General features: G+C 29.1%; 5 protein-coding genes, 2 long non-coding RNA genes and 2 other non-coding genes across 10 annotated transcripts in view; 3 read left to right on the top strand and 6 right to left on the bottom strand.

Annotated features, from left to right (window-relative positions):
• Positions 1-1,563, top strand: part of LOC136989306 (brain-specific homeobox protein homolog) — an 11,908-nt gene extending 10,345 nt beyond the window's left edge. Inside the window, exon 3 of the mRNA XM_067287429.1 lies at positions 1,339-1,563. Coding sequence (XP_067143530.1) covers positions 1,339-1,524 — 186 coding nt within the window. The 3' untranslated portion in view covers positions 1,525-1,563. The remainder of the gene's footprint in view (positions 1-1,338) is intronic.
• A 24,679-nt stretch (positions 1,564-26,242) lies between these two features.
• Positions 26,243-47,083, top strand: Hmbs (porphobilinogen deaminase-like protein l(3)02640). The gene is made up of 9 exons (XM_067287397.1): positions 26,243-26,460; positions 28,512-28,634; positions 32,775-32,908; positions 37,168-37,245; positions 39,723-39,798; positions 39,929-40,042; positions 41,169-41,381; positions 41,496-41,582; positions 46,835-47,083. Exons 1-9 carry the CDS (start codon positions 26,419-26,421, stop codon positions 47,006-47,008), a joined length of 1,041 nt encoding a protein of 346 aa, XP_067143498.1. The 5' UTR covers positions 26,243-26,418; the 3' UTR covers positions 47,009-47,083.
• Positions 47,084-56,640: 9,557 nt separating this feature from the next.
• LOC136989287 (uncharacterized) lies at positions 56,641-57,050 on the top strand. The gene is made up of 2 exons (XR_010882890.1): positions 56,641-56,705; positions 56,791-57,050. It is a non-coding gene; the product is annotated as an uncharacterized lncRNA (long non-coding RNA).
• A 59-nt stretch (positions 57,051-57,109) lies between these two features.
• On the bottom strand, positions 57,110-57,407 carry LOC136989312 (uncharacterized). Its single transcript, XR_010882891.1, has 2 exons — positions 57,325-57,407; positions 57,110-57,225 (listed from the first exon to the last, which is right to left on the bottom strand). It is a non-coding gene; the product is annotated as an uncharacterized lncRNA (long non-coding RNA).
• A 209-nt stretch (positions 57,408-57,616) lies between these two features.
• Positions 57,617-58,389, bottom strand: LOC136989291 (uncharacterized). Its single transcript, XM_067287412.1, has 3 exons — positions 57,982-58,389; positions 57,814-57,892; positions 57,617-57,720 (listed from the first exon to the last, which is right to left on the bottom strand). The coding sequence occupies exons 1-3, from the start codon at positions 58,387-58,389 to the stop codon at positions 57,617-57,619; spliced, it is 591 nt and encodes a 196-aa protein (XP_067143513.1).
• Positions 58,390-59,631: 1,242 nt separating this feature from the next.
• deltaCOP (coatomer subunit delta) lies at positions 59,632-92,168 on the bottom strand. 2 transcript variants are annotated; one of them, XM_067287441.1, is made up of 12 exons: positions 92,022-92,168; positions 80,554-80,593; positions 79,171-79,394; positions 75,696-75,875; positions 73,962-74,170; positions 69,934-70,025; positions 69,362-69,431; positions 66,233-66,398; positions 63,022-63,169; positions 61,747-61,858; positions 61,040-61,244; positions 59,632-60,186 (listed from the first exon to the last, which is right to left on the bottom strand). In XM_067287441.1, exons 1-12 carry the CDS (start codon positions 92,022-92,024, stop codon positions 60,097-60,099), a joined length of 1,539 nt encoding a protein of 512 aa, XP_067143542.1. In that variant the 5' UTR covers positions 92,025-92,168; the 3' UTR covers positions 59,632-60,096. The 2 variants fall into 2 exon arrangements, with proteins under 2 accessions (XP_067143542.1, XP_067143543.1); XM_067287442.1 differs by having other exon boundaries at positions 69,934-70,022.
• A 791-nt stretch (positions 92,169-92,959) lies between these two features.
• LOC136989344 (U1 spliceosomal RNA) lies at positions 92,960-93,119 on the bottom strand. The gene has a single exon (XR_010882900.1). It is a non-coding gene; the product is annotated as a U1 spliceosomal RNA (small nuclear RNA).
• A 5,983-nt stretch (positions 93,120-99,102) lies between these two features.
• Positions 99,103-99,267, bottom strand: LOC136989342 (U1 spliceosomal RNA). Its single transcript, XR_010882897.1, has one exon. It is a non-coding gene; the product is annotated as a U1 spliceosomal RNA (small nuclear RNA).
• Positions 99,268-116,474: 17,207 nt separating this feature from the next.
• LOC136989337 (RNA pseudouridylate synthase domain-containing protein 1-like) lies at positions 116,475-117,464 on the bottom strand. Its single transcript, XM_067287470.1, has one exon. The coding sequence runs from the start codon at positions 117,415-117,417 to the stop codon at positions 116,614-116,616; it is 804 nt and encodes a 267-aa protein (XP_067143571.1). The 5' UTR covers positions 117,418-117,464; the 3' UTR covers positions 116,475-116,613.
• Positions 117,465-144,179: the final 26,715 nt, after the last annotated feature.

The raw sequence follows: 144,179 nt of genomic DNA, 5'->3' as shown, positions 1-144,179 counted from the left end.
TCTAAATTTCTGTACTTTATTGATTTAAAGGCATTCTACAAAGTAAAGAAAAATGATTTTTCTAGTTTTCTGATGCATCGAAAACATGCAAGACTACATTTCAGCTGTCTTTTATGTAGTTTATATGCGAATAGTTTCCTTGTTATCGTACTATAGAAATCAGCTGAATCAGCAGCAGACCATTTGGATTTTCGAATATATCTCGTTTCTATGACTTTTTCCAGAATTATCAAATATTGCATATTCAATTTTTTAAACTCTACTATAAAATATAAAGAGAAATTTCATGCTTGAAACCCGATAAGGAGATGGTCTATCTTACATTTATCCTTGATAAATTAACAAATTTTGAAACTTTTTTAGATTTGAAATATGTAAAAATATTACTTAAATGGTTACTTCTTGAATTAAAATAATAAATTTGTTTAAAATAAGCTTACAACAAGTGAAAATGTCTTAAAAAGTTGGAAGATGCGGACGAAGTTTCATCATTTTCCATAGAGGAGAGCAATCAAGAAAATAAAATAAAATTTAAAATTCTTGTATTTTTATAAAATAAACATAATAAATAAAGCATATATTAATAAAATTTACAAAAATTTGCTAAAAATTAAATAATTTTAACGATTTTTCTACACAGTTTTATCTTAAGCATCCCTTAAAGAGTTTAACAGATAAATTGATTTTAAACGCTTAAAAATTAAATTTATGTAATAAAAATGTATTAATTAATAAGAAATTAAAATATCTTCATAATAAATTTTACTTAGAAATGAATTTTTATCAAGAAAAATTAATTTTAAAACTCATCAAAATTTATCCAATAAATTGAATTGTTGCAAAGAGAAAAGAAGAAAAAAATTAAATTTTTATAATTCGATACTTTTACAAACATTTCGTATAATTTTATAATCCAATTACGCATGGAATATTAAAACACACTTTAAGTTCAATTATAAGATCTTAATTAGTGAGAAATTCCTTCATAATTGAATATATATTGTTAAGTCAAATAAGAAAATGCATTTATTTACCACATAAACGTTACAACTAATTAAAATTGACGGAAAATAAGGAAAGGAAAAGGAGGGGGGAAGTAAGGAAAGAATTTTATAATTTTTACAGAATAATTCTCCTTCAAGTTCTGTTGGAAAATTCCCCCCAACTTTTCTCAAGCTTTGTTTATTATTTAAAATAAACAGGGAAATTTTTCTTAAACATTGTTTGTGATTTATTGTAGATAATTAATTTGTGTTGCTAGATTCGTTCGGTGTTATCATTTGTAGTAATGACATAAATCCTCTTGGTGTGACGACCGAACCAATTATCTCACTTCAGGTGAAGACATGGTTCCAGAATCGTCGTATGAAACACAAGAAACAAATGAGAAAAATGACGGAAGAGACAGTAAGCAAACACGATCATTTATTATCCTCGAGGACAGATGATATAGCAAACAGGTTGAGGGATGCTGACTCCTTTTCCGAACCAGAAGTCGATGTTGTAGGAGAAGAGAATCATTAAAGGATGCTGGAGAGAAAGATGGATGAAGATGATGAAAGATCAGGGATGCTGGAGACTGTACAGTACACTTATCAGGAAAGATTTTGAAAACTTTTATTAAAGAAAACAAAAATTGTATTGTAGTTTTTCTTCTTTGTATTTTTTTTTCATTTTATTTGACGCGAATTCCTATAAATTAAAGGGATTTGTTTAACAGAATTTTTGAGAATGTTCTCATTGTTTTCTTGTGTCCATCATTTAGAAACAAAGCCCTTTATTTTTCTCTTTTATTTCGACGTGATAGGATTTATAAAAAGTGATAATAAAGTATCGAATTCTTCAATTTATTTGTTTGTTATTTTAAAATTTAGTTTTAAAAATGTATAAATATATAAAAAATTAACAAAAATTCCGATTTATACACTGTAAAGTACTTTAAATTAACATTAATTTAGTGCTTCAACCTTAGAACTTAATTAAATAATTATATTTTTTGAAGGTAAAATTCAATATTTTAGTACTTAAAATGATTCAAATTTACAAATATTCTACTTAATTTTAACATAATTTTTAATTTAGAGCCCAAGAACAAACAATAATTTAGTGCTTATACTCTATACTTAGAAGTAAATTATCTTAATTAAATGTTTTAAAAAATTAATATTTTAGTACATAAAATGCTTTAAAATTATAATTATGGTTTATTTTACTGATATTTAGTATAATATTTTAATTAATAGACCCAGAAAACAATTAAAATTAACATTAATTAAATGCATCCATCTAACACTTAAACACGACAAAATATCTTCATTAAATCGATATTTTAGTAAATCAAATTGATTTAAATTTATAAATATTTTTATTTTATTGATTTTTACATCAATTAACATTGAGAAATAAGAAAATATTATTTTAATTAAGTAGCATTCAACTCGTTTTATTAAAACTTAAGCTTTAATATGTAACAGAAAATGAAGAGGAAGAAGAAGAAAAAAAAATAATTTTTATGAAATGAAGTGAAGAAAATTCCTAATATTAAAAGAAGAAGAAGAAATATTAAAAATAAAAAGGAGTAAAAAGTGATTTCTATGATATTTCTTGATAAGAATTCAAGTTAATCGTCTTCTTTTTCCAAATTTATCTTTTTATACGCGATTTTTTCTAAGAAAATTATAACATATAATTGCTTTTATAGGCTCATTTTTATTATTAATTAAAATATTTTTATATATTTTATATTATATAATAAAATTTTCGATATTTTAATTTTAAATCTATATAATATTTAAACTTATATATTATTCTAAACCTAAAAATATGTATAAATTCTATAAAATATAATATATAAAATAAGTTTTATAATATATAATTAATCGTATTTTTAACATAAAATTATTATATATTAAATACTTAGAACGTAATTTTTAGTTCTTTAAGTCGAAAATTTTAATTAACTTTAGCTTTTAAAATAAAATTTATTACCTTAACTTTATCATTTTTACATAAATTTAAATTAATCTTATAATGATTTTACATAAAAATAGACAAAAATCGTGTTGGGTATGATGCGGAAGATGCTGCAGGAAAATCATCCTCCGCATCATTCTTACTTATTCAATTGCTAATTTTACAAATAATTTATACTAATATTATGATACTCCAGTATCATTATCATCATCCGAAGCTGTTTATAATAACAAAATTGTCAAAAATAATTCTTTAAAAATAATCCTCAGCATCATCTAGAGAAATGCTTACACGGGCCAATCAATTTTCCATATGATTTCTATAGAGAAATAATTAATTGCATGATTAAATCAGTTAAATTATCGTAGCTAAAGCTGTAAAAGTAGTCATCCAGGACAATTTCTAGTCACTGACAGGACTATGTCATTGGGAGAAGTCCGTAGGGATTTCTTTCTCCCCTCTAACACGACTAGTGACATAGGAAACTATTCTATTGGGAAATGCTCGTTATCTTAGGCTATTGTTATCAAATGGTGAGCAGTTGGCAGTGGCTTAAGCGTATAACATACACATGTCACTCAGCCATATGACCAATCCAGTACAATGGATACCAATAGAAACCTGTAGCTACAGAACAAACGTGATAATCTATAACTTTAAACGAACCACCCCAATAATTACACGCTTTAATTTGTTAAAGAAACAAAATTAGAGGGGTATAAATTTAATAATTTGTAACTTTATAATCGTTAGAATGTCTCCTTTATATATTTACAATAGATTTGTAATTGTAATGTTATAAATTTTGTAATAATTTACGTTTTATCTTCGAGTATCTCCGTAAGCGACTCGAGCGACGAATGATGGATTTGTATTTAAATTTATATTTTTATTTATAAAAAATTAAATTTCATAAAATATAAATTTTAATAATAAAATAAAGAAAATATTAATCAAATTAAATTAATTTTTTATAAATTTTTTATTAATAAATAATCATATTTTTATATCTCTTACGCTCGTCTCCAAAATGGATCGAAATTAATGATTAGCATCTAAATTTAAATCTATATATTTTTTTAAATTAAATTATTTAAATTAAATGATTTTTAAGTCGGTTTTTTTATAATTAAAAATGTATAAATTTAATTTTTATGGCAAGCTATCACGATAATTTGCTTGGATTTTATCACAAATCCATCATTTAAAGCATTTAAAATGTCAATTAACTGAAAATTTTAATGAAGTTCTTTTATTTTTAATTAATTTTAATATCTAATATATAACAATTGATTTTTTAATTTAAAAAATTTAAAATTATGTAATTAAAATCAAGCTTTATTTATCTTAAAATGCGGTAGATACTCCGCATCATCTCATCATCATTTCTCTTCTCCATCTTCATCCCTTATCCAGAATACATTAATGAAACTTAATAGCATAAAAATGAAATACTTTGAACATATTTTAATACATTTTTTTTACCAAAAAATTCTTTATTTTGTCCAATAAAACTTATTATTATTCATAAAATTTGAATAGTTTTTTTTAAAGGAATATTGGAGATTTGTACGAGTTGTAAATTACGATTTTCGATTCTACACTACTAAAACTTTTACTTTTTATAAAAAATTCATATCTTAAAATTATTAAATTTTAAGATTTTATGTAATTTTCTACGATAGAAATTCATTTTATCAATTAACATTACGAGGAGCGCTCTGAGAGAACATCACGATGAAGATGCTCAAAACATCCGAAAAACCTAAATAAAATCGGATAAAATTATTCGAAAACTATAAAATTAGATTAAAAATTATTTTTATATATTTTTTTGGATGATTTCAAAGAGAAAAACGTGTTTATATTTCTAATTTTTTTTTCTTTTAAACAAAATATAACAAAGAAAATTCACATAAATTTTCTCCAAAGCAGGAGCATTAAAACTTCTAATTTAACCAGAATTTAACAATTTTTTAACATAAAAAAACAGTTTTTTTTGTAGAAAAAACATTAAATTTTATAGCGAAATAAATGTCAAACGTGTTTTTTTAGAAAGAGGGATAGATATTTCTTTCCATGTCATCATCCAGTTGTGCTTTTCCAACAAGAAATGTGTCTCCATTCAAATACTTGCGACACTTGGAAAGCTTTTGTCCAGGTTCCTTCATAATCCGATTGAACACTTTGGGGACTTTCTAAAAAATAAAAAAAAAATATCTAAAAAATAGCTGTGTAGAAAGTTATATCCGATAAGTAGAAAAATTTCATATTCAACAAAAACAAAGGCCTATATATATATATAACGTGTGTGTGTTTATATGTATAAAAATATAATAAAATTTGTTTAAATAAATTATAAAAATTATTCTAAAAATTGTTTTAAATTCATTTTAAAACTATTTAATTAGAAAAATCTCTAAATATTCATCACAATCAAGCGATTTATCACGTTGATTTGAACAAAATTAGAGCCATTTCTTTAATTGTTTTAAGAGATTTTTAAGGTTATAATCAGTTTTTTGTGTTCATAAAAGCTTTTTATGGTTATAAAAGTTTATAAAAACAAAACTATAAGCAAATAATTATATTTTTTCGACTGAAATAAATTATTCGTTATCGTCCGCATCCTCATTCCTCGCATCTTTTTAATTCTGACTTTTCTATTTTTCTATACCTTAAATTATTTTTATTTTATATTAATCTTCGTAATTTTGGTTTAATTTATTATATTAATTTAATGGCTAATATTAATTTTTAATTATTTATTTAGCGTTAACTTTCCTTCGAATTACAGTCATTTCTACGCTTGTAATACTTATATGGCTATTTTAAGAGATTTTTACGATCATAAAAGAATTATTTATACGATAATAGACTTTGCAGTTATAATACTGTGCTCTAAGAAACATTTTATAAGCATACAATTCTATTTTAAGAGATTTTTCTAACTAAATACACCAGTTATCATTATTCGCATCCTCATCCTCCGCATCTTTACAATTTACTTGTTTTTCCTTTTAAAGTATATAAAAAGCGATAAATAAATCATTAATTAGTTAAATTATTAAAAATTGAAATTCTAAAAATATATTTTACGTTAAGTTTCCTTCTAAATAAGTTTCATTCTCATAAATAAACAATTTATAAAAGGTGTAGAGAACAACAAAATGACGATTTTCCGTATTTTAATTAAAGTTATTAAATTAATTTTAATATACAAATTAAAAAAGTAGAATATTTAAAAAGGAAATTTATATAAAAATGTATTCAAACTAGTTATTATTTGAAATTTTTCCAAATTTCAAGAAGCGCAAGTAATGATTCTGACATTTTTTTTCCTCTTCCTCCTCCTCCTCCTCCTTTCTTCCATGATGCAAACGTTAACAATACGTTGAAAAAATATATATATATATATGCATACATACATACATACATATATATCTTTTTTATATATTATTATTATTTCTTCTACTTCTTCTTTTTATTATTTGAAAGAATTCATTATTCTTGCAACTTTACAAAACTAACAAGTGAGAGTAAATTCGTCAAAACCTTAGTGATGGAGTAGTAGAGTGGATACGATGCTCGTCCAATCCCAAGCAATGATATTTGTGTGACACGTGGATGTGGCAGCATCCTTCTAAACAAGAATCATTTAGAAACATTGCCATGTTATCAACTGGATGATAAGAAGAGTCGTTGAATGTGCAGTGACGAAGTAGGTATTGATAAAGTTGTCAGCTCTTTTGGTAAACCACTGCAGCCAGTGACAGGATGGGAGTTGTAGTAAATTGAATCAATTTGCCGCTCAAATTATTTAACAAACTAACTCGTTTTGCTTCATCCACTGACTATCAGCCATCTTTAACTTTGTTTGCTTCCAGTAAATTGGTAGAGCGGACGTGACTGAAGGACATTTCGTCCTAGTACAATTAGGCAGAGTTCAGACGAACATCAGAGATAAGCTTGTCCATCAGAGCTCTTACAAACTGGCTGCAACCGAATCAATTATTGGCCAATTAGCACGTCAGAAATCCGGTTAAGCTTGTAATCAAGTACAGAACAATATGGTCTGTGGCTAAAAACTAATAGACTTTATTATGTAAACAATAGAAGCGCTTCCTTTCAATTTCGACAAATATAATTTATTAACTTTCCTTACTTACTAACTAAATGCATTAGTCATCATCGTCCTCATCCTCCTCCGCATCCTTATCATTTTTCTTTTCTTCTATCCTTAAATTATCTTATTTATAATAAAGAATAATTAATATAAGATAATTTTTGCTCCGTTTACTTTATTAATTTAATAAATAATTTTAATTTTTAGCTAATTTATATCGCGATACCTTCCTTCGTATTACAGCCACTTCTGTAATTAAAACACACTTTAATGGTTGCTACAAGATATTTTCTATGGTTATAAGAGTTGTTTACTTAATAATGTGTGTTATAAACATAAAATTATATATATTTAACCTTATTTTAGGAACTTATCTCAATTAAATGCACTAATCATCAATATCCGCATCCCCCCACTCCACACCTTTATAATTCCACTTTTATTTTTTCTACGTTTAACTTATTTAACTTTATATTAAATTATTCTTGATTTTATATACTTTTTAATCTTTTACTTTGTTAATTTAGAAAACAACTTTAATTTTAAATTATTTTATACAGCGATAACTTTCCTTCGAGTTAGACCTACTTCTATGGTTTGTAACATAATTTTATGGCTATAAAAGAGTTATTTACTTATAAGAAGTTTTTATATCTATAAAAATTGATTTAAAAAATATAATTATAACCATATAATTCGATATTGCAGAGGTTTTCCAATTAATGTAATAACCATCATTATCCTCATCCTCCGCATCTTTCTGATTCTCATTTTTTTTTTCTTCTATGTTTAAATTATTTTATTTTATATTAAATTATGCTTTGTTTTATGTAATTTTTAACCTGTTTATTTTAATATTTTAAGGAATAATTTTAATTTTTAATTAATTAAATAGCGATAACTTGACTCCGAAGTTCGAACCATTACTATGTTATAACACATCTTTATGATTATTATAACAGATTTTTATGGTTATAAACCGTTATTTTGTTATAAAAACACTTTATAATTATAAAAAACACATAAAAATATAGAATTATAAGCGTATAAACTCTACTTTAAGAGATTTTAAAGAGTTTCGTGACCATAAAAAATAACTTTTTGTTAAGATTTGCATTATTTTTATTATTAATTTGTTCTTAATAATATAAATTTTATAAAGATTACATTAATTTTAATTTACTTTTTATATTAAAAGAAATTAATTTGAAAATTAAAATACATTTAAAAAATAAATATTAATTAAAAAGTTTAACGAATTTAAACTTAATTTTAATTTCTTTTTAAAAAAATATTTTTAAATAAAAATAATAATTACAATTAAATTTAATTAACCAAATTTTATTTGTACATTTTAAATTAATTTAATATAAAATATAATATTAATTGTGATTAAAATTAATTATCATTTTCGTTTTTAAATTATAAGAAAAGATTTAAAATTAATATTTAAATGAATATATTTATTTTTTATTTTATAAATTTAAAATTTTAACTATTTTCTAACCATTCGAGCTGAAAAACATTCTTAGAAACGTGTTCTGTTTAATGACCACGAAGCCTACAATGAGGAGAAGGATACGGATTATCCGCATGCAGATGATGATCCGCATCCTCCTCATCAGATGATGCGGATGATAATGATATAATTTGTAGAATCCCAATCAGCATTATATACTTTAAATTTAAAACAATTAATTATCATCAAATGCAAGATATAAAAAACAAAAATATATATATAATATTTTTTTCTAGATGGAGTTAAGGTTATACACTACATAAAGGCTCGATTTAAATCATGTTTCCTTTACAGAAAACTGTATTTTTTATCGTAAAAAACGTATAAAAACCTACAGTTATTTTCATAAACAGCCTTATAAATGCCTGACAGCCTTATAAATGTATAAAATTCACTAGTAAAGTAGGAAAGGCGCGTGTATAGGCGACGTTAAGGTAAAAAAATATGTGAAAAATGGAAGAAAAATCAACAAATTTCTACATAATCGGAAACATTTTGAGATTAGTTAAACAACCAAAATTAATTTTCGATTGTAAAGCCTGGCTATAAACATTGTAATGGTGATTTGACGTCTTATCTAACAAACAGTGAAATGGCAACAGAGGATAAGAGAGAGCAAGAGAGAGAGGGAGAACGAGAGAAAGAGAGAGAGAGAGAGTATTCATTTAATACCTTTATTCTCAGTCCTAACCATGTCTTCTAGCTAATTTATCAAGCACCTAATCTCCTTGAATCGTGGCTCTGGGACAATCACTTTAATAAGCGATTGCTACATTTACTTAATTGCCTCCACAAGGGCCAAAGATCGTCCTTGTTACGACCTGATTCTCGTGTCGGCTACATTAAATCCCTTATATTTTCCAATTACACAGACTAACGTTACTGCTTTACACGTACAACAAAGTCGGCAGTCTTTAGCTAGGTAGTAGCAGAGCATGAGTTGCCGACACAGGACTCGGTAATCCGCTTTGACATGAAGGATTAACTAGGCCCCGCAGGGCTTGCTTGCACAACGTGTGTGTGCCGTATAATTAATTGCAGTATTTACTTTTCCAAGAGACCTAGGGGAGGAGCGAGACGATTTGCTAGCTGGACGTGTTCAAAAAAGGACCCGACGCTGTCTTGAGTGTGAGAAGCTTAAACATCGAGCCAAGCCAATACGGCTTTAATACACACGCTTCGGGCATTAAGACTAACAGCTAGGAGTGTCGCTGGCGATTGTTTGTTCCTTATTTTCTAGCTGGTCGCGGTACAGCTCAGGGGATGTCGAACTACTGCGAGGTGATGATCTGACAAATGACAAGATGCTGCATTCCACACGCTAACTAGTCGCTCTCCATCCTCTCTCTTCTCTCTCTCTCTTCATCTATATATACAGAGAGAGCTCTCTCTGTGTGTTTATATGTGTATATAGATAGATAGATAAATATACACGTCTGTACTAAAGAATGTCGCCCTTTATAAACCATTATCGGTTTCTTTTGTGGTTTACCTGACTGTGTATCATTAAATAAAAATAAAAAAAGAATATTTTGCAGGAGGAGCAGGAAGATGGACGTTTTTCTGTATATATTACACAGTATATATATATTAATTTTCGTTCTTCTCTGGTCATCTTTGTCTTTAGAATTAAGTAAAAGCATCTTTCTCTTTTTATTGTATATATATATATATATACGTCTATCTCCTAAAAAGTAGTATCGCCCTTTATAAATCATTCAACATTCTATAGTTTATTCTGTGAGTTACCTTTGTATATATTTTTAAATAAAAACAAAAATATATTATTTATCTTTATTGGAAGAGCGAGAAGATGAGCATCTTCTTTCACATACATTAAGCGTTATCATTTTTTAGTTACTTCTATATCTTATTTTTTGTATATAATAATAAATAAAAGTAAAATAAAGATACTTTATCATACAGGAAGATGAAAATCTTCATGTTCTTTCTAAAAAAGTAATTTACTTTTATTACTTTTATTGAATAATGTACATAAAAGATAATACTTTAAACGTTATGAGAGAATTTCCTCGTGTTAAATTAATATTAATTTAAACATTTATTATATTTAAATTAATAGATTTTTTCATGAATAAAATATAAAATATACATAATTTTATTATTAAGATAAATACATTTATATACAATGATTATTTTTGAAGCAAGAATGAATTTACATCTTTATTTTCTTCCTTCTCTTCCTGTAAACTGTTATCAAGTCTACGAAGATACAGACATTTTTATGATAATTAAATCGCTAATTTTTTATTTTTAAATGAAAAATAAATAAATTCATTCATTAATTAAATTATTTAATGAGAAATAACGTTTTAAAGTATTTTTTTAAATCATAAATGTATTAAGGTCGTACTGTATTTTGTACATGGCTCTACATCTATACAAATATTTAAATTATAAACTTATATTTAATTATTTACAAAATTTAATAACCTAGATAATGGTCTTTTCTATTAGTGTAATCATTAATTATTAATAATTTTATTTAAATTTACTCAATTTATCCGTTAAAACATAAACTTACACATAGGCAGGCCTAAGAGCGCATCTTTCATCCTTGGAGCAGGAAGATTTACAAATTAAAGATAAAAATTTACAAGAAACAAACAAAAATATAAATAAAAAAACATTTATTTGTTGATTCTAAATAAAAGAAACATGTTTATTTGAGAATTTCATAATAACAAAAGGCATTTTTTTCAAAATAATAAATTAGAATCTTATAATCCAGAAGAGAGGTTAAAATATAATTTATTTCATATTTTTCTTAAAGAATTTTATCCATGATCATAAACAAATTTGACGGTGTATTAAATTATATTTTGTAGTCAATAAGTCTCATCATGTGAGAGCTTATCTTTTGAGTAGTAGATGTACATTGGTAGAGAACTCTCTTGTTTCCTGTAAACCATTTCGACTCGATATGAATCTAATAAAAGAGAGAAAAACAACATAAATTGAACTAAAATTTTTGTTTTATCTTTAGTTTAATAGAGGATGCTCTACTCTAAAAAAATATGAAGAATTGATACCGTTCTCTTGACTTAATTTCTAACGACGTTTACTCAATATTAAGTGGATTATTTGCCTTACAAAATCGAAATTTTCGTAACATTTAACTTAAATTTAACGTTAAATCAAATATAAAACGAATAAAATGCATTTTTTTACTCAAATTTGTGCATTTTTTACATTAATTCCTTAATTAAACGTAAAAGTGTATACGTTAAAAGCAAATTTTTATCTCGATTCTGACGCTCTTGTATGGAATTTACACTTAATTTTTATGTTTTTAATGGATTTTAAGCATATTTTACACTTAAAAATGGACATTAAACAATATTTATTGTCTATTTTTTTTAACTTTTAACATTTATCCACGGAGATTCTTAATTAAAACTTCAGTTAAACTGCCACCTTGGTCAATATTAAATGTTATAATTATAGGGTATTTAGCTTATAAAAACTATATTTTAATAATATTTAACCTTAAATTTAATATTAAATTAGATATAGAACGAATATGATACAATTCCCTTACTTAAATATATAAATTTTTACCTTGTAATCATTAAATAGGGTAGAAATTTGAAAATTAAGATGCTCTTTTATGAAATTAATATTAATTTCTATGCATATCTTACACTTAAAAATGAATATAAATTGACATTTTTTATTGTTTAATAAACTTTTAATATTAAAAATTTTATTGTTTATAGATTTATTTAACGTTTTATCTACTGGAAAATCTTGATCTTCATCCTTACTCTAGCATCATCACCAGCTTCATCTTCCGCACGTTTCATCTTTATTCCAGCATCACTAACGATGCTAGAATAAATATATAACTTATATTAATTATTAATTAAATAATATTTTTAAAAAATAATTAAAAAATAAATATATTTAATTCAATAATTTTGATTGTTTTAAACACATAAATAATATAATTTATAATTTAAATTAATTACGTTAGAAAAAATTTCAAAACCTTACAAAAATACTTTAAAAAATCTTTTTAAAATTATTTTTTAATTAATTTTAATTATGTTAAAGGATAAAAAAAATATTTACAAAGGATTTTTTAAGTATAAAAAAGTAAAAATAATTTATTTTTATTAAGATTTTCATTATAGTAATCAAATGCTACAGTATACTCCGCTTTACGACCGCACGTTTTACATCACTCGCTCTTACGTTTGATCAAATTTTTACATTATAATCCCATAAAATGTTGCATCCGCGCATTAAATTACTTCTCTTGTTATTCCTCTGAAACATTATACATTTCAAACTGTAATTTTATAAATAATTTCAAAATACTGCACTGAAATAATGAAAGTAGTAGGGCTCGCTTTACGACACTTTACTAGGAAGCGATTTAGACGTAAAATTGGGGATTCTATTGCATTTTAATGACTAAAAATAAATAAAATTAATTAAAAATGAATAAAATTGATATTAAAACCAATTTATTTAATGAAATTTAACTTAATTTTAAGATTATTAGAACTAATTTAGGACTTTGCATTATCGTTGATAAACTAAATTACTGATTACACCTTTAGGCTTGGATTCGAGCGATTTTATTATAGTTTAAACGTGAAAATGTCAAATATTATAATTGATATGTAATTAAATGATTCCATTTTAAATAGTTTAAATATTTAAACTATTCCTGACAATAATTTAAGGATAGGAAAGTTTAATTACAATATTCTAAGAAAGGAGCATCACTCTCTCTGATTTATAAATTGCATAAAAATTACAATTTAAAATTCATTTTCGGATATTTCAAGCTTGTATAATCAATATTAACTTATTCTAAATGATAATTAACATTATAATAATATAAATTTAAGATAATTAAACCATATTTAACCTATATTTATATTTTTCTTAGCTATAAGCTTACTGTAAATGTAGTTAAACTACGTTTATTAAATAGGCTAGGTTAAATTATTTAGTTTAATTGTTAAGATAAGGTAATTAAGGTTAATATAAATTAAAATAAGGTTAAAAACTAATTTAATTTGTCTAAATGATAAGTAATATTATATCAGTTACATACTTAATAATTAGTTATTTTAGAAGTGAAATCTTCATCATAATTAACTTAAATTCTAAAACTTAATTAATTTTTTAATGTATTTTAAGCAAAATATCATTAAATAATCAAATTTTTAATTATTTTTTCTAGAAAAATAGCTTCAAAATAGCGTAATTTCTTTCTTCATCTTTTATGACCTTACGAAAAAAAATCATTTTTAATTCATTTATATTCTTAGAAATGAAGTTAAATTTTAATATATTTTAATTATCAAACGCAAATTTTAAGAGAAAAATCTATTTTTGAAGTTAAAATTCGTAATTCTTGCAAGCAATTTTAATTGGGATGAAGGAAGATGCAATAGTAACATCATCAAATTTAAGTTTAAATTATTAATTATCCGCATCATTTTCAGGAATTTTTTCTAATGTATATGCGATGTTAACGTTAACTAAATACGGATAATATAATTATTTATTTATTTCATTAAGAAAATAATTGCAAAAAAGTTAACTAATTATCACCTTGTTATAAATAAAATTAATTAATTTCCTTAATTATTAATCAAATTTTAGAATTAATGAGTTAAAATTTGTTATTTTTAGTATATTTATCTTGTATTAAACTTCCACTGTTCGCTAATTATTATCTGTATTAGAATTTTTATCTTCATTTGTCACTAATCATCATCCAGTTTGTATAAAGATACGCATACTACACTCGTTTACAACATGTTTTTGCTCTTAATAACAATTAATAATTAATTAACATCATTTTCTGGTTGTTACTTATGCAATAATAAAGGATCAAATGATGTACTGTACATTATACAATTTTTTCTTCTGGCATCACTTGATTCATTCGATGATAACCTTGCAACATCGTTTCTCTACTGTTCCAGGATGAAGAGGTGATGACCTCTTCATCCTGGAACAGTAGAGAAAATAACATATAATTTATCATTATTTTTAATAAAATATTTATTTTAGTAAGTTTAAATTCCTAAAAAACCAATAATTAATTATAAATCGTGTTTAAATTCTAAAAAAAACCTCATAAATTTAGCTAAAAAACTGTTAATCTGTATGGTAATTTTTCTAATTATTCTACAAATTTTCTGTGCATATTTATAAGAATATAACGCATTAAATCGTAAAAAATACTTCATAAAAACTTAAAAATAATTAATTTAATTATAATTACATCTTTCTTAAAATGCAAACCTCACAAATAAATCTATCATCATCTTTCAAAACTCATAATTTATCAAGAATCTCGTTTTTATCATCCGTTTTTGCATTATTTTTCAAAGAAGTTTAATTATTTGGATATAGAAAATTGTTTTCTACAAGAAAACAGGAATTTATTTTTAGTATTTCGACCTTTATCAGCTCTAATTTAATAATTTTAATTACTATTTGAAAGCGTATTACTCGAAAACTTATCATAAAAAGTAATTAAATCTAATATTATTTTTGCATTTAAATGTGATTCTAAACACGATTAACATTTAATTTTGTTATTATTATTATACATTTTATCCATTTTAAGAAAATAAATTAGTTTGGAGAATGTACATTCTTACTTTCTCCAAACTAATTTATTTATTTTCTTGGAACGTAATTAGTGCTAAATTCTAAAGACAATTTTTATTTTAAATTCTAAAAATAATATTTATTTATTATTTGGCATTAATTAAAATTAAGAATTATACAAAAATCATGCTAAATTCTTGATTAAATATCAGAATTTCCTAATACATCTTGGTGTACAGTACGTTTGCACTGACCACAAGCATCTTCATCGTGATTAAAGCTAAATTCTTATTCCTGTGCCAACATTTCTTTATATACTTTGTTATACGCGTGTGGATAGGATGTAGTTGTCGCCAATGATGTGCTTAAGTCTATATTTTCCACGAACCAAGTTCTGCTAACAGCCCGTTTGACTAAAAATTGATTTTTCCTATTGCGTATTACTGTTGCTGATCTTCCAATGAGATTCATCGTCTCCACCGCACATTTATCGTTCTTCATACCCACAAATGTGAATAAAAATAGATATTTCACTGCACTTTACACTTTATTTTTCTTTATAAAACGTGTCTCCTAATACCACCTTTATGAGGACGACTCAAAAAATGTCTTAAGAAAATTATAATGTAACCTTGTTTAAATCAGTTTTTCACCTTTAAATTTGTGTAATTTATGCGAAAATGATTAATTTAAAACTTTTAAAATATTCTTAAGACATTTATTTACTTATATTTAGTAGGAAAATTCCTAAAAATCCACAATTTAGCTTGTACTTTGTCTTGTTTTTAATACAGAAAAATTAGTTTGTAAGTGTTCGTGAATACACCAATTATTCCTTTATAAATTTATATAATTTATATATAAATAGTTAAATTGAAGCAAATATAACTTTTACATAACATATATTTACTTATTTAACAAGGAAAATTCCCTAAAATCCAAGAATTATCCTTCAATAAGTCTACTTACAATTTAAACAAATCACGCTTTACCTATAGAATATTACATTAATTATTTGAAATAATAGCATAAAACTTCAGAAAATATATTAAAAAATTTACTAATTCATCAAAAATAAATTTTTAAAATATAAATATAATGAATTATTTAATATTTAAAACTTGAAATTTGCTTAATTTATAAATCAACTCATCAATTAATTTCAAGTTGGAAAAACATGCATTTAATGGCCATAATTTAAAAAGTTTTTACTTCTAAAACTATTTATTCATTTAAAAATATAGTTTTTGAGAAAATTTAATTATTCTACAGCAGATATTTTCGAGAATAAAAGGCAAAAACAGCATTCTTATATGCAAATTAGAAGAGAAAAAGTCGTTAGAAGAATCGAAATTCAAGATGTAAATAAAGTTAATTCTAAGTAATGAGGATAAGAATAATTGAATCCTTTCTTGATTATTTATTGTTAATAAGTAAAAATTCTCTTGAAGATTTAATAATAAGAACTATTAATTGCCTATTTTCGTATCATGAATCCATTTTTTTTAGAAAAAATATCTGTAATCGTAGGCTTATAAAAATTGTAAAATTTTCATAATTTTTAAAATATATAAAACCATTTTAACATCATTAAATTTCTAAAAATTAAACGTTAAATAATATAGTTTATTAAACATTTTATTTTATATAAAAGCAGCATCTTTAGAGAAGGAGAACAAAGAGACGTTAAGAATTAATGATATAATTCTGTTAATTATTATAATTTTCGATTTAGTAAGCATAAAACGTTATTATACAAAATTATTTGTGATATAAAGACTATAATTATGTAGATTTAGACATAACTTTACCTACATATCAACGCTTAATTGTATAAGATACTTGTGATCAAGATACGAGTGTTTTGACTAATTTTTGATTTAAGAAACGTTTTTGAAGTCATAATTTAATATTCGGAAGCTGTGGATAAACCAAAATCCCAGGATTACAAAGGAAGAGTAACGTATCTTTAAGATAAATTGTTTTTTCCCAATTAGACAATTGCTCCTCGTCATCTTTTTTAATATCAAATTAACGAAATTTGCTAATAACTACATCGTAACAGAGTTATAGATCAAAAACGTAACGCATTACTCTTACTCCTGAAAATTGCTTAGTGTTTGCTGGGAAGTTATCTTACAGGCTTGGAGTTCTTTCACTCTTCTATTAATTACTACAGTTGCATTAGTAACAATTGTATAGTACCATAAGTTATCGCTAATGTTCATATTTTACTGTATAATTAATGAATGTTCTATGAAAATATAATTGCCTATTAGCCTACGAGGCAACGTCTCAGCTAAACGGTGATGTTTGAGGGTAAGTATTGAACAGGAGCAACGTGTTTCTTTTGATTCTATGACTGTATAGACAAAAATTACCATTAAAAATCTGTTTGATTAATAAATATTTGACTCTAAGCGTTTTTTAAAATTCAATATAATTGAAAAAAAATGTGAGAATTCGGATAAAAACCTTAATTTTTACCGTCGTCTTCTAATTTTGTAGCTCTTAAATGGTAAATAATGTTTAGAAAACTCATCAGATTCGTCTAAATTCTCTAGCAACATCCTACGTATTTACCCTCAAACTGTAATTAAAATTTAGAAAAATAATAATAATTAGAAAATATATTCAAAATTATCATATATTTACGCATATTTTAATAATATTTTTGTTATTTAAATTAATTTATAACAAACTTTAAGTCGAGTATAAATTACTATTCAATGCGTAATTGTTACATATTTAACTTTCAAGCATAATTTAATAGATTAAAAATAAAATAAATTTAAATAAATTCAAGTACATAGGTCCAATATTTAGATTTAAATATATTTTTATCTTTAGTATCAAATATATTTTTTTATAAAAACCGTTCAATAAACTATTCAATGTCATTATTATTGTCACAAAATCATAGACTTTATAATCTAGAAGGTTAATAAATGATATAGTTTCTTAGGAAACTTTCAAACTTCAATCAAGATGTAATATTATCAAACAATTCGGAAGAAAATTTATTATTTTTTCTAAGAATTTCAAGCTTCATCTGAAAGATAAGAAGAAGAAATAAAACCCTTCATGGATTTAGAATTTTCAGAAGAATAATTTATAAGCAATTATTTTAATTAGTTTTCTTTTAATATTTTTTATAATTTTACATTAAATAAATATAATTTTATATAAATATTTTAAATTTAAAATCAGAATAAACAATTATTTAATGTCATTTCAATCTCATTTTCAATAGTAAAATCCCATCTCTAATCTCATGAATTCAATACTATAATATTTTAATAATATAAATTTTTAATCATGAATTTCATTAATTATTTCTCTTCTTTACAAGGATTTAATTTGTTTGGAGCATTAGAAGTTTACTTAATTTTAATGATGCTAATAACATTATTATATCTCTTCATCTGAATAGGAAATCTAATGATGCATTTATGTTAATTTTTAATATAAATATAGGAGATTTTACATAGAATTGTAAAATTTTTTTTTAGTTAAAAATCAGTTTTAATATATTTTAATCCTATAAATACTTATTTTATAATTTGAGATGCACTTTACCTGTAAAATCGTCTTCCCTGCATATCAGATGGCGTTCGACAGAGAAACAAACACCGCAGGGACAGATAAAATGTTCAAAAATAAAATTGCTTTTTGTTGGATTAACAAATAGTGATTATATTTTTATCTTGATTAGTCTACTGCTGAGAAATTCTTTCCTTAAACTATATTTATGTATATAGTCTATGTAAATATCTTTACATTTAAATTATAAATATCAAAATTCTACTGAATTTATTAATGAAAGATAGATATACACAAAAGTTTAGATTTAAAAAAACAATTTAAAATGTGCATTTAAATTTTTAATTCTATTATTTATATATAAAAAATTAATTTGATTTATATTTTATGCAAGAAACATTCTTTCCTCCTTAATATTTTATTATTTTATATATCATCAAAGAGAATTTTTAATAATAAATAAATTAAATAAAGAGGAATAAGTAGGAGAATTTCATTAAAATTATTTTCGTTATTCTTCTTAAATGTTTCCATTAGAGAATTACAAGTAAAGTCATATAAAAATATTACATTTTAATACTGTATAATTGCAATTTTTTAAAATTATATATATATATATATTATATTAAACTTTATAGATTTTAAATTATATTTACACATTTAATGATGCTTAAGAACATTAGCCAAAAATAGAATAATAATGTAATTTCAAAGTTTAAATTTGCCAGTTTTCATCAGTAGAAAACATTATTTATCAAGATAATGGATAAATGTTTACACTTTATACTAATTTAATGCCATTTTAAATATAAAATTGGTATAAAATTAATTTAAATATATATATTTTGTTTGTAAAATGTATAATTTGATATTAAATCACACTAAAGTAATTATATCTAAAAAAAATACTAACTGAAGATTGATATACAAAAACTGATAATTTATTTAATCTTTAATGTTAATTTATGATATAAAAACCATAATAAAATATTAATAAGGTTAAATTATTAGTACCAAGTTTCTACTGCACTTAACACAGGGCATTATCTCTCAACCTTTTGTCTAGTAACACATCTCCTTTACCATAACATTCCCCAGGAGAACAATTTAAGATTTTATAATCTACTGGTTGGAAAACTGCATAAATCTTTAGTAGGCAGAATATTAAATAATTATATTCTTCACCAGTTAATGAATAAAAGGTTAAGTTATTTGAATCATTCAGTTTAAGTATTTGATATCCTTATCAGAAACGGAGATAAATGATTGATTGATCAACATTATTGATGTTAACTTCATTAATCATCTTTATTATTAAAGTTTATCTCGAAATAATTATAATCATTTGATTTGTAAGATGATAATTTATACTTTAATAAATTATTTTTGAATCTATTAAACAGTTTATAAGTGATAATTAAATGATTTAAAGCAGGTTTTATGCTACAAAACACAATAATTACATATAAAATTTTTCCTTTCCTTTATCCAAAAACAAATGAAAATTCACTTTAAATTGAAAAAATTCAGGTTTTAAAGCAATAAATTTTTAAAAATTTTCTAAATAAACGATCTTATTTTTATTACCTTTCATTCATTATAATTACACAATTAAAATATAAGGATTATTTTAATAATATTCCATTAATAATTTACATAATGAAATCTAGAATTCAGAGAATTAATTAAATTATTTTTTAGTAATTGAATAATAAGTCCAAATACATAAAATTTTATATAAAACACTTATCAAAGAAACAATTTTTATATACAAATCTAACAGATAATTATTTTCAAAGACAAAAATAGTACGAAGTGTATTAAGGTAAACTAATTATTTTACTTTATTAATAGAAAATTTCTTGTTATTTTTTCTAATATAAAGACAGAAATGGATGCAAGTTAAAAGAGTAAAGTCATCGTCACTTTCTCTAATTACTAAATTTACTTAAAAACATAATTTCAATACATATTTCTCTATATTTAAATAAAATATTTTTTATTTTCAATAATTTATTTAGTATGAACATCAAATTAATAAAGAAAAGTCATACTTCAGAAATTATGAAGTATTTTTAGAAATAAACTTTTATTTTTCTTAATTAAATGAAATGAAAATTTATTATAGATCTAAAACTTTTATCATAATATCAAGAATTTAATTTAAGATGTTTTACTATAAATTTAGAAAATTTTCAGATGAAAATTATCAAATATACGAAATATTATAAGTTTATAATGTATAAGCTTGTAATAAGAAAATAATAAGATATAAGAAAATGTTTAAATTATTTTAATTTTATTATATTTAATTAAATAAAACAGTTACATAAAAATTTCTATAGTTTGGAGCATGCTGATAAAGAAGAGATAAAAAGAATTTTCTATGATATGATTGATTATAACATTAAATTAAAAAATAAAAATGGTAAACAGAAATAAAAAATGGTTTGCAAAATTATGACATTAATTCAATAATATTTAGAGTGAAAAATATAGAATACAAAAAAGGAATTATGCTATTGGTGAATAAGATATTAGACATTATTTTCTGGTGAGAGAAGTTTACAACAATTGCAATATCATTTCAAATCTTCAAGTGGAGAACTTCAGTTTACAATATGATAAAATTATAACCTTACTCGCTCTTTCCAGCAGATAATTTCAGTCTCGCGTTAATATTTTCAATTTGCTTGAGAAGTCTTCCTAAGGTCTTTATCATCTTTACAGGAATCTCAATATCATCCTTAGTATATTTTGGAATAGGATATTCTCCTATTCCAAAATAGAGCAAGGATTTCCTGAATAGGATATTTTGGAATATGCTATTCAGACTGGCTTATCTTTGAAGCAACTTTCCATTCATTATAAAAAAAATTTTATTAATTGACAATAATTTAATTAAATTTAAAGGCAAATGTTTATTTTTTTAACAGAGAAGATGCCATAAAACATCATTTGTGATTGTTTAAAACTGACAAAATTTTTTGGAAAAAAAACAGTATAAAATTTATAGAACCTCCACAATAATGAAATAAGTTATTAAATGAATAATCTTTTTGAATAATTTTAAGATTAACAAGATTTTAAAGGCCACTAATAAATTATAACCAAACTATTTAACTATTTTCATAATTACCTCTAATTAAATTAATTATAAAATAACAATAGTATCATTGTTTTTGAATTGTAACCCCATAACAGGCAATTAACTCCTTAATATGAATAAAATGATTTTATTTGATTTGATTTATTATATATACAATTTTCATTCCATGTTAGCAATAGTTACAGTAGTTAAATTTAATTATATTATATTTAATTACAAATTTCCATCAATTTATTAACTCAAAATTCATTACAATCAATACTTTATATTTAAAAAAAAAAGGAGATAAAATCAAAAAACGTGAATAAAATAAAATTTTAACAATATTCTGAGTATTTATTAAGAAATATTTTTCTAAATAATAATAATTAATTATTATTTAAAAAAATATTTCTAAATTGACAAGATTTAAACAATTTAATTGTTTGAATCTTGCTAAACAATGCATTATTATCTGTTGATGTCATTTTGATCAAGATATTAAATAATAAAAATCATCAAATATTTTAAAATTAATCTTTTAAATCTGATATTAAATATGCAAAATCTAATATTTTCTATGAATTAAGTTACAAAATTCTTTGAAGTATTTAAAAAAATAATTAATAAACATTTCAAAATTCTTCATAAAATAGTTTGAACTTCAGATTGAATATAATTGTTTAATATATGAAATTTTATATAATAAATATTAAGAAAAATATTCTGAAACAAGACCATTTTAAGTCAAGAAATGAAGAATCCAAAAAGAAAAAAACTTTTTTGGATAACTTACAAGATAAACATTATAAATTTAATCACGATAAATTAATTATGTATGGCCGATGGTTTATATATACCATATGATAATTAATAAAGTCTTAATGCAGTTATTGTATTTTATTTGTTCAATATAGGAATAAAATGCATTGCTCCTGCTATGATCCTTGTTCCTGGAATTCAATAAAAGTGATAAGTTTATTTGGTTTATTCTTCATATATATGAAAATTTACAATTATTTTTACATAAAACACTCGTTATAATATATCAGAAGATTGTCAATTCCCCCTCAAAAATTTCTAAATTGTAAGAGATCGCGATCTACTAATTGGGAAACTAGTATTGACAAATGCGTGTTTACGGACAATTCGTCCCGCCATCTGTCGGTATAAAATTTAAATAGAATATCAACTAATTTAAGGCTTTATAATGCCGCAATTTCTTTCAAATAATTTCTTGATAAATGATATAAAATTGTATTTATTCTATAAATCAAAATTATATATTGTTTAACAATGTAACTATTCCTAAAATAATAAAATCAAATATTCACTTCATTCAGTGTGAGTGATGCATTCGAGTCAAGAAAATGTCCAAAATATTCGCTCTTAAAAAATTGATATTTTAATGATATTTCACTGAATAATAAATATAATAAAAGATCAGCTGTATGCTGTATATGAAATGGACTACGCTATTGGTTTGCTTGCTTAGCTGCTTGTTTCTTAGAAGCAATCAAAGTATTTTTAAAATATTTCTTAATACAAATTTAATTATGCTGAAAAACCATTTACAATTGTTGATAGTCCGACGAGTTGAATAGGTCAAATATAAGAAAATTTTTCAGATGATATATAGTGAATTTGATGATTTTTCTGAAGGTCCCAACATTATATTCATAGAATACAATGATGGGACCTTCATAAAAATCTTTAAATTTATACCTTAATATAGATATTTTGTATTGTTTTTAAAATATTAACAAGGAAAATTAATTTTACTATATTTTTCAAAAAATGGAGGACTTAGGTGTAAAACACTTAGCTACGGAAGATTGCTGTTTTCAATTCAATTCAGTTTCAATTCATGGAACGATCAAGAGCTAACCTTTATCCGGGAAGATACGAAATAAAAATAAAAGTAAAGAATAATAAGTTACAAAATAGTACAACATATTAATTATTGCTTTGATAAACTTAAAGAACAGTAAATCAACTTTTGTAACATTTTTAATGGTATGATTATATTGTTATGTTTTCTGATAGTGTTTCAGTTAAAATTCAATATTCTTTACATCTGAGATGACAAAAGTTCTCTGAATAAAATCACACTTTAACAGTTGCTAAAATATCAGTTCAAATCGTAGGGGCTGTCCATAAATTACGTAACGCAGACATGGATGGGTGAGTATGCAGGTTATCGTTATGATACGATATAAGAGCTTTACAAAGACTTTAGATAATACTGTGGTCTCAATTCTTGGGTAACAGAATGATTCATTTTGTTTCTAAAGTGTTGTATAGAGAAGCGTACTATTTTAAGTTCTTAATGTTCTTTTTTGTTAAATTCTTTTCTACTGAAGCCATCAAAAAGAAACCACCAAACGCAGGGCCGGCCATCGGGGGGGTGCGGCGGATGCTACGCACCGGGGCCCCGCGATTGAGGGGGCCCCAACATTATCAAGAATGCAGTATTTTTAGTAATTTTTCTGAAGTAATTAATGTATTAGCAAGAACAAAATCACGCTTTAAATAAACATGCATTAATATATGTTCGTGTTTGTAAATTTTTTTTATTTTAAAAAAACATTTGGGCCCAAATAGTTTCTTGCACCCGGGCCCCTTTATCGAGAAGGCCGGCCCTGACCAAACGAGAGGCAAAATCCCTCTCGAATAAAAATCAAACATGGACTCACATAGAGGCAGTTGTAACATCTATGGGCAAATATGTTATAAGATAGCATACATCCATGTCGGCCATAACGGCATACATTGTATGCCTTTATGGCCGACAGTATTGCCTCATATATCTAGGCAGAAGAAAGTTCAGTAGATTTCAATGTTCCTTCTTGGTGAGTAACTTTTTTGTCAACGAGAGTATTGCAGGGGATCTAGATTGAATTCAAACTTGGATTCCCTTGAAACAGACGCCACATCCATGTTACGTTATTAACCATAGAAATATCGTAGTGATAAATATACAATATAGTGTAAACCATCCGAGGCTGGTTGAAAGTCTCTACAAACATTGTATACATCTTGCAATTTGATAACATTTGATATAGATCTGGAGATGCATTGGAAAAATAAATATAGAGGACCACTAAGAGGGCCTTTTCCATACCTATCATGGGTTCGGACAGGTCCACAATGGGAACGACTGGAAATGAGAAACGGAATCCGACGTGTCCAGAAAGAATCGACTATGAAAAATTCTTAAGATTTTTTGACTGTCGAGATTCGATCTCGGATCCACCAGAGTGGTGGACTGACACTTGGCCATCCTGCTCTCAATATGAGATAACTGATAATTCATCCATTATAATAATTAATACTGTAGCTTAATTCACTGTTTTAGAACATAGAGTTATATATAACATAATATAAAATTTAAGTTCCGAATAGGAAAAAAGCCTCAAGAATCATTTGGTCCGAATCTTAGGTTCGAACCGAATCCAAAATTTCAGATCGTAGTTTTTACTAAAAATATGAACATATTATAAAAATTAAATTTTTTTATTTATTTCATTTAATTTATTTATATATTTCTAGGTTTTTCAAAGAAAGATGTGCACCATATTTGTAACTGGCTTGGGTCCTTTTATTTCTTTAGGGCCTTGTTAATGTGAGAATAGTGCATTGACATAAATCTATATCAAACAACTGCATTAAACGCTTCTTTAGCCACAGTCTTGACATACTTTTTTTGGTTCATTGAACAATTTTTTTTCATAACAGCTGAATTGAATAATATTAAATATTTGATATGAAAAATACATCATAATATCTATATATGCTTGTAATAATGTATAAAATTTAATTCATATAAAAGAGAATTGCATAGCGCTCAACAAATTTTTAAATCGTTGTTTTTAATTTTTAAATAAAAAAAAACAAATTAATATTATAATTTATAAATTTATATATTAAAGTTTAAATTTTATTGCTTCATTTTAAATAATTTAGAAACTTTTTTGATTTAGAAATATTGATGCCAACGAATTGTGAAAGTGAAAAGATGAGATAATGCATTAAAAAATTCAAATTTCTATCAAGAATACAATTTTAAATGTATTTTTTAAAATTACTTTTTCCGATGAATGATAAACTGGTACAAAGTAATAATTATAAATTACACCAAGCGAGCGATTGTACGCTTGACATTAAAAAGCGGCGAGTATGAAGTGTTAAATTATTATTTAATTATTACAATAATAGAACAAAATATTATTTAAAAAAAATAATTATATATTTAAAATTTTATTAACAATAAAAAATATATAAATTAAAAATAACTAATACTTCATTTTATTTATTTACTCTATCTATTTTATCAGATTGATAAATATTTCGTCACCAAACGATAAAATTTTAGCAGGGGGCGCGGTTTTCCAAAATGGAAACGTGTATAAAGTCACGTGTATGTCTTTTCCAGTTAAAAGCCGTTTTATTTACGTGTCAATTTTTTTTATTATTTAAATTTTGAATTTTAAACTTACCTTAAAGGTAAACTGTCATTTAGTAGATTTAAATTGGTGCTTTCGTAGACGGATATTAATAAAAATGGAAGATGAAGTGATTCGAGTTGGATCTAGAAAGAGTCAGGTAATTTCAATTTCAAAATACTGCAGGAAAAACCACTTGATTACATAATATTTAAAAATTAAATATTATTCATTATTATGTGTATTGTAATTAAAAAACATTATACGGTATACCCATTATACTTACATAATGGTGAATATGATAAACTTGTGTTGATTTTTATAAAATAATAAGTAAATAAAGATCTTCGCTTTTTAATGTATAATTTATAATTCGATAAATAAGGAAAACAATAGTTCCGGAAAGCCATTGAAAATCATACATAAGAACAATTTAATGATTATTATGTTTTGAAATATGCGATACAACATTAAGTATATTTAAAACACTGTTTTGCTGAAGAAATATTTGATTAAGATTAGCTTTGAGCAAACTTTACGCCTCAGTTCAAAGTACAATTACTGTATTACTTGTACAATATTAAAATACAATACAATACAATAAAGTACAATTACTTGTGGTGTGTTCATGAAAGAAATATTTTACTGTTATCTATATTTCAGAGCCTTAGTGAAGTTTGTCACACCTTCTTTTCTATATTACTCTCTCTCTCTCTCTGTCTCTCTCTCCACATTGTCAGATGTTGGGAGGTTCTTGCACAACTCTGTATAAGAATATATGTACTATACATCTCAATCTTGCAGAAAATCAAAATGATAGAAATTAAGATTTTTTTTTTCATTCTGGTATTTATTTATTTATTGATTAAATGTACTTTTGACAATATGGTGAAGGGCTGAGGACAATAGCTTGATTTTTCAACATATAGCAGGTGGGAAAGCAAAAGCAGCTTTGAGCAGCAAGGTTGTTGAGTTCAGGAAGCTGGGGATTTTTCCCTGGAATTGGAGAAAACTTGGGGCCTGTCTGATTCCATCCTGTATGAAATTAACATTAATTTTATTAATGGAAAGTAAAATCTGTAAGGCCATTTTTTATTAATAAAAAAACATTCTATGTACTTCATTTGTTCAAAAATTAAAAGCCAAAAAGGGCTTACTCTACTCTTGGCCCTGTATGAGCTATCAACAGCCCCAGTGGGCAGTGTTAATTTTTTGAACTCATTCAAGATTATCTTGCATTTGTACTCTGAGAGCTACTAAATCATTGAGAGTTTTTTATAAATTGTAACAATGTGGAAAATGCTGATCATGATCATGATATTTTAATAATCAATGCAATAAAGTGATAGTTTGAGAATCAGTGGAGGTGAGAAAAAAATAATGTTATTGGAATAAAATGTACAGGTAAACCCAAAAATCAATTAACTGTTGTAAGGTTTAAATTAACTCTTATTCAAATACTTAAGTTCTTAATCATATTTTTTTATTGTTGTATTTTTTACTAATTTTATAGAAAAAATGCTGTAAACTCAGTTTATAATTCTTATTCAAAAGTATACATAAAACAAAACATGATTAATTGGCTTCTAATCCACTCTATAAATGAAAGAATAATGCATATATATACTTTATATCTACTGATGAAATAGTTCAAACATATTTTCAATGTTTGTCATTTAAAAAAGAAAGACAATGATATAAATTTAATATAAAAAGTGTAAAAGTAATGCCCTACTTAAATTGTATTGGTAACATAAGCTAAATGATTTCACTTCAGATCATTTTTACAAGAGATAAACAAATAAATATATATTTTTAATATAAATATAGAATATTAAGTTCAGTATTCTTAGATAATAAAGATAATATTGTACTATCTTAGTTAATTATGTTATTTGACTAATTAGATAAACTATGAAAAAATTGAGATATAAAACTGCTGTAATTTATTATTTTAATGATGATTAATTAATAATTAGAATAAGAAATGTTTTTTATATTATTGTAATTTTTAAATTTTCAAATAAACAAGTAAATAATAGTTTAAAACAGTTTTTTCTACATGTTTTTAAATAGATTTTATTGCTTAAACCAAATATAATAAAATGAAATATAAAATTGCATTATTAAGTTGATAGAATTTTTGTGAATATATAATTTTATTATATAATGATATAATTAATTTAATTTAATTTTATTATATAATTTCAGTTGGCACTTATTCAAACAGATTATGTTATAAAGGAGTTAAGTACTGTTTATCCAGACAAATCTTTTAAAATCATCTCAATGAGTACTGTTGGCGATAAGATTTTAGACAAATCACTTTCTAAGGTTAGTTTACTCTTGTATTATTTTAAGAGAATTTAATTTTCAAATTAAATATTTTTTAAATAAAAATATTTATTATTAATTTATTAAAAATTACTTACAGTAATTTAAACTCACAATAGAATTTTGATATATTTAATATCTATATACAATTATTTATTGTGTATTAATAAAAATAGAATTATTAATATTGGGTTAGTTTATTATTATTATTTTTAATCTAAAAGTGTTCAATAATTTTGTGATGAATTGTTTTAATGGAATAATTTTCATTATTTTTAAGATCGAATACTTTTAATATAGTTAAACTGTTTTAGTGTATGATGTGATAGATAAGATCTATAATAGAATTCCCTGAAATAAAAAATTTAAGTTACTTAGTTAAACTGCTGGAGCAACCATTATCAAGTTTCCAATAAACAGTCTTTATTTTTAAGAATTTAAATCTTTCACAATTTTTTTACAATATTTTATATGACATAACAATTTTGAATTTCTGTTTTTAATTATTTGATATTAAAATGACAAGGCAAATAATAATAATAATTAAAAATAACAAAGAAAACATCAATTTTTCTTAGAATTGTTCAAAATTATGCTGAAGTTCTCACTGTTTTTCTTAAATATTAATTAATTTTTTCTCATTTTCTGTTTTAAGTGCAGTCTTGGAATAAATTTTTGTATAATTGTTGTTTTTTTAATAAGAAATTTTAATTTTAGTCCAGTTAATCTTGCATTAACAAGATTAATACACATAGTAATTTTTAATGTATTAATGACATATCATATTACATTTTATAGTATCATATGTATTTATTATGTAACTTTATTCAATCTTGTCTGTAATCAAATTTGATGATATATACATATATCAATATATAAAATATATATTTTTTAAAGTTTTAAACTAAAGTTTATTGTGCTTTGTGTAGTAGATATAACTTAATTATTGATGTGTATATATTTTAATAATAATTTAGAAAAAGTTAATTACATAAAATTTATCTTTGTGTGTGTGTGTGTGTGTGTGTGAAGATATCAAATATTAGAATAAACCTCATTCTAAAAAAAGGTAGATATTTACAGGATGTAGAAACTATGACAGCTCATTTTGAAACTTTCATTTAGAAAGTAAAGAAAATCCAAAGAATTTATTAGAGGTAACTGGTCATTTAAACATAATGAAAAACAAATACTTTCATTCTATTTTTTAGTAACATACTTAGCTGAATTTTATAAAGAATTAAAAATTTTTTTATTAGTTTATTTTTTTATGGAAATGTCGAAACATTTTATATAACATCTACAAAGTAAAATTCATTAAACATGATATAACAGTTTTGGACTGAAAAATATTTATTGAATTGTAAACTGATAAATGAACAAATACATACATAGAACTTTTTACAAAATGAACAAGCTTAAAACTGAAATTAATAACTTAATTCATACTACAAGCTGATTAGAGAATAAATACAAGGTATTCCAAAAAAAAAAAAAAAATAGGCTACCATTTTAAATTATTTTAATTATTATCTGAGATTATTGTAATGAACATTTAAAATATTTAAAAATTGTCCAACTTTCACAATTGCATAATAGTTTCTCAATGTGTGTCCCTCGTCACATGGCATACATCTAACCAACACTTAAATTTTTCCTATGCATGCTCTAGCATATCTGTTGTCATTCCTCCCACAGCAATTGTGCAACATGAGTACAGTAGAACGTCGATTATCCGAATGCCGATCAACTGAAATGTCAGTTAACCGAAAGCTTCCCAGTTGGACTGTGTTGGAACATGTGTCATGCTGAATCGAACATTTTTCATACTAAATTAACTTCTAAAGTATAATTTTTTTTGTTTTTATATTTTGCAATATCTTTATTTTGTTTGTACAAAATAAAGGAATAATTTTTAACGATACAATAGCCACGATTATTATTATAAAAATTTTCATTAGGTTTAACATCGACGAAAATTCAACGCAAAGCAACATGCAATGGAGAAAAATTTCAACGTGGCATATGTTAATATACTATTATTGGGATATACTAATATACTATATTAATAATGTGTTTTTTCGTACATAATCGGTTATCCGAAAAATCGATTTTCCGAACAACCCCAGTCCCCAATTGATTTGGATAATCAATGCTCTACTGTAATTTACATCTCCTGCAGATTACTCATATTGCACAATGATGACTGATTTCAACTTTCAAACTGCAGAACACAAAACACCTGTTATGCAGTCGCCATTGTCACGTACAGTGCTTCATAGAGATGATAACAACAAGACATTTGAATGCTGACAGAAGATGAAATTCAGACAGTTACTCAAACAATTGGTGTACATCACATACTTCTTAGATAATAATGAACATAATTACAGTGTTTTAAAATGGTAGAGTTTATTTTGGAAGACCCTGTACACAGATGATGTATTAACAATATCAATAATGTACCTATTCTTATTATATAAATATAAATATGTAATGAAATTATTTCTATTTTTCTGTCATGAATTCTAAAATAGATCAGAAGGGTAAGCAGAGAAATTTTATCATATTTGATAGAAACTTTCAAAATTAAGATACCTCTTCATACTCAAGCTTATGCAAGATCATATTGTACAATACATACTGTTTAAAATTAAACTTTTATATATCAACTGAATGGAACAGTTTAATTGTAATTATTCAATATTATGGAGTATCATCAATGATCTTGTATATATTTTTACAATTTAAAATGAAAATTTAAAAAATTTAGCTTAATAATTAATTAATAATCATTTTATAAAAGATGTATTTCCTATAATATAAACTGCATTTGTTTTCAGAATAACAATTATCTAAGAATTTTTGTTTTAAATATAATAGAAGACATAATTATAAATTAAAATACTATTTTTTTAATTGGAAAGTATATTTTTTTCTTCTAGTAATTTCTATTAATTAAAGAACATTTAAAGAATTTAATTTTAGATTTTTAAAAATTTAATTATTTACAGTAATGTAGCTGTTTTTTAAATCATTGTTTAAAAGATAAAGGTTATATTTTGTATAGAAATCATATAAATTTGTACAACAATGATTTCATAATTGCTTTGATTTGATTAGATTATGATAAAATTTGAAAGATTTCTAATAGATAATTCCTTATCAACAAAATCAAAAATTTTTAATTGTGTGAAAGGTATTTATAACAGAATTGATAAATTGATATAGATTTATCAAATTATTTAATTTGTTACTTATTTAATTAAAATAGTTAGTTTTTTATTTTAATTTATAAATGGTACATTTCTGTAATATAAATAACCTCTATTTAACAGGAGAAACAATAGACTTACTTAAAATATCCAAACTCCAGCAGTAACATGTGATACTAGCACTAGAACTAATGTTTTTGGCTGAACAAACGTCATAATATGTTTGACAAAAATTTTGTTCTACATTCATATGATTGCAGAACCTGAAGATGGAGGCATAAGAACTCTGAAAATGTTAGTTCTAGTGCTAATATCACACGTTACTGCTGGAGTTTGGGTATTTTAAGTAAGTCTGTTTTTCATATTAAACTATGTTTTTGAATTAATTCATAAAATTAAAAATGAAACATATTTATTTCTAATCTGACTTTATACAAAATATAAGTTTGTTTTTTAACTATATTTGAAAAAAAAATGTATTATGCAGAAATTCTGTAGCTTCTTAAAAACATGGAATTGCTTGTCATTTCCTTTTTGTATATATTTTTTCCAGTGTTGTAATTCTATCTAGTGAATAAAAATGTTTGTAGATAAAATTAACTCCTTCTTCTCCTTCTTCTTCTTCTTCTGCCTCCTCTTCTTCCTTCCTTGTTATTCTTACTCATTATTTTATTAAAGATTCAGGAAATTTTCATCACAGATCATTCAAGAAATTATATCAATCAAAATGAATTTAAATATAAAATTCACTTTGGTTAAAATGATTTTTTCTATTATTGTTTGGGTTTATAGTTATAATATTAATACTGTATATACAGTAGTTTAAATTTTATCTTATACAATAGAAATATGTGTGATACATAATAAATTTTATTAATATTTTTTATCTATAATTTATATAACATTAAAAAATTATTTTTTTTAGATAGGTGAAAAGAGTTTATTTACAAAAGAACTCGAAATAGCTTTAGAGAATAGAGAAGTAGATTTTGTTGTTCATTCTTTGAAAGATCTACCGACCACTCTTCCTGAAGGAATGGTTATAGGAGCAGTTTGCAAGTAAGTAAAACTTATAAAAATGGATCACCAATATAAGATGATATTTATTTTGATTAATAATTTATATTTAAAATTATTTCTGCAATTTGATATTCAATATTTATTTCTGGAAATTTTGTTTATATGAATTCTTATTTTGTGAAACATATTTTAACACTTTTTGAAGAGTTAATATTAATCAATACACTCAACACCTATAAAATATAGCACAAAATTTATTGATGAACAAATGTTTTCAACTACATTTACTGGTCATCATCACTTTTGTGGAACATAAATCAGATATTTTAAATTTGAGATTGATGTAAATGGCTATGCATTGTAAATATGTTAAATTGATCTACTGTAATTAAGTTTATTACCCTATTACTGTGACAACAGACTGCAGACTATTAAAAAGTCATGTCTCATTGGGTTGTAGGAACTGTATAAGAGGGCAAACTATGCACAAAAAAAATTTAAATATTTTTCTTTGATACCAATAACACTTTTATTTCAAATCACTTTACATTCATATTACATGGCTGGAATTATGAGTGTTTCCAAGATATCTCATTGAGATGAGTCTATTAATAACATATTCCTTTCATTAGCTTCTTCAATCTTGAATCTCATCTTGTTCACTAACAGTAGAAATTCATTAACCCTTAGCCTGCCGTTTGCCACGCCCCCTTATTTTGTAAAACGGCCAAGGTCAAAATAGGCGAATCAGGCAATATTATTTTAAAAATTCACTAAAATTAAATTATTATTTTATTCATATGAAAAAAATCACATATATTTATCAATATAGTTAATTTTAAATACAACATTTTACAATAAAGTTTATTTGAAAAATTTATGAGAAAAAAAAATAATAATATATGATAACTGACATTCAGACTTGAAAATTTGTTACTATTTGTCAAAATTAACATTGTCTGGTTACTTCATTCTTATTGTCACTGAGCCAATACCATGTACAATATTGTTCTGTACAATTTGATATAACATTTATGCATGTACGTTTATTCGTTGTTAAATAATCGCACATTATATCAAACATTTGTTTGAAATCTGAACTTTATTCTGCTTTCAACTAATATAATGAACTAATATACTTTATTCATTTTATATCAAACAAGATTATATATTTTCGTAATAAACATATGATTACCAGTAGCAATAGATGTAACATTTGCTGATATTTTAGATTTAAAAAAAAATTAAAAATTAAAAAAATATATAAAATATCAGAACTGAAGGTCATAACTTGAATATTTATAATGCATTAACATATTATAGCTGAATAAACTTATTATAGCATTAATGAACTTATTATAGTATTATTATTGCATGAATATGCTAAAAATGAAATAAAAAATAATCAGAAAATGAAAAATTAAGAAAAAAAAACACCGATAATTAAATTTTTTTAAGTTGACAAAACACCACCTGGACAAAAATATGTGAAACAGACGATAAACAAGACGATACCGTCAAGTGCTGACATCTGTTGTCGATAAATTTTATAAAAATCGATTGTTAACAGGGTAACGATGAATCGGTACCCTGGCCATTTTGCGAAACAATTAGGGTAACGATAGATCGGTACCCTGGCCAGGAAAGGGTTAACAGTTTAATTTCAGCATTTTGGACCTTGTCATAAAACAGCATCTATACTCACCGAGTAACAAATAATCATAAAAATCTCCAATTGATTGGAAATACAAAAATTCCCCAAAAAATAAAGAATCCCAAATTATGAAAAATTCTACAAGATGACAACACTGGTTCCAATAACTGGTCACATGTTAATGAGAGTAAGTCTCTTAAGGATTTTCTGTTGCTGATACAGTAAAATTGTCATCACCAATGTTCTCTATAAGCTAAACACAGCCATAGTCACAACTGATTTCTATGGAGTTGCTCAGGTGCTTTTACTTACTGCACACACAGCTGACAGCAGGACATCTACATTCATTTGTTCACAATGATCCAGATAGTTTCCATACAGTATGGATTCAGGAGGAATCTGCAATATTCCAGGAGAAGATAGCATGAGTGATTCTGAACAAAAAAGTTCACATGAACATGTTTCAGATTTCTTGTCTGAAAATTTTTACTCAGCAGCACTTCAGCACCATGTAGCTATACAAAAAATTAGAAGAAATGTGTGAATGGTCTCACTGTATAATCTGTGGACACAACATGAAATTTTGAAACAAAAAGTTTATAGAATACTACATGGACTAAACTATTGTTATAGAAATAAGGTATTATATTCAGGTAAATAGGCATTTTAAGTTGTCTTTTCATGCATTCATCCTCAACATTCATCCTGTGGCTAATGATACAATCATTAGCCACAGGATGAATGTTGAGGATGAATGCATGTAAAAATGCTGGTAAAAAAATGCTGGTAACAAAAATGCTGGTAAAAAAAATAACATGTGGCTAATGATTCAATCATTAGCCACAGGTTATTTTTTTTGACCAGCAATATATTAGATGTTATCATTTTAATTATTTGCTCAACCAGCAATATATTAAATGTTATCATTTTAATTATTTGCTCACACTACAATAATTTATATGAAATTAAACTTATTCATCGCAACCTTTTGCTACTACACTCAGACTTAGAAATTCTCCTTTTGTTTATTAAAAAAATATAATCTTAACATTTTTATTAGAATTTATTTTAAGTTTTTCCCTTATTTGTAATCTCCATTGCCAGCATTTTTAGTTGATTACACAATATGTTCAATCCATTTCCAATCTTGGGCTCATTTCTGATGATTACTATTAATAATTTTTGCTCTGCGGTAGTTAAAACAGTTGTCACTCACCAGGCAACATGTGAAACTTTTACTGTGTATTATCATGTAAATCTATTTTAAGATTTTAATTTTTACAAATGCTCAATCAGTTGTTGATTACTGTTTAATATCAGTAAACAGTAATCAATGATCTATGAAAGCTCTTTTATTATTAACAAAATTAATTAAGAATTGTCTAAGGTATATCTATTAATAAATAAACTGTGTCATCTGTCTTGATCAGATAACATTTGGGGAATCAGTAATTTCCCAAATGCTATCAGATCAAGACTAGGATTTTCAGACAAGACTATTGCAAGTACTCATTACTTATTTTTACTTTTGCACTTTTCTTTACCATCTGAATATCTCTTGCAGATCTTTCTTTTATTGGGTTATCATCATTATGAATGGTGTGTCTTGAAGTCTCACTTCATTTTTTTTTTTATAATATAAAAAAATATAAAAAATAGTAAGAATAATTTATTGGTTTTTACTTGTTTACTTTGTTTTAGCTTTGGAATTTCTTTTTATTTGTGTTGAGGTTTTATTTGTGTTGTGTTAAAGTTTTAAATTGTTGACATTTCTTACTTCAGTTATATGCTAGCTTTTCATTCATGTTGATATTGGGAAAAAAAAACAGCTTGCAAATAGCACTAAATAAATTATTATTAATTACAAATATTCAAGTTATACATGTATTATTTTAACATATCCATTTTTAATGTCATAAACAATAAAACTAGAATTTTTATTAATTGTACTCACAATTTATTTATTAGTAGTATTGCTTTTCTAATATTTAACTTTTATATGTGACAACTTTGTTTTGTCATTTTCATATAATTACTATTGTAACTTTTATTTATTGATATAATTTTCTGATTAATAGATAACAAAAAATAGTTTTAGTGGTAAGTTTAAAAATTTGTATATAAATGACTGCAGGATTAATTAGGATACTTTACCATTATTATTTTTAATTAAATTCTAAATAATTTGGTACTAGATGTAGGCATTAGATGCAAGCTCTTATTAAATTTAATAATTATAATTAAATTAATATTTAATAAATAATTTAGAATTAGATGGTGCCTAATGCCTACCTCTAGTACCAAATTATTTAGAATTTAATTAAAAATAATAGCAGTAAAGTAGCCTGATTTTAATCTAGCAGACATTTGGTATATTTACAAATTTCCTTGATAATAAGTAAAAACTTAGAAATTTTTATGCCAGAACTTGAAAAATCTTTGTAGTTTCTAGTGAGAAATAAAATTGTAATTTTCTTGAATAAAACACAAGTGGAACCTATGTTTTAGAAGATACTATTTAACCCCCAGAATAACCTTGTAAAGGCTGAGCCAAATCTGCAAAATGCATTTTGAATTTTCCTTTGTAATATTAAAATTTTTTGGCTTCTAGAAGTAATTAATTACAATTTGTGTGTAATTTCAGGAGGGAAGATCCAAGTGATGCTGTTATTTTACATGAAAAGCACAGTAATCATACATTAAGTTCTCTTCCTGCAGGAAGGTAATTAAATTTCTGCAAATAATCCTTTAATAATTTTTTAATAAATACAATAGGGTCTTAATATAATATTAATACATTTTTATAAATATTATTATTTGCTAAACTGACTTCAAGATTGGTAAGATCATTATTCTGTGAGACACATGGACTAGATCCTCATTCTGTCGTTTACTTTGCCATCTCTGTTATATATAAAACAGAGGGAAAGTATAGAAATCAGTCAAAAAAGACTCCCCAAGATTTTTACATTTTTGGACTCCTTGAAACATTGAGAAATGTAAAAAAATTTGGGTTTTCTCTGTATGTGTGGGGCACGATTTTGTTCATCCTCTTTGAAGTTTGGGCTGGGCTTTTTGTCAAAGATTTCAGAAATTTTGCAAGAAGGTTTCTGTATGAAGGGGATTTGATGGTATCAAATTTTTGTGGTTGAAGATTAACAAGATGGGGAAATAGAGGGGGTCGTGTGTCACATCTTGAGTAGGGTTGGACTTAATGGTGATTTTATTTGTTATTAGCATTTCCAATTTTTTATGAAACACATCCCTTCCCTCTATACATATATATGTGTGTGTGTGTGTGCTACAGTTGATTTTTATTTGATAATTGCACAGTTTATTCATAGCATTAAGTCAATTGCAATCCAACCAAAAACTAAAATAATTACCATTCAAAAATAATCGTTGTTTAAAATGGTAATAACTTTAGCTGAAAATAAATTTACTTTTCCTGAAAATCATTTTACATTTTCTACATTTGAAATTGAAAGTGTGTAGTATCATGAATTTACACTTTTTAATTCATATTATTTTTAATGTCATAATCTAAGTAAATGTTCGTATGTCACTCATAAGATCATTTTAGTTCCGAAACTTCAATTGGAAAAACTGTTTTATTAGATCTATGTATTTGCCAAAAAGTGATATAGAAATTATGACTGTGTGTGAATGTTACCATAAAAAAATTACAATTTTTGAACTAATTATAAAACAGTTTTCAATGGAAAATTATAATGGTTTACCTCAGAACTAGAATTCAGTTTGTTCCTAGAGGGCATTAGAGTTACAAAGCAATTTTTTATATAAGGAATAATGTAAAGTGAATTAATCCATTCCCAAACCCCAAAAACGCTCATTTAAAAAAATCATAATTTGAGCTAAAATAACAGAAGTAAATGTTCTAATTAATGCATAAAACATTATTGCATTATTTACTTTTTAAAAGTGAAAATACTACATTGTAACTTCATTTACTTTAGTGCATGCACACATGCACTCTAAAGTAAATGAAGTTACAATGCTCTCATGCTTATCAATGAGTTCCTTTTTTACTTTAGTTGTCACTCAAGATTTCTTTGTTTCATAGCCCCAACACTTTTCTTAGGCACCATGGCGATGCACAGGGATGTTGTTTAAAAAATGGCAAGTGGGAAAAAGTTATACAAGAATACTATTAGAATGAGGGCCTTTGTTGAGCACTGTTGGGTTCATTCAGTGTGTGACCCAAACTCAGATCAACAGTGTAACAACAATGATTATAAACAAGAAGTTAGTAATAAATATATATATTTCAATTATTCAAAACTAGTCAAGACCAATTATGTACAAACAAAAAATTCAATCAATAAAAGAAATATTTTCCCAGCTTTGAGACAATTAATTAAATCTCTATGTCAAATAAATTCAAAAGCAAGAAATATGCCTCTACAAGTAAATCGCTTCACCATAAAGAATGCCAGACAATTCTGTTCAAAAGAACTTTGCTTTCAGGAGTTACACCACACCATTGAACAGGTGTGTCATCTTTTATCTGTTTACAAGTGTAATTCTGCACTACCCTATTTACATATTGAAGTGTTATGGGATCAGTCACTTATGTAAATAAATATTCCTTTGTTTTCATTTTGAATTTAGTATATTTTGGGGTTTTTGGGAGTTTCCATCCTTAAAACATAAAAACATCCTCAAAAAGAAAATAACAAATAAAAATAATGCCCAAAACTAAAATAATGATTGAACTTTGACTCCTTACAACAGTATTACAATTATTATATGTAGCATAGGCTACCATGTAGGGGTTAATGTTTCTATGCAATGGGCATTTAGAAAAGTAATGGCTTTAATTGTTGGGTTAATTTTTATTTTGGACTACAATCTGGCAACACAGTCACGTCCTGCTTACCATATTGCCATTGAATGCGGTACAGTATGACAATCTTTGTGTTCAAGTTCCAAGAAAATTTCAAATTTTTAGGGCAAAATTTCCTCAAAAAAAGAAAAAAGCATTTGGATTACAAGTTTATTACTCTGGAATACCATTATTTATTTTTTATTTAAGTTTTGTGGTTTTATAAGATGTAAAAGCATTTTATTCTTTCTTTTTCATAAATTCTGTATATCATTAATTAATAAAATAATGCAGTCTAATTTTTAAAATATATTCAACATTATAATTTTCTTTTTATTTGAATTAAATTGTAGCTTAATAGGAACCAGTTCATTACGAAGAAGAGCCCAACTACAGTCTAGTTATCCACATTTGAAATTTAAAAGTGTTGTATCCTCATGATGATTTTAAATTATATTTTGATATACTTAGTTATATGTAATCCTAAACTTCAATTTTTACTTCTAATAACTATGTAATAGTAGATATTATAATATATTCCTTAATTAGCTTTTTGTAGAGAGGTAATTTAAATACAAGATTACGTAAATTAGACGAAGAGCAATTGTATGACGGTTTAATTTTGGCCGTCGCCGGAATCAGTAGAATGGGTTTTTCTAATCGTATATCTCAGGTTTGTAAAATTCACTTGTGTTTTGTCTTATTGTAAAAAATTAAAACATTTTAAAATTTCCATTATGATTGATTTACTTCACAATGGATTTTTATTTAGTTAAAATCTTTGTTTATTGAAATTTTCATTGTCATTGATAAACTAATTTGAAATTTATTAGTCATTTCTATTTTATGAATTTTTCTTTTTCCTTCCCAAATCTAATTTAAAAATAGTGAAATTTTGAAAATCCAAACTAATTGGGGCTATACTGTAAACTCCAAATATGCTATAATTCAAGTTTAGGTGTTCTAACTTTAAGTGAGCATTTCACAAGGAATATAGGAATTCAAAGATTCAAAATATAATTTACAGAATCACTCATATTCAAACAAAAAAATACCCTAATCATAATTTTCAAATTAAAATAGTACAAAATCTGAATGAATGTTAAAATATTAATAATGAAGTTATCATTTAAAAGATTAATTTCTATTTTTTGGCAGCAGAATCCAAATTTTTGATTTTTGATCTTTCATAGTATAAAGTTTATTACTTTTTACAATTTTTTTTAATAAATTAATGGAAAAAATAAAAGTAATTTTGATATAGAATTTATTAATATTATTGAAGAAATACATAAACTTCAATGCAAAATTCTTATTTATGTATTGTGAGATAGAAATTTTGAAATGTTTTAATTTTTTACATTACAATTGAATTTTAACTAAATAAAAATCCATTGTGAAATAAATCTCTCTCTGACTTCTCTTCAATTCTTCTCTTTCAATCTCACATCAAACTGAATATGATGTGAATAAAAATCCCAAAAAACCTCTTAACAATACATTTATTAAAAGTAATTTTTATATTGTTTTGCATCGTTTGACATGAACAAGTCACAAAATTCTATACATTAGTGTTTCTTCTTAGTAAAAATACAGTCACTTCTCACTTAACGACAGAGTTCCATTCCTATGACTGTCATCAAGTGAATTGGTTGTTAAACAAGGAACTTATCTCATTTCTATATTAAAGTTAAGTTTAACAATTAAATGTGAATTTAATTGTTAGGTATCTCCATTTTTAATGTTATATGAGTCATGTAATGACTGACAAAATATAACAATAAATTCTTATTGTGTAGATACTTGACCACAAGGAATGTATGCATGCCGTCGGACAGGGAGCTTTGGCTGTAGAATGTCGAAAAGATGACATAAACACCTTACGGATGGTTTCTGTCTTGACGGATAGAGACACTGCTTTGCAATGTATTGCTGAAAGGTCTTTCATGAAAAGTTTAGGAGGTGGCTGCAGTGTTCCAATAGCAGTTTATTCACAATTAGAGAATTGCAAAGTAAATTATTTTAATTTAATATTTTATATATAAAAATTAAAAGTAAAAAGAAATATTTTTAGACTTAATTCTTAATTTCTGGCTATGAATAAATGATTTATAATGTCTTTTCAGTTGAACCTTAAAGGTGGTGTGTTTAGTTTAAATGGATCAGATTCTCTTATTTGTGAAGAAGGATGTATTTTACAATACAAGAAAGAAGTAAGATTAAAAATTTCGATATTTCTCACTTTATTAACTTACTAATAAATTTTCGAAGTTGGCCACTTTTGTTTGAATCCATAGATGGTGACTTCACAAAATATATCTATCTTAAAATCAGAGAGATTTTTTTTTACTTCCTGCTTGTTTCATAAGATCTTTGTACTCTGCCAGAACATAAATCCAGTCAGATTTTATGACAATTTGCCTAGCATATTAAAAATCCCTGTTACTAAACTAGGTTTTGTGATTTTCTAAATGGGATAAGCATGGGACCTGTCCCGATTTCATCTATAATGCAGAAAATAACAATTCAATACAGTTGAACTTTACATATAGATTGTACCTTCAGATTTTGTTCTGAAAGAGGAACATTTGTACTGTATATTCAAAATATACCCTAACATGTGTTTCACTGAAAGTTTGACTTATCCCCTTTTGAATCTCACCAATTCAATTACTTCATACTGGCTTAGTAAACACTAGTGTTGTGTGTTTACTAAGCCTAAATTATAGAACGAGACATGGTTTCACCAGACAGATACTTCATACTGTATAAAAATAAGAATTAAATCAGAAGTTGAAGAGAAAAACTGAAATAAAAATTCAGTTTTTTTTTCCCAGACAATTCTTACTGCTAATTGGCATTCTCCAAAGCTCAATTTTTAGCAATCTGTTTTTTATTGCATGCATAAATAAATCACTCTCACTTATATTGTTTTCCTTCATTAACAAGTATTAATGAAGGAAGAAGATATAAGTGAGCATCAGCTTATGCTGATGACATTAGCAATTTTAACCATTGGCAGACAATGCTACAAATTGACATTCATGCATGAACTTAAATACCAGAAAGATTTGAATGATTTAGGTCATGCTCCTCCAGTCATTCCTGACAATTCTGTTGCATTGTCATAATGGAAGATCCCATCCATCCCGGAAAAAACAGTCAACATATATGAGTGTATTTGATCTGCGAGGATACATACATACCCAATTTAGTTGAGAGTGCTGTCCAGAGGTTACAAGTGGGCACAGACAATGCCAAGAAAACATTCCCAGACCATGATGCTGTTTCTACTACCAGATTGTGTTCTTCCAGCAATGGTTGCAGAATGTTACTTCTCAGAAGTTTCTCACCTTACACATCAATATCCATCCATTTGATGGAGCAGAAAGCATGATTCATCAGAAAAGGCAACCTTTTGACATTCAGAAGAAATCCAATTCTGGTGTTCTGTGTAAGCTGAAGCCATTTCTACCAATGCACCTTCATTAGCATGAGTGCAATGATTGTCTTTCTGCTTCAGAGCTCTGCACGTAGTAAGGTTTGCTGTATTGTTGTTTTAGACATATGTCTGGTAACCCCTTGATTTATTTCAGTGGTGAGTTCCTCAACTGTAGTGGGTTGGTCAGCCCTCACATACCTCTCATATCAATGACATTTGGTGCTCTGTAGTTTCTTCCATGCTGTTTGATCAGTCATGGTACACTTTAACCATAGCAGCATGTGGACAGTTCAAACTGTGAAGTTTCAGAAATACTGCTACTCTTGGCCCAAAAACTGATCATTCCATTTTGCAAATCTGATAAATCACACATTTTGCCCATGACAACAATGATTGATGTATTTTTACTTGCCTACATCTCACCTTATTTACATACCAAGCCAGCTCAATATACATACCTTATTTCATTGGCTATCAAAAATGAACCTTTACAAATTATTAACTTCATCCTGGATCTTGACTTTATATTTGATTTGAAACTTGCCTTCAAACTGCATATTGATAATTTTCATTCTTTGAAATGGTTTTGAAGTTGGGCATTAGCATTCTACAAACAAGAACACATTATGTGCTATATTTTTTGCCAATATTTAGTCCTTAATTGACTGTCTTATCTATATGGGCATCAGCTTCTCCTTTATTAAATAAACTTAACAATGAAACTGCTAAAATATTTTTTTAGGAAATTATCACCTCTACCATTCACCACACTCCTGAAGTTGATCTCATTTAGGCCTGCCTGACACATCTAAACATATTGACTATGTTCTTCAAATATTCACTTACAAATACACTTACTTCTCTGGTTTGCTTCTATTTTGCATATGTTAATACAAGATAGCTCTTGTGTATTGCCACTCCTTTTTGCTGTCTTAACATGATGGAAAAAATTATTTCATTGTTATCATAAAGCAACTAATAGCTTAATGTAATATGGTTGCCGTTTATTCAATTTCTATATATGTCCCTTTAATCCAAAAAATCTTTTTTTGGTAGACGGTCTAACAGCATTTCCAGTTGGAAAATTACAATTTTATTTCACAAATTGAACTCATATTATACATCAGATTATACAAATGCATCTCGGGTTGGTGTAAGTTTACAACCCCTCTTCAGTGCTGTTTGAAAAAACATCATTATAATTAGGGACACGACATTACTCAAATATTGCAAAAAGATTTTTTATGCAACAAACACTTACATATCATATAAGGACACAAATTAAAAATTCTATTTCTACATTTGTATCTTCCATAGATCTACATAATTTATATGTAATATAGTGCATTGTTATGATTGTTTAAAACACAAATACAGTAGAGCGTCGTTTATCCAAATCAGTTGGGGACTGGGGTTGTTCGGATAACCGATTATGTATGAAAAAATATATTAACCTATCCGATGTTGAAATTTTTCTCCATTGCGTGTCACTTTGTGTTGAATTTTCGTCGATTTTAAGCCTAATGAAAATTTTTATAATAATAATCGAGGCTATTGTATCGTTAAAAATTATTTCTTTATTTTGTACAAACAAAAAAATTATACAATATATTTATTTTGTTTTTATATTTTTCTTTAGAAGTTAATCTAGTATCAAAAATGTTCGATTCGGCACAACACAGTCCGACTGGAAAGCTTTCGATTAACCAGCTTTTGGATAAACGACGCTGTACTGTAATTCCATAAAATTTAATGGTATAAAACATATATTAAATTCCAAGTGAAGTACTGTATGTTTTATACCATTAAATTTTATGGAATTATTTGTGTTTTAAACCATCATAATTAATATAGTGCATTGTTATGTAGATCTATGGAAGATACAAATGTAGAAATAGAATTTTTAATTTGTGTCCTTATATGATATGTAAGCGTTTGTTGTGTAAAAAATCTTTTTGCGATATTTGAGTAATGTGTCCCTAATTATAATAACGTTTTTTCAAACAGCACTCGAGGTGTTGTAAACTTACACCAACCCAAAATGCATTTGTATAACCTGATGTATAATATGAGTTCAATTTGTGAAATAAAGTCGTAATTTTCTAACTGGAAATGCTGTTAGACCATCTACAAAGGTTTTTTTGGATTAAAGGGACATTATTTTCAAATCTATTACAGGTATACCTCGAGTTACGTCGTTCTCGATTATATGTTGTTTGTCAAAAATGTATATGGAAAAATAAAAATCAAGTTTAAGTCATTTTATTTGACTTTACATCCGTCCGCCACAAATATTGAAGTCACTAGAAAAGCATAAAATATGTTCATTTACAGTAAATGTTAATATAATCATCATAAATCCTAGAGAACGAAACATGAAAACATCTTGTTTCTGTGTTGTCGTCTTATTTAGCTGTCTTTAAGTGCTCGTTATTGGCGTTTTCCACCATAATTTTGACTTATGTTATAACTACACAAGTAAATTTGACTTACATCGCTCTCCTGGAACCAATTATTGACATAAGGCAACCTTGAAGAAAAAGCAACCTGTAGTTGCTTTTTCTATATATAAACTGAATGTAGGTTTCAAAGAACGACATGTAAAAAAGTACAGTACATGCATCCTGTATAACTTTGATGGATGAAAAAGTGAGCAATTTACAAAAGAAGCATGAGCTTCATTCTGGCATCGTTTATTGTTAGCATTATTTGTATGTAAATATAGAAAATACAAGATAGTAAAGGAAACATAAAATTGACACACTGCATTCTCTGATGTATGTACAGTACAAATATATACTATTGTACTTAAAATTAATAGTTAATTTTTGTTTTTTTTTAACAATTTTAATAAATTTAAAAATTTTCAATGATAAACTGTTTTCCCCTGTAAAAAATCAATTTAAAAATAATTAGTTTTCTTTTGTTGACTGCATTATTTCAAAATTGTGTAAAATGGACTGTGTAAAAAGAGGGATATGTGTACTGTAATCATTGCAATGAAGGCTGAATGGGCAGCAATTAATATTTTGTTGCTTACTCCAGGGAATTGAATCCCAGCTATCTGGTTCAGAAGTCAGTGTGTCGGTCAGTGCTGCAGTTTACACTCATGACATCATAAGAACACCCAGATCTACAGTTGTGTTAATGGGTGGGCTCAATGGGCACTACTATACACTGGATAAGGATATATAAGAAATCGTTGATGATGAGATAAACAATGTTTTTTTGTCAAAAGTTCTTTCCTGTGTTAAAATATTACAAATGTCAGTGCAAACAAGTATATACAAATTGTCACTCATTTTAAACATCACAGATGGTCCGAGCTGATTAATAAAGAAAAGGACTGCATAATATTTATATATAAATAGCAGTCTGAACTCTAAGAATATATAGATTGTGGAAATGAAATTTGACATAATATAAAATATATTTGATTTTTGGTCATTATTATTTAAGTTTAATTTAACCAAAAATAGTGTAAAATTCCATTTCGGCTGGATCTTACCTGTCTGTGAAGAATGTAACAATACTAGATCCAATACCCAAGGAAAAGTATCAGTAAGTATCAAAGGAAAGTAGTGAGATGGTATTGGTATTAGCAGTATTGGGACATCCCTATATATGGGATCTCATAAATTTATCTATTGGGGTGGCTATTTTTGTCCATGTGAGATTGTTTGTTGTATTTTAAATAAATAATGGACACTACAAAAGCTTCTTCAAAGAATTCAAGCTTTGTTTCATGAAACAATTTCTTGGTAACTTAACATTTGAAATCATGAATTTTCTAATCCAAATGCATTTTTAATCTGCAAAGCAAGAACCCATCACGTTTTCGGTGCCCAGTTGTGACACAATTTTAACTTTACTAGAAAAGCAGTGTTTTTAAGTTAAAATTTTACTGTATTAAAAATTATACTTTCTTTTATCATATCCATTCTTGAGAAAAAAAAAGGTTTAAAAAGTAAGAACAGAATTTTTCAGGGGAGTTTAGTCAATATTGATTAATTTGTATTTCAGAACACTGAAGAGAAACTTAAAGAACACTGTGGAATCGTAAATCTAGGAATATTGGAGGAACTGTCGCACCTGGCCGAACAGTTGGGCATTGCCCTGGCCGACAGACTTGTACGTCGAGGCGCCAGAAAGATTTTGGACGAAGCTCATCGACAAAACGAACTCTCCATTGAATAATTGAATCGAACATGATCTTTATTTTGACAAGTGGACAAGTGACTGGTGGAAGATGCAGTGGTAGTTTTTCCATATATAGTGTTTTTTATATATACATTCATTATTTATTTCTGAAAAATATCATTACAGTATTTTATTGATAACTGTAATGATGATGCTGCACATTCCAAGCTTGGTTAATTTGTGATAGTTTTATTTAATTTCTTAATATTCAAAAATCTTTAGAAATATTTCTAATCTCAAAAAGTACAAACGTTAACGGCACCCTTAGGACTTATTTTGATATGCTCTCTAATGACAGTACCATGACTTGCTATTAAATCAAAAAATCATATTTGAGATTTCTATTTGTTTGCTTCTTTCATCATAAAATCAATGATTACTTCCTGCATCAATATTTTGGATGAACTCAAGGAAAGTTTATAGTAAAGGATAAGCAAAAAAAATTGCAAGGTATTTTTTGAGATTGATAAAAATGTTGTTACAATTTGTCAAAAAATTTTATTATAGACTGTATGGAACAGAGTCTAATATTAAGTGTTGGAATTATTTGAATAAAATGTTTGTAAATTTAGTAAGATGTCTCAAGTTAGTTTTAAAATGAAGTGCAATTGGAGACAAATTACTTTGTTTTGTTGATGCGTTTGTAAGATGTATATTTTTAAGGGATTCAAATCAAACCAAAATTCTGTATTGCCTCTTTTGCCTCTATAATACAGCATAGTGACAATTGCAGTAGTACTTACAGAAATGGTTCAGAAACAGTATTTTGATTCTCTCTCTTGTATTATCTGAAACGACTGTAAATTATTACATTTTGGAAATTTTCTCCAAAATTCAAATTTTTGTTCTCTAATTTAGGGAAATTTCAATAATAATAATAATATAAAAAAAAAAACAAACAGTCAAGTAGATTAAACAGTAACAGTGGTATTTGTAAAGAAAATTATTAAAGTAATTTTATTTAAACTGATAATTGGTTTTTATTGTGTATTGTAGTAATAGAAAAATAAACCATATTTTACACAAGATAGTTTTTGTTGCTGTTAAATTACCTACTTATTGTGATAATCCCATTTAAAAAACTGGTGTAACTGTCTTGAAATGTAAAGCTTGGCAATCTAAATAAAGGAACTTATGAAAGTTGTGTGCTATATTCACATGTTAAATCTGTTTTCAGCCATAAGACAACAGTTTCTTATGCCACATTACAGATTACAGCTATAGGAAGTTTTGGATAAAGCAATTTTATCATACCTGACAATAAATCAGGTAAAAACAAGCATTGTCCCAGAAAATTGCTTTGAGCTTTATTTTGCTCTTATAGTTGTTGCACATTAAGGCACAAAGATACTTGGCCAAATTATTTTATGTTTCTTTGCTAATATTGCTCAAAGTAAAGCTTGAAGCCTTTTTCAGTGACATTACTTGTTTTCCCAATTTAATATTGTGGTGACATTGCTTTATCTAAAACATCCTGTAGTTGTAGTCTCAACATGTGAATAAAATGCACATTAACAGTCTCACTGTCAAATCTGGTTCCAGTATTCTTATGCCAAACTTATTTAGATGTTTTTGCTGAGTTTTGCTTTATTATGAAGTTATTAGGATTTAAAATATTTTTCAGTCAATAGTGAGGTTGAGGCCGAAGTTTTAAATGCAAAAACGTGTACGTCGGATGTTCAGTGCCGCTTTCCTGTAAGCCTAGAAGTTTGACAATGGCATTTAGAACGTCGAGCATGATTCCACTGACTTTTCAAACACCATTGTCAAACTTCTAGTCTTACAGGAAAGCGGCGCTGAACATCCGACATACACGTTTTTGTGTTTAAAACTTCGGCCTCAACCTCGCTTTTTTAAAAAAAAACTGGTGGAACTAGGTTAAAAAGTAGTTTTCATAATAATAATTGTTTATTCTAGAGGTGGGTAGTTTCAGATTCAGAACTACTAGGAACAATTCCACACTGAGTATTGTGACAATGTTTCCAAGAGGGCAAAGCTTGAGGACAAATAATTAAATTTATTGATATAATTTTTTGGGGTTTTTTTCAAATAGATTATAGAATACAAAAAGACAAAGTATTTCATGATTGAGAGCATGGGATGCTTTGTCTTTTTGTACATATCCCTGGGATAGGGTTATAATAAAAAATTCCACAAATTGTATGTGGTGGTTATAAGTGATTGAGCTAAGTACACTCCTCCACAGACATGTGGTTAAGATAGTTCCGGTCAGTACTACTAACGGGTTCCTTGGTACCAACACTGCAATAATTTTAAATGTGAAATTAATAGAAATAATGTAAAAATTTTATATAAAGAAAAAAATATGGTAAAAAGATGTATTATGGAACATTATTGTATAAAGAGTTATGCAAATGTTATAAATTTGAATACTGGTACAGTACTCTAATTGATGCATGCTGGGATGGGTTAGTCCATTATAAAAGAACACTTGCTGACTGATATTTGTATCCATTGATGAGGCCAGAACAAGGCAAAATGCATATGAATTCAGAAAAAAACGTCAAATAAATGTTTATTTCTTGATTGTTAGCAAGTCGTAAATCTCAGAGTAGAACTAGTTTTTTATTTACTTGTTAAATTGTTCTAAAAAAAACCATTTTTAGAATTATACTTTTTGATACTAACCGGTTCATCATTTTTTACTTTTATGAATATATCTTTTCACAGAACAGTGAATTATCTAGATTTGAAGTTCTGTTACATTTTCATTTAGTTTAAGTTTTTAGGAATAAGGAAATAAGTTTTGAGAATTTTAAAAATATCTATTATTACCTTTTGGCTAGGAAATGCTGAACTTACTTGCTAGTTACTAATAAAACTAAATAATTACAAGCACTAATAAATTTATAAACATTAAATAAAAACTATATTACAAGTTTAATTATTTTACCCTACCTGTTATGTTAATCACAAATTGTTGAGGGGATCAAATCCAGAGAAGAGTGGGACCTCTGGATTTAAAGGAAGTCTGTGGTACTTTATCCTATGGGCAAAAAGGACAATTGCCTGGGTCCCCAAGCCAATCTTTTATAAACTCGTTACTGTAGTTGGAACACAATGCTAGCTACTTAGAGAATATAATTTCAAAATTAACAAATTAATGTAGTCTATGTACTCAATCTTGCGCAACAACGCAGCCAATATATGTTTGGGATATACGATGGTTTACAAGCAAAGATTAAGAGCTGTAGTAAATATGAATGTTATGTTCCTCATATGGCTTGTGGCCTAAATTTAAGAAATTCAGCTGCAGAAGCTTGTCCAAAAGTATTGTATTCAAAAGTTATTTTTATTTTTCTCTTCTTCCACAGAGATTGGACATTTTAATGAAAGCAACTATAAAAGGACATTTATCACATTTTTTTTCATATTACAAGATGATTCTCCATAGCAGATGCAATTTTAGCTGTTAAGATAAACATCTTTCATGACCAGAAAGTTCATTTAAAATTTTCAGATTCTTTAATGATATTAGAAGCAAAATAGCTCTATAAATTCTTTGAAGAGTAAATGACTGTAGTTTATAAGTATGCAGTATTCTAATTCCCGTTTAATTGGTACATACATTTATTGCACCAAATAATAAACTAGACTAATTCAATCAAGTGTATTATTTATACCTAATCCACAAGAAAATTTCATATGACATTCATGAACAGCTAAATGTAATTTTTTTCTTTTTAAAATAATTTTTCTAAAAGTAATTTTTTTTGTTTTTAATGAAATTTTATCTAAAATTGTTCTTTATGATTCAAAAAAAAGGAAAAACACTGTACATGAAATCTCCCAATTTTGCGGGACCCCATGAAGCTATAATGTTCTACTCCAAGTGTGATATTCTAGATGGTTATCCAGTGGTGTTGGTTTGTTATTCATGGTGTATCCAGTATAGTGAAAAGTTTGCAGTCACCTGATTTGATGATGAGAGAATCATTTGTAAATGCTTGATTTTGCATTTATAATTTACACACAATGGAAGATTCTTCTTAAATATTTGTGGAGAAAATCCATTGCAAGTATTCATTAGTGTTTTATGAGAATGGGGCTTATGGATAGTAGACAACTATATTGCAGGTTAACTATATCATCATACAAAAGTATTTTAAAAGTTTATTTTCATCAAATGATCATAATACAGAATAAATTTATTATCTCTGATCTTTCTTCAAATCATCTCATATTTTTGAAATTATTAAAGGAAAATTTTTGTCATCTTGTTAGTGTTATATGAGTGATTTAATATAATTCTAAGTCCTGAGGAAGTGTAGAAAATGGAATTTCTTAACTTAGAAATCTGTTGTCTGTAGAACTTAAAGATATTGTTACCAAACATTAACAATTCATAGTTTTTTTTAATTGTCATATCAACATGCTTTTGTTTTCTTGCAAGTTTTGAGAAGACAAGTGTATAAAAGAAAAGTTTTTAGAGATGAATGGATGGAGGTCTTCATTCTTCATCCAAAGATTCTAAGTGGAGAAATGTGAGCAGCGAATGGAGAAGACAAATGATTCTCCACAGGATGGAGAAGTCTTTGGCATTATTGTCAAAATATCCGAAGAATCCAGAAGATAGAGGTCTCCTGCCATCTCCTTGGAAGTCAAAAGGATTCATCCTGAACATATAGAGTAGAAGATCCCCAAGGTTTATTGGGACAAAGCTAAGATAGCAGGATTAAGAAAGGCTTTCATCAAGTACGAAAAGGAGTTGGAGATTGAAGCCAATTTCCAGTGCACATTGTTTAAAGGTCTGTCCCAAAATAAGAAGTTCAAGATAAACTGGAACATCTCTTGTTGTTGCTTCTGCAGGGCCAAGAAATCCAAAGTTTATCTCTTATGGAATTGGAGGCATTCCAGAATGAATTACCCACTTGTTTTGAGAGAAGAGACAGAAATCATCCATAAATCTATAGGGCATTTCTTGGTTTAGTTGTGAAAGGGGGATTATATTAACAATTTGTGACCAGAATCTTGGACTGGACAATAATACCTGGATGTGACAAGATGATTTGTAAATGGACTTCAGCTTATTTGATTTGACTTAGCCTAAGTCACTCCTGTTGATAATTGTTGTTTAAAGATTGTGTTATGAATATATCATTATTATGACTTAACATTAGCTGATAAACTTACAATAAACTGTAAAATCATGAATAATTACTCAATTCTCATATATATAACTGTATTTATATATTAATATATCAAAAATTTGCTGTATAATAAAAATTGTGTGTAATATTTTATTGAAATGTAAATTACTAATTTTGTATGAAATAATAATATGCAATTTTCAGCAATTTTGTTTGAGTTTTTATATTCTGATGTAAAAACTCATTTTATAGCAGTGAAATGAATGGACAGAGCAAATCTCTTCATATACATTACTTATAAACAAATTTCATCCATTAGTGAAGAAATGGATAAAACCACTAAACTCTGGTAGTTGTTCACAGGATTGCACCTTGCCAACAGACTGGCCACGTAGTGTTTTCAAGATTTTCTTTCCATAGAAAGTCCTGGGAGGGCTTTCTCTTCACAGATCATCTATATGTTATGTTGCCTTATCCCATTAATTGTACTGTACAATGCTGTGAACATATTTTAAGAATTTATTGCATGATGTAAAATTTTCTACATAAAAATTGAAGTTGAAAGAAAAAATTATGTTTGAATTCCAAAAACATTTTCCTATTATTGGTATGACAGTGAATAACAAATGAACAAAGTCTGCCAACTGTGGTTCTAAACTAATTTAACTATTCACTATGCCATAGAGAATAGTAAAAGATTTCTCTGTGAAAAATTAGGAGTTTAATTATTCCTATTAAAATTACAACATTTTTGTGTTTTAGCACAGGACAGCCAGTTGATCGCAGATAATACGGCTTGTTAAATCATAGTTGTCTCACTTTGACATATATTCTAAATTTTAAAGCATGTAAAGTTACAGATGTATGTGAAAAATATGTTTGTAACTGTGTAGGTGTTAAATTATCTTGATATATAAAATGTACTATTTTATATATATCATATGTTGCAAAAAAAGAAAAAAAAATTCAGATATTTGTTTTGGCTTGCTGATGAAGAATTTCAGTTTTCAGATTAATAAACATTAGACTTTTTATCATGGAATGTGATAACACATGGATCCAGTAAGAGAAAGAAAGATAGTTGCACATCATCCCCAAGAATACTTTAGTCACACAAATTAATTACTGATTAACTAAACTTGAACTTTGAATACCTATTTAAATGTATTATTGTTAATTGTCTACTTGGACTTTACTTATTAATAGGACTTTATACTGGTGTTTAAAGATTGGCACAGTAATGAGAGTTAGTTCAGGAAAGAACAAAATTTCTTTATTATATCACCTGTAGTAATAATTTCTGTACACATATTATACGTGTTTCGGGCTAGCATGCCCCTCATCAGCAGTATTACTACCAAACACTAAAAAGTAACAATAACAAAACAAATAAATTACTGTATAAGTTACTATGTAAACAAATAGTTTACATATTTGTTTGTAACTTGTAATATGTACAAGTTACTATGTAACAAATAAGTTACAGTAACTTATTTGTTTTGTTATTGTTACTTTTTAGTGTTTGGTAGTAATACTGCTGATGAGGGGCATGCTAGCCCGAAACACGTATAATATGTGTACAGAAATTATTACTACAGGTGATATAATAAAGAAATTTTGTTCTTTCCTGAACTAACTCTCATTACTGTGCCAATCCTTAAACACCAGTATAAAGTCCTATTAATAAGTAAAGTCCAAGTAGACAATTAACAATAATATTAGAATTTAAGGACAGTAAGGCTTTTACAATTACCTATTTAAATGATTTGATTGCATTTTTTTTATTTCCACAAAGCAAATTTATGTTTGTCCTTTGGAATTAGCACAAAGTTGCTTTGAGAACAAATCACGCAGGAAAACATTTTTGATGGAAAAAGTAGGTTTATTTTCTATAATTTAAACAGGATATGCATTTTGGGCTTAATCTCTCTCTTCAGTCCTATTATTAAATATATTGGCAAAAAACTATATAAGTAATTACAGTATGTATTAACAACACATCACACCAGAATATAATTAACAACATACCCAGAAACAAAAAACAAAATAATAAACGCAAACATTTTCAAACTCCACCAGAGTTCTTCAGGTGTTATAACGGTTACCTGATGGAATGTCATAAAAGCTTTAATGTTCCATTGGGTTTATATTCCAAAAAGCTACAATGGGATGGGGAGAGGGGGAAGAAAGAACATCTTAAAATGGACTTTTCCTACTACCAAAAATAGAAGTCCATTTTAAGATGTTTTTCCTCCTCCCACCCCACTTTGATATTCGGTATGTTACAGTGAATTAGACATTCTGACAAACATAAATGAATACTTTTACACCTTATTTTTTTACCTGTTTTAATTGGTTTTAAGGTTACGTTTTACTATCTTTTTATTCAAAATTTTTTTACACATTTTAACAATTATATTTATTTTTACAGGTATACCCTTTTATTAATTTGTTTACAACATTTTATTATATTTCCTATCTATTCATTTATTTTTTATTCTTTAATATGTTTTAGTTCACTAGTACTAGCCCATGGTTTTATATGATTTAACAGAAATAATTTTATTTCTACAGATATATACACATAAGACATTAACTGTCTTATTATTTTATAACATATTGCTACATTTATTTACTTACTTCTTTTACACGAAGGTTTTAATAATTAGTTATTCCAGCTGTCACTATAATTTTTAGGTAATTATATCTTTTGAAGAGATTTTTTTGTACGTGTGTTGAATATAATTTAATACATTCTGTAATTTCTTAGTTTTTTGCTGATATATTTAATAAAATAGGACTGGAGAGGTGCATTAAGCCCAAAATGCATGTCCTGTTTAAATTATAGAAAATAAACCTACTTTTTCAATCAAAAAAGAATGTTTCTATGTGATTTGTTCTCAACAGGAACTCTGTACTAATTCCAAAGAATATACAACTAATTGTGAGAACAGTAAGCAATTAAATACAAATTTATGTTACCATTCCATTGCAGGACTTAACATAAATTGTTTCCTGGAGAATAATGATCTTAACATTAAAAGAACAAATATCAAACCAGGGGCCTATTCTGGTCATCGCTCTCGTCTTTCCCAAGCCGGTCGCTGATTGGCTAATCATTTGTTTACGTCTCGAGAGATCGTCGCGTCTCTCTAAACGCGATTCTGGACAACTTTTTCTCTCTTCGCTTCTCTCTTTTATCAGAGACGAGCGGATAGCTGTCTTTCAGCCGGTCTTTCGTCTTTCGCCTCGATTTCGTTATATCCAATATGGACGACTCCATGCTACTCGTGCTATACGATCGTATCACAAAACGTTCCCTATCTCGAGAAAGAGTATTTCGCGATAGAGATAACGCTTTTGATTTAGATGATGATGAATTTCGTTCAAGATTTCGTCTAATGAAAGAAGCTACCGCGTGGCTGTGCAACGAATTGCGGGATGATTTAGTCCGGAGAAAGTCACGGACCGTAATTCCACCAGAAGTTTAGTTATTGATAACCTTACAATTTTTTGCTTCTGGTGGATTTCAAAGAAATGTCGGTGATCACTGCCAACTTAAAGTTGCCCAGTCGACAGTGTCCCGAATTATGCCATCTGTAGTCAACAGTATCATCCGCCGATTGGGACACAAAATTTCTTTTCCTAGGAGTAGAGAACAACAATTGGATGTGTCCTCTGGATTTTTTATCATCAGTCAAATGCCAGGAGTTGTGGGTGAGTAAATTGTTTTTATTTGTTCATTAGAATATAATATAGTATGTAATTACTTTTATTTTTTTAAATAGCTGTTACAATTTATAATTTTAAAATTAGTGTATAAAATGATAAAGTTTCTTATTTAATTATATGATGATTTTTACTATTTCTTTACTTATTGCAGGAGCTATTGATTGCACTCATATTGCAATCAAGGCACCTCCAGCCTCCAAATATAATGAAGAATCATTTATCAATAGAAAAGGATTTCATTCTATTAATGTTCAAGTTGTAAGTATTTATACAAATTAACCATCTAACTATAAATAAAATTAATGTCTTTAATAAAGTGGTATCTTTAAATTTCTATGTCAAATCACTCATTTCACTATCAATATCACTTGAATACAAGATATAAACAACTATTATTCAATTGTAATAAGACTAAAATTATGCTTTTAGGTGTGTGATTCTCAGTTGAGAATTTTGAATATTAACCCATTGTATCCGGGGCGCATGCATGATGCTTTTATCTGGCGAAATTCTACTCTGCAGGAAAACTTTGAAGATGGAGTAATAGGAAGAGGATTATGGTTGCTTGGTAAGCATATATTTCACAGACATATTGTCTTTTGAAATATTTCGGTGTCATGTAATTCCAAACTAAAACAAAAATGTAAAGACATTATTTTCTTATTAATTTGGTATGAAAAAGTAAATACCATTCTCTAAATTATGTTTACAGGAGACAGTGCTTATCCTTTAGAAACATGGCTGCTTACACCTGTAGGTAATCCATCAGCAGCTGCAGAATTAAATTACAATGCAGCTCACAGAAAAGCCAGAAACACCATTGAAAGATGTTTTGGTGTTTTAAAGCAGAGGTATGAGAAATTCTCACATTTTTCTTACTAACAATTTACTAATTTTACAAAATTATATATTAAAATTCTTATTTTTAATTATTAGATTCAGATGCCTTGACTTGAAGTCAGCTGGAGGATTACAATATGTTCCAGAAAAATCAGCAAAAATAGTGATGGCTTGTGCTATTTTACATAACATTTGTGTAGCATTTAACATTCCTTCAGAAGAAATCTGTGGAAATGATGATGATGATGATAGCATAAATAAAATGGAACATTCTGCAAATCAGAATGCTGTAAATGTCAGGCAACAGTTAATATTACAGAGATTCTGTTAAAATAAACATGAATGAAAAAAGTGAATTAATTTTGTTTCCAGTCTTTATTCTTTAGAGACTAAATAAATAAGTAAACACACTAAGTTATTATTTAGAAATATTTATTTATTATTTATTTCATTTCTAAGTACATTATAAAATAAAAAAAGAGACAGACAAAATTGTTTAAATTGGCTAGCAGTACGAACACATCACGCAAACTGAAAAAAGAAGACACGCATGTAAATATAAAAATATTGTTTACTCAATAAATTTTTTAAAAAGTATTAAAATGTTAAACAATTATATAAAATAAATACCCTTTGCAGAGTTTGCAAGATTTCTTTGAGAATATTTTTCTCTTCCATTATATTATTTTGTCGTCTTATTAGTTCATTATTTTCTGCTAGGTTTTCATCTATAGATGAAAGCCTACATAAAAAAAATGTATATATATATATATATACACATAAATGACTAGATACTTTTAATGAAACTAGACAAAGCATTTAATCAAAGAGAAATGTTTTAATATTTTTATCTAACTATATTAATATTTTAATCAATGAAGTCAACTTCAAAGTAAAATAAATTCCAAAAAGATTATAAGGTTTACCTTGTTAATAATGAATTTTGATTAGATGCAGATTGCTCTATAAATGAAGTTACAGTATCTTCATTTGAAGATCGGTGACGACGACGACGACATCCAGAATCTGGCATTACAACGGGAAGATTAAAACATTTAATTTTAAAACTAAATAAACTTGAAGTCAAGAAATATAATTACTTGACAATAAATAACTTACTTGCAGATTCAAGATCTTCCCTCTCAACTATTTCACGATGTGGTTCCACATCATTTCCTTCGGAAACTATATTCTGTATCTACGATATATAAATATAAATATATATATATATATAGACTATATTTAATATATAAAAAATGAATTTATAAATAAAAAGGTATTACTTACATTATGTAAAGGTTCAACGGAACTTGTAGTGCAAGCTCCAAGCTCGTATAAATTTTCTTCTTCCAATCCAAATTCTTCGTTCCCAATTAATGACACCTTTTCTTCAAGATCTGTTAATGGTGGAGTACTTCTTTTCCCTCCACCTGTTCTAAGTATATCTTTCCTTAAAGCAGCCGCTTTACTTTTCGTTGGGGAACGCCACTGACTCCATCTTTTTTTTAATTGTTCCACTTCGATCAGTGGACCATCAGCTAGACAGTTCACTTTATCCCTAATTTCTTGCCATCCATCTCGTAAAGTATTTTTGGAAATATTTCCGTCCAATTTTCCTTTAGCTAAATATGGACGCTTTTGCAACTCGGTTACCAACATTTCCATTTGTTCCGATGATAACATAAGTCGAGACATCTTGATTACCTCGTGCCGTACCACGTGCTCTATATTTTCGTATTCTGCACTTTCGAAAATTGTACAATTTCATTGGTTAAAATTCTATACCGCGTTGCGCGCGCAGATAACCCGAACATGTATAATCAACCGAATAGAATCGTGACGTCAACGACAAAGACGAGATCGTTACGAACGACCAGAATCGCCACTTTAGTAAGCAATTAAATACAAATTTATGTTACCATTCCATTGCAGGACTTAACATAAATTGTTTCCTGGAGAATAATGATCTTAACATTAAAAGAACAAATATCAAACCAGTTTGTGCAGATGATAAATTAATCTTGCATTCGTGAAAAGTTTGCCAATTATTCTATTCATAACGTTACCAGTTGGAAAATCCCAGGATTTCAAGATTAATATTTTAGACAGAATTCCAAAATCCAAATTTCAGAGTTGCAATCCATACTACAGATTTATTTAAGGTTAGCTCACAGACAAACACACAATGATACTTTAAAAAATTTTTATAAATTCTCAACAGATGGCACCACACAATTTATCATCAGCTTAATGAAGGTTTTGCTTGTTATTAGCATTAACAAATTTTTTATAAAACTCATCCCTTCCTCAAAATTAAGTCCAACCCCATCGCAAGATATCACACGACCCCTTCTATCTCCCTCACCATAAGCCTTTAACCAGCAAAATTTAATGGTATCAATGCCCCTGACACACAAGGTACCATGTCTTAATCTTCACTCCATCCTAAGATATACGAAATATATATAGATACAAAACATATACACATGGAGAATTTTCCTGCCTTTTTTTTTGACATTTTAGGTTCAGATAGTCTTAAAATGTGGATATTTGCAATTCCAATACTTTTCCTTTTTGTTTATATATAACAGCTGGGAAAGTAAAAATAAAGCATTTATGATGAATAAATAATTCCATTTATTTGTAAAATATAAACAATCATTTATCATTTCAGTTACAAGTTTCTTACAGTATAATTTTGACATACAACTTATTTTTGATATATGGAAAAAATTGTGTGTCTGTTAAATATTGCATTTGTCTGAGAACTCCTATTGAAACAAAGACCTTAATTATCAGTAAACTTATTGTACATAATAAAACTCCCAAATATTTGGTAAATTTTTCATCATTATAAAAAAACTGATATATTATTTGTAAATAATATAGCAAATTTCATTGAATGTTTAGATAAAAATTTAATGCAATAGAAGAAAATTTGATTTCAATAATCTGTTTATTTTTAATAAAAATATCTAAAAAGTGTACAAGATATTTAATTACTTTCCAATACCATAACTGATTTATTTGCAATGGCATTCAAAAATCTGACTAAATTTATTTTGTTGCTTCACATTTTTGATTTCAAATCATGTTTTTTAGAATAAAAACATGCCAGCATGTACTGAGAAATAAACTTTCTTTTAATCTTTTATTTGCAATATATCATCAATAATATATATATATATATATATAATATATATAAAAAGAAAGCTGTATGTATATACACACACGCACGAGAAATGAAAATCCAAATATGTTATAAATGATACGATTTGAAATTAATACCTCAGATTTCTTCCACTTATCATAATTAAATTCTTTAAATAACGCAGGTGTAAAGAACTTTTATGTTATAATTGATAAACTGAAATGTTAATGAATTTAATAATGAATTTGGTTTCAAACAACTTCGTACTTTTCAACTAAAAAGACAGTGTCCGTCGAATACTTGACGGGTTGATCACCTTCCAATGATATGACATCAACTACCTGTAACAGAAAATTGTTTTATAATCAGTTAAATTTTTAATAAGATTGGATAATATTAAATAAATATTTATAAAAATATGCTATTTTTGTTTGAAAATCTAAAAAACAGTATATAAAAATTAAGATTAAACTAATTGTTCCATTGAACAGTTCCTCAAAATTACATAAACTCTTTTCCATTTCATTTTTCAAACTAATCATATTTAATTCAAAATCAAAAACAATTCTAAAATCTTAGTTTGTAGCTCAATATTCACGGTACTATTGGTTGCTTTTGAAAATTTCTATTACTTTGCTTTAAGATAGATACAAAATGTCTTAAAGCAGCTTGGATGATTGTGCAAAAGTATTTTTAAAATCATAATCATAATGTTCTGGTTTTATTTGCACAACAATAACAGCAAAGAAATCATCATCATCATATTTTCAATTATTTATAACAGGTTTTCAAAGAAAATATTTAATGAAATTTAATATGTTAAAAATAATGCAAAATAAAATTTTAATATGGAAATTTATAGCAACCATATTATGGCACCAAACAGATTAAGCAAACAACATTATAATGTGCCATATAACCAAAAATAAATAAATTGATAATGTATTTTTAGCTTATACTATAAAAATATTGTATAATATAACCCAGCTCTTTTTGTAATCTTTTATACTCATTTATCTTTATAACAATTACCATTACCAAAGAAACTTCTGTATTTTATATATAAAGTTGATAACGAGAATAAATTTATAAACATAATCATGAAATAAATGAATTTTAATGAAAGGGAAATATAAATGAATATATAACAACCATAAAACATCAGCTAAATTAATATTTTAATATAAAATTTACCTTTATGCTACAAAATGGAGTGTTTGAAATAAAGTTAACAGTAACAGGGAAGAAATCACCGGGTTTTCCGTTAGCACTAAATTCCATAGAACCGGTTTTATTACTACTATCTACTACTGGCATTTTCCATTCCAGGACATTTTTCCTTGAATCATAATAATATTCTCCTTCACATTCTGTCACAATAGGTGAGCTTGAACCAGACCTGTTTTAGATTATTAGATTAAGAAATTTTAAACTGAAAATTTAAGAAAAATATAACAAAGTAAGATAAAATATATTGTACAGCAATTGTTACATATATAAAAACACATGTTCATCTGCGTATATAAAAAATGTACTAGGTGATGAAATGAAAGCAAACTTTGAAGTAGCGTAAGGAATCTGGCAATGCTGTGAGCCAGCCATGCTTGTTGCACATCTGAATCAAAGTGTCTCAGTGTCTGATTTACATCATCTCCAACCTCTTCATACTATTATTCAAAAGTTCTGCTTTCATTTAGTCATCCAGTATGTCTTCATTATAGATTACACAAAACTACTGCAAAATTTAATAGTGTTCACAATGCCTTCACTTAGCACTAACTGTATAAATCAAAATAACTGAAAATTTAAGAAGCATATTTAAAACATTCATACTTATGTAATAACATAAAATGCATTTTAATATAATTTTAGTCAAAACTTCTTAATCATTAGATACTCACATAATTGGAATGGAAATTGTGACATCATTTAATTCTAAAAAGTCTTGTTCCAATTCATATTCAATATTCACATCACAGCCTCCACTTCCATTTTCAGATGGCCAACAATTAACTGAAAATTTATTTATAGAAATAAAAAAACTTTGATCACATTACAAAAATTATCAACAAAATTTAATGTATTTTTAGAAGTTTTAGAAAATATATTTTAATAATACATGAATTTTTATGTTTTAAATATAATTTATGAATTTTTTTATAGCTTTTAAAAAACAATTTCAATTTTCCATAAATTTTTGAAATTTTAACCACTGAATATACTATTCTGTGCTAAAATTAATCATCAATAGCAACAATTTATCATTCTGACAAAAACAAAACTTGTAAATAATGTTCCAAAACTCACTCTTATCATAAAGTTGAGAGTTGGCAATTCCTGTTTTGTAAGCTATATTTATCATTTTATTTGAACAAAAAAGCATTCAATAAATATAGTTAATGATTCATATTAGGAATATTTTTATAGTGAAATGTAATATCATTCTATCAATAATTTGGAAATAATGTGTGGTTAATAAAAAATGAATTTATTTAATCAATCATTAACACACTATAACAATAAAATTATAAACTAGATCTTGAGTTAGAATTTAAATTGACTTTGTAAAATAAATTTTATGAGTTAATCTTCATTATTGTTAAATGTAATATGATTTTTTAAGAAATTACAATTTTTTAAAAGAGAGTATGTAATATATATATAAATATGTTTCCTTATAACAATTTTAAAGTCTAATGTATCATTATCGCGTGTTTAAATATAAGTAAATTTTATATACATGCAGCAAGAGTAGAAAGTCACTTCAGTATAAAACCTGACATGGATTTTCTTAAAAATATTATAAATCTTTAGTCTGCAATATTCCATTTTAAACTTTCTAGAAATACGGTTTAACTCATACTTAGAATACATTGTATCTAATGAAAAGCTTTTTGTCAAAAGGCAAAGATCTGTTCATACAAGAATAAAGAATGATTATTATTCTATCATTTCCTTTTAATAATGCATGATATTTTGCTTAAAAGTAAAAATTACAATCAAATGAGCAAATATCAATTTTTGACTGAAATAAACAAACTTTTTTTTTATTTTTATTTAAAATTAATATTTTTGTTATAAAATGGTAAAGGAGTAAAAACATTTGATTTTCTTAATTACTCAAAAATAATAATCATAAAATACACACACATGAATATATAAAACATATATTTTACTTGAAATTGGCATATAAGAATCATCCTGAGTTTGAAAACGCCACTTTAAAACACCAATATCTGCATTTAATGGAAATGGTTTGGTAGAATTTCTCAGTCCAATCTGCTGATGAGTTTTAAAAAGTTCCTTGTCAATATTTGGATGGGTCTGTAAAATATATTTAAAAATAATTAAACAATTACTCAATTAAATAAAAATACACATAAACACAAACTAGAATGAATTCATTCAAATAAAACTGTTTCAACAATATTCAAAGCTTATTTTTTTTTATACATTTAAGCAAGAAACAAGTATCAATAATAGTCTATGTTGGAATTTCATCAGTTATAAGACACTAAGCACACCTTATGCACTTTTCCAGCAACTAAATTTAACAACAACAAATGTTTTCAGCCTGACTGATAAGCTTTCATCAGGTTACAGAGTAAAATTTTAAATAGAGATGCTTTTGGAATAAAATATTCTTTGACGCAAATTATGTCTTTTAAATCATAATGGGTTTTTGATTTTCAAAAATAACAAAAATTATAATATAAAGTAAAATGAAAATAAATGAAATAACCCTACAGGCAATAAAATCATTATGGTTATAGCATATCACATTGAATAATGACTGCCATGTGAAGGATAGCATCACACAATCTCTATTAATGTATTATTCTCTTAATGTAGATTTAAAAATCTCTGATATCTCTGCAGTTCATGATATGCATTCATTGAATATTTGTTTTATAAGTTGGGCACTATTGAAATCTGCTGACATCTTGGGTTCAGTTACCTATATCAGCTCAACCAGTAGGTCATTAGCACATAGAATTAAAGAAAATCAACACAGTATCAACAAGAATAATATGATTAAATGAATAGCTTATCAAAACACAGCTAAATGGGAAGGGTTTATCACATCGTCCTGATGTGATAAGTTTAATGTGTTTTGATAAGCTATTTGTTTAATGTGTATTTGGGCTAAAAGCATACTTAATTTAGACAAAAATAATATGGTTGGAAACCACTCTTGCCCAATATGCAAGTGAATGACCTGGGATGTCAATAAATATCAACAGTGCCCAACTTATAAAACAAATGTACAATGAACACAAACTACAAACTGCAGAGATATTAGTGATTTTTAAATTTACATTAACAGAACAATGCATTAAAAGCAGAGACTATGCAACACTATCCTTCACATGGCAATGGTTATTTGATAACCCCTTAAAAAAGGAGGCAACAACAACACAGCATGTTGTAACCATGGTGTCTTCATAGCCAATGGAGTTATTCCATTTATTTTCATTTTAAAATAAAATACAATTAAGTTTGATGTTATAATTTTGTGTTATAACAAAAAATCAAAACTCGTTATGATTTAAAAGATGTAATTTGCATCAAAGAATATTTTAATCCAAACTAGTATCTCTATTTAAATTTCATTTGGTAACCTGACAAGACATCAATCAGGCTAAAAATGTTTGTTTTGGTTAAATTTAATATCTAGAAAAGTGTGTAAGGTGTGTTTAGTGTCTTCTTATAAAGCAAACGATATTGTATAAAAGCTGATGTAAACAAATTATTCATTTGATAATTCATATTTTCTTTATATTACAAGATTTGAATCTAAAAAAATATAATATTTAGCTGTAATTAATCAAATATTAAAACTTGTGCTTTAAATTGTGATCTGTACTTATTTGAAATATCTTAATAAAAATACAAATTAAATCAAATACTGGTAAGAAACATGTACAGTACACTCACTACAGCATTGACTAATCAGACAGCTCATCAATCTTTACATGATGCTTCACCATCATGTAAAGATTGATGTTCAATGTTATGTTCTATTTTTGAACATTTGTGCCTAACCTGATGAAAGATAGCTAAAGCTGTTGAAAACATTTGTTTATCAGTAAATCTTACACATTTCTTAGTGGAACTTGGTTTGTGTTTTTGTTTACAATTATCAAGTTTTTTGTAGTGATTGTATAAAATATCTTAATATTGAATTATGGTAAATATATATTTAGTACATCCTTGTTGTTTGCTGTATGCATTAGTTCTTATTTGTTAGTTATCTTAAAGTTAATTCTGAAAATTTGTAACAACTGTATTCAAAATTAGTTTTACATAGATATTTTGCTATGAAAAATTATGAAAAACTTCATTACAATTTTAATTATAATCATAAGCAAAAGCTGTATTATGTTGTAATATAAGGGTTATATTGAAAGTTCTTCAGTGACCATTCAGAAAAATCTGTAGTTTATAATAGGAATCAGTAAGATTCAATTGATTGAATGTGAAACTTTAATCTTTTAAACACAAGAGTGGCCAAAATAATCTTAATCCATTCAAGACAAAATTGACCAAAGGTAAAGTCGTTTGACTGGTTTTGCTTATTTCATATCCAGGTGCATAAGAACTCAAAATATTCAGCTTTTAAAGAGTTGAGAATAATTACAGAAAAATATATTAACCTTTCAACAGTGGGATAGTCAGGTATAGTGATATCCCAAAGTAGTGGAAAATAAATGTGGAAAATTTTTAAAGTATTTTTTCATGCATTTTTTCTCATTACCGTTTCGGAAAAAGATTTTGTAAACTGTTATGTCTAGTAAAGTAAAGTCTTTTTTTATTGTTACATAATTCATTTTTTATGTAAATTTTTTTTGGTGGTAGTTTTTGCAATACCCCCAGAAGAATTTAACAGATATATCTGTCCCCCACCACTACCACACGATTGCCCTTGACAGATATATCCATCTATCACTGTTAAGTTTTAAGCTAATCTGAAACAAAACTTTATATTAAAAAAACTGAAATTTTTACACTTATATTTTTTAAAGCTAATACACATTTGTAAAAAAGAATGTACAATTTTATTTTGTGTAATTTACTTAATTTATATTTTCTGTCATATGTAGCTACAAGTATTTTTGGTTCGCTTTTAATATATTATTATTTTAGTATAATGTTTATAATTTACTATGTCTTGTATTATCAATCAATTTTTATTTTTAAAGGAATGTTATATTTATTGTTGGAAGAGATTTCTTGCCTTATTTTACTTTTGCACAGTTATAAATAAAGAATAAAATTATTTCATCGTCATTTAGTTCTATGAAAAATTTTATTTTACACGACTTTTTGGAATAACTATTCAATATACATGATATTTTTTCTTATAAAGTATATTTTAAAACTTACTTGAAACTGAGCTCCTTTATCATCTTTATTTTCCATTTGTATTTTTACTTTTCCATATTTTTCATCGGTAATGCGTAATGTTACTAATCCAAGGACTTCCATATTTTGCAATCCACCATCTCTTAAAGCTGTTAAAGTAATTTTTTCTTCAACATGCAAATGGACACTGAAATATTTTAAACACAGATATTAACGAATCTTGCATTATTCATGTATGTAATTCTTTGTTTTTTTTTGCATTAATTACAATAGACTTTTGCTTAATTATATTGGTAACTAGTAAGTCATCTTTTCAAGAAAACAGTTGTTTTAATCTTACATAAATTTTACTGTATTAAGTATTAAATAATCATAAAATTTGCTTGCTAACATAGCAAATTCATAAAAGTAAATAAATAAAATAAATGCATTTCTAAATTCATCATAAAACTATTGGAAAACTATGATCAAAAGCTATCACAATAATAGTTTTCCTCTCCTTTCTTAATCTTAATGTAATTTTTTTAATCATATTGTTAATCAGTAATAATTATGTAATGTGAAGGGAGGCGTGTTCATCAGTCGAGGCTGCTGGCATTTTTTCTTGTGCTCCTGGTCATCTATACTAAGCCTAAGCAACATACGTTTTTGTCTTTTTATTGCTGTTATAAGTTTAAATTTGTAACTTACTAAGATAAATTATTTCAATAATAACATCATTAATAAAAATGCAACGTTCTCCACCTAAGCGGGGAAGGCCTTCAAAAAACCGTGCCAAACCGGATACCAAGAAGAACCAACCTCTTTCGTCAAATTCTAAGACAATATTGGACTTTAACTTCAATTCTGGAAAAAACCTTCATGAAGAACCTAGTGACGAAATGAATCCTATCTTAAATTCATCACAAATAAGTGCAAATAACATTCCAGGTGAGTTAACCAAGTCTGACCATTATCTCTCTACTAAACCGGATAAACTTCCAGACACCTCTACTTCAGTGTTATGGAATAAAATATCGGATTTGATTAATACTGCTAACGACAAACTTTTTAGACAAATGGTTATGATAAAACAAGATCTAGAATCTATTCACGAAAATATCCGTGAAACGAAGGACCACCAGCTAAAAATGGAGGAACAATTAATTAACTTAAAACAACAGGTAGATAAGTTACAAATTAACAAGGATTGCATTCAATTTAAAATGGACTTGTTAATTAATGAACATCGCTATAATAACATTATTATGTACAACTATCTAAACCATAAAACCACCTCAAGAGCAGAAATACATAATTTTATTACTTCTCTTTTAAATATAAAAAATATAGCTCAAGAGGATATACTAGAGATAGTTCAACTGTCTAAAACGCCCAACATAACATTAAGAGTTACTCTCAGCAATAATCAAATTAGAGACTGTATTTTTACTACCATTATACGGAAAAAACAACAAAACTCGTTAGAAGAATGGAATAATTTACAAATCTCTCCGGACTTAACTAACAATTCAAGAGCTAGACGGAAATTTTTATTACCAACTTTCTACGAACTACGTAAACAAAATTCGCAGGTTAAACTGCGTAATGATATCTTATTAATCAACCATGAAAAGCTAACCTACAATTTAACTACTGGAAAACTGGTACAAGTAGACACTTTTCTTCCATCGTCAAGAATAGATATAACTAAATGACAAATTAACAAACAAGATAAACTTCAAGTCCGTAAATTTTCTTCTAACGACCAATTCCTTACTATTATCAATTGGAAGAGTCAGGGCAATTAAATATCAAAGTTAAATAAGCAATTGACAATTTATTATTTCTATGGGCAACAATGAAAACATCAAATTTGAATATTCAATTTAAACTCTACAATACCATTGTAAATCCTATCATCTATTATGCAAGCCCAATATGGGGACTGGATTACTTATACAACTTTGAAACTCTGCATAATTACTTCCATTGAATGTTATTCCATCTTGAAAAAACAATACTTGGATATGCCTTCCGTCATGAGATAAGTTTTATTTGGGCTTTTCCCCATATATTAAAACGTATTTTAAAATTCTGCTACAGACTTAAATACAAAAGTGTCGATAATACCGAATTTGTATATCAAGAATTGATAAAGCAGTGCAATAACGAGAAAAAACAGGCAGCTTTGGCATTATAAATTTTGATGAATCTTAAATACATTTGGCATATCAGAATTACTGTTCACAGATACGATTCAAGACTGGAAACTCGCTTACTTACTGTCAATCATGTCAATCTGATGACATTTCTATGCTCCATCTACTCCAAAATTGCCAAACACTAACTAAACTGTGTGGAAAATATGATATTATAAGAATATGCAACGATAGATCACTTCTCGACTTTAAAATTAACCTAAATTTCATCAGTAGAAAGGATGCCTATAAAATTTGTAACTACTTTGTTAAAATCACGGAAAAAATTCTTGGTAACATCTAATTATTTGTTGTTGTACATTTAGGCAAATCCTTTATAACAATATATCCTAAAGGTACTAACAGTGCCTTGCAATAAATTGTGTTGGTTAATAATCACTACAAAAATATGTAATATGTATCTTTATCTTGTATTAATTCTTTAAGTAATACTTGTATTTGTACCACCCCCTTATAGGGAAACTTTCCCTGGCAAATAAAATTAATTAATTAATTAATTAATAATTATGTAATGTTCATGACAATTTAAGAGAAATATATTCATTAATACAATTAAGCAAATCCAATTAATTTAAACTTAAATTGTCAACTAGGACATATCTATTATTAGGACTTATTATACTGGATAACTGGTTCTGCAAATTAAGTAAACAAAGTCAGAAAACAGTCTTTATTTATCACCTGAACACATACATGATATCTTTGTGAAAATAAAGACTGTTTTCTGACTTTGTTTACTTAATTTGCAGAACCAGTTATCCAGTATAATAAGTCCTAATAATAGATATGTCGTAGTTGATGATTTAAGTTTAAATTAATAAATTAAGGACACAAAGGCATTTAAATTTAAGCAAACCCAATTCTTTACATTTTAAGTATTTTTAATTCTTGTTAGTTAAACATTTCAGCAAGTTAAATTTGTCTACAATGCATAAAATATATTATATACCTTTCAGTATGAGGCAAACTGCTCTTAATCATTGTTGTTTGTTTCATAGGTTCAGTTGAACTTATCACATCTAAAAAATTTTAAATATAAAAATATAAAATTCATTTTGCTGTAAAAAATATACTAAACAAACATATTTGACAATTAATAATTTGTAGTGATATATTATTTTTAATATTTGAAACCATCAAATACTAATAAAATTAATTCTTAAATGTTTCTTAATCTATTTTACTTGAATTTTTTCAAATTATATTGTTGGATAGCATTGTTTAATATATGATAAGATTCCAATGAACCTAAATTAAATTTTTAAATTTAGTTGAAGTTCGTTATTAATAATCTAATTATTTTAAAATTATCGTTTATTACTCATTCATAACATATCTTTGTATTCAAATCAAACATATATATCAGAAATATCTCTCTACAAATGTAATATCCACACCAAATTTAACATCTATTTTAATATTAAGTTAATACTGTTTATATTCCTATTTCCAAATAAATTGAAATATAATCAATTTGATATTTTTAACAGTTATGAGGTAAAAACAAAATAAAAATCTTACTTTCTCCTTCAGACTTCAATTGATCAACAAATGAATCAACATCTTTGTTTTTATTTCCAAGTTTTAATGCTTTACTTGGTCCAGTTGGCCTACTAAAATATATTTTAAAAATTTTATAAAACTTAAAAATATCAATCTTTTAAATTATTATGTTCATTATTCTATAAAGATATAAAGAACTAACCAAAGATAAAGAGCCAAACTGAAATTAAAAAATTTAGCATTAAAAAGAAACAGTCTTTAAATGTATACATTGCAACAGTTAAAATGCAGTAATAAGAAGTTATTAAATTATTAATTTAGTTTTACTTTATTTAATATAAAACTTATGCATTCAATATATGATATATTATACATTACATAAAGTTTTATATGAAATAATGATTAATTTTCAAATACATTTATAAAATATTACAAAACACAGTAGAACTTAATTATCCAAGGTGATGCTGACTGATGGATAACCAAAACTCAGATAAAATGAATGGGCATGGCCATTTAGAATGAAAATTAGAATATAAATGATTTATATGCCAGCACTTCTAAACCTCTCTATACCTTGGTGAATTTAATCATATATAAGATCAATTTTTACATTATTTATTATAGAGCTAATATATACATTTTATAGTTTTAAGAATAAAAAGGATTATTATAATAGTTACACTTTAATAAAGGGTTTGTCCAATAAGTATCAAGACTGAAGTCATAAAAAGAAATTTATTGAAAATATATGTACAGTGAGTTAATAATCTTCAAAATATGATCCTCCTGCATCAATACACCACTGCCAGCATTTTTTGCAGTCTTCATACGGCCCCTGAAAGTCAGCAACTGCAAGGCTGTTCAGGTACCCTATCGAAGCCACTTGGTCAGCCTCAATCATCCTGAAACGATGTCTTTCAGGTTCCTTTTGATCCAAGAGAACAAAAAGAAGTTAGGGGGAGTCACATCTGGATTGTAGGTGGTTGGGACAGCATTGTATTTGGCCAGTATTTCCCTCACAATTTGCAATATGTGACTAGGCACATTGTCGTGATGGGAGCATCCAGGTATCAGTGATCTCCATTTGGACATGGCAAACCCTAATCTCAAATGAACACTTAACCAACAATCAGAATTTGAAAGTTCTCACACTTTGGCCACATCTTCATCTGTCCAGGTTACTGTTCATCTTCGATATCTTTCTGGCCATCTTTGCATTGTTTATGTCACTAAAAAACACATGTTCTGGACATGGCTTTGTCCTTGTAATCCTCAGATCATATCAAAAGTTTCTGTAGCAGATTTGTTCAATTTAATGCAAAATTTGCATCTTGACTCTTGACCTGAGCACTAAACACATTTTCACTTCAGGTGCAATCCGATCTACACACTCCAAATGTTCAGAGACAACTGAGACTGGTCTGGTAGTTTATGTGACATCCCCCATCACCAATCCTGCCCACAGAGACTGCCCTCCACCCCTTCCAATTGGCAGGAAAAAATCAGTCCCGATACTTATCTGACAAACCCTATATGAATACTTTGTTTGGCATTGAAGTTAAATGTTAAAAGAGAACATTTAACTTCACACATTCACAATACTACACATGCTACAATTTAAAATTTTCTTTTATGAATTACAGTATAGAAAAAGTGTATTCATTTACAGGTGCACCTCAAATAGTACAGAACCCAATTAATCAGATATTGGATAATCAAAGTTCTACTTATGTTAAAACTAAAGAGAAATGCAAAATAAAATGTTTTTATGCCTGCAAACACATACTCTAAAGTCTAGGAACATAATTAAAATTATTGGAGTCAACCTTTTCCTATGAACTCTTCACCTCTCACAAATGTGAAAATTTGTCCAAAGTCTCTTTAGCATTGGATACTTTTAGAAAAATTTCAATTCGGAAAATTCTCAAATCCAAAAATTAACTATTTTAAAATATAGTACCAAGGGACCAAATATATGACTTCCAGAAATCTGAAACTAACAGAAAAATCAGCTATTTTTGAAATTAGCTAGTTTTTAAATTCAGCAGGCCATAGTTTGTCATGCAGCAACTCTCTTTTCATTTCCATGGCATATGAGCATCACACAACAGTTTCAGTGTAACTACTGGTGTACGCCATGTTAAATTTAATTACATTCTTTACTTTCCTTTGTTTAGTTGATATTTTAAGTATATATTTATGTTATGCCCAGAAAATCAGAAAATAGAGAAGTCAGGATCAGAAGTGATCCTGACTTCTCTATTGTGGTTCCAACTTTTCCAGATACAGTAAAACCTGTCTATGGTGACCATCCACGGTTCCTTCAAAAAGTGGTCTTTTAGACAGGTAGTCGTCCAATACAGGTGGTGCTGTAATACTGTATTTCCGTACGTATTTTGCACACATTTTAGCCATTTCTACTAGGCAAAACTTGAGGTGAGAAAGTTTTTCAAAGATAGAGCTATATTGGTACTGTATTTTATTCTTATTGGATAACTCGATTTACAGGAGTCATCGTTATTTTATAAGACAGATTTAATATCAATATTTTAAAGATTAATACAATACTCGCATTTTCTCAATTATAATGCACACTTTCTTTTTTCTGAATTAATGAATTCAACTTGGTTCTTTTCGTTCACTCCTCAGTAACATGTATTATGTATCTCTCCACCACTTCAGTTGTGGTTTTCATTAGTTTAATCCTATTTGAACTTTAAAAATACTGTATAGTTTTAATATTTTCTTAAGTACAATAAGAAAAATTATTAATTAATAATAAAACGATTTTATTATTTTTTTTCATAATACAATTTCATTACATTCTGCGATTGTCATTGGACAATTGCGGAATCAAGGAAAGTTGCCTGTAAAACTGATTTTTGCATTAATGCATTTATTGTTTTTTAAATATTTTGCATTCGAAAATTACTTGAATATTATTTTTCCAAAAATATCGTGGAAATAAGGTAGGTTGATACAGAAACTATTTATCGCATGTGTACTGTATATGAGTGTCGAAAAAAAATAAATAAAATAAATTTTATCAAACGATGAGATCAGCTGATTAATCGTATCGTATCGTGTACAATATTTTATACCCTTAAGCAAAATACTGTAGGTCTATGCCTCTACGGTAAATAAATTTTGTTTTTCCACAGTTAAACTTTGCCGCTAATTGTTGTTGTGATAAACCATTTTCACTTTCTCTGATAACTTTAACATGATCTTCTAATGACAGCACTTTGCATTTATTTCATTTTTTGGACAATTTCGAACAAACTGAAATGAATTTTCTTTGTTGCTAGACTAATTCATTAACACCTGCACCTAATTTCAAGGGTGGGAGAAGTGCCCAAAATGGGTTTGAACAAGAGTTTAAACTAATTCATATATTAGGAGAGGAAAACGTTGTTGAGATGGGTTCAAACAATAGTTTAGACCAGATACATTTGCAGAAGTGGTTGTTTAGTACAGTTGTTGTATGTTTCAGACCAAAAATTGATGCCTGCAGTTGTGTTGTAGGTGGTCATTTAATATGGATAACTTATACAAAGACTCTATGTATAAACTATTCCGTGCCAGAAATTTTTGTCCATTTTGACAGGTGCCTGTTGAATGCAGGTGGTCGCCTAAGCAGTTTTCACTGTATTTGGTTTGATATTGTATTACAAAATGATTTGTATTCTAAGTTTGAAGAGGATGTTTCAGATGAGGTTAAAATATTTAAATTTTTTTCACTTCAATTTTAATATATTTTGTATTATAATTAAAAAATGTTTCACCCTTAAATTTGTGAATATTTGGAATTTCATATATTCTATTTGGAAATAATCATTTGTTATCTGGTGGTGAAAATAAAGTTTTAGTAATGGAAATATTACGAAAATATTAGGTGGACCAATTCCTTTCTTCAATTCAACAACAAAAACTTTATGAAAATATTATACCATCAACAAATAACTTAATAATTTACCTATTTCTAAAGATTTTAATGTGGTAAGAAAATCCATTTTTTATTTATTTCTTATAAATTATCATACCTTGGTGGTACATAAGTTGTTTTTGGTGATTCTTGAACAGATGGTGCTGTATCACCAATCATAGGTGAAGATGGATAAGCCATATTTCCACTTCCAAATCCACCAGAACCAAATCCTGGTGTTCTTCCTTTTTTTGCAGCATCTTGACGTGCTCGTTGAAGTTCTCTTGCTTTCTCCTTCATCTTTTGTTTTGCTTCTCGTTCTTGTGTCTAATAAATTAAATTTAAAGGTATGATAATAAGTCAGTAATTTTGTGAATATAATAAGCAAAATCTACTGCAGTAATTCTCAACCACTGTGCCGCGAAATTTTTGAAGTATGCCGCCACTGCAAATACTCATACATAAGTGACATCACACAAATAGTTCAATCAGTTCTACCTTCTTAGGACGCGTTTAGAAATTGTAACCGGTGTTACCAGTAACTGGCTGTAGTTACCAAGGCATTTAGAAAATGTGACCTAAATAACCAACTGGTGACGTCATAACAGTGATTTAAAAAAAAAAAAATTACTGTTATGACATCACTTGTTGTCCTGTGGTATTTACTGAAGTAACCGTGTAACCGTGTGTGCCACCAAATTTTTAAATTATTAAAAGTGTACTGTGATGAAAAAAAGATTGAGAATCACTGATCTACTGTATAAAATATTCAGAGTATCACAATTCCTAAAACTGAAAAGTTAATTATTATAATTATGCTAAAGAAAAATAAGCATAATTTAGATAACAAATAAATTCTTTTTAAAATTTGAGTCTGTCCAAAAACTGTAATGGTGGCATTCAGTTGCGCTTTCAAACTTTTAAATTCTAGATGTCTAAATATGGTTTATTGGCTGAAAATGTTAGAATCCATGTATGTTATGTATGAACTCACACATTGCTGAAAAATCTTTTTTGCTCCTGGACAGATATTTAAGTGGATATCCTATATGTTCTATATTTGTTACCAAATAATGCCAAAATTTTCAAACATTTAAGTATTCTACATAGTTCTTTATTTGTGATTTTTAATTATGAAACATTTGATGCATATTCTATTCAGAATGCCTATTTTATTTAACTTATTACAATCTCATCCCAAAATAACAGGTTTGAGAAAAATTTTAAACTATATATTTTAATAATCTTTTATTTGCACATTTCTTATGTTCCATTGTAAAAAAATTACTTACAGCTTATTATTTATTTAATAAAATATAAAAATTTTCCCAATTTAATTATTTAATAATTAGCAGGTAGGCCCGGCGTTGCTCGGGAAAAAGTAACGGTAGTGAAGCTTAAGATTATTACATTATAGTTAACCTTACCCGTTTTCACAGAATGCAAGAATTGGGTCCTCCTGTTTCTAGACTAATTAGAGTATTGTTAGATGGGTCTAAAAATATGTTCGATTTCCCGCAAAAACGAAAAAAACCGCATCTGCGTCTTGCACGTCACTTTCTCTTAACAATTCCATTGTTACGTAACACTTCCATTGTTACTTGTCACTTCCATTGTTGATGGAAGTGTTAAGACTTAATTCTGTCCCTCTCCCCCGTGGGGAGGAATTTCGAAAAATCCCTTCTTAGTGTGCATCCTCGTGACGTACCCTAACTGTGTACCAAATTTCAACTTTCAACTCCTTACCATTTGGGCTCTGCACTGATTATTATTATTATTATTATCATCAACTCGTCTCGATTATATATGTAGATATGCTTATAAATAACAATTATAACAACAAGAACAGTACCTGACGTATGGCTTGATAAACTTTTTCTTCGTGGGAATCCATTTCCACAAATGTACGAATTTGTGCAAGATTAACATTTTCTCTATATCCTAATGCCACTATCTCATCAAATGCAAATATTAAATTAAATGAATTCTCAGTTATATCTTGTTCATCCATATTTTTGCAATATTCTGGTATCTAAAAAAATTAATAAAATAATAATATCATGACAGAGGAAAAACTTATAAAACTTACAAAATGATAAACAGAAAAATATAGTTATCCAAATCATTAAATGATTATTTAAAGTTACTTTAAATGTTTAAATAACATATAAAGGCAGCATAAACAGTTAATACTGGCAAATTAGTCCAATGTTTAATTGTATTATTTCAGATTTGACACGCTGACTAATACAAACAATAACTTTACAAAAGATGTTACTCTAGCATTTGAAAATCTATAACAGTTACATAATGAAATGTTTCAAAGATTCACAAACATTAGAAATTCTTAAACTGTAAAACACAATTAGGAGACTCACAAGAGGGAATCTAGTAGTTGTAATCACTAAGTTTGACAAAATTTTGTGGATATGTAGTATTTACCTGTACTAAAACTCTACCAAAGCCACAGGACTCACTATTCAGGTATTCTCAAAAAAACTGGGATAAAAGTTTTTCTGCAACCATTAATTCCAACAGGGAAGACTGATTTGTGAAGTAGCAGCATGGTGTGATTAGCTAAGGAGTCATATGTGGTAGTTTTGTTTTTGGATTTGATCCCTATATGTGAGGGTTTTTTCATTTCATTTAATCTTATCATGTTTAAATTTCTTATGTACAATTTTTTTTGATCATTGAAAATATATATTTTAATTGAGATTCGAGGGTTGGATGTCACACCAATCTTTTGTTTAAGCAAGAAAGGAAGAAATTATCACAAAAGCATTAATTACATGTAGATATCACTATTTTTGCAAGCGTTTTTGACGTTTTATAATTTGTCAGCCTTAGGCAGAACACAAACTCAAATAAATCTTTCGAACAAATATTTCAAATTAAAACCAATGGTATTTAGTCCTTTAGAACAAACCAAATTTAAAATAAAAACGTAAAGAATTTGAATTAAGGCACATGTGATGACAATGAGCTTGTGCCATGTTGTGTTGAATAGGTGCCGAAAGCAGAGCTAGAAATGATGTTTTAATCTTTTATACAGACTGATCCACATTGCAGGCAACTCAAGTGTGGGGGAGTTGCATGGATTTAATAATACAGTAATGAGGGTCTCCCAAACATATACCAGGCTCCTCTGATCACAATACCTGAGCACTGCCACACAGTCCCACAGCGGGATGTGTTGATGTTGTAACACCATCCTAGCCAGCTCAGTGTCACACCTGCCGTCTGATGGAATGTTGGCATTGAGATGCAGCAAGATAACATTCTAGTTGTCGCTCCTATGTAGTGAGTGCAAAAGCCAGATGTGTTTTATAACGTAATAGAGTATAAATTATAAAATGTCAAAAGCGCTTGCAAAAATAGCAATATCTACATGTAATTAATACCTTTGTGATAGTTTCTTCCTTTCTTGCTTAAATATATATTTTACTTTCATCATTTTTAAAATGAACATATAACATTATAATCACATTTTGTATTACTTAATGTAGGTTTTTATAGACTTCTTAATTGAATTATTACAGTCAAATGTAAAAAATAAAAAGTTTTTATTAATAACAGATTTGTGAGTATTCAAACAAATTCTCAAATGTATGAAGATGATATTCCATCTTGCCAATTAAAAATTATCCTGCCAAAATGTACTCCTCTCTGCCAGCTTTGCAATGTTTATTTTAATAGACAGGATAAAAATTTCAACAAAAAAAATCACAAAATTGTAGCTATCTTTTTAAAATCAATAATGAAGATGCTATTAGAGTACATTCTCTGATTCACAACCTGTTGAATGCACCAGTTTTTTGTGACATGATAAAATATGCTTGACTTGCATCTCAAACACCACACAAAAGAAATTTTCAAAAATGTTATTTGGCATTTTAAAAGCATAACTAAACAACTTTGCTATCTACATGCAAATGTCATTAAAACTAATGCCAAATGATCTGCTGGATTTGTCAGGCTATATTAAGTCAGCATATAATAGGTAAAAAAGAGGAAGAGTTTACAATATCCAATAAATATAAAAAACAAATCTTAGATTGTTCCAATTAACAAATAATCAAACTTGCACAATATATGAAATTTCAGAGATGCAAAAATCGATGAAGTAATTGGACTAGGCAGTCAGGAAGTAGGCAGTCAGATTGTTTTCTCAAAGTAAGTTTAATAATTAGAAATAAATTTTGAAAGTGTATTAGAAATAATGAAAGTGTATTTTTCAAAAAATGTTTGTTTATTTCAATTTAGATCATAGACTTGTTTATTGGTCTCAGAACTATAATGAGTATATAAGCAATAATAAATATAAAACTTTTCTGTAAAATTAACTTCTCATATATACTTAATTTTGATTACACAAATGTATCTACATAACAAAAACAGATAAACTAATAAATTTGTCAACTGCTTAATACATGCATTCAGACACTCCACACCGAAATTAGTCCATTAAATTGAGGTTTTACTGTACATTAATTAAAATACATTTATTAATCATATTAATAAAATGTTGCAAACTGGAAATGATTTTCACGTGTATAAGTTATTTTGATTAGTGAAGAGCTGAAAACCATATACACTGTTGATATAGGACATGAGAAATACAACAAAACACAATATGTTGATTTTCAAGACTTTTTGTCTCACAGAATATATGTGTATCATGTGACATCACATTTCATGTTGTTATATACAGAAACAAAGATATTGGCCCAAATGATTGAAGTAGCAAAAATGCCTGCCTTCTGTAATAAGGAATTTGAATTCAGATCAAGAAATTTCAGAATTTTTATGCATTTGATTATTAATATATATTCAAGCTTGGCTTACTAGATGACCTTGATATATCATATCTTATTCCTCATTGCTTAGCCAATCTCACTGTAACTTTAAGTTACTAATAAATCGTAAAGTTCTCGGGCAGATATAAATCATAGTGTAATGATGGCTCTTATTAATAAATTTATCTAAAACACACTAAAACAAGATGTAACTAATAGCTTTGATTAATTTTTAAAATAAATATTGTGTTAAATAACAAAGATCTAATTTAATTCAAGGACAAATATGTCACTTAATGACAAATTTTTATTAACAAATTTACATAATCATGATTAAAAATCATTAAATTATTTTTCAGTCACATCTACTAGATATATCATTTTTAATGTTTAAAATAATATGTTTGAACACCTAAAAATAGAAACTATGTCAACAAGGACACTGAAAAAATCACGAAAATAATTTTAAGAAACGAATTTTAGTTTTAATTTCATTAGCATCAGTTATGTAAAAATTATTAAACTTACCACTCTAGAAAATAATCGAAGAGTTTCTAAATCTTCTAGAATGTTACTTGCTCTTGTTGTTATTAGCAACATATATAATTTCTCAAGTGGCTGATACACATATCGAACACTTTCAGTCTCGACAAATGTATGTTGTCGTCCAGAACCCAACAATTTTGGAAAAGCCGCTAAGAGACCTTCAATGCGAGCTCGGGTCATCTCTACAAACTGGCGTGATATAATTGCTATAAGAGAAAATTATAATAAAAGAAAAATTTTAAATTTACTGTAAACATATATTGTATATTTATTTAAATTTAGTGCTTTGTAAACATATTTAAAATATATAATTCTGAAACTATTTTATAAATTTATAAATTAGAAAAGTGAATTTTTATACTGGGCCTATAGAATGGAAAAGAATTCATTCGTTACAAAAGATTTCAAAAAAGTAGAAATCAAACATTTTCAAACTTCTAATCTAATTTTGAGTAACACAGTCCACTGGCCTTAAAATGAACACGTATAAAGCAAATACTCAGGTTAAAGTGAATTTTGCCAGGGCAATGGCAAATCATCAACAGAGGAAAGGAAATCTGGGATTTCTTTTAACTTTGTTTTGTTTAACCACTCTGATATCTGCTTCATACTGAACACAGTCTCCTCCTCATTTTGACTGATTTGAAAATCATTTAAAATATTAATTTATTGTATTCATTTACTTTGTAAGTAAATTTAATTTTTAACTTTGTTTAGTAATTAATTCAAAATATTATAATTTAGAGATTTCAATGGCCTATTAAGCCTTAACTCTTCAAATTGTACAACCTTGATCCTGACCCTGAACATTGCTTTATCAAAAATTTGCATTAACAAACTAACAACTGTTCCGACAGCAATTAGTATTAATGTGAATTGACTGTATTATCCATTTTAAGATACACTGAAATAAACAAAGTAAAAAGGAAAAAACAATTTAAAATTTCTTACAAATTCATTTTTATGGCAATTCTTTAATTCCTCAGAATCTTATTATTAATATTGTACTTATTCAGAATTGAATTAAATATGAATGATCAAATGGTAATATTAAAGAGGCATAACAAATGAAAATACATTAATTTGACTATATGCACACACTATTTTCTTCTATTTGAAACCAATTTATTGTTTTTATACTTTATATTCCTTTAAATGAGTAAAATGCATGAAATGATAGAACTGATTAAAAACTAAAACTCTCTTGCATATTAAGGGATTTCAATTGTTATCATCTTTAGAAATAAATCTAAATTAGTTATGTTCAATTATTCACAGCAGGAAAAATGTATTACAGAATATAAATATAAGATTCACATATCAAATATATATTCATTTTCAAATAAAATTTAATATAAAATTTACCTTTTCCAGATTTTGAACACACTGCAGCTGCTAACAACACCTAGAAAAAAATAAACAAACTTTAAAATTTGTTTATATGCAGAACAGTGTATTTTTTTTATAAAAAAACAAATTGTGAGGCTTGTTTTATTCATAAAAAAATAAAAATTACTACACAATTTTTTTAAAAAATCTTAGATTTCTTGAATACATAAAGTATAGATAATCAATAAATTTCAATTAAAAATACATAAATTATTACTTAAACTATTTTAAATTATTTGAAATAATAATAAAAAGAGTAAATTTATGTTAACTCAATTTCATTTTCTCAAATAAACTATAAAAAAATTGTATGTATTTTAAAAGAAAAAAATTATTCATAAACATATCTAAAAAAATGTCTAAGAATATGTTTAGATGATTATTATATTATATTTATTTACATATTTTAAAATTTATATACGTTGACAAATTTAACATAATTTAAATTCAATCTCTCTACACACCGGTAAAATAAGTATATAAATTCTTCAAACCTGTTAACCGGAGTCGATCTCTTTTAGAATTGCAAATGTTTTCACAGCCCCTCCTGGGCTCTTTTTCAGGCTTTGTCGTATAGGCCGTTACTGTTCGAATAAACATTCGATTTGAATTTCTTTTCCGATTATTATCATGTGCAACAGCTGGATAGTTGTATTGCGCATGCTCCATGCTCCTCCCTTTAAACGTTGTTTTCTAGCAAAACTTGCCACGCATTGGATAGGATCATTTCTTCCTTATGATTAATGCATGTACTACGTATTCCCACCTTAAATATCCTCATGGCTTCTAGCCATTTCAATTGCTGTGGGTTGTAGCTGGGTATAATGATTTTTGCCGCCTGCAGGTCCGCCATTATCCCCTCTTCCGAAGTGTACATTGCTAGGGTCGTTGTGTATCTACCGTGCTGTATGTCTGATTCGTGCTCTTTTAGCCTCACTTTCAATGCACGTTTCGTGGAACCAATATATGTTAGTTGTCTATCGCACCTGTGGTCTTCTAGTGGTATCGTAAATACTCCCGGTAGCCTTTCGGGGTTTGGTGAATCTTTGCCATTGCTTAATATTCTGAAGAGTGTTTGACATCTTCTATATGCGATGTTAATTATTATTATTATTATTATTAATCTTTATTAGCATATTATGGGAAATTCCCGTTACAAGGGGGGAAATCATAGAAAAGCTCAACAATAATAAATATGGTTGTACAATTTTGTATTATTTCTAAATTACAATTTATATCAGTTAACTCTATGATTCGCTTTCTATGTTTTTACTTACATTCTCAGACATTTTAATATATTTATTGAAAAAGTTATATAACCTAATTAACACTGTTGCACTTATTTGAAATAAGTTGTTATAGAATTTCGTGATTGATTTACTGTTAGACAGGGCAGTAATACCAAATTGATATCTGATCTCTGTACATTCCTTACATACACAAATTATATGATAAATCGAGTTTTGTTCTTTACATAAGTTACACAAATTGTTCTTGATATTCAGATAATTCTGATTGACTATTACATAAAAACTATTCAGTCGGAGTTGCATGTAAAATCTTTTCATCGCGAATGGAATGGGAAAATGCAAATAAACTGTCGAAGGAGGGAAATTTAGATTATCAATAAACCAGGGATGAAATTTAGAGCTCTGTAGTTCATCCATTTCTTGATGGATTGAGTTGTTAAACATGTTTTCTATTAGAATGGAGTACCCAAAATTCCAATCTGCTTCCGTATTATTAAATAGTGTAGGTGATATTCCATATTTTGCCAGCATTTGACAAAATTTATTATACCAATTATTTACGTAATTTTTCTTTGTCTCAGTTAGACTCTTAAGTTTTTTTAATATAATGTCTATCCAAATATTATGACTATTAGTCAATCTTTTGTAGAATTTTAATATTCTTAATACCAAATAAGACTCCAGTTGTAACCGATTTGTATCATGTCGGATCGCAACTATATGCGATGTTAATTCCTTGTCGCTTGGCCACAATGTTGTAGATAGATTTCAGTACTGGATTGTATGTGATAGATATCCTTTCATTTTCTTCCTCTCATATATTCAATGGTTGTACTGTCGAATTAGGCCCCAAAAGGCTTCCGGGAGTATATACGATACCACTAGAAGACCACAGGTACGATAGACAACTAACATATATTGGTTCCACGAAATGTGCGTTAAAAGTGAGGCTAAAAGAACACGAATCAGACATACAGCACGGTAGACACACAATGACCCTAGCAATGTACACTTCGGAAGAGGGGATAACGGCGGACCTTCAGGCGGCAAAAATCATCATACCCAGCTACAACCCACAGCAATTGAAATGGCTAGAAGCCATGAGGATATTTAAGGCGGGAATACGTAGTACGTGCATTAATCATAAGGAAGAAATGATCCTATCCAGTGCATGGCAAGTTTTGCTAGAAAACAACGTTTAAAGGGAGGAGCATGGAGCATGCGCAATACAACTATCCAGCTGTTGCACATGATAATAATCGGAAAAGAAATTCAAATCGAATGTTTATTCGAACAGTAACGGCCTATACGACAAAGCCTGAAGAAGAGCCCAGAAGGGGCTGTGAAAACGTTTGCAATTCTAAAACAGATCAACTCCGGTTAACAGGTTTGAAGAATTTATATAATTTAAATTTATGAAAACATATTCTTAGAAAATATTTAATTTTAAGAAAATTTATTCATCAACTTTTTATATTTGTATTTTTTTAAATTCATACCTTTAAAATGCAGCCTTTTTTATTCATTTTTCCAAACATCATCAGCCATTTTGAATGGTCACACCAGTAACAGCACTAGCAACATATGTTTTAGCAGATCTGACAGAACTCATATCAGATTGGGAAAGAGCTAAAATAATACAAAAATTCCAGGACAAGAGACACCTGAAATATGCTGAAGTATGGTAAATACATAAACAAACCAGGAAGGATTAGCGATAAACTACAGAGAGTTGAGTAAATTCCCAACAGCATGGAGAGCAGGCATAATATGATAATTTTAGTACAAAAAAAAAAAAAAAAAGGGCAAACAGTAGAGAAATTGTTACTCTTTTTGTACAAGACTGCACACTAGATAAGAAAATTCAAACGTTTAAATGTTCCAAAAGAAAGATTGTTATAGAAAGCAAAATCAAAATCATTCGATTTTCCTGTTCCCGAGGAAGACCATTCAAAACAGCTGAAAACGTTTGGAAAAATGAATAAAAAAGTTGCATTTTAAAGGTTTTTGTTTCAAGGTATGAGTTGTATTTAATGCAGTTACAGAAGAATGTATTTTTCTTTAATAAATTTTAATAAAAAATATAATGTTATTTAATGTAATTTGGACAAATGCCAGTTTAACAAAATATATTTGATAAAAGATATCTGCATGAAAAAAATTAATATGATTTATGCATATTTGATCTTTTAATCATGTTTCACATATTCTCTACAAAACAAATACAGCAGAACCACAATTATTTAAGTCTTGATTAACTGAGGTTCTGCATTATCTGAGTAAGTGTAATACAGTACTTTTCTTACAATTCATAAAAGCTTTCCTGTGAATGTACCAAGTGTGTAAATATTGTAGTACTTTTAACCTTGACTGTTCAGAGTGAGAGGTTGAGAAGCTGGTGACATGAGATGGGTGTGAGTCACTCACTCCTCCCTAACTGCACACCATCTATTTGGCTATTGTCAGTGTTGCTACATTTTTAATAAACCTTTATAAGTCTTCATCTTCAATATCACAATGAGCAGAAAAAGAAAGCATGTTGTGAAATACTTTTAATCCAAAATAACTACAGTCATCCATTTTATGAGAATGCATTGGTCTATATTAGCTTGGATAATCAAGCTACTATTGTATTTTTAAAATGACAGTAAACACTTCAAACTATAATTGAAATCAAGAAAAAGACTACTTTTTTTGAAGACCAATTCATTTTTTAAAGCCTAATTTAATAGCTTAAAAAATTTTAAATAGTATTATTGTCTGAAGTTTCTACATCACGGTCGCCAACTAGTAGTCTGTGGACCATCACTGGTCCACAATAAAATTTTGGTGGTCACTAGAGAAAATCAGACATTCATCAACTCAAGGTTACATGAAGGATTACAAAAGAAATGCAAAATGCTTGGTTGCCTTTTCTCACTCATTGGGGTTTTTATTATTCAAATCTATAACCAAACATGAAACGACTGTTATCAATAAACAATAATGTCAGTAAGTCAACAAATAATCAATAATAAGTAACATTAATTGTTATCCTTTGTGGAAAAGCCAAGAATCTATAAACTTATTTCAAACAAGCAGTAACAAACTTCACATTAATTTGTTGTAATTAAACAAGTGAATTTCATATTAATAAAATAAAATAGAACCTTGAAGATCATCCTTCTATAGATGTTTGTATTGTTTAAAAAAATTCACAATGGTGGTCTGCGGAATTCAAAATTGTGAGTTTAGTTATCCACGAGGTCAGAAAGGTTGGTGACTGCTGTCCTATATCACTTGAGAATGTGTGATTAATTTGAAAAAAATTTTTATGCTGTTTTAATTAGTGATATGATACAAAATTAATTGAAAAATGCTGTCATTGATAAGATAATGTTTTCTAATTTTCTACATACAGTGAAACCTCACATAACGGGCAAAACAAAACTGTAAAAAATGACTTGCTTAATGAGCAATGTTTTGCATAACAAGTGACAGGGAGAGGAGAAATTCTGGATTGTGCGCATGCTCCATCAGTCTGTGTTTAGCACTTGTTCTGCTAGCATCTCAGTGTTGCTTGTGATCAAACATTTTTCCAAACTTATGTTCACACATATTATGCATAAACATCAACAACCATCACCCTTTATATAATAAACACGCCAAATTCTTCAGCTATGTAAAGGCTATAATTAAATATTAGAAATTAATTAATTTCACTAGAGGTAGACAGTTATGCTGCCATCTCGTATTAAATTTAATGACCAATTCCAATTTAAATTTTAGAAATGTATAAATTAAAAATTATTTATTTATAATTACTAATTTAATACAAGATGGAAGCATAACTGCCTGCCACTAGTCAAATTATTTAATTTCTAATATTTAATTACATAGCCCAAGAATTTAGCATATCATTTGGCATGTTTATCAGACATTATCTGTGATTTTTCTGTTTTCTGCAAATCGAATTCGCATTTCAGATTGGTTCATTCTGTGCTAGAATAAAAGATGATGATGATTCATGATGCTTAACAATGTATATTGTATAATTGTCTTTAAATAAACATTATACAAAAATATTTGAGTATTTTTTTTGGTATGGAATGCATTATTGTATTTTACATTAATTTATATGGGAAAAACTGTTTCGCTTAACAAGTGTTTTGCATTACAAGTAAGATTCTGGAATGAATTGTGCTCATTAAGTGAGGTTCCACTATATTATTTTAATATAATTATGAATTGTTTCTTCAATAAACATTAGAATTAAAGGTTCCAGATACATCAAAACAAAATTTATGGTAGTTTTTTGAGATTTCTTACATAATTTAGTAAATACATTTTATAAATTTCTCAAGTTTAAAATATTGGAAAAACAAAAAACTGAATTTTGTCATAAAATATTTCTCTAATTTTATACTTCATGATTTTTTATTAATTCTTTTTTTACACAAAAATTACTAACAAAAATCAAAGTACAAAATCTTTGTTAAAAAAAATTTCAGTTTTTTGGTATTAACAAATCAACAAAATTCTTTAATATTAAACTTCAAATGTTTTCAATGAAATTCAGATTGTGATCATCAGGAAAAGCAAACAGATTAAGATGAACAATAAATCAATATGTACAAAATCTATATATATAAAAACAAATGTATGTCTGTCTGTGTGTCTGTCCTTCATGCATTACCACACTATTTATCAGATTGCCTTGAAACTTTGGGAAGATGTTTAATACACTCCCACGAAGGTTTGTGGCATATGTGAAGATCACCATTTCCCCCCTTTCAAAAATATATTTATATATGAATCAAGACTTTTATGTCCAACAGAAGTTTGCTTTTCTGTGAGGCATTATGCTTTTCTGTGAGAATGGACTAAAGCAGATCATTTTCTACCTATCTATATAAATAAAATATAACTTGTTTGTTCCTACCGATTCCTTTGAAATTTTGACACAACGTTGCATTCGAATACGCACGTGTTTTTATATAATATACATGTTGAAATTCCCCCTACTGGGGGAAGATGGACGGGATTAAGGCTTACCGTGAAGAACTCGGCTTCTATTTATACTATTTTACATGCGGTTTTTTTTGCATTTTTAACTGCATTTTAATAGGTTACGTCAACAGAATATACACTAAAAAGGGATTTTTCGATATTCCCCAGCGGGGAGAGGGACAGGATTAAGGCTTACTGTGAAGAACTCAGCTTATCTTATATTATTTTAGATGCATTGTTGATTGCGTTTTAATAGGGTACGTCAAGAGAATGTACACTAAGAAGGGATTTTTTGAAATTCCCCCACAGGGGAAATGTTATACATTTATAATAGGTACATTTTGAGCCACCACAACGTGTGGCCGGGTCAGCTAGTAAATACATAAAGAATACACACAATATAGATAACAACATATTAGTAAATAAGTGAACAACATACAAAACACATATACAAGCATAAAAAAATGGATATGAATAGCAGCAGTGACTGTAGTAATATACCAACAGCATTTAAAGTTTAATACTAAAAAATTTTGTTTATTTGTTAACACCAAAAGACTGAGTTCTTTTCACACATTAAATAGTGTACACACACCCAACACCTTGAATCTTTATCTTTCTTGAAAAATTCAAGCAACTGTGTTTAGCAATTATAAAAATCAGACTTATATCTAGAACAAGATGTTCTAAATTCTAAAAGTACTATCAAGTTACCTTTTTTTGTCAGAAAAAGTTATACCAACTAGGGTTTCTCCAACAGGATCCTGGCTGTTTTTAACCTGGAAAACATCCCAGAAAATTCTTCTCATCGTGGGAAATCCCGCAAATTTCTTAAAAATTCACTTTTTTCTTATTTTGTGTTAAAGTTGAGGAAATTTTGCAAATAGAAAGTATAATTAACCCATAAACTGTCAGAATACATTTGTATTTATTAATTTTAAGCCTGCTTATTAGTTTTTTTTTAAATTTTTACTTGTTATGGCATGTCATAGATTGTCGATAATCAATATGTAGCTTATTTGTGACAGGACTAAAAATTCTTTACTTGTCAGAACCTGTAATATCTGGAATAATTGTGATTATGCTGTCTTAATTTTTAACCATGCCCAGTAGCTTCAATAACTGCATCATGCCAGATTGTGCAAATTGGGCAAGGATACAAACAAGTATGAAGTATGAAAGTTTTCTTCATAAACCTGATTATTAAAGTAAAATGAACTGCCAAATTATCAGGCTATAAGCTCAATGCTGCTATTAAAGCAGCCGAGGTAGATAAATCAAGAATACTAGACAGAAAAAGAAGTACTACAATGCGTCTCGAAAACAAACTAGAAATCTTCCAGGATACAGGTGAGAAAACACATAACATCTGTCTTCTCTTGAATGCATTAAAGACAATTCCACTGACATCAATTGAATTGAAAAAAGCATTCTTGGTAGCAGGACTTCATTACTAAAATAAGAACTAGATCAAATGATCGAAGTATTGACCACCTTTGCTTTTTAAAATCTTATTATAAAAATTTACAATATTTTGTATTATGTTTTTATTTAAAAAACAAAAATTACCTTCTAAGTTAGAAGTTTGTTCTAAGTTCATTTTTTTCTTTAAATTCAATTCAAAGGCTTTTTGTTGTAAGCAGTTTCCAACAAACTTTAATAAATTTTTTTTATTTGTAAAAATTTCTACAAAATTCAAAATTTTTTATACATATTTTATTTATAAATCATTATTAAGTTACTTAAAAAATGAAAAATAATTATATCATTCAATTTTAAGATTTATTTTATATCTTAAAAACAATTAATTATATCCCAGGATTTCCCGGAATGCTGGGAAACAGTTCATTTTTTCCCCCAGAATCCTGGGACAAGCAAAAAACCAGGAAATAAGAAACTCTAATACCAACTGTTTAAAGCATATTTGTAAAGAAAGGCTTTTCCAATATTGTGTGTAGTGATAGAATTTCTATTAGCAAATTACTTAAAATATTTTTAAGTAATTTGCTAATATTTTTTAAATATTTCTTGAATTATAGTCTTAGTCAAGTCAAATTTATATACAAAAAGTAGAAAAACAAATATTTTAAAATAAACCAACAAATTTTATATTAAAATTATCCAGTTCAGCTAAAGATTATCTGAGAAACTTTATGAGATTTTAAACATTCTATTATTCAGGTAACAGCTGTCCCAATTAATTTGCATGCTATTCTATAATTACATAAATTTATACTGCTTTGAAACACAAAACGATATTTTCTTAATAAAATGGCCCTAATAAAAGTGTATTTTCAAATCACTTTAATGTTCGAAGAAATTAAAGAATAAAAAATATCTTTTTTTAACAAAAATGCTTTATAGATAAAATCAAATATGATTGTATAAAAATCAATTTCTATACAATCATATTTGATTTTAGAGGCCATCTTTCTGATGATGAGATTATACTTGAAAGTACTCATTGAAAATACAGCTTGTTTTTCACATTTGCCACTTCAATTGTTTTAACTCCTAAAAAGCATTTTCATTGAAATTTTAATTTAGTAACGTTTTCTCTTTTGTAGATCTTTTTTAAATAAAAAGATTTCCAAGCAGTTCTAAATGTTATGAAATTCTATTTACTTAATACAAAACTTATATTTATTACTTAATTATTCTATAATAATTATTATTAATCTTTTATCAGAAGCATGACCTATCTTCACATGATCTGGCCCATGTCATATATTTTATAACACATCTTTATTTGCAAATTATATTACACTGTTTCCAAATTAACATTCAGTTATGGTGTATTAAGATATAAAACAATTATAGAGTTGTGAATAAAATATTTTTATTCAGGAAATAATCTGTGCTTCATATTAAAATTATTTTAAAAAGTATACTGATGTCATACTGAGTCATGAATATCATCTTGTTGATGACATTCTGAACACAAAATCTTGATTATTGAACACCACTTAATGTAAACATTTTACATTTACTGCATTGCTCTGAAGCAGAATTTATTATTTTCTGTAAAACACACAAGTAACATTGTCCTTATTTAGCTTGCTGCTCTTCATTATGAACAGTCTTTGATATAGGAACTTCACAATTTTTTCTTAAAAATGATACATCACTCAGTAAACATTTCAGTTTTGCTCATATAATTAAGTGCTCCTTCATTAATGCAAAGAAAATATTTTTCAAATAATTCTTCTCATTTTTGGGAATCTGCTAGTTTTGCAAATGAACAAAGTATCCGAGCATTTGTTCCTGCAATCTTGTTCAGAAGACTATATGTAACATCTCATTGATAGTAGTAAATTCAGTCATAATGTAAGAAGAACAGCTATTTTTAATAAACAATCAAAAAAGGTACATATTGCAGCTAAGTTAATATCTTAATTTTTCCTTGTTGTCAAATTGTCAAATCATAAACTTTATGTTACAAACAAAAATTATAACACATCATAGATCTAGTAATTTCTATTCCAGTACCATCAGTTGTACAAAGTTCAAAAATGTGTCTGGTGTCCTTTTTTGATGCCTATCAAAAAGACAAGTCCCTAAATTATCATCATTTTGCTTCTGTTTGTTTCTTTGCAATCCCCTTTCTCTAGAATACTCCAGCCTTCTTTCTTCATAAGATCAAATCCAGATTCCTTACTGAACTATTTCATTAATCATGCTAATATTGACAAATTTTAAAAAAATGCTGCTAATTTGTTTTTTATACTTACAGCATGATCCTTTAATCTAGGAAGCACTTTTATTATGTTAATAATTGCATCAACCCACTATCAAACTGAATTTACTAAAGAGAATATTCTGAACTTTGGATTCCTTTATATTTTGCTTTGGCTATTCATTGATACTAATTTAATCAAAGTCTTTCTGATAATTAGAATGTCTATTAATGTTAAACTTCAATTATTTTGAAGGAAAAATAGTCAAAAATTTCATTTTCCATACATTTTAAATAATTCAAAGACTATTGCTTTAACTTTTCTCCTTTTTAATTCTAATATGCAGTAATTAGTATAATTTAGAAGCAAATCACATTCACCTGCATACTAAATAAGATTAAAATTTTAAAATCTTTTCTGTCACTTTCTCATCATAATCAGTTGGCTTGCTCTATAAATTCACCTCTCATCTGCAACTTAACATACAATAAATAATTTTTTCCCCCTCTGTATTGTTAACAAGTTTCCTTTTGGACATGTTATTTTTTTCCATTTAATACTGAAATTCACTTTCTAATATTTTTCCTTTTATGTTATATTTGGAAAGTTTTTAACATGTCAAATCTTATTAAAGATGTTTGAAATATTTGTTTAATTATGCAAATTAAATAAATATTGTTAAATTGCATTGTGATACTTAATTTAACCAAATTTTCCATAACAACTTATTACTTTGTTCTCCATATATTTATAATATGGAGAAACAAAATTTAATCTAAATACATTTTTATCTAGACAAGTGAATTTTTTATAATTTCACATTTTATTTATCTAATGATCAATTTAGACCTGAATTTGTTTACAAGACAACACCATTAACTATTTGGTTTGTTATAATTATACCCAGGTATAATACAAGAGAAGAAAGAAGGCATAAGAATGACATCCAACACATACTATCCACAAAATATAGAGTTTAAATCAAATTAGAACCCGAATCCCTGGTGGCAATGGGCCGTCTTACACGTCACCATCTAGACAATATTATGTATTTGGGAAATATTGAAACCATATTTTTAAATTATATACATTTCAAGAATGTTATCACACAATATGTTATCTCACCATTTTTACACAATAAATTCATTTCCTACACTTCTTGAAGATAAAATTTACTCAAAAGATTGTATTTTATTTCTTGTTAAACATAATTTGATAAGCTTGAAATTGATTAACTATTTTAAAAAAAGCATATGATGATATAAACACAATGTAAGTGTAATCTGTAACAACTGAAAGTAACAATTGCTATTATTAAAAATAACACAAAACAATTCGAAAAATTTCAATTTCCGACATTTTTAAAGGTTTAAATTAAATAATTTGTATGTTAAATGAATACAATTATTCTTACATGAAAATAATCATTTTCTGTAGTTTATTTATTAATTATGCATAAATTATGTTTAGTACGTTCATTTTTATGATCTTGGTAACTTAAATTTTTAAAATTTCAAATAATTCTTACCATATTTATAGAATATTTCAAATAAATACAATCCCCAACAAAATAGTAAAATCAAATGACACGTCTCTTAAAAGATGGCGTCTTCGTCTAAATATTGCCGACTTATAAAAAAAATAGCCAAAATATCTCCACAATCATATTTTACAATTTTTTTTATTAATTAATATTTTAATCATATTTTTGAATGTGGTAAATATTTTACTAAGTTAAAAAATTAAACGTAACCAATTTAATAAGAAAATGTAACATGTGACGTCTTCTTTTCTTCTTCTTTCACAGTTTAATAAACATGTGACGTCAACGATCCGGATCGTATTTGAAGTCAGATTCCTTCAATTTTTTTTACAAGGAAGATTATTCAAATGACACAATTTTTTCAAGGATGGTCTGTCCCGGATATATCGAGCCAGTCTCTCACCACTCGGCCATTACCTATTGTGGATTGGATCGATAACGCTCTAGGATTTGTCGGATAAATTCTGAAATTCGGCAAAAACATTTAAAGATTTTTCGACTCCCAAATTGAGGTGTTTCTCCCATATTTACATACAAGTTTGTTTGTATACGACAACGCGACAGGTGACTATGACTTTCTATGGAAACTGGCCCCTATTTAGGTGTTACAAATGTGGGGGGAAAAAATCTAGAAGACTCTAAGCGATTTGATTCTTGGAGAGGCACTAACCCAAGAAGGCACTCCCCTTAAGGGATAGACTAGTTTACTTACAATTGCAGGGGTAATGGTCGGCATAGTTTAACCTATCTACCCGTAGAATATGTCAACCAGATGCTGACTCCCGCCATACCTCACCCCTACGAATGATTAGGGTGCCTTCCTGAATTGGTCAAATTACCAATGCTCAGTGGCTATCCAGCTTCCTCCATTCTGTCACTGACAAGTGGCTATCCAGTCAATTTCTGATTTTAAATTGTTAATGAAGGGGAGAGAGCGAACGCAGTCCCCAACTACCAAAAATTAACACGCTCCATCTGCCCCAGTTTGGGGTAGTGACAGGGGTCAACTCAATCCAAGTGCAATGATCAAACCTCGCCCTGGAGGCACCGCCCTCTTGACCACGGTAAGCCTCAACAAATTGTTGAGGCCAACGGTTAGCTTCAACAATTCATCTTCGATTTTGACTTTTCTCGCGCTGCAGGTAAGAGTCTCGTTACGCTTAGTAACGAGAGACCGACCACTCGGGAAGCGTGATTGACGGAGAATGACCAATCAAATGGACGAAATAAAGAATGGAAATTGATATAATCCCGACAATCGAGGACACCTCGCACTCGGTTAACGTTCCGAATAACCATAACACTGTGTGTCAACGCGCAAAAAAAAAAAAAAAAAGTTTCTCGTCTATAAGACCATTCTGTAACCCGTGCCACTTCGGACTTAGACAAAGTCTCCCCGTGCCTCACAGACTTGTCAACGCTAATGTCCCGGGGCCACTTTCGATCGACCATCAAAGAACCACATCGACGCCCAGAACGTACGAATGGTTGATTGTCTTAAAGCAAACTATTTTGTACATAGTGTATGTTTATTTTATGTTAAAATAAACGGTTTTTGTCAGATACTTGTCGTCTTTCTCTTCCGCCACTACGCACGTACGAATGGACTCTAGACCATTACTGACGCGCAATTAACTGATTGCCCCTGAAAGTCGGCTTCTTACAGAAACACAGCTTCCCTATCATCAAATGTCACGGCACGCCACTGCTTTTCCGCGATATCTTTTACGAAAAATGAGAATATAATCCGTTGCGAAAAAATAACAATTACAGTATATTGTTTTATGCAAAATACTTACAGATAATGTTTATTATCAAAATTATAATGTAATTTGCTCAAGAAAATGGAATAACTTTATCAGTGCGGTCGTTCTAATTTATAAACCGATTCGCTTACACAGAGAAAATTCTTTAGAAAATTGTAATTTTTCAAGGACATTTTACGACAAAAACGAATGCTCTATACGAAAATGAACCACCAATAAATTTGTGGCCATCATTGTTCTCCGTGGAATATAATTGTTCTCAAGGAAATGGATCAACAGAATTCGTTATACTGTATTCCTAATTAGGTTCATTCATATAACAATAGTGTAACCGTGGTCTAAAAGTTCGGTATTATATTCAAATTTCGTGTCTTGAATGCATTACATTTGTTTCAATTTTCTGTACAATTATAGCGAAATTTGGGGGAAATTAAGATAGAATAAATTAATAATCTCCGATTCTGATGCAGAGAGCGTGTAGTAAACTATCCACGCTCGAAGCAACATGCCTCTACACATTTTTGACAGACACTGTGGTCATCATTGTACAGTGGCAATTTCTGGGTCGGGATGGCATGTCGTCCACGTGATATTCTCCACCATCTCTGAACTTGTATGACCGATTGCCATACGTCGTATCTGTCAGCTATTTAGGCCTAGGCTCTATCCTGGAAAAATAGTTTACTTATAATTAAATCACGTCGAAAATATAAAAACTGACATATGATATCGCAAACAACCGTATCAGAAGGGATTGTGTATATATATATATATATATATATATATTATATATATGGAGAGCGGAAGCCCATGGGGCGCCATCTGCCGACGAGAGGAGACGAGACTTCAGAAGAGTAGCCAGACGGCGGTTGAAAAAAAGCGCGCGAAAGAGACGGAAGACGAAAAGAAGTCCTACATTTGTTTTTATAATAATTATAATATTTTTATGCAATTTATATTCTTTGAAATGTTTTATTATCAAAATCCTTCTTATCTTAATTAAAAATTTTTAAAGATGAAAAGAAATCCTACATATACGTTATCTTACTCTATGCATGTTTTCAAATTCAAACAGGAACTTACCAATCACTTTGTAGAGAGAAATATCAGAAACTTATCAGCTTTCAAGATACAAGTCAATATTTTAGCCAATAATGACTCCACTTGATCAATTCGACAGGAGATAATTAATAAAATGTCTGACAGAAAATGAACGGATGAGGATAACAGTGAGCACGCAAATACTGTACACGTATCTGTCCGCGACACAGCATTACTCGTAAGACAGCACTATTTAAGAAAGATTTATAAGAATCTGTCTTTTAATTTTGTAGTGTGTGTATGACCGTACGTAAACACGGTTCTTTACACAATAATATTTGTTGAGATTTGATGAAATCGTCCATTGGTCAGTTTTCTAATACAGTGTACGAACAGTAGAAAAATTTCTTGAAGAATCATAGTAAAAGGCTTTTATTCACACATCTGTAAGAAGCAATTACGTATTAAATGAATCTCATACAATATATATGAACAAATGGCAGATAACATATACATTGTCATCTCGAGAGGACAAGACAAGAAGAGATTAGAGACAAGATTTTGGAGGTCACTTGACCTTACTTTAAGGCTCGGTTGGCTAAGCCTACCTATTTGTTTTTTATACTGTACTGTACGTACGTCCCATTAGAAACTATTCAGGAATTTCGGAGCAAGGATATTCAGGTCTTTTCAGTTTAAATATATGCTCTCTACCTCAAATTAGTAGTGGCATGCCCCTGTACATCATACTTAACAAGAGAGTCGTGCCGATCATCTATTAACTGCTTTCGGGTGGAGAGTTTAAATTGAAAAAAACGTGACTTCTGGTTTACATCGGAAGTTAATATATAGTTAATTGGGGTCTCCTGTCCCTAAGGTTGCCATATCTGGTCTCGGATTTCATCTAACTCCGTTCTCGAGATTAAGACAGCGGACGGACTACAGTGGAAATTTACAGGTGTACAAATTTTTCAAATTGCAGCCCCGTCAGGTCACAGGTCGACGCCAACTAACCGATTGTAATGTTTAGAATGTGAATCGGAAAAATCGAGCTTTGACTCTGACTCTTGCAGACGTGACAAAAATTTGGAAATAAATGTAGCATTCTTTTAAAAGCAAAAACCTCACGCTGTAAGTAATGAAGTATTCATTGCCTTGTACAATAATAGATTAATTTTACGCTTTGAATATGGAAATTCTCTGCAGATGAAACTCACAAATCGAGTAAATGATAATAAAATGCATCAATGTATTTGACTTGATAATTGGCATTTGTTTATTTATTCTTAATTGTTATTAACCTTTTAAGCAGCTGAACACATGTTAGTTCATTAAGTTTTCTTCATCACATGAATGTTTGACATCGCTTGATCACTTATGTCATTGTTGGTTGCATTCGGTTTTCACATAAATCAGCTCAGTTCGTTTGAGTTTATGCATCTATTTCTCGTTACGAAATTACAATTTTTAAAATTAGGTTCAACAATTCTCTGTCTGAATTGAGGCAAACACTCGCATAATATCTGATTAAGCTCTGTGCTAGGTTTATACATGATATTAAAATAAAACTAATGCCTGAATATATGTTTAACATTGTAAAAAAAAAAAATAAAAAATACCTACGTATAGGTACATTTAAATACTATTTACATGGCTACCAATTCACTTGGTAATTGACTAGTATATGTGCAATAACGACCGGCCGATATTGCACAACTAACTCTTTCCACTTAATCCCTTTTATACAAGACGTTCTAATGTCTGCACCACTGCTGGTGTGGATGCAAAGACGGCCGATTTTTACACAATTGTCGTCGGCTGACTTAATTCGGAATAGAAATACATACAGTAGTAATGACAACCCGTTTATTTACAAAAGAATTTGCACAGCGAATCTTTATCTGAAACATAATTTGAATTTTTAATGTGAAATCGTTTGAAACTCTGTTTGTTTGTGTTTCTTTTTCACACCAAATATCCGATTACTTTTAATTTTGAGACATTAATGTTCACTTTGATCAACTGTAGTCTGATGATAGGTTTCCAGACACTGGCGCTAACTCCATATGTGTGGGCCGTCGTGCAACATTTTCAAAACGTGTGTCCCTGGTCTTTCTGCAGATTTTCGCTAAACAGCCTAATACACATAAAATCGGTAGAGCAATAAGTAATTTACTCATTTTAAAACTGGCAAACTGTAGATATTTCAATACATTGTACTCCTACTTAATTTGTGATGAATAACCGTAGACTGATTACCTAGCGAAGCTAGGAAGACTGGCAAGCTAATAGAACGGAAAGGTTGACTGAACCGATCATCGCCTCTTCAGGCGGACGCCGCGTGAAAACTACCGCCACGAACACGGCGCGTTAAGGAGGATGCACACATGCGGCGCGGCAAGGAAAAGCGGCAGAATGACGTCACTTTTTCTCGCCGCAGAAGTCGATTTTGTGCCGCTTTTCTCGTGCCGCAAAAGTTGGTCGAATTCTATCTTTTGCGACCGCCGCCAAGACGCGTTTCTATCAGCCAATAACAGTTCGTCTAGTAGTCACGTGAGAAAATACAACCACGTTGTGTTTTAATGGCGGAAAGTTCGTCGCGATTAACCGAGATAACAAGTATCAGAATAAAGAGGAAAGGATAATAAATTTAACTCAAATTCTACACAAATAATCATATATAATTTAATTCAAAGAACAAAACAACCGAATCTTACTCGAAATAGTATTCTTTATCGAGAGATCTTGATCGAGGAATAAGCGTATTTTGTACACCGGTTCTTTCTCGATCCAAGAAAATATCTCTAATCTAAAATCTTCTAGCTAAATAAACCAAGCCGTACAAAACAAAATTTGTAAACACGTGGATATCGGCAGTGGCGGTATCGTTCGCCATCTTGAATACTGAACACATGCGCCGAAATTTAAGCGGATTGCCGCTTGTGTGGTCACGCGGCGAAGATGCGTTTGCGACACCGCTTTTCCTTGCCGCACCGCATGTGTGCATCCGGCTTTAGAACTACGATAACGGTTCGTAAGTAACAACGACGCCGGATTTATTCATATTGTAGCTTTTTTTAAATACCGTATTTTCCGGCGTGTAAGACGACCCTCGACTTTCGAAAAGATTTTCCTGGGTTAAAAAGATTTTATAACCCAGGAAAATCTTTACTATAAAGTTTTGATGTATTTGCAGTTCTCAAGTAAACTGAAAACTTGTAAAAAAAAAAACATTTAAAGATTTTTCGACTCCCAAATTGAGGTTTTCTCCCATATTTACATACAAGTTTGTTTGTATATGGCAACGCGACAGGTGAGTATGACTTTCTATAGGAAACTGGCCCCTATTTAGGTGTTAAAAATGTGGGGGGAAAAAATCTAGAAGACTCTAAGCCAGTGTTTGCCCAACCTTTGATTGTGCTATGCCCCACCTAAGCCTTTCTAAAATTCTTATGTTTCCCCCAACATATATGTTGAACTCTTTTGGAAGGTCTCTCGTTGTCGTGTTCGTTGAAGTTTTTTCTTGCACATTAATTGCCGCACTGTTTTGGCAATGACTGGAAAGTGCAAAAGAACTGATGAAAGGATGGGTTTTATCGTAACCACGAATACAAAACCATCCTTTCATCAGTCTTTTGCACTTTCCAGTCATTGCCAAACGCGACCTGGAACACCACAACTCGCGTTCTGCCACCTCGAGGTATGGGCAAAGAATGTTCTTTCTCCTCTTTCACCGGCCTCAGGGCCTCGTTCATCTCTTTGTTCTCAGTGGTTCCCAGAATTGTTAATCACACCCAAGGGAAAAGGGTTATAAAGGAAAGTTCTAGAAGGAAAGGGAAACAAAGAAAATTAAAAACTAACATTAAATCAATATTTACGACATACACGGCATATACGGTTAACTGAAACTTTGTACGAGTTTCGAATTGCCCCCTTAAGAATCAAATTGCCCCCTTGTGGGCGTGGGCCCACACGTTGGGAAAACACTGCTCTAAGCGGTTTGACTCTTGGAGAGCCACGAACCCAGGAAGGCACTCCCCTTAAGGGATAGACTAGTTTACTGACAATTGACAGGGGTAAAGTTTAACCCATCTACCCGTAGGGTATGTCAACCAGATGCTGACTCGCGCCATACCTCACCCCTACGAATGATTAGGGTGCCTTCCTGGGTTGGTCAAATTACCAATGCTCAGTGGTTTCCTCCATTCTGTCACTGACAAGTGGCTATCCAGCTAATTTCTGATTTTAAATTGTTAATGAAGGGGAGAGCGCGAACGCAGTCCCCAACTACCAAAAATTACACGCTCCATCTGCCCCAGTTTGGGGTAGTGGCAGGGGTCAACTCAATCCAAGTGCAATGATCAAACCTCGCCCTGGAGGCACCGCCCTCTTGACCACGGTTAGCCTCAACGTCAGGTAAGTATGTTAAATATTTATTATCTTTCCCTTTTATCGCTCAACGCTACGGCCCAATCGCTGGTGTTTTAATACGGAAAACCATTTATTTATAAAAGCGCTTATCAAATTCTAAATCTTTCTACAAAATCCTGTCGGAAACATGTTTCTCGTATAAATTTCTTAAAAATATATCGTTTCTTTGAAAAATCGTTTTAAATTTACTCCTGAAATTTTATTAGATCACCCCCACATTACCGCGCCATCTAGTAACGATTTGTGGAAGTATTTTAATACAAGTTCTTTTTTTAAGGAACGAAACAAGTCAAACAAAATTTACTTTGTCCATAACGAGGGGTTTCATTTGCTATGTCTCTGTTTATAACCACCCACAGCAACTGATTTCAGGCGTGGGACTATAAAATTCTTTTGGCTTTTAATCAATGATCTTTCATGAAACCCTGATATATCATGTACAGATCCGATACTATAAGTAATTAAAAATAATTATTTTTACTTTTTATTTTCATAAAATAATAAAAGATTTAGGTCTGTTAACTCCCGTCTTCATTTGGCTTCTGTTGGAGGGGCACCGCCCACACCAGTCCTGCTGAGATTGCTTTGTATCTCGCTCTTAAATTAATTTTAAAAAATTTGACGATGTGCAATAAAACTGGCTGATTATCGTCTCACACTTGCTCTTTCGTGCTTTCTGAGAGTATTAATTTAAAAAGAAAGTGGAACCGGATATGAAATGTGATTTGCTCTGCATACATGAAGTCAATTAATTCAGTGGTTTCCAAACTTTGTATCTCTGCCCCCTCTTCTTCAGAAAAAAATTGTTGCGCCCCTCAATTTTCGTAACAGTCTAATTTCGTAGTGTCCTTATAATTTATTTAATGGCGTACAAAACAATATGCTTTATTAAATGAATATAGTGAATACAGAATAATTCCAATTAACAAAATAATGAATTAAGGGTACTAATGAAAATTTTGTTTAATTTGGACAGCTGGTTACAGCCAAACTTTATAGAAAGTTAGAAACAGCGTATTCATTTGACTCATTCGGGCGATTAAGATCGGGAAAATTCAAGTGATCGATTTAGTTTTACTTTTTTAAAAAAACTTTTATCGCCCTGAGGACACTAAGAAAGTCTCTTTATAGCAAGTCTATTATGAATTCAGCCAAGCTCGCAATGGAGCTGCCTGGTGATAAAAGACAAGGAGCCAGTGGTGCACTCGGGATTTAATCGTGGGGGAGCCGCGTTGAACGGATAGGAAAATTTTTAATGCGAATTCAATAAAATTCCCATCTTACGTGACCGGTAATTCATGAGTAGTAGGCCTATAGAAATAGAAGACACGACATAATACGAATAAAAAATCAATTTTAATTAGGAAAACATTCTTTGAACACTTTCTAGAGTCTGTTTCCCTATTTTTTGGAGGGTGCCCAACTGAGACGAGCTACAAAAAATTACTTTTTAAAGTCTTTTCAATAGGAATTATCTATATATATATAAAAATGAATGTATGTCTGTGTGTGTGTATGTTTGTCCTTCATGCATTACCACACCATTTATCCGATTGCCATGAAACTTCGGGAAGTTGTTTAATACACTCCCGCGAAGATTTGTGGCATATGTGAAGACCATCATTTCCCCCCTTTCAAAAATATATTTATATATGGATTAAGGCTTTTATGTCCAACAGATGGCGCTAACTTCCGACGACCTAAGTTTGCTTTTCTGTGAGGCATTATGCTTTTCTGTGAGAATGGACTAAAGCCGATCATTTTCTATCTATCTATATTAAATAAAATATAACGTTCGTTTGTTCCTACTAATTCCTTTGAAATTTTTGACACAACGTTGCATTCGAATACGCACGTGTTTTTATATAATATACATGTCGAAATTCCCCCCACTGGAAGAAAGATGGACAGGATTATGGCTTACCGTAAAGAACTTGCTATTATACTATTTTACATGCGGTTTTTTTTTTGCGTTTTTAGTTGCGTTTTATTAGGTTACGTCAACTGAGTATATACTAAAAAGGGATTTTTCGATATTTCCTTGCGGAATAGAGGGACAGGATTAAGGCTTACTGTGAAGAACTCGGCTTTTATTATACTATTTTATTTCCGTTTTAATAGGGTACGTCAAGAGGATATTTAATAGAATCAATTCCCCTAATAGACAAACCTCACTGAAACATTTTATAAATTTTCGACAAAAGATGCAAAAATTAGTAAGCTTGAAAGTGTGTACATTTGTGCCTGTCTACAAACACTAACATCCATACATACAGGAAAAACCCTAAATTTGTTCCCTTTCATTTCTCCATGCTTAAGCATGCAGAAATGAAAGGAAACAAATTTAGAGTCCAGGATAGTAAATAATGGTCCCCTGAGTCCAGAATAGTAAAAATCTTGGAGCAACCTTTTTGACAAATTTTTATACTTTCCCTTTGTTATATATAACAGCAGGGAAAGTAAAAATTCTATTGTGTAATTTTATACGAAAAAAAATTATTTCGTTTTATTAATGAATTTTTAATATTTTATATGGAGAAACTTTAAATTTACATTTAGAATGATCGATTTGAAAAATGTCGATACCTGTCAGTGAGAAATTTGTCAACAGTCAGAACCTTTTATTCGTGACAAGGATACATGTGGATTCTCGCTGCAGTTGAAGAAAAGCCAGTTCCCCAACATTATGTTCCCCAACACCATAGTTATCATATCTGAGAATTACGGTCACAAATATCAATGCCACTTCTGTACGAGTTTTTATTTTACTCCGTACCTTGTATCAAGCAACATCATGAATTTGATCAGAAAAAGTGGATAAACTGTATTTACACTTCAACGGATATTAATGGCGGTTGCGATTTATTTATTTCAAATCTTTAATATTTTCGGCGCTTTATCATACAGTTTTATATTCGTTTAAAAAAATTAAGTTTATGTTCGTTTTTAGTAACTTTTTAGCATGTAACTTGGAATAATTTTAGGTAAAATGAGCAAAACTATTTTAATGGTTGCATCACATTTATTTACCTTCTTCCTATCAACAAATTTTTACTATCCCGGCTGTTATATATAAGATGGAAAATATAATTGAAATCGCTTTTAAATTTGTCGACGTGTTAATTTTTTTGTTTAATTAAACAATGGCAATGATTTTCATTCTGCTCTAGTTAGCTTTATGGCAACAAATTACAATGTTACTGTATCGTTTCTTTTTTCCCTATTTGTAATAAAGAAGTTCCATTTGTGAATTTGATTTAGCATTTAGCCTTACGGAATACACCATTTAATTCTAAGTATGAAGATTTTCAATATTTGATACAATAAATATTTGTTTAAAACGAATTATCTTTGAAACTGATTTCCCGTGCAAATTAATTTAATTAATTATTAATTTATGTTACAAAATAAAGCTTCAATGTTTATTGTTATTTCATTTGCCCCCCGCGCAACTTGACACGTGCAGTCTATAGCAGTGGTGACGAACCTATGACCCGCGGGTCAGACAGTGACCCACGCAGGATTTTTAAATGACCCACGCGTTGATTTTTATAAACTCATCTTTTATATCATAAAAGAGAGGACAGAATAAAAAATATTTAACAAAGGCTGTCACATTACTCCCTATGGAATTTCGGGATTTGAGTATATATCTGAACTGAAAGGACCGAGGCGAGTTCAACGATACCGTACTTTTGGATCGGAGACAAAAAAATAAGAAAGCATATTTACGATTTCTTGATAATTTCTGAAATATCTTGATTATATTGTTTTAAGGAGTTTTGTGAGTTTTAGTATCATTATAATAAATAAAATAAAATAAAATAAAAAGAAATAACAGAATACTGTACAAGAAATAAATAAAATGCATTGTATGACACAATTAATCAGGAAAGTAATGTAAATATGTCATATTTAGAAAGAGAAGACTTCATTTTATTAAGTACTAGCTGACCCGGCCACGCGTTGTTGTGGCTCAAAATGTATCTATTATAAATGTGTAATACTTCCCCCGTGGGGGGAATTTCAAAAAATTTTTTCTTAGTGTACATTCTCTTGACGTACCCTATTAAAACGCAATCAACTACGCATCTAAAATAATATAATAAAAGCCGAGTTCTTCACAGTAAGCTTTAATTATGTCCCTCTCCCCACTGGGAAATATCGAAAAATCCCTTTTTAGTGTAGTGAAGGACGAGAATAGTCGTCCAAGACGATCGAGTGGCAGTGGTGAAGGACGACTATAGTCGTTAAAAAATTCTTATAAAATACCTGGACCATTTCGTGAAGTCGTAGAATTTTCACGAGTAGTTGGGTTCTCCAACTTTGTTTTGGAATATCCTTTAGTTCTCGAGAAATTACAATAAAAGAGAGAAAATTAAAATAAATATGAAATTTTAGACGGCCATCTATCGACATAAATCGAATTTAAATCTCCCGCCGTCATCTGATTGGTTAAAAAAATTAATATTCCTAATTGGCTCGCGTCAGAAAAAAGTAGGTGTGACTTCTGTAAATGACGCTATCGGGAGTGCACCGATGCAACCGGAAAAAGTAAACAGCCTACGTCATTAGTCTAACGGTCCTTGTCTGACCTACTTTTCGTAGAATCAACATTGGAGTAAGCTGTAGTAAAACGTAGTAGTTTATAGTAAAACGGTCTTCTCTAATATTCATAGTAATTTGTAATGCTCGGATTTCAATTTAATAAGTATTATTTAGTTCAGAAACATTATAAATACATCATTAAGTAGGAGAATAACGAAAAACTTTATTTTTTAGTATAATACAATTTACAAAATCGAAAGTTCGTATATCGTAATATTATAAAAAACTACATCGAAACATACAAAGTCACCTAATTTACTTAAATTCAGTTCATTATACAACTGTAGATACTCTTGCCTTCCTCAGTTTCCTCAAAACAAAATTCGAAAACTTCAATTAATTCTATAAATATTTAAGCGCCATTACTATTCGAATTAACTGTAATTACAAATATAACTGAAAAATATTTTCGACATAAACCCTAGGCAATAATTATCAAAACAAAATTCTTCAAGTATAAATTTTTCTGATCGAGTAATATGTAATAATAGTTTTATCTATTACTCTTGCCATATTCAACTTTCTATGTTCACATCCATTTAGTTTCATCTAATTACACTTTAAATGTAAAAAAATCTACCAACAAATAAGTTTTCTAATAAAGATACTACTTGCTAATTAAAGTTTGTATTCTTCTTTGACGTAGTTCTACGTTTTAGCACTAAATTGGTAGACATGTCTAAATAACACGCTTATAAACACTAAATGCCATAAATGTTTCGAAATTAGAACTAGATAATTATATGCACAAATAAATTTACATGCCTTCATTTACATCCAAACAAAGATCAGTTCTCCCAAATTGTCGAAAAATAAATTATTTTCAACTTTTCTTTCTGAATTTAGAACTAATTCACAGTAAACTTTATGCCTTAAAATATCCATTGCAATCAACGCAAAATGTATGAATCCACGTAATAAAAAATTATCGCAGTGAACTTCGAAAAAACGAGAAACACAGAATTATTAAACCGCACTTTACGAAATCTGGCGCGAACTGTCGTATACAATAAACAAAACGAAAATGCTCTTGTCCAATGTCATCAGGTGACAAAAAGTTTCTAAATAAACGCTAAAAGTTTTAAAGAATTCTTTCACAAAAACCGATGAATTTAATTAATACACAATAACTAAATCTGTTTAATAAAGGTTAATAATTTTCCATTATAATTATGCAAATTAGATATAAAAAAGATCATCGCGCAAATTCTCCCGCGAACCATGGATGACTCTTACGTCATCTGGATTGAAGTTTCCTGCAAAATACTGAAAATTTTTATATAATTCTTTTACTAATCCAGTCAAATTTAAATAATATAAAATGTCTAGATCTGTTTAATAAAGATTATCACAAATATTATTACAAATATGCAAATTAGATATGAGATAGATCACTAGGAAATCTCCCGCCAAGATAAAAATAGCTTTCGGTCACGTGTTCACCAAGAAATATGTTTAAAATTTAATTTTTCAGCTTACATAAACCGTACAATAAATGAGTATTTCTTCGAAAGAAGTCGATATACACGAATAAATAATAATTATTTAATAATGCTTTTATCCATTTTAAATTGATATTGTAAAAATTAAGCCATTTAATCTGTGTGGCTTTTATAATTTAGAGTTTCCGAGTATTTTACTGTGAAATTCAATTTAGTAAACAGAAACAAAGTTAGGCTATTAAGTATAAACAGCACAATACAAGAATTTATACGTAAGTTGAGTGTAAATACAGAAAAAAATCGAATTATATCAAAGATGGGAGAAACAAGCTTACATCCCCAGAACAGAGCTTATAATTCGTTGTTATTTTCAGCCTGTTTCTACTTCGACTGTTTTTTGTTGGTAAAAAGTTAATGTTTTAAGATGTTCTTAGTAAAGAAACATAAAAGTATCGAAATATAATATTCACACACACAAAAATATTCATGTATGTCGACATTAGAAATTTGAAATCAATTATAGAATGTCCTGGATAGAGATATCGTGTGATTGTCTGTTTCTTCTGTCTTATTTTGTTTTTCTACGTGAAAATAAGATATCTTTTATAACTATTGATAATATAAACATTTTGTTTCTTTATATATTACCTTCAATTACAGCTGCAAACTTTAACACATGGAGCATGTGAGAAAGTATTATTGTATAGATTATTACATTTTTATGAATACACCTGAGACTCGTGACAATATAGGCCTATATTAACCTACTTTAAGTGTCAATATTTTATTTAGAATCATTTTAAACGTTATTATTACATCAAATTATGAAATGGAATGTTCCAAGTATAGGAGTAAGAGGGAGGGGAAAGAAGCCATGCGTGGGGAAAAAATGAGTTTTTATCTAAATTATAATAAAATTTACTTATATTTACGAGAAATATCGATAATTTTCTTCTGGAGAAATGTATCTTGATAAAATTAATTATCTATATGAATGAAACTTTCAATAATACATTAGATACAATGACTGACGTTCCTTTCTTACCCTTTCTGTAGTATGTCTTATTATTAAACATAGTTTCCTAGATTATAGCATAATAATGTGTAAAAAAAAGAAATGGAAAATTCTGTTAATTTGTAAACGCAGATTCTATCACATAACAAGCATACTGTATCCTCTGTATATTTATAGTCAGTTATTCGCGATTGAATTTTTCTAGATAAGCCTGTTTAATCCGTAATTTATTTGACAGAAAGAAATTGTTTATGGCCGTATTTCATTTATATAATGTTTTTCTCGTGATATTATTTCTAATATCGGAAAAAAATATACATTTCTAATATGGACATACATCAATATTTTTAATTCTGAATATTATATTTCGATACTTTTATCTTTCTTCACTAACAACAAAGTACTTTTATTTTAAAAAAATAAGTTTTTACCAACAGAAAACAGTCAAAGTAGGAACAGGCTGAAATTGACAACAAATTATAAGCTCTGTTCTGGGGATGTAAGCTTGTTTGTCCCCATCTTTGATATAATTCGTTTTTTTCTGTATTTTCACTCAATTTACGTAAAAATTATTCTATTGTCCTGTTTATAACTAATAGCTTGTCTTTGTTTCTGTTTACTAAATGGAATTTCACAGTAAAATATTCGGAAACTAAATTATAAAAGCCAAACAAATTAAATAGCTTAATTTTTACAATATCCACTTAAAATGGATAAAAGCATTATTGTATATTTATTATTTATTCGTGCATATCGACGTCTTTCGAAGAAATAATCATTTATTGTAGAGTTTTTATAAGCTGAAAATTATTCTGTTGTCTTTGATGAAATTTGTTACAATTTACTAATTTTTACAGAAACATTAAATTTTAAACGATGACATTAGTTAAAATGTATTAATTTGTACACAAACATTAAATTTAAGGCGTATTTCTTGGTGATCACGTGACCGAAAGCTATTTTTATCTTGGCGGGAATTTTCCCACAGTGATCTTTGTCATATCTAATTTGCATATTAATGATAGTACATTACTAATCTTTATTAAACAGATCTAGACATTTTATATTATTTAAATTTGACTGGATTAGTAAAATAATTATATAAAAATTTTCACTATTTTGCAGGAAACTTCAATCCAGATGACGTAAGAGTCATCCATGGTTCGCGGGAGAATTTGCGCGATGATCTTTTTTATATCTAATTTGCATAATTATAATGGAAAATTATTAATCTTTATTAAACAGATCTAGTTATTGTGTATTAATTAAATTCATCGGTTTTTGTGAAAGAATTCTTTAAAACTTTTAGCGTTTATTTAGAAACTTTTTGTCACCTGATGACATTGGACAAGAGCATTTTCGTTTTGTTTATTGTATACGACAGTTCGCGCCAGATTTCGTAAAGTGCGGTTTAATAATTCTGTGTTTCTCGTTTTTTCGAAGTTCACTGCGATAATTTTTTATTACGTGGATTCATACATTTTGCGTTGTTTTTAACGGATAAAAGGTGGAAATTTTACGCTGAATATAGAACTTGTTTTTCAGAATATGCTACTTTACAAAAAGAAAAGTTGAAAATAATTTATTTTTCGACAATTTGGGAGAACTGACTTTTGGATATAACATATGGATATAAATGAAAGTATGTATTATTGAGCTACTAATTTATTTGTGTTTATGTGTATTGTTGTACTGCAACTTACTTTGTTTTACTACGTTAGAGAAAGTATGTCACACATTGGATTTCTGACATAAAACTGTCGGCTTTTTCAGAGTGAAGCGGACCCTCTCAGTGAAGTGTATTTTAGGGAAGTTATGCACTTTTTTTCTGATGCATGCCAATTGTGAAAATTGTTTTTAAAATTAAATATCGCTCAATGACGATAACATATGTTCTAAATGTGAAGATGAATATAAAAATATTTCTACATTTTTTTATTGTTTTGTTGTTTCTTAAAGATTAATTTATTTAAATTTATTATATGTCAAGTAAGTTTATTTACAAAATGCTAATATTTTAATTCGCTTTAATATTTCGGTGTAAATTTGAACAAGGAATTTTAAAATTTTAAATAAACGATATACTGAAATTTTCTTTTATTTACAATGATTACGTCACTTCTACAGAAAGTAGAACACGAGACGACCTTCACCCACATTTCAGTCTGGGGGGAAAGGCCGCCAGTTGTAGTCATAACAACCTTTACGTCTTCTATTGTTGTGGATGAAATTCGTTAACTGTCAATTACATTTTCTTGAATTTGATTCGCAGGTTGGAAAAAATCGTCATTACTTAAATGCCTAAAACTTTAAAAAATTATATAAAATTGAAAATAAATTAAAAACTTTTGAAAAAATCGTATCGGATAGAAAATCAAAAAAGAATTTAATATAAATTTGAAAAAAAAATTTTTAGCAAAAAATTACCGCGAAAAAAATTCATATATAAAAAAATTATGTGACAATAAAGAACGATTTTTTCTTTACAAGACGTAACTGTTTAAAAATTTTTTTTCCTAAACGGAAACGAGAAAAACGCGTGGGAAAATTCTTAAAAAAATTCCCACGGTTTATCTCCACAACTAACTGGTAGAGCCGAGTCCGACTGTTCCACTGTTAAGAGGTTAAAATTTTGGTTAGTAATTTAGGGAATAAGAAAAATATACAGTGGGTCGTATGCCATATCATAAGTGGGGTCAGACTTAATGAAGATTTTACTGGTTCATTAGATTTGCAATTTTTTATAAGATTCGTTCTACCCTCAAATTTAAACGTTTTACCATTTTATACTAATTAATGATATAAAACGTTTTTTTTAAATAAAATATCACAACAGATGGTGCCACACGCAGTTTTAAATGTTGCCAGGAAGTTACGAAACTTGTGGCTGGATTTGTATTATTATGTTTTCAGGCAAACACTCGAATGATATCTGATTAAGCTCTGTGCTAGGTTTATACATGATATTAAAATAAAACTAATGCCTGAATATATGTTTAATATTGTAAAAAAAATAAAAATAAAAAATACCTACGTATAGGTACATTTAAATACTATTTACATGGCTACCAATTCACTTGGTAATTGACTAGTATATGTGCAATAACGACCGGCCGATATTGCACAACTAACTCTTTCCACTTAATCCCTTTTATACAAGACGTTCTAATGTCTGCACCACTGCTGGTGTGGATGCAAAGACGGCCGATTTTTACACAATTGTCGTCGGCTGACTTAATTCGGAATAGAAATACATACAGTAGTGATGACAACCCGTTTATTTACAAAAGAATTTGCACGGCGAATCTTTATCTGAAACATAATTTGAATTTTTAATGTGAAATCGTTTGAAACTCTGTTTGTTTGTGTTTCTTTTTCACAGCAAATATCCGATTACTTTTAATTTTGAGACATTAATGTTCACTTTGATCAACTGTAGTCTGATGATAGGTTTCCAGACACTGGCGCTAACTCCATATGTGTGGGCCGTTGTGCAACATTTTCAAAACGTGCGTCCCTGGTCTTTCTGTAGATTTTCGCTAAACAGCCTAATATACATAAAATCGGTAGAACAATAAGTAATTTACTCATTTTAAAACTGGCAAATTGTAGATATTTCAATACATTGTACTCCTACTTAATTTGTGATGAATAACTGGCCGCATAAATTTGGTTGGGTTTACTTGGTTACGATTATACGACACGTGGGCGATCAGCCGAGGGAGAATGCCTCCCGAGAGGACATTTATAAGACTGGTCCCTAATTTATTTACGTGTTACAAACGTGAAGGAAACTCGGAAAAGTCCACGTGGTCATCCCGTCGTGAGCGCAAACACATGACCAAGTATAAGTGATCGGTAGTTTTATCCCCTCCGCCACTGGTGGGCCCAAAATTTTGACAAGTCGAATTTCCTCGCTCGAGATTTTTCTACAGAATTTAATGCTAAACGACTTTGACACTCTTCACTCATTAAACTCCATCAAAAGATTTTATGATTTTTGAGTGGAGCTCCACATAATTCAGAAAGTGTTTTGTCTGTGATCAGTGGCGGATTTATACACAGGCGCGCCAAGCGCGTGCCTGGAGCCTCAAAATTTAGCTCTCAAAATAAAAATAATTATTTTAATTAATTATTATTATTTTCACAATAGAAATAATTAATAATTTAGCAGTATTCCCTAAATTAAATTACACTTAATTATTTACCAAGCAATAGTGAAATCTATTATAATAATTTACAAATAAATTTTTATTATTCGTAGATTACTATATTTTTGAAATACAAATCAGTAGTAAATTTAAAATAAATAGTTTTTATATCCATGGATTACTAGATTTTTTTTTGTTTTTGACACTTTTACCAATTGAAATTCTTGTACCAATTCTTACGAATTATCTAATTTTTGTACCAATAATTTTTATAATTAATACAATCCGAACATCAGTAACCTTTTAAATATAGCCAGGCAGTTGTAATTTTATATTGGTTAATTTTCAAAGTTATTTCCTTATGTCTCACTTTTTCGGGCCACCGGTATAGTGCCTACCAGAGTAAAAACCGTGCGCGTAGAATGCATATCGTAGGGTTTAGAGGTAGTGAAAATATTTAGAGGGAGGCCTCAAAATTGAATTGCGTTCGGGCCTTTCAAGCGCTAAATCCGCCATTGTCTGTAATCGAAGTTTAAAGCAACCGAACGACCATTAATCGTGACTTTTCGTAAATATGTACAGTACATACATTTCGGCATGGCCGATGTCGTGACGGAATTTTAAAGTGCCGAAATTTTAAAATGCAATTTAGGAGCTGGGATATTCTACGTTAAAGTTCGCAATGTAACGTCTATGGACGGTTTGAAGATGTAAGATGTTTGCGAGCTACATGACAGTCGAGTTTTTGATTGCTTTCGATTTGCATTGATCTCTTCGACAATTTTTTATGTTCATCTTTACGACGGAGATTTAACATGTGCGATGGAGTGACGCAATCAATTTTTCAAAACGCGTGTGTCCTGCTGTAGCGCATGTGCCTGTCAACCGTTTGCTGGAGTTAGTCGCACATGCGGATGTTCTAAAGGTTTTCTGACGTTTTTGTCGGTTATGACGATGGACATCCCGAACATGCGGGTTTTATCCTGCTTTAGACAGAACATTAGAAGCGTATTACTACATTTGTTTTTTCATTTATAGCCGAAATAGGAAAACCTACGTCATAGAGCTCAGTTTCGTGTTCCAAAATAATACCGTTAATTTATTGTTATTTAATTAAGAATTTGATATGCAATATTTATTTTTACACCTATTTACGTAGTATTGAAGAGTTAATCGTCAGAAAGTTTTTATTAATCCTAATCTTATTAGTCATAGTTCTGCATTTTATAAATAAACGGTCTACGAACGTCCAGATGCAGTGGCATCTTTCGCTTCTCCCAACAAACGACCCTGCATACAAGAGCATGCACTAATCGTTTGTTCTTAAATTTGCAAATATCGCCGTAAGTTATTGCATTATATGAATTTTTACTTTTTCGGCTGTTATAACAGAGGGAAAGTATGGCGATCGAGCAAAAAATGTTCGCTCCCCAGATTTTTAGATTTTTGGACCAAGGACACCTTGAAATGTCAAGGAATGCAAAAAAATTCGGGGGTAACCTTTGTGTGTATGGATGTCGGTGTGTTTGTAGGGCACGAAAAGTTCTTGTTTGAAGCTTAATAACTCCTGTGCTTTTTGTCGATAATTTCTGAAATTTTGCAGGGCGGTTTGCTTGTTAGGGATATCGATGTTAATAAATTTTGGTGGTGCGGAGTTAATGGAGGGTCTCTCTAGTAGGGTCGGACTTAATGACGACTTTACTTATTAACATTTATAATTTATACTCTTTTTATAAAACTCATCCCGACCCTGAAATTAAGCTTTTTGCCATTTTATAATAGTTAAAAATATAAAAATTTTAAAAATAAAATATAACAGATGACGCCACCAAAATTTTTAATGTTGCCGGGAAATTTGAGCAATCTGTTACTGGTTAATTATCATCAATAATACCTTATTTTATTTTACTTCTAGAAATTATGCAAATTATGCAGAATCAAAACACCATAAAATATACTTAGCACATATTTATCACATAAAACTGCAAATAAAAGTTGACAGATTGAATAACTGAGCTACATTTTGTATCTAAATTGGTTACCAAAATACTCCATTTGTAACAAATGGGTGGCTTTCTGTAATTTTGCAGCTTCCAAAAAATCAATTGGCTGGTCATCTTTAAATGCGTCTTTATGATTATCAAGTATGAAGCTGCATATACTTGCTTTTGTAATTTTATAAAAATTGTAAATTGCCAGTTCTGAAATATCCTGATTATATTGTTTTAAGGAGTTTTGAGTTTTAGTATCAAGATAATAAATAAAATGAAATGAAATAACAGAATACAAGAAATAAATAAAATGCATTGTATGACAGAATTAATGAGGAAAGTAATAAAAAATATTTCATATTTAGAAAGCCAGTGTTTGATTTTATTGAAAATAATTCAATAGAAAAGACTTCAAAAAATAATTTTTTAAAATTAATATTCTAGAATTTTATTCTTATCACAGGTATGGTTCTAAAAGTTTTCAGAGGTACATTAATCATTAAATTACTGAAAAATAAATCTGTATGACCGTTGATGGCTAAGTGTAAAGATGTCATTCTGCTGACTGAATCCAGGAAGAGAATCCCAGGAACAGTGAAGACATATCAGCTCTCATTCCTCTTCACTTGGACAAAGTCATGATGGTTATGATTAAATTCCTCTTACAGCACATAGATTAGAATAAAAAAAAATCCATGCAAGAGAGAATTGAGAAAAATGTATATACATATACTGAATGGCTATAATGTTGCAGACTAAAGTGAGATGATTCCATACAGAAAAATACGTGTAAATTTTTATAAACAAATGAATCAAATATTTCATACACAGAAAGAACAATATAAATAGATCAGATGTACTGTACTTTTACTTTAACATCTGAGTTTTCTTGTATAATTACAGCTGTATAATCATAGAAATTACAAAAAGAGAGATCAATTATTATTTAACACATTCTGATTATAAATTCTTGCATATTTAAAAAACAGTATTTAAAACAGATACCCAAAAATAGCATTTTAAGTACAGTGTAATTTTGCTGAACTGCTTTTTTTGTTTTGTTGCTAAATGCTCCAGCCAAAAACAAATATACATCACAAATTATTTTTTAAAAAACATGACAAATTTGTAAAATTAATATATATTACATATTTAAACATAACTATATGTACCATATAAAATATAAAAAAATTTTTAAGTACAGTAAAACTTCTCTAACTTGAAGCTACAAGAGGTAGGAAAAACTTTGAGTTACAGATAATTCGAGTTAGAGAACAGTAGAGTAAAACATGCCAATTCTGAATAATTTGTATTTTTATCTTTCTTGCATTATATAAAGAATCTTTGATATACAGTATTTTTTTTTTTTTTTTGTTTTAAACAGCCTGTGTAACACCTTTCAGCAAACTGTTCATTGTAACTAATGGAATGAAACAGTTTTGCAGGCACACGTTGTGATAAAGTGAGAGGTCCTCTTGCTTTACCCAATTAGATCAATTTTCAGACAATGTTCCAGCGCAAAGCATGAGAGAATCTCTCGCTTTGGACTGGAACATCGTCTGAAAATTGATGTTGGAGGTTAGATACAACTAACTGTCTGAAAATTTCATGGAAATCCAATAATTAGGGTCACATTGGCTAGAATAAATATTAGAATTTGAGTCAGGGAAGTTGAAAGTAACATAAATCAGTTGGGGACCATGAAAAACTGACTTGGAGAAAAATTTGAGTTAAGAAATTCATGTTGGAGATGTTAAATCCCTATGCTATTCCATTGAGACCTACCAAGCGCTTCATTTCCTTCGAGTTAAAGATGTTTGAGTTAGAGAAGTTTCGTTGTATTTATTTGTCCATAGCCTTTTTGATTTGTTTCTTTATAATCCTCTAATTGAAATAACCCTGTTTACTAATGAATTTGGATTAGTAAGAGTAAACATTAATAAATTTTAAAACTTTCTGACTTACTGTTTTCTATCTATTAATAAGAGAAATAGATAATTATTTTCAAGCACTCTAAGTTAATTAATTTAAATATAAAATCAATTTAATAAGTCTTTAATTTTGTACAATATTGAGCCATTCCTGTTTAGATGTTTATAAATAATACTACTACTTGACTTAGGATATCTAAAATTCAAACCATATAATTATTGAGATTTTCGGCACTAGATTCTTCTTGGAATTAAACACTTTCAAACTGTTGAGATGATCAAATCATCCAGACATTGGAAAAGCAATGATCAGAAAGCATCAGATTAAACTTCTAATGATAAAGACAGAAAAACATATATAAAATTATAAAGCTAAAAGATATTTTAAAATGCACATAAATATTTTTTTATGAATGATAATCACAAGAGAGCTATTTATCTAATAAAAAGTAAAAAAAGATGAGTTCTTATTTTCTGAAAAGTAGGAAATTACAAAATTTCTGTTTTTCAATACTTACAATATAACCACAGGTTCTGCTAGCTTTTTAAGTAAGTAATAAATTCATATATTTATATGAAAAGTTACAGAACATAAATGTGATACTTATATGAACTATTACTATGCTAGAGGAGAAACTCTGTCTAAAGATGTAGTCAGATGGGAAAAAGTTTCTCTTCATTATTCATAATCCACTTTCATTTAAGTTAAAGAACTTTTCATTGTAAATTCAATATTTTGGAAATAAATTCACATTTGACTAGAAATATCTTAACACATTCAGCTGTTTCTATTGACCAAATATGTTATGTATGTTATGTCTACTTTGAAACATTGAAGGTTTGAATTTTGCTTCAGGACAAAACTTTTTACAAAAATAAACTGTTTATAAATTTAATTTTCACAAGCAATATTATAATGGCTCAGTGGCATGGTGTCAGTCTCACAAACTGAAGATTGAGGGTTCAAATCCCTACTGAGACTTTTTGTTAAAATCATTCTCCTCTATACTTCATATAACTTGTTTCTCATGTTAAAATATATTCAAGTTAAAGACAAGTTTCTCTAAAGTAAATATATAATTTACATCTCTTTTCCATCATCAATAATCTCATTTTTTATTCTAATTTAGGTATGAAAAATTTCACTACATGGAATTATTGTCAACCAAATAATTTTGTATATTGAACTACAAGAAATTCTGGGATGATCAGCTTGGTATTAGAAATTCATTTATTTGACTTAGAAAATTTTGAGAATGAATTGATGTTTATTTTTAAAAATCTATTATAATAAATAAATTATAATTTTTATGCTTTTTTAACATCTTTTGAAGCTTAAATTTTTCAATACTTTACACACAGGCTTAAAATTGGAAAATGCATTTTTTGTCTACTGAAAACTTCCTTTTTGAATATTAAAGTTCTAAAGAATAATAATAATATATACTAGGCAATACAACACAAGGATGATCTGACACAGGGGTAGGTTTCCTGTGAGGAATTTCTATGGGAAACTCTCTCATATTTTGGTGCTACACATGAAAGAATCCTGAAAACACTATATGGCCAGCTTATTGATTAGGTATGAACCCACAACCATTAATGTTCAATGGTTTTATCCACTCAATTACTAATGGGCATTTAGAAGAAGTGATTCAAAAATTTTTTTAACATGTTCTGATCTTCAATATTAGAGGTGCCAATATAATTAAATTAAAAATTTTCGTATTATTCCAACATCTGGGATAAGTATATCAATTTACTAACCTTTGTCTTTTCTACTAATAAACTACTGGAAAAAACAAAACATTTTTGAACAGTTTAACTATCTGCCTCAGGTCAGTTATCCCTGTATTCCATTTACAACGTTTGTTCTAAACGGAACAGTAATAACGGATCCAAGGCAGGGCATTCAAACTGTTCAAAAACGTTTATCTTTTCTACTAATAAACTACTGGAAAAATTATACAAACTTTCAGTTTGGAATGATTTACTCATCTGGATAAGTCAATTAGTTCAATAATTTTAAGTGTTTGAGTCTAAAAATTATCTGAAGTGGAAATTCTTAGTAATATTTATTCTTCTTTTTATCCTTCTTAAGTTCAATAATAGTTTTATTTTTACAACGTATTTTTTTTTATCCCTTTAATAAGATATTATACACAATAACAAATTGGCTTTAATTTATATAAAACATTTTTTCATGAGATATACTTTAATTTATCAAAGACATGTTTATCCAACTCATTGACTGTTTCTAATGGCAACCATTTATTTTCTTCTATTTCACTAGTAAAAGGATCATCAGTAATAACATCAATGTGTTCCAGATCAGAAGGAATGACCAGTCTATACGAATGCAGAAACATGCGATAAGGCATCACATCCTGTCGGTCACTGTAAGTGTAGTCACCAATTATAGTATGACCTATATCGTGGCAATGCACCCTCAATTGGTGTCTTCTGCCCGTGATTGGTTTCATCATGACTTTAGTTGCAGGAGAGTCGCAATTGTACAGACCACGCTGGAGCACCAGCACAACTGTCACAGACGTTTTGGGGTTATCACAATATGATTTGTCACAGGTACACATGCGGTGGGTGAAATCAACGCGCGTATCATTCCCTATCATTCTATCAATCACAAATAAGTCTTCATTCATATGGCCATGTACAAGAGCCAAATAGTATTTTTCTACAGTTCTCTTTTCAAAAACCTTGGAAGCCTCTCTGGCTGCATGTTTAGAGATAGCCACACAGATCGCCCCACTAGTAGAGTAATCCAAACGATGACAAAATCGAAATTTTCCATCAACTAAATGAGGAAAACACTTGAACAGTTGATTTTCTAACGTCAAAGGATGTTTTTCTGGAAAATCAGTATTAATAACAATATCTGGTTCCTTATTAACCACAATATAATGTTGACTTTGATGTAAAACATTCAAATTTTCGAACATATTGGAGAATTTTATTGAACTGCTTCTGTCGACTAACTTTCGCATGCATAACACAATCTTTTCGTTAATACTTTCTTTTCTGTAGTGTTTAACGAACTTAGACGTTTTAAAACCAAAACATGCACACAAATTTACTTAGTTTTAGACAGAATCATGTTAAAATTCGAAATTATTATCATTATACAGGAAATATACACTTACCTACAACACATGCTTAAATGCCTTTAACTACTCCCCCTTGCATTTAAAAACTTCAAAATAAATAAATAAAACTTAAGTTAACAATAATTATTTTTGGATACTTTGTAAAAATTTATCAAATAATTTACAAATTTAAAAATTATATGAAATATAAAATCAATTTCTGTTTTTAGAAATTTCGCTTTTAAGAGCGTTCACACGGATGTGCCCGAACGAATGTTCTATTTGCTTCATATTTACAGTAACTTGCCGCAAATAAGTCAGGTTCGAATCCGACTCGAACTTTCATAACTTTTATTTATGATTATGAATTTTTCGAATTTTAATTCTTTACACTCAGTTCAGTGAACCCACGATAGGGATGAAACAAGGCCCTTTTAGTAGTTACAAGGCAACAAGAATTAAAAATGTCCACAATGGGGTCTGGTTAAATCTGATAGTGAGGGTCGGAGGACGATATATTCAAGTGAGACCGCCCGTAAAATTTTCTGTAGTCGTTCGCCCGGATTCGATCCCAGGTTCCCAAAGCGGTGGGCGCCTTAACCCAGTGTGATATTGTGATATTCAACCAAGGTTCATTAAAAACGTAATGAAACTTCAGAGATATCGCGAGATACAGGGTATTTCCTTCAAATTTTTCTTGTTTTGTGGATTAATTTTGGAAAAAAGAAACACGAGTAAAGTAGGCAATGGTAATAGAGAACGTATCTGAAAAAGTCACTACATTAAATCAATACATTTCTATACGTGCATACGTAATATCGTACGTAATATGGTACCGTACCGCTCGGCATTCAGTCTCGTTTATTTAAAAGAGTCTTTCAAAAAATTGATAAAAAAAAACCAATTAAAAAATAGATTTTCAATAGAATAGATTAAAAATTTAAATTAAAATTCAGTTATTATAAAACGCAATACTAATGAAAAACCTCATGTCTGTTTTCTTCCAAAATCCGTATTAAACTAGAGGCTAAGACTTTAAAACACAGCTATTTTTATTCTTTTTTTTAATAAGCAATGTATTTCGGATTATAATTTTTTTTAATCCCTCTCCAGGCTTCCGACGTAATAGAAGCAATTTGCCGACATCTTACCTCCAGTGAGGTGGCAACAAATTGCATCAGAAAGAGTAAGGCCAGGAACACACATGCGTAAAATTCGGCGTAAAATCTAGCATAAAACAGAAAGCGTAAAAATTTTTCTGAAATTTTGGCTCAAACAGAACTGAAAAAAGAGTAAAGCATGTCTCTACTTCTTATGCCGTAGAATTTTTACGCCAAAATTCCTCCAATAAAGAGAAGTCTTTTCTGTGACGTCAAAGTAGACACGTGGTTTTTATTCTAACAATGGCGATAATGTGGATTAACCCTATAATTGTGACGGTCTCGAAAAAACGAAAAATAAATGAAATAGAGGGGTTTATTGAATCTGTTCGCCACACTAGTGTCATGTATAAAGACACTATTTAAACAACATTTATGGATGGCTATAGGTGCAAAATTTCAAATAATAGATAGGTCTAGTAGAATCGATATACAGTAGACCCCCGTATAACGCGGTAGATACGTTACGTGTTGTACGAGTCACTTAAATACAAGCCAATCACAGCCTGGCACGTGTGCAGTTTAGGGGCTACGGCTGTTTGAAAGGTTTTCTCCCATAAAATTAATCGATTCTAGACTAATTTGACTCAACATTTCCAAATCACGTATAATTTTTGGGGAATAATCCATATAAAGTATGCTATAAACAAAAAATTATAGGATTACTTACCGAGTGTGCACCGTTCGACGACGCCATTGCTTAAGCTTGTTTTAGTCGCGGAGCGGCTCATCGAACGGTGGGCGCGTGTTTCCTGATCAGCGAATTTTTGAAGAAAAATAACTTAACTTTGGAGACATGATTAATAAAAATATAATTTTTATGGCCGTTGAATAATAAATGTTTTTTAGTAGGTCTAGTCTCGTTTAAACTCAACGGTTTGTACAATATCCGCTATTGGTCCAGATTCGACCAATCCTGTCCTGACACGAGTCGGCAGTGACGTTTTACCGTGTTATACGAGTCTCTTTTAGCATGTTATACGAATACGATCGCAATTTTTTCGCAGTATTATAGGAATCCGTGTTATATGAACCCGTGTTATAGGGGGTCTACTGTATAGACCTAGTATTTAGATCCCACGTTCTTTATTTGAATTCGGAATACAAGTGTATTAATTTAAATTTTCTATATTATAGCAAAGGAAGCAGAGAAAAATTGGAAGATACAAAGGGATAGATATATGAGAGGAAAAAATAATTAAAATTAACACTGTTAGTGATGCTTCCTATTCGGCCAGAATTTTTACGTATGTGTGTTCTGGCATAAAAGAGTAAAACAGAACTGAACTGAAAGCTGATTTCTGATTCAGTTTTTTGACACGCAATTTTACGCATGTGTGTTCCTGGCCTAAGAGTTTCAACTCAGAACCACTGCTCCAGTCTAACATACTTCTTTACTCCGGGGTGTAGCCACAATAATTTTCTTAAAATTAAATTTCTCGAGAAATGAGAAATATTAAAATAATAACGTTTTCTCGAGAATATCTCGAGAAGAAACATTAGTTAATACATTTTCTATTTGTTGTATTAACTTTGTTTTATGATTTAATCGTGACGTAGTGTACAAGTATTTGTTTTATTATCATATTTTTCCCCTCTTCTTATATTTTACCTGTAGATTCATTCGATAATTCTAGTGATTTTATTCTGACATTTAATCGATTTTCTATCTATTGTATGAAAAATCTTTTTAGACTTATATTTTTGGCCCTGGATTTTTTGGTCATTTCTGCTCTAGAGAATAGAATGAATAAGAAAATAAATGTTTTTTAAACGTGGAATGAATGCCAATAGTATTATTTTAGAATACTTCCGAAAAAGATTGGAAAGTTTAATTTGATTCAAAGTGGAAGCTGTATCTTAATAAAACGAGCCGTTTACATTTCCACCAGAGGTCCTAGCAAGGTTTTCAGGTGGTGCGAGATCTCATTGTGGCGATCCCTTGTAGAGACTAAACTGTACATAGATGTCGATGCATTTTTGTAGGTGCTGTGGCAGTTTTTGTATGCCCATGTGATACCAGTCGCCGCCATGTCGCGGGTACCACCTTGCGCACACCTTCCGATATTGAAACTTTTCCGTTACTATCCCATGAATGGTGCTTGAGAAAACTTCAAGAACCAAAATGCAGAGATCATACAGAGTGATTCGTCGATCTTTACACATGCTTTGTTCAACCGCCGTGACGGTGTCGTCAAAAATTTACGGTCTCCCGCTCCTTTTTTCGTCGTGAATTTCAGTACGATCAACTGCAAACTCTTTACATCACTTGAGGTCGTTTTTGACATCTATGCACGACTCGCCATAGTGTCCTCTCTTTTATGATATAAAAGATAAGTTTATAAAAATCAACGCGTGGATCATTTAAAAATCCTGCGTGGGTCACTGTCGGACCCGCGGGTCATAGGTTCGTCACCACTGCTATAGACTGCACGTGTCAAGTTGCGCGGGGGGCAAATGAAATAACAATAAACTTTGAAGCTTTATTTTGTAACTTAAATTAATAATTAATTAAATTAATTAGCACGGGAAATCAGTTTCAAAGATAATTCGTTCTAAACAAATATTTATTGTATCAAATATTGAAAATCTTTTTACTTAGAATTAAACGGTGTATTCCGTAAGGCTAAATGCTAAATCAAATTCACAAATGGAACTTCTTTATTACAAATAGGGAAAAAAGAAACGATACAGTAACATGTAATTTGTTGCCATAAAGCTAAATAGAGCAGAATGAAAATCATCGCCATTGTTTAACTAAACAAAAAAATTAACACGTAGACAAATTTAAAAGCCATTTCAATTATATTTTCCATCTTATATATAACAGCCGGGATAGTAAAAATTTGTTTATAGGAAGAAGGTAAATAAATGTGATGCAACCATTAAAATAGTTTTGCTCATTTTACCTAAAATTATTCCAAGTTACATGCTAAAAAGTTACTAAAAACGAACATAAACTTAATTTTTTTAAACGAATATAAAACTGTATGATAAAGCGCCGAAAATATTAAAGATTTGAAATAAATAAATCGCAACCGCCATTAATATCCGTTGAAGTGTAAATACAGTTTATCCACTTTTTCTGATCAAATTCATGATGTTGCTTGATACAAGGTACGGAGTAAAATAAAAAGTCGTACAGAAGTGGCATTGATATTTGTGACCGTAATTCTCAGAAATGATAACTATGGTGATGGGGAACATAATGTTGGGAAACTGGCTTTTCTTCAACTGCAGCGAGAATCCACATGTATCCTTGTCACGAATAAAAGGTTCTGACTGTTGACAAATTTCTCACTGACAGGTATCGACATTTTTCAAATCGATCATTCTAAATGTAAATTTAAAGTTTCTCCATATAAAATATTAAAAATTCATTAATAAAACGAAATAATTTTTTTTCGTATAAAATTACACAATAGAATTTTTACTTTCCCTGCTGTTATATATAACAAAGGGAAAGTATAAAAATTTGTCAAAAAGGTTGCTCCAAGATTTTTACTATTCTGGACTCAGGGGACCATTATTTACTATCCTGGACTCTAAATTTGTTTCCTTTCATTTCTGCATGCTTAAGCATGGAGAAATGAAAGGGAACAAATTTAGGGTTTTTCCTGTATGTATGGATGTTAGTGTTTGTAGACAGGCACAAATGTACACACTTTCAAGCTTACTAATTTTTGCATCTTTTGTCGAAAATTTATAAAATGTTTCAGTGAGGTTTGTCTATTAGGGGAATTGATTCTATTAAAATTTTGGTGGTTAGTAATTTAGGGAATAAGAAAAATATACAGTGGGTCGTATGCCATATCATAAGTGGGGTCAGACTTAATGAAGATTTTACTGGTTCATTAGATTTGCAATTTTTTATAAGATTCGTTCTACCCTCAAATTTAAACGTTTTACCATTTTATACTAATTAATGATATAAAACGTTTTTTTAAATAAAATATCACAACAGATGGTGCCACACGCAGTTTTAAATGTTGCCAGGAAGTTACGAAACTTGTGGCTGGATTTGTATTATTATGTTTTCAGGCAAACACTCGAATGATATCTGATTAAGCTCTGTGCTAGGTTTATACATGATATTAAAATAAAACTAATGCCTGAATATATGTTTAATATTGTAAAAAAATAAAAATAAAAAATACCTACGTATAGGTACATTTAAATACTATTTACATGGCTACCAATTCACTTGGTAATTGACTAGTATATGTGCAATAACGACCGGCCGATATTGCACAACTAACTCTTTCCACTTAATCCCTTTTATACAAGACGTTCTAATGTCTGCACCACTGCTGGTGTGGATGCAAAGACGGCCGATTTTTACACAATTGTCGTCGGCTGACTTAATTCGGAATAGAAATACATACAGTAGTGATGACAACCCGTTTATTTACAAAAGAATTTGCACAGAGAATCTTTATTCTAAACATAATTTGAACTTTTAATGTGAAATCGATTGAACGTCTGTTTGTTTGTGTTTCTTTTTCAGATCAGTAAACAAATACCCGATTACTTTTAATTTTGAGACATTAATTTTCACTTTGATCAACTGTTGTCTGATGATATGGAGTTAGCGCCAGTGTCTGCAAACCTATGTGTGGGCCTTTGTGCAACATTTTCAAAACGTGCGTCTTTGGTCTTTCTGTAGATTTTCGCTAAACAGCCTAATATACATAAAATCGGTAGAGCAATAAATAATTTATTCATTTTAAAACTGGCAAATTGTAGATATTTCAATACATTGTACTCCTACTTAATTTGTGATGAATAACTGGCCGCATAAATTTGGTTGGGTTTACTTGGTTACGGTTACGCGACACGTGGGCGATCAGGCCGAGGGAGAATGCCTCTCGAGAGGACATTTATGGGACTGGTCCTAATTTGTTTACGTGTTACAAACGTGAAGGAAACTCGGAAAAGTCCACGTGTTCAGCCCGTTGGTGAGGCGCAAGCACATGACCAACTACAAGTGATCGGTAGTTTTATCCCCTCCGCCACTGGTGGGCCCAAAATTTTGACAAGTCGCATTTCCTCGCTCGAAAATTTTTCACAGAATTTAATGCTAAACGACTTTGACACTCTTCAGTCATTAAACTCCATCAAAAGTTTTTTTTATGATTTTTGAGTGGAGCTCCACATAATTTAGAAAGTATTTTGTCTGTGATTAGTGTCGGATTTATACACAGGCGCGCCAAGCGCGTGCCTGGGGCCTCAAAATTTAGCTCTCAAAATAAAAATAATTATTTTAAATAATTATTTTTTTCACAATGGAAATCATTAATAATTTAGCAGTATTTCCTAAATTAAATTACTTTCAATTAACTATCAAACAATAGTGAAATCTGTTATAATAATTTACAAATAAATTTGTATTATTCGTAGATTACTATATTTTTGAAATACAAATCAGTAGTAAATTTAAAATAAATAAATAATAAAAGCAATGGGATCGGTTAATATAACATTAAAATTAATCAATTCTAAGAAATTTTTCTTTTAAAAAATCACGAGAACTACAAGCGAAAACACTTTTTAATTCCGATTTCGATAGAGTTGAAATAAAAGAAAGACCAGTAAATTACTCTCAGTGGTTCTTACTTTATTCTGTCCATATATATTTCGCTTACACAGCCTCTTCAGTGGATCACTGAAGATTTATTTCGCTTACACAGCCTCTTCTGCATAATTATTAATTTTCTAAGCCTTTTGTATAAAATACAAAAATATTTTCACATTCTTAAACACTTACTCGAGATGAACACGGACCAAATCAAGCAGATGGATACTTGATGCAATGATGAAGAAAAGAGATCCTTACTCAAACTGAACATATTCGGTTTCTCCATTTTTCATGCTTTTCCATACTTTATGCACTGATCTGAATGTGAAAAAAACAAATTTAATTATTTATTGAAAACTTGTATTTGAATTTGAATTTTATCAAATTATATTGAAAGCGAATATCGAGGTTCGCTCTTAATATCGATTTATTTGATTGACTGCGAATATTACATTGTATCAAATTGATAATTAAAAAAATTGAATATAATAATAACTCTGAAAATATATAATATATATCTATAATAACTCTGAAAATATGCAAATTTATACTATGCCGCAGCGCAGAAAATGAGGCAGAGACAGCCATAAGACATTAATGAAAAAGAATTTTTATGTCCTTGTGAAAAATCACTTATTATATTCCGTAATATGAACACAACCACGGTCTACATCTTCTAGATATTGTGATAACTGGATATCGTAAAATAAGCAAAAGATTATGTACAATACAACAGGTAATCGGTTAATCTACTTCCTGTTAGTCTTTTTAAAAAATTTTTACGTTTTAAAAATATTTTATTGTATACGGCTTATATTCTTATACATTGTTTTTATACCAGATATAAATACTGTGTGTAAAAGGGATTACTCCCTTTATAAAAAATAAGATACATGTGTCGATTGAGTTTAAAACTTGTATGCATGGCAGATCGAATATGATAATGGTAAGAACCGTACCTTGTGTTAATTTTGTTTGTCAAATACTTAGTGTAATTGTTTTTGTTTCTTTCCGTCGGATGGCTAAATTATTTTTTGTAAATTAAAGACAATCGATTCAAAAGGCCACCATTTATTACGTGCTTTTAGATGAAAACATTTGGACGACCTGACCTTTCTTTTTAGGCTACTTGGCCGCCTCTAGTTAAAAAACACAAAATTTATCCAATTAAAAATATAAAATTTTCTAAAAACTGGAATAGGTTGGTCTTACGATGTCTTCTAATAGTGTACCATCCTGTTCCACTTGGAGATTTTGGCCGATTTATATCTGTTACAGTAAAAACCCGTTTTTAGTTAAAACGCGTTTTTACCGGATGTCATCGTTAAAACCCGTTTTGTCTAGTTAAAACGCGTTTTTACCGGATGTCATCGTTAAAACCCGTTTTGTCTAGTTAAAACTAGAATTTACTGCTGTACATGTTTTGATTTTAGATAAAACTAGTTTTAACTTTTAACATTAGTTAAAACTAATTTTAGCTACATAAATATGTTTGAGGGAAATAAATAAAGTGATGATTGGGATTAAAACATTTATTATTTAATATGATATTTATTGAAAATATTGGTCACACATCTGTGTTATTAACATTAATTAACCCTTTGTCCCTGAAGGCACCGATCGATAGGTACCCTGGCTTTTTAAGCAAAACTTCGAGGGTACCGATTCATCGTTACTTTGGTAAATATCGATTTTTGTAAAATTTATTAACAACAGATATAATCTCGTTCGGTATGAAGTGAATAAAGTATAATAATTCGTTATATTAGTTGATAGCAGTATAAAATTTTGATTTCAAACAAATGTTTGATATAATGTGCGATAATTTCACAACAAATAAACATACATGCATAAGTGTTATATCGAATTATACAAAACAATATTCTACGTCTTTCTGGCTCAGTGCCAGCAAACAACTATGTAACTAGACAATGTTAATTTTCACAAAATGTTACAAATTATCAAGTTTATGTGTCAGTTCTGATATATATATATTTTTTTCTTATAAATTTTTCTAATAAAATGTATTGAAAAATATCGTGTTTAAAACTAAAGATATTAATAAATGTAAGTGATTTTTTTCATGTAGATATAATAATAATTTGATTTTTGGTGAATTTTTAAAATAATATCGCCTGACTGACCTATATTGCGTTAGGAGGGATCGCAAAATAAACGTAAACAAGATGTCGGGGAAAAGGGTTAATCTTCTGCTCAGACTCAGCTTCTTAATGAATACAGTAAAAACATACAATACACCTTATCGCTGAGAACAAACAATTTATTACCTAAAACTAACGTTTTCGGCCCAATTTATGGGCCATCTTCAGGTTACAGCTGTTCGATTCCGATACAAAATCGAACACATTCAAAATTAAACCAAAATAGAACATACGTTTAAATTAAACCAATAGAACAAGCATAGTACAAAATAATAAATAACAAAAATTAAAATAACACGAAAAATGTAAATGAAATTAAAATACAAATAAACTACTGTGACTGGCCGTCAATCTTAAGGAACCATTCGTTTTGCATTAACCCAGAAGCCTACTGAGTGACGGCAGACTCATTATCACGTGTGTTACGTCTTACTATGTATTTCCAGGATGACGGTAACACCGTCGCATCCTTATAATTTAAACATCTGCCAGCCAAACTCGCTCTGTAGATTTCACATTTCTCAGTTATGGACGACAGCGTTGGCGAGTGTACTTTTACAAGAATTTTGGCATTTTCCCATTCTACCACTGAACCGTCTGCTTGCGCCATTTTGGATAACGCTGTTGTGCACCTGTTTTTTGTGACATCGTACCGATGCTCCTTTATCCTCACTCCAAGGTTTCTATTAGTGACACCTACGTAGTCCCTATCGATTCCCAACTGGTCATTTTTGTAGGGAATTGCATATACTCCCGCCTGTTCTTTAACACCAATTCTTTCTTTGTCATTTCTAATCAACCTATACACTGTGGGGGCCCTTTTGCATATTAAACTGGCGTTTTTGTGCCTCGCTATTTGCTTCATAATCGGGAAGAGACATTTATTATATGTAAACTTTGTGAAGTTACCCCCAGACTCCGGTTTCTTCTTAGAACTGCTCCTAGGCTTTATGTACGCCGCTATTAAACGTTCTATAGTTTTTGTTCCAAACCCTAACTCCTTTGCTATCTCTTTAATTCTACCCAGCTCATTCATCGTGTCCATTATATTTGAGCAATATAAAAACGCTCTTTTGATTAGGGCCCTAAATGCGGATAATTTATAAACCGTTGGGTCATTGGAACTCGCCGGAATATACATCGGATCATGTGTGGGCTTGATGTACACCTTCGTGCATAAAGCTCCATTCTTAAATTCAATGTCAACGTCCAAGAAGTGTAGCTCTTTGTTACTAACTTGCTCAAGGTTAAGTTTCAAGCCATGTTGGTTAGAGTTCACTTGGTCTAGGAATCGCTGTATCATTGTGTCATTCTTCTAAATAATTAGAACATCGTCTATATATTATTTTGTACTATGCTTGTTCTATTGGTTTAATTTAAACGTATGTTCTATTTTGGTTTAATTTTGAATGTGTTCGATTTTGTATCGGAATCGAACAGCTGTAACCTGAAGATGGCCCATAAATTGGGCCGAAAACGTTAGTTTTAGGTAATAAATTGTTTGTTCTCAGCGAAAAGGGTTAAAGCGATACGAAATTCATCATACACTATAGGAACGTGTTAGCTGAATGACCTTGGTCGAAAAACAGTTTTTACTAAGCCATTTTGTTAAATCCCGGTTTGTCTAGTTATAACTAGTTTTAACTCAAATTAATTTTTGACTAGCAGTAAATTCTAGTTATAACAATGACATCCAGTAAAAACTTGTTTCAACTAGTTAAAACGCGTTTTAACTAAAAACGGGTTTTTACTGTAACACACACACACACACACACACACACATATATATATATATATATATATATATATATATATATACACATATCAGTAGAGCATCGATTATCCGATCCCCGATTAACTGACTTATCGGTTAACCGACCGCGTTCTAGTCGGCAAATTCAAATGTCCGCTAGTGATGTGGCGCTACAATATTTGGTTATGTCTTGCTACTTTAATATTATTTTTGTTAAATTTTTGCATGTTTTAGCTGGCAGCACTGGCTAGACCATGAAAGAGAGGCTAGTATTTAAACCAGGCCTAATACACTATACTAATAATGTATTTTTCATACTTTTCGGTTATCCGACTTTTCAGTTATCCGACCAACTCCAATTAAGTCGGATAATCTAATCGATGCTCTACTGTATATATGTATGTATATATATATATATATATATATATATTATATATATATTTTGACAAATGACGTATAATCGAGAACGACTTAACTCGAAACGACGTAACTCGAGGTATATCTATATATATTCAAAGTTATAATATAATGATGATATATATATATATTAAGTTTAAATCATTTTATTCGACGTTACGTCTGTCCGAACAAATATTGAAGTCGTAATATCACTAGAAAAGCGTTAGAAGCACAAAAAAATCATGTTACTATACAATAAATAAGAAAAACAGTACATTAGAGACTCGTAAATAGGCACCCCGGTAATCAGAATCGCCGGTAATCGGCACGATTTTCATTCGGACTGTGTCGTGCTGAATCGAACGTTTTTGATACTAAATTTACTTCTAAAGTACAATTTTCATGTTTTATATTCTTCAATATATTTATTTTGTTTGTACAAAATGCAGAAATAATTTTTAACGATACGATAGCCTCGATTATTATTATAAAAATTTTCGTTAGGCTTAAAATCGACGAAAATTCAACACGAAGCGACGCGCAACGGAGAAAAATTCAATAGGAAGCGACACGCAACGGAGAAAAATTTGAACATCGGACAGGTTAATATGTTTTTTCGTACATAAACCGTAATCGGAACAAATCCCTAATCTGAACAACCTTAGTCCCCAATTGATTCCGATTTTCGGTTCACTACTGTATATAAAATAATATTAAAATACGTAAATTTACAGTAAATGTTACTACTGTACTGTACTGTACATCATAAATCCTAGAGAACGAGATATGAAAACATCAGTGACTCTGTGTTGTCGTCTTATTCAGCGGTCTTTATTGGTAAATTTAACGTAAACTAGTTAAGTAACGCTGTATCAGCGTGTAGTCGGAACGAAGCTGCTCGCACCTTTATTTTCTAGATTATGACGGAAAAAAGAAACAAAGAATCATTCGTTCTCAACAATATGTTTGATTTTTATTGAATCATTTAAAGGTACAAATATAAAGTCAGAATAAGTCATTAATTAATTGCTCTGCCAACGTCTCACGAAATTCTGTTTATCACTATGGGCCTTGGACTTACAGATTGACTCGTAGTGATCTTTATTGTAACTCTTTAAAAATATTATGTCAGTTATTTTTTTTTACTCGACTCAATGTAACATAGGTAAGACCGATAGCTGTTTCTTTTTTCCCTATATCTATTTTGATTTTTGGAAGAGTTAATCCCTGTGATTTATGTATAGTCATCGAGTATGCTAAGGTAAGGGGAAACTGTCTACGAAATCGCAATATACTGCCATCGTTCAAAGAGCGTGTTATGGGAATTATTGGAAAAAGATTACCATAGATGAATTCCACTAAAATAAACAGAGGAAGAGCTGGAGGGCGAACATTAGAAGCATATATTATAATGTAGCGTATAGTTCCTAGTGAACCATTGACGAGACCTCCTCGCACCCATAAGTTGACTCTCGGCATGATTCTGGCATTAACTGAGAGATTAAAATACTTGGAGAGACCAAGAGCTGAGTCATCTTTGGACGAAGGCGGGGCAATATCTGGAGTGTTTTCAGATGCTATATAAGCAAGAGGTCATCCAGTTAACTACAAGTAGTCTTTGTTGCTTTGTTTAACTTGCTCGTTTGTTGGATATAGCCGTTTGGAACTGATCAAGTTCATCTCTGGATAAAGAGGCTCGATTTCTTGTCAGAGTGTTCAGATCTGTATCAGAGAAATCACCCGAAGCTAGATGTTGTAAGACATCTGTGAAGGAACTATCTGCGCTATTTTGTCTATGAGAATTACAAAGTTCAATGAACTTCTCAAAAGAATCAAATGCGAATGTAATGTAATATCCCAACAAGGTCCCTACCTTGTCGGGACATTACACTGTAAAAAACTCTCGAGGAGAGAGGAGTATCTTTAACAGGAGGAAGCTGACGAAAATCACTAAACAAATAGACAAAGAATCCACCAAACGGTTCATCTTTCTCGGGGTTTATCTCCCTCAATCTTCTCTCCATCATGTAAAGCATTCTTGCACCAATCATTGACATTTTATCGATAATGATGAATTTGAGCGACTTCATCTCAATCTGGAATCTCTGTGCAGCTTCTTCCTTTAGAGATCGAAATTTCATACTAACGATAGAAAGACGGAGAGAATGGATCGTAAAGCCATTAACATTGATCGCTGCTGATCCACGTTTTAAAAAGAAAGCTTTTTTAAACTTATTATTATTCTATAAAGATTCTTTATATTTGTCGTGATCTAGTTAGCGATAACATTTATCTTTCAAAATTACCGTTTTACTGCTTGTCATATTTTCTGACCACTAGATGACGCTTCTACACGTGCGTGCAGGAAGCGACTAACACTTGACTTCATGCATTCCTTGTCAACATTATAACTCTGGAATGAGTTGTCCGATCTTGATGAAATTTTCTAGGACGACTCATCATCACTCAAGGATGAACTGATTGAAATTTCAACTCTCAAAAATGATCTATACTGTAGAAAAACGCGATCATCGTTTTGACTCCTATCTCTAGTTCTACAAAAATGGGTTATTTTTGAGAGTTGAAATTTTAATCAGTTCATCCTTGAGTGAGGATGAGTCGTCCTAGAAAATTTCATCAAGATAGGACAACTCGTTCTAGAGTTATTTTGTTGACAAACAATGCATGAAGTCAAGTATTAGTCGTCACTTCGTTCCGACAGTTAGTTTATTTTAACAAATAAATTTAACATTAACAAATAAAGAGTCCGCGATGTACTGTAAACATCGCTGAATTGTAAACATGTACTGTACATTTACATATATTTGTAAATGTAGATAAATTTTAGTTTTTAATATAGTACAGAAAAAAAGTAATTTGTTTGTAAGCTTAAAATAGATGCTTATTAACCATATCTTATTAAAAATGCATTAATAAATAAAATACAGAACTGGAAATTATTATTTGTGGTTTAGCCTAGTGACAAGTAAATTCGACCTAAGTCGTCTCTCCTGGATGCAATTACCGACTTAAGGTGAGGTATATCTATAGAGAGGTTTCAAGGTCGCATGTCATGTGATAAAACACACGTTTGCTCCGCCCATTCGCCATTTTTGTGGTAGTTTTCGCTCGCTTAGCTTGCACGTAGTCTGTTATTCGACGTCTTTTTTTAGTTTAAACGTACAAAAATACTGCAGTTCTATTATCATGGATTAAGTTAAAAAAGATTCTTTTCTTGCAAGCTATTCTAGCAGTCTAACAGGACGAGATGCAGCTCTGTACGAAGAGAAAATTTCGTTATGTCAAGGCGATCCATACGAAGCCAGTTTATCAGACTTCGTCGTATATCAAGAGTTGTGGCCGAAAGTAGAATTTGGTGACATTATAAACTATTTGGTTTTTACAACAAATTTCTACACCCTGTCACAAATGAAAGCTTATAAATCTTTAGAGGCCCATAACTATTTAACAAGTGGCTGGGTTTCTCCTGATATAAAAGTAAAAGTAATGAATAACAGCGAAGTAATATTGCTTGGAAAGATATGTTTTCTTTTATTTGTTTAAACTCGTGTTTTTACGTATTTCTTAAGTAAGAATTTTTGTCTGAAAGTAAAAGTCTAATTAAAAACAGCCGTGGAAATTTTTTAATTCAAATTGTTCAGTACCTTTATTTTCTAGTTGAAACTAGCATATAATAAGTCTACTTGCTTTTCGTTTTAACGTGTAATGTTTATAAGTTTGCACTAGCTAAAGCCTGAAATTACGTTAGTTATTCGTTTATAAATGCACTATACCTAACTAAATTAATATAAGCAAATCAGTAAACTCTTTTAGGTTTTAAAATATAACTTAGTGTTTATTAACGTAAATATTGAAATGAAATGTTTCTGACAAACTCTTGTATTGATATTCACTTTATTCGTAACGAAATTTTTCCGGTTAATTCTCGAGAGCCATGCAGTTTGCCTTCGTCGTGAAAGCTCCTCAGTTTGAGATCCTTGATGACAAATAATGCCGGGAATTTTAAAAAATGATGTTCCTTTGTTCTTGAGTGAACTAGCATTACACCCAATTACACAACAAATCACCATAGTGATATTCGCGACGAAAAAAAACAACACAAGAACTCCAGTTAAAACGCACGTGAACACACACAAAACGTAAACAAGTCACAAACAGTCACAAAGATGGCGCTGGACAATTGCGCATGCTCATGACGTCACTCGTGATGTCGACATGAAACCTCTCTATAGAGCAGGGGTTCTCAAAGTGGGCGATATTGCCCCCTTGTGGGCGGTGAGTAAATCTAGGGGGCGCTGGAGGCAGGGTCCTGAACGGTGACCAAAGGCAAAAGTTGGGGTCGCTGATGGGTTAGGGGGCTTTGGGTAAACTTTATGGAACAAAGGGGGCGGTGGATCGAAAAAGTTTGAGAACCTCTGTTCTAGGAGTTCAAGAATGAAGTCTACAGAAAAATTTTATTCGTTCTTAACGAAAAAAGTATAAGCCAGCTTGAGTATGATCATGCTAGAAAAGTCTGGAACCATTTTAAATTAAAAAATCTAGGTGAATGGCATGATTTGTATTTAAAATTGAATTTTTTGTTACTATCTGATGTATTTGAGAATTTTAGAGATTTATGTTTGTACAAAAGCTGCGGCTTAGATCCTGTTTGGTATTATACTACACCAGCATTAGCTTGGGATTTATGTTAAAATATACAAGAGTTAATTTAGAATTAACAGATTATGAAATGTATTTGTTCTTTGAAAAAGGAAGAAGAGGTGGAATTAGTGTTCTAATGGATATGGCGTTAGCATCTGAGAATCATCAAGTAGTATATCTAGATGCTAATAATCTTTATAGTTGGGCTTTAAGTCAAAAATTACCATAAAAAGACTTTAAATGGATGGATTCTAATGAGTTAGAAAGTATCAATGACATCCTGACTTCTGATAATCATACCGGTTACGTGTTTGAAGTTGATTTAGAATTTCCGAGAGATTTAAACCGCATAATAAATTTAATTATCTTCTACTAGCTCCTGAAAATCAAGTTCCTCATGAACGTAGTTTGTCTGGAGGAAAGACAGAGTAACTTTTCAGTCATTTTTATGATAAAAAGAATTACAGTGATACCTCGGTTTTTATCAATAATCCGTCCGAAAACAATCAGAAAAATCTGAAACCGATGAAAACCGAGACATTTATTTCCATACGAATTAATCCAATTAATATAAATCCAATTAATTCATTCTAGACACTCCCAAAAATACAATTTATAGAGAATGAATATAGTGTTGTAATACTAAAAACAATAAGAAATTAATATAAAATGAATATAAAAGACTAATGTAAAGAATAAATGAATATTTAACATGGCCTTTGAAAGACTGCTGGCTCTGGAAACTTTCTTTGGTCCCACGATAGAGCTAAAAGGAAAGGAAAGTAATGGAATTGTTTGGCTAGACGCGCGGGGTAATGCTCACACAATGAAAAACGACACACTGAGCAGGAAAACCATGGGTCGCCCTATGTTTTCTCAAAATTAGCACAGGAAGTTACGTGGAAACCATGGACACGTCGACGAAAACCGAGACAGATTTTTCGCAAAAAATCGACGAAAACCGAGGTATTACTGTATATAGAGCATTACAAGATAATAAACTCTATAAGAGCCTAGGAATGAAAATAACAAAAGTCCACGTTTACACAATCAGATTTTATAGCACCATATATTAAGTTTAATACTGAGCAAAGACAAAAGGCAAAAAATAATTTTGAAAAGGCATTATGGAAATTAATGAAGATAAGGTTCGGAAAGCTATAACTTCACCCACCTATTCAATTCACTATACGTCGAGCATCAACCTACAGCTTTCGTCATACGTTACAAAATTCTATGTTTACGTGTTCTTTTATTGATAAATCAGGCCAGTTTTTACGGAATAATTTTAAAAAGACATTCCTAATAAGGAAAATTAATATTATGAGGGGGTATTACTTGCAAAAAAACTTAAAATTGTCACTTTTCCTGTTAAAACTTTGCTATTGGCATAATTCACGAACTAATTGTGATTTATGGTATTAAAAATTAAATAAATTGATTTATGTTTTATTTGGGCATTTAATGAATATAAAATTCTAAATATTTATCGAAAAATTGAAATATTTTATAATAAAAACAACGAACTAAGATGTTTTTAGTTATAATTTATTCGAAATCTCCTCGTGTATTAACAGTAATTTTTATGGATAATCGAATATTTGTATGTTTTTATTACATGAACAAGCAAAATATTATTTATTCGATATACATGCATTTGGTTCAGAATTGATGATTGTAGATAAAAGTTCGTGTTATTGACATGAATATATTCTGTTTTTAATTTTAAAGATTGAATTGATTAAAACTTTTTTTAATGTACAAAAGAGATTTCGTGAGTCTGGAAATAATTTGTAATGAATTCATGTAGCTTTCATTACTTTGACAAAAGTATAACTGCCTTTTCTTCCATCAATTCTAAATCTTATATATAAAATTCTCGTGTCACAATTTTTGTTACCGTACTCCTCCGAAACGGCTTTACCGATTTTTACCAAATTTTATATGCATACTCAGTAGGTCTGAGAATCGGCTACTATCTATTTTTCATACCCCTACACCGTTTCCCCCTTTCAAAAATATATTTATATATGGATTAAGGCTTTTATGTCCAACAGATGGCGCTAACTTCCGACGACCTAAGTTTGCTTTTCTGTGAGGCATTATGCTTTTCTGTGAGAATGGACTGAAGCAGATCATTTTCTATCTATCTATATAAATAAAATATAACGTTCGTTTGTTCCTACCGATTCCTTTGAAATTTTGACACAACGTTGCATTCGAATACGCACGTGTTTTTATATAATATACATGTCGAAATTCCCCCCAGTGGGGGGAGATGGACGGGATTAAGGCTTACCGTGAAGAACTCGGCTTCTATTATACTATTTTACATGCGGTGTTTTGCGTTTTTAATTGCGTTTTAATAGGTTACGTCAACAGAATATACACTAAAAAGGGATTTTTCGATATTCCCCAGCGGGAAAAGTGACGGGATTAAGGCTTACTGTGAAGAACTCGGCTTTTATTATACTATTTTAGATGCGTTTTTGATTGCGTTTTAATAGGGTACGTCAAGAGAATGTACACTAAGAAGGGATTTTTTGAAATCCCCCCACGGGGGAAGTGTTATGCATTTATAATAGATACATTTTCATCCACAACGTGTGGCCGGGTCAGCTAGTACTGTAGTAAAATTATTTCGTATACACTGTAACTTGGAAAATAATTTTGTCTTTTCGGATACAGGAGTTTAAAGTAATATAAATTTATAACTCATTTGCATTTAATTTCATTTAATGTAAATGAGTGACCTAAACGAATGAGATCAGCACGATAACAAATATTTTATGAAAATATTAAAATAAATCTCGTTTTACTATCAAAACTATTCTTACTAAAATAATTGCAGATTTTTTGGCGTTGCTGGGGCGAAAAGTAATAAGGACAAACGTTAAAACATAGATGTGGATGCAATTTTTCATAGCTACTATACCTATTCGTTGTGTGGGTTAATATGGAAGCATTTAGTTTGAAGTGCTTTTCTCTCCAATGCTGCGATCGTACGATTCATTTTTGCCGCTTGGCCATACGCGGGGAGCGGGAAATAATGCCTTCCGGGAGGTCTTTTATGGGTAACTGGCCCCTATTCAGGCTTTACAGACGTAGAGAAAACCCGGAAAACTCCACGTGGCCAGCTCGTCCGGGCGAGGTGCGAACCCACGACCGAACTCCCAGTGTTTAGAAAACGGAACCGCTTGGCCACTGGTGGTGAAAAGTTTTGGACAAATTTAACATTGAGTAATAATTAAGTATTACGCAATAGTAATTAATTACGACTGCACCATTAAGAGCAGGATTGATAATTAAGAAAAAACTGGGTTTGTGTAACAATTAAATTTCTGTTAATAATTATAAACCTCTTTGTTTCTTGAGTAATTTTAACTCACAAATTATCTAGCAATAATACTTGCGCTCTTTGACCGAAAAATAAGCACAGCAGAAAGATTAAAATGAAAACGATATTGAAAGTTTAACTATATTCGCAGTAAACATAACAATGGTATGCTAATTGTCAGGAGAATGAAATTAAAAAACTTCATATGATCGCATTTTGCAGAAGATATCGGCTAAGGAGTAACTACAAAAACATTTGCTGTAATCGGTCAAAGGTTTTACAAGTCAGAGATTGTTCGTGTTCTAGTAGGATATCGCTTGTGGATTGATCGTGCTGTTAACAGTGAAACGTTGAATACATTTGTTAGTCTTCTCTTCAACACTTCTGAAATTCATAAGTCCATCAAATGTAGAATGCAATGCGCTGGCCATCTGAAATTTTTTAAATATTTTTAATCACTAAATAATTGTAAATAAACATTTCGACTATAATTACCTTGACAGGAAATTTTTTGTTGATTTCTACAAATCCACACATTGACATTCTTAAAGCAACTTTTCCAAATCTTTTCATAAAGTTTAAAATCTTTTGCAGATCGGAAATTTTACAGTTTATTAATGTTTAACAATTCCGGTTTATTTAAGAGCAAAATTAAACTTACCTTCATCTTTTTTTCAAGTTTAAGTTTACATTCCGCAAACCTTCTAATGTCTTGAAACGTATTTTCCGTCTACACGCAAAGAAATATTTTACTTTATTACTACATTACCAAATTTTAAAGGTATTTAATAGAACTTACCACTGCAACACCAGAAGCAAAAAGAAAAGCAAAGATAACGCAACCAATGCTTAAAGTTGCAGATACTAAAAATGCAAGGTATTTCATATACATATCCATTTCTACAAACAAAAATGTGTAGTAGCAAAGACTCGTTTCAAGCAACATAAGAAGATAAGTATTCGTCATTAGAATATCGAGAACGGAGTTACAGGTTTCTTTGATTGTCCAAAGATTTGCGTGTTCAGTCATCAGCATTTCTAATTTAAATTCGATACGCGAATCGTTAGGACGAAGAAGAAATAACGTTTTCCTTAATTTGAGAAACTCTCCTTTCAAAATCGAAATAAATATTATCAAAACTAAAAGGAAATGAAAGAGTATTCCAAGAGCGTAAATCAAAAATAGACTAGACGAAATTGTACAGAATAATCCTTGATATGGATACCGTGAGTTTCTTTCGTAACTACTATAAAAAAACAACATACTTACAACTTGAAACCCAATTACGATACCGAATAGTAATAATAACAACAAGAGCCACATTTTACGAAATTTAATGAAAAGGTTAGCCTCTTCCGAATGAGTCAGATTTCTTAATTTAAGGACTGGATTCAACTTACATCTTTTCGTCCAACTGGCAGTTAATGAAATAATAAATGCCAAAGTAGCCCATGTCAATTTCAAAAAAATGACATCTTGACCGAATAATGAAAAAATTCCTTCGCAAGGAACATAATCTTTAATGCCGGAGATCATCATTGAAGTTAATACAAAAAATACAGACCATAAAAATAATTCGATAGACGGAAAATATATCTTTGTTAGAAATGTGTGAAAACTATCAGAAAATTTACAATCCTTACAAAGACAAGGATCGAGAGGATCTATACCCCATATTAAGGAAGTAGAATAACAATCTCTTAAAAAACATCTCAGACAAAAACCCGTATTTGAGAGATCGAGCGACTCTACTTGAATTGTCACCATCTTCTTTTATTAGAGTTCAGAACTTCGGAAATTCTTGAAAATCTTTAAATAGAATAATGATAGTTAAATAAGTGAATAATAGAAGAGTAATAGTAATAGAATAATGATAGTTAGATAAAAATTAGTTATTGATTATATAATAGCATTTGAGCTCGGCGTTGCTCGGGCAAAAGTTAACATTATGATTTTTGGATTCTTTCGTACTTTTTACCCTTATATTATATTATAGTATTTAATTTATATAACTACGAAGGTTATTTTACGTAAGATTTTAAAACACCAAGTGCCCAATGTCACGCATTTTAAAATTTTTTAAAATTTGTTAAGTAGAGGAATAAAGAATTTTGAAAATGTGTTAGATTGTTCGTTTGGTGTGATAAACCCTAACACGGTAAGGAAGTAGCAACGGTGTAGCGATTTAAAAGATACCGTCCGAAAAAAGCACTTCTACTTGACCTTCCGTGTTACATAAAAATACATAAATGCAAAAATAAAAGCCACTATATGTATATATATATAACTTTTATTACAGAGATAGAATTGAACATAGTCGAATACAATAATAATGATAGTTTTATACTTAGGAAATTTGAATGAAACGAAAATTATTTCTAAACAGATATTACGTAAGTGGGCGCAACCTATCGCTAAATATAATTTACTGTGTATGAAACGACTAACAGATTCAACGGCAATGAACTCAAATACAGATTCGTCGTATGTGTAAGCCAACTGAGGCAGTCACCTGAATCAATGTTTCTTTCAGAAAACATTTTCCAGGGATATTTTTCTGATTTGAGAGGTGACAAATGCAATTGGTAGGTTAATTTATATAGATATAAACACACGTATTAGCATATATATATATATACGTGTATATATATGATTACTATGCACAAAATATCATTTAACTTTCCTAATTGAATGCCACCATACCGGTGGGTCCGATAGGAAGAAGGGATCGTTGCAGATGGAGGTAGAAGATAATTCGAACAAAAGTATTAGTTGTTCTCCAGAGAGAGAGGATGTTCAACGACTACTTCTTAATATTGGTCTACTATTAAATAAGAAAAATACACATCGGCACGTAAAAGACTCTCAGCTCTACTTTGTGCCTTAAAATCGTTGCACGTATATTAATTTGGATGAACGTTAGAACATCTTAAGCAGTATCAGTGAAAAAAGTTTGAGGAATGGTCTATGATTTATTGAGGGATGTCCAGGTTTCTTAGTAGTTAAACATGTGCAATTAATTATCGCGTTTATAGAAAAATTATTAGAATTAGTTTAGTTTATTTGGTTACGGCAACGCGACACGTCAGCCATCGGCCGAGGAGGATGCATCCTGGAAAAAATTTTATGTAAAGCTGGCCCCAATTTAAGTGTTACTAACTCGAAGAAAATTCAGAAAATTTCACGTGGCAGACCGTTGGCCGTGCCCAAACCCACGACCTATGTTCGGTGGTTTTATCCACTCGGTTACTGAAGGACGAAAAAACTGTAGACCTATAATTTCCCACTGTGGTCCGGTCGTCTCTGTCTTTCCTTAATCTCTAGAACGGAGTTAGACAGATGAAAGTCGAGACCAGACATGAAAATTGTAAGAGAAAGAGAACCACATTAACTATATGCATCTAAAATTCATTTCGGCACAGCAACAAACGCCGAAATGCATTTCAGATGTCGAAGTTAAATGATGTACTGTATATTACAATGGATGGTGTTATAATAAAATAATGATCAAATTTCTTAATACGATAACCCCTAAAATAACTGGAATTTTAATAGTAATTAAAGAATTAATTAGATAAGAAAAAAAGGGACAAGAAGATAGTCGGTAGACGTGTAATCAATAAAGATATGATAAGATTACATTTTACAGATTTGTGCTTAGAATCTATCAATAATCTTATACAACTTCAAATCAATTTTCAATCGAAATAACATAAGTTTATTTATTGGAGAATAAATTTAAAATTATTCATAAATTTCCATTCGAAGTACTGTACAAAATCAAATAAAAGAAAATTAGCTCAGTGCACTTACCAGTTGTTCTTAGTTATTTAGAATCTGTAAACGCATTTCCAATCAAAGAATATTTTTACTTGAGCACAGAACATGTCCTTTACCAATGGAAGATATGTGAAATAGATATCGCATGCTTTTAATTTAATCCAGAATATTACTAAATGCCTATAACTGTCTACATAAATAAACGAATAGTAAACGAAAGTGCAATGTATTTGTTTGATTTAACCTCTGTCTTGAAATTGTATCTGGAAACGAATGAGTTTTTAATTTGGTAAATGGAATTTTAGATAAAACGAATTTATATCGTACCAATTATTAAATATTTTATACGAATACTTACGTAAACTGAAACGTGATTATTTTACTTTGACCGAAGAGTATAGGAATTGTTTGGAATCAATTTGAAAGTCTAATCAATGAAAGTTCTATTAACTTTGGTTCCATTTACTAAATTAAAAATTCATTCGTTTCCAGATACAATTTGAAGACTTAGAGAATAAATCAAACAAATACATTGCACTTTTGTTTACTATTCGTTTATTTATGTAGACAGTTATAAGCATTTAGTAATATTCTGAATTAAATTAAAAGCATGCTATATGTATTTCGCATATCTTCCATTGGTAAAGGACATGTTCTGTGCTCAAGTAAAAATATTCTTTGATTAGAAATGCGTTTACAAATTCTAAATAACTAAGAACAACTGGTAAGTGCACTGAGCTAATTTTCTTTTATTTGATACGCGGCAATTATAACGATGAGATGTACTGTACATGGTAGGTAAATTTCGATTAATTTATAGGAGTCAGCTGTTAAACATAGAGGCAGGTAAATGACGATCAACATCATTCTTACGTGATAAGCTTTGCAGATGCAAATCGGAATTGGGTATAATTCCCATAGCTTTACACTTGCATCTTATTGAGAGTCAATCTGGTTGTTGTTCCTAATATCCAATATCTAATTATATCTAAATAGGCATAATCGGACTTAATTTTAAAAATTTTACTGTTAGTGGCATTTACAATGTTTTTTAAAAAACTTATCTGTACTTTCAAACTTTTTTGCTTTTTTTTAAATAATAATAATATAAATGTTATCTTTAATAGCATCTCATAACAGATGGCACCACACACAATTTAACTTTCATCTAGAGTCGGCCTACCAGTGGCCATGCGGTTCCGTTCCCTGAACATTGGAAGTTCGGTCGTGGGTTCACGCCTCTTCCGGACGGGCTGGCTACGTGGAGTTTTCGAGTTTTCTCCACGTCTGTAACGCCTGAATAGGAGCCAATTACCTCCCGGAAGGCATATTCCCCGCGTAACAACCATCAGAAACGCATGCAACTACTATTACATGACAATTACGTCACACTTTTCCACGAGGCGACATAGCCTAGAAGTTTACGCCCAACTAGCCGATACAAGACATCTGGAGTCAAGTGTTTTTTACCTCTTGAGATCCACTACTAAAAAAAACTTTTTTTTAATTGAACTTTTGTTATATTATTTACTTTTGGGTGTCACTCGTTAGTAAATTATCATTTTTTTTCAATTTTATTGTTTTCGGTCATTAAAAAATGGTATGTGTCATATATGACACAATGGATCTCTACCTGTACAAAATGCAAACTGTTCTGTTCATGTAAAAATGGTTTATTTGACTGTTTTTGTACAATAATTGACATTTTATATTTACATATGACATTTTTGAAGCAATTTTTATTTGTCACAAGGCACAGATGGATTTTGCATTTGATACAGTACACTGTAGCTCATACACTTTTATATCAGTGCATTTGGTAGCAGTGATTTTTGCCATTTGCAATGATTTCTGGCATGTGTTTTGCTCCACTTTTGCTTGTATTTTTCTGGGATGTAAATCTGGAGTATTTTTTAAATTATTTTTTTTTTCTTCGTCATCTTCACTGTTCTTTCTTTTTATTTTCTGTACTGTCTGAATATAATAGCCATTTTGACACTTTTACTAATATTGGAGTGTGTTTTTCTTCCTCTTTTTTATTGCTCTGCTATCTCTTCTGTAGGCTATCCAAAAATTGTTTTCATTTCATCAGCAGTAAAGTTCAAAAGTTTTTCCAGGTGAATCAGTGATATTAGATTTGTGCATGTCATCATCAAGCACTAACGTCAAAGAGATTCTTAGGAATATAATTCAAGAAATATTCTTCAGTCTTACACTCCTTACCCTTTCAGGGTTTCTCCTGAAATGCAGGAGCTGGTAGCAAGGGCTTAAATCTATTTGTATGGCGCCATGGTGGAGTCTGTTACTGCACTGATGTCAAGAAATCTTCCTCTATTTACATAGCTGAAGCATCATTTTCATCATCGTCAAATGTATCATCTAATGACTTACATTCTTCAGGATAGTTTGGTTGATAAATGTTCTGACTGGTTTAAATGTTTGGTCACTGTCTTTATCACTGGACCAGCCTTTCAGTCCACACAAATTTCTATCAATATCAAGTGTCCTATCATGTTCCTTCTTTATTTCATCTGTTGACACTGAAAAATTTATAATAAATGTCAATAATTTAGTTTTAATATAAGATTTATGATATTAATAATTTATAAATTCTTAACAAACAAAATTTTGCAGACCAGATAAATAACTATACAAAAACAAATCACAGAAATTAATTTATTAATTTATTAATAAAAATAAATAATTAATTTTATTAATAAATTAATTTAATAAAAAATGAAAATAAATAATAGAATACATATTGCTGACTAAATGACAAAATAACTATAAAAGTAAATAACTTGCCAATATGAAAACAGTTCATAGGCTGTAATGTAATTGTTGTAACATTAAGCTTACACATCGATTCCAAGCGCAAGTCTGTAAAATGTATCCTTTACATCTTTATTGATATGTGTACCGAATAGCTCTTTATTCGCTGTTTTATTTAATTAATTCTTAACAGTAATTAAAAAATTAATCTTTTCATGTTTTTATAAAAAATTTTAATACATTTTATGCAAATATGTTATGAATTTTAAAGGCGGAGAAAATATTTAAGTCGTATATATCCTATATCTTGAACATCGTGTCTTTTTATTTAATTTTACGAAATATTCGAATTTTATGAGTGATTATATAGTTTAAACTATTTTCATAATATTACTCATCAATGACATAAGATTGTGTACAATTTTATTGTACAAGATTCATTTATTTTATAATTTTAGCAGATTTTCGTATAGCTAAACTTGCGTGTTGAATCCTACAACAATTCATTTAAAATCATATTAAAGTAAAAAATAGTTTCTGCTTTATGGGCAGGAAAAGAGGCTCTTTAACAAGCTCATTATGAGTTGGGTCGATGGGTGTGTCCTGATCGTCAAGCGTGTTGGTGGCTTTTTTGAGGAGCTGGTGGATCAAGTCGGGATTCGAAAATACAGGAATAAATTCAACATTTTATGTCAAGATAATATTCCTTAAAACTAGAATAACCTTGGAATTAATCAAAATATTGTTAATAATCGCTGGAATTGAAACAAATCATGGTCCTTTCCCCGTTCTCCACTTCGGTCAAGCCAAATAGATACGCAAAAGAGGAGGCAGAGTAGACCTCGCAAGGAAAGTATCAAGGACGTAGAAAGGGAAAATCAGTTAGTAGAACTTCTAAGTGAGGAATACCAAATTGAAAAAGAAAGTAAAGATACTATTGGAATTACGAGGAATTCAAATATCCGAGATTATTTCGAACCAGCAAGAGAACCTGAAATACAAGGTATCGACGATTCCCAATATACACTAAAGTCTATTTACGAATTAATTCAAGAAAAA

The sequence above is a fragment of the Centruroides vittatus genome, unplaced genomic scaffold (assembly GCF_030686945.1).
Source record: "Centruroides vittatus isolate TY-2023 unplaced genomic scaffold, ASM3068694v2 scaffold_464, whole genome shotgun sequence".
NCBI lineage: Eukaryota > Metazoa > Arthropoda > Arachnida > Scorpiones > Buthidae > Centruroides > Centruroides vittatus.
Note: the sequence above shows the minus strand (reverse complement) of the source record. Positions and strands in the feature narration are given on the sequence as shown.

Coding starts and splice junctions, on each gene's coding strand:
- LOC136989291 (XM_067287412.1), bottom strand. CDS start 58,389: ATGTCTCGACTTATGTTATCATCGGAACAAATGGAAATGTTGGTAACC. Junction 57,893..57,981: donor CCGTTGAACCTTTACATAAT/GTAAGTAATACC, acceptor TATATATCGTAG/ATACAGAATATAGTTTCCGA. Junction 57,721..57,813: donor GGAAGATCTTGAATCTGCAA/GTAAGTTATTTA, acceptor TTGTAATGCCAG/ATTCTGGATGTCGTCGTCGT.
- deltaCOP (XM_067287441.1), bottom strand. Junction 69,432..69,933: donor ATTGAAGTCTGAAGGAGAAA/GTAAGATTTTTA, acceptor AAAATTTTTTAG/ATGTGATAAGTTCAACTGAA. Junction 66,399..69,361: donor AGTTTGCCTCATACTGAAAG/GTATATAATATA, acceptor AAAATATTTCAG/TGTCCATTTGCATGTTGAAG.
- Hmbs (XM_067287397.1), top strand. CDS start 26,419: ATGGAAGATGAAGTGATTCGAGTTGGATCTAGAAAGAGTCAG. Junction 32,909..37,167: donor GTTATAGGAGCAGTTTGCAA/GTAAGTAAAACT, acceptor GTGTAATTTCAG/GAGGGAAGATCCAAGTGATG. Junction 40,043..41,168: donor TTTCTAATCGTATATCTCAG/GTTTGTAAAATT, acceptor CTTATTGTGTAG/ATACTTGACCACAAGGAATG.
- LOC136989337 (XM_067287470.1), bottom strand. CDS start 117,417: ATGCGAAAGTTAGTCGACAGAAGCAGTTCAATAAAATTCTCCAATATG.